At 41.0% G+C, this 144,179-nt stretch overlaps 6 protein-coding genes across 9 annotated transcripts; 3 read left to right on the forward strand and 3 right to left on the reverse strand.

Moving 5' to 3' along the window:
* The first annotated feature begins 726 nt into the window (after nt 1-726).
* Nucleotides 727-12,639, forward strand: LOC145773965 (uncharacterized). Of its 2 annotated transcripts, none has more exons than XM_082585090.1 (15): nt 727-925; nt 1,092-1,261; nt 1,620-1,738; nt 1,813-1,893; nt 2,674-2,711; nt 2,808-2,859; nt 3,541-3,669; nt 4,036-4,223; nt 5,006-5,101; nt 5,348-5,409; nt 5,752-5,836; nt 5,906-5,993; nt 6,141-6,237; nt 11,166-11,220; nt 12,043-12,639. In XM_082585090.1, the coding sequence occupies exons 1-15, from the start codon at nt 831-833 to the stop codon at nt 12,089-12,091; spliced, it is 1,404 nt and encodes a 467-aa protein (XP_082441216.1). In that variant the 5' UTR covers nt 727-830; the 3' UTR covers nt 12,092-12,639. The 2 variants fall into 2 exon arrangements, with proteins under 2 accessions (XP_082441216.1, XP_082441217.1); XM_082585091.1 differs by having other exon boundaries at nt 6,144-6,237; nt 12,043-12,638.
* Nucleotides 12,640-12,939: 300 nt separating this feature from the next.
* On the reverse strand, nt 12,940-29,445 carry LOC145773963 (uncharacterized). Its single transcript, XM_082585088.1, has 20 exons — nt 29,303-29,445; nt 28,766-28,924; nt 28,361-28,507; nt 28,066-28,209; nt 27,789-27,929; nt 27,311-27,478; nt 27,023-27,208; nt 26,841-26,955; nt 26,460-26,589; nt 18,250-18,551; nt 17,769-17,947; nt 17,521-17,685; nt 17,272-17,442; nt 16,962-17,070; nt 16,549-16,660; nt 16,129-16,406; nt 15,570-16,048; nt 15,170-15,308; nt 13,742-13,881; nt 12,940-13,277 (listed from the first exon to the last, which is right to left on the reverse strand). Exons 1-20 carry the CDS (start codon nt 29,349-29,351, stop codon nt 13,171-13,173), a joined length of 3,420 nt encoding a protein of 1,139 aa, XP_082441214.1. The 5' UTR covers nt 29,352-29,445; the 3' UTR covers nt 12,940-13,170.
* Nucleotides 29,446-53,007: 23,562 nt separating this feature from the next.
* Nucleotides 53,008-81,624, forward strand: LOC145774634 (uncharacterized). 3 transcript variants are annotated; one of them, XM_082585920.1, is made up of 8 exons: nt 53,008-53,025; nt 53,933-54,026; nt 54,713-54,934; nt 57,626-57,746; nt 59,207-59,359; nt 71,906-72,097; nt 79,668-79,832; nt 81,364-81,624. In XM_082585920.1, exons 4-8 carry the CDS (start codon nt 57,674-57,676, stop codon nt 81,597-81,599), a joined length of 819 nt encoding a protein of 272 aa, XP_082442046.1. In that variant the 5' UTR covers nt 53,008-53,025; nt 53,933-54,026; nt 54,713-54,934; nt 57,626-57,673; the 3' UTR covers nt 81,600-81,624. The 3 variants fall into 3 exon arrangements, with proteins under 3 accessions (XP_082442046.1, XP_082442048.1, XP_082442047.1); XM_082585922.1 differs by having other exon boundaries at nt 79,668-79,820; XM_082585921.1 differs by having other exon boundaries at nt 79,671-79,832.
* Nucleotides 81,625-90,101: 8,477 nt separating this feature from the next.
* Nucleotides 90,102-91,439, reverse strand: LOC145773957 (uncharacterized). Its single transcript, XM_082585082.1, has one exon. It carries the CDS (start codon nt 91,437-91,439, stop codon nt 90,102-90,104), a length of 1,338 nt encoding a protein of 445 aa, XP_082441208.1.
* A 23-nt stretch (nt 91,440-91,462) lies between these two features.
* Nucleotides 91,463-92,884, reverse strand: LOC145773958 (uncharacterized). The gene has a single exon (XM_082585083.1). It carries the CDS (start codon nt 92,882-92,884, stop codon nt 91,463-91,465), a length of 1,422 nt encoding a protein of 473 aa, XP_082441209.1.
* Nucleotides 92,885-99,929: 7,045 nt separating this feature from the next.
* LOC145774292 (uncharacterized) lies at nt 99,930-104,897 on the forward strand. Its single transcript, XM_082585495.1, has 6 exons — nt 99,930-100,125; nt 100,642-100,717; nt 101,359-101,447; nt 101,895-102,002; nt 102,839-102,895; nt 103,895-104,897. The coding sequence occupies exons 1-6, from the start codon at nt 100,009-100,011 to the stop codon at nt 104,315-104,317; spliced, it is 870 nt and encodes a 289-aa protein (XP_082441621.1). The 5' UTR covers nt 99,930-100,008; the 3' UTR covers nt 104,318-104,897.
* The last annotated feature ends 39,282 nt before the right edge of the window (nt 104,898-144,179 follow it).

Raw genomic sequence — 144,179 nt, forward strand, 5'->3', positions numbered from 1 at the left:
ATCACCCAACACTACTCGCACTTTCTGGGGGTCGGTGCATATTTGACATCGAGGATAAAAGTGTCCAGTGGCGTCTGATGGTAGTTGACACATCTTCTCTGGTGCGGTGGAACGAGTAGAAACGGAATATTAGTGAAATGTTCAAATAAATTTATATAAATAAAATTCGAATAAATTTAGAGCCCAAGTAAACCTAGTTGCCCTACAGCAAACATCCGACCAAGCAGATTGCATGCCGCAGCGGCCCATTCAATACCCGTCATCACGACATCGCGTTAATGTCACAATACGTTAAGATGCCGCTGTGTTGACGTCATTGTAACAAGTCACTCGAGTTGTCTTGTTCCAGCGATTGTTCACCACTTGGGTATCTCTGTTTGTTGGGTAACGACTAGAACATCACACAACTAAGGCGAAAGAGAAAATTGAAAAAAGAAAACTAATGGGGGAAAAAATGATGGTTTGCGAAAGAGAGTTTTTTTGGCGTTAAAAGTAACTACTACCCTAACCCAATTTTCTCTTTCGCCTGAGTTGTGTGATGTTCTAGTTATTTCCTGCTTGTTGCATGATCGTGTATGTGGCGTACTACAGTATTCATCCGCGATTGGCTTTCACAATGACTAGAATTTATAACCTGGCTCCCGCTACACATTTTCTTTTCTCATAAATTTTTCTTGAACTTCAAATTGATTTCCTCAACTACAATCATTTCTGTTACAGCATAGAAGCAAATTTCAACATATTTTAAATAAATTGAACAGAAGATTGTAGTGAAGGCTAACAATCAATGTCAACTTGCGTCGCTTCATTGTAACGTATCACCGGAGGACATGGAAGACGACGAATCCTCCATCTCATCCTCAGTCACTTGTTTGTTTGTTGGCGGAAATGGCAAGCAAGAAAGACGTGGGAGCACCTACAATAGGTGAGAATTAAATCGCTTGGATCTAGTTGGTCATCTAGTGGTGGTGGTGGCCGAGATATTTGCAGACGCTAGGTTCGTGGTCATTCGACGTCATGTAGTGAGTGATGTCACAGATCATTGTGATTTCATTGTTTCGCTGATTGTGTCTTTGGTTGTTTCATTTCAGAACACCAAGGAATCCTCACAACCAGAACGTGTGTCACTCCGCGTCGAAGGCGCTGGATCGCTACATACGCGATTACGAGAGATCTCAAGCGCTGACTCTGGCTCGCTCCATGACGGAGATGTGCACCCGAACCCCTCTTAGTCGGGATCACATCGAGGAGATGAGGAAATGTTGGTTTGATCACATGATCGTGTTAGACACCTAACCTACTATATTTTGCCAGAATAAAACACTAAGAGGATTTAATATCCGAAATCACGATCTATATGCTGAATTGGTATTATTTGAACTTTGTCATGCAGTTGCCTTGAACACAAATTTTTAGGCATTGTATCCTTTGGATCCTTGACTGGGCTTCTCTCTCGCACCGGCTTGACTGGGCGCGTAGTTGCTCTCTAATACGTTAAAACACTGCTCCCATTATTTTTGTATATATATTACATAAAGTTGTGAGTGTTTGAAAAATTAAAACGTTTCGATGGAATGGTTCCAAAGTCTTGGATTAGGGACAATTTGTATTTTTGTCAGCACCTTCTCTCGTGGAGTGCGAGATCAAGATGGCTCAAACGCTGCTTCCGACATCCTCCTGTTCCTCTGCAGGAGAGTTGTCGATGGAAGATCTGTTGATGGAGACTCCGTGTTTTAAAGTGAGTAGGTTGCTCTGTGACTGGCCGCCTTGTTAAACGATTGTGTTATCACTAAACTTCATGGATCCTTGCAGGATCACCATGAAGGCTCCTTCTCACCTAAAAGATCCGGTTGTTCAAGGATCAATATCCATCTTCCGAGACGCCATTGGCAGGTAGGTTGCTGCAAACTTGTGGCATGCGACTGTTCACCGGTGTGGCGAACCATGTTTGGTTGACTTCGATCACATGATGCCGCCAGCCGTGGCCGAGTGGTTAGCGCGTTGGACTGGCAGTCGAGAGCCTGCATGTTCGACTCCAGCCACTGGCACTTGCTGTTGTTTCTCTGGGCAAGAAACTTTACGATAATTGCCTCTACCCAGTGATCGATTTCGAGTAATGGGTAGTACCAAATTTAAGTCATAAGTAAAGTAGACAACCCGAAACAGACATTGCAGTCGGCTGCAGCGTGGGTCAGGTGTATGTCGGAAGGCGTACACCGATGCATAGCGCTCAAGTCCGCTTTCCCGCAATGCAGGATAAAGATAAACAAACAAACAAACAGATATACGCTTGTTTCTGAGAGACCAGTGTTGCCATGCACCCGCTTGAATGTTTGCTTTATAGTTGAGGCATAAGGAGCTTTGCTGTGTGTCATTGTGGTTTGATGGAACAAACAGCCAACCACATTATCTTAAAGTGTTCCATCTATCTGCCTCCCAACGGAATATCTAACTTTCTAAAACTTGATGACGTCACAAGAAACAAGCTCCCAACCGGTTTTTATCCTGGTGCCTTCGTGCACAATGTACCAGCCGCCCACCCACGCTGCTTCCGCTCGTGTATATGCGCTTTTGATAATGGCATGTTGGTGAATTATTGTTTCGCGTTTCAAGTGTTATTTGCTGCTTGTTGTTTCTGCACACCCATCGGTCTCACATGCATCTATGACGCAGGTCAGGAAGCCACCATTCCATGGATCCTTCCACGGCAGGTAGGAGAACGCAACAATTGGTGAGTGCCCTCGCTTATTGCGTCATAGCTGCTGGCGCCCAGTGTCGCGTTGGAAATTAAGTTCAATGTTCTTTAGGTACCGGGGTTTGGAGACGCGCAAAGCTTTAATCTTCAGCACTGACGATGAAGTAAGTTTACCAATTATAATATCATCAGTTTTGACAATGCTTTAGTTCATGATCAGCTGTGGTAACGATGCACGTCACAGGTATCATCATCACTGTCGTTGTGCGACCACATATAGTTTTGTTCATCTATTCTGGTCCTTCATGGAAGCCGCGACCTACGCATGTAGATCGCCCACTACCGCCATCCACCGACAGTGTTCTCACGTAAACGTGAAATTCCCTAAATCGGCAAAACAAACGAAAAGAATTCGGTGCAGCGTTGCAGCAATATCGATTTGAAGATCAGAAATCACGTCACACATAAAACTCGCTAAGAAAAACTAGGTTTGCTCCAGTTCTAGTCTCCACTGATAGTTCAGAGCTCACTGCATGACAGTCTCTGTTGATGGGAAAACATTGATGTGGGAGGTTGAGGTGGACGGGTCTCATTAAAGAGATTTACAGAATTAAAAGCATTTCAGCACAAACTACGTTGTATTCAACCACTGCAGCAAATGAATCCAAGCAAAATTTTTCTTAAATATCTTATTTTCCTAACTTTGCACTTAAGTGGGCATAAAATTCCAAATCTAGGGACAAATTCCCTAAAAATGGGAACACTGTTCCCAATGCGATGCACCGATGGAGAGCGCGATCCGCTATCGCTCGGTCGCGGCATGTGATTGGTTGGTGTTTCTTCAGGGATCGAGCGAATCCTCGTCACGCTCCATTGATTCCTGTCCCAGTGATGCGCCCTCCAGCGACGACGAGGACTTGGGAAGACAGGTAGAGGATTTGCAGAAGACCTGGAGACTGGTGGACGATCTTAAGGTTCCTGGTTCCTATCTACTAAGGATTTGTTGGTTTCTTTCAATCTGCTGCGGTCAGCTTTCAGGGTTTCCATTCCCGGATTATAAATTTAAACTTCGTCCCGAAACCGAACAAATTGTTGATGACTATTCCTGTGCAGCGAAGAGCGAGGATTTTCTTCAAAGTCGTTGCTTGTTGAACGGCTGCAACCATTATTCCGTCATAGGCTGTATCGGCATTCCTTCCTCGTGATAGTTGGATGCGATGCGTGATTGTTTATGATCATGATGGTCTCATACACTATTTCATGCGGCACTTTCATATTGTGTGACGCGTATTGTTTAAACGAAGTTACCTTGATTTCCAATTGTTGCAATATTTGTTCAGTCCGACGCCACGTTCCCCCGCGCCCTCATAAACGGCCGAAGGAAACCCCCCGACTCTTCTCTCTTTCGCCTCATTGAGAGACTTTCCTTTACCGCCAGGCGGAAGGAAGAAAATCTTCAACGAAAGCTCGATAACGATGACAAGGAGTCGCGTCTGCATCGATCTGCTCCGGAGCCGACCGCAGAGAGGTTTGTGACGTAGGTTGTGACGCGATCCGCTATCGAGAGATGCTGGTTCGGTACCCACCGGTAGCGCACGATCGTGGGGTGATCATAAAGCCACCACTTCCCTACCCCTTGATTCGCATCTTCATCCCCTCGGTACACATAATGAGGGCAACAACGTTTCTTTAACTTCCTCTGCAGCCGATTGTAGCAAAAATTGACCGCGATAGACACTGTTTTGTCCATGAGGCTGGACTCGTCAGTATCACACCACTAATTCATACTATACAACGCTCGACCACTGCTTTGCCGAGAAAGATTTGTTTCTGTCTAGCGTATATATCGGTAGAGTCGCAATGCTCGCTGTTTTATGATGAGTAGTCAGCCTTGTGCTGTCGTCAGGAACATCGCTCCTTTAAACAACGTTTGTTTATGTTGAATCAACCTGTTGATTAGATACTTTAGGTTGTATATCAAATCGATTTCGGTCGTTTCAATATCGTTACGCATTGTTGCCCATGAACCCACATCCGCTGCCGATGACTTCACGCTCTGACGTGGCTCGAAGACTGCTCAGTGCTCATGGTCGCCCACTAGCGTGTGGCGGGTGTTTAAAAGTTTGTTATGAAAAGTTTATCAAACGAATTCCTGAATACTGAAAAGTTTGGGTGTTCATCAGGACAATTATCGTTTCTAGCACTAGTTGCTACGTTCATCTGATGTACTTTCAATTTCATCAGATGAACGTAGCAACTAGTGCTAGAAACGAAACGAATTCCTGATGATGCTGTTGTTATTTCCATAAGGAGGATGCCAGCTTGGTCGGGACGAGATCCCCATCACTGTTTGGATGAGATCAATCGCACTCGGCACAGTTGGAAGGAAGACTACATCGGCGGAAGGTTGGTTCATCGCATGGTGGCGCTAGGCTTGTTGCGTACGATGTGTTATGACGTTGGTAGGAAGGGGACGGAATGCAATGCCTTGCTTGTGCTTTGTTTTTTTGTAAACCGAAATGAAGTTCTGAAAACATTTCCTTGCGAGCGAATTCAGAAACCACGCCAGCAGAGTTGATGGTAACTCGGGTTGATGACGCGGGGTGAGGTTTCTTTGAACAACATTCGGTATTTATCAAAATCACTTTGCAGCTTGTTACGTGGGAGCACAACGATGACGCAACACAGGCTGCATGCCGCCGTGCAACGTCACGGTATGTTCTATGATGTCATTGTCTTTTAAATCATGTCAGTAGCTGGCTGTCTGATAGGATGGAAGACCATACTGGGCACGTTGCTTTTCTTCTACTGGAGATCCCCTGCAATTCCGGGGGTGTTTTGGTTTAATCTTTTCATCTTGTTCCAGTTACCATTCGAACATAAGAGTAAGGGTTATATAATATAACAATTTAAGATTGTTCTGGTTTCGCTGTTGTTGAATATATGGAGCCCAGGTTGTAATGTTGATAATTCGCGATTTCATCGGCTGGTGGTGTCGTCATCCATGCTCTGTGACGTCATATATATTAATTAAACTGCAAGGTTTTCATTTAAAGGCATGACGTCACCATCCTCGCCTGACCCCTTACCGATAGATGTTAGTCTGGAGAGGGACCGATCCCGGAACCTCCGCTGGCAGGGGTGAGTTGCCATCTGTCGCCGGTCATGTGACCAGCAATTGTTTAGCCTCCTAATGTCATCTTTTTTCAGGAACCAATCGAACAGTGACACGTCATCATGTGCTTCGTCCTTTCAAACAGAGCAACTATCGCATGGTTCTACCGGTAGCTTAGCAACGGTGAGTTTTTACCAAATTTGATTTGTTCCCGATCGTGTCTACAGTGTTGGTTTCGCTCATAACGACCAATCTACGTCATGTTGTCATTATAACGTTACCTTTTCGTGACGTCATTATGCAGCTTCAACTGTAGTCTGTCTTTCGCAGCAGAGCATCGCGAGCAAGGCGGACCACAGAGGAGGAGTGGAGGCGCTAAAGAACATGATCTTCAATCTCCAAGACCTCACCGTGAGCCGGAACAAAGGTAACTTGTTGCGTCACAAATGTCGTGTGGCAATCTCGTGCCTCGCTTTTGAGATCTCCTCAGTGTTGGCTAGGTACCCCGAGGCATCGAACACTTTTTTGTGTCGTTGCTAAGCGCCGATTGTGACGTCACTAGAAGATAGCAACTTCGATTAGTGACGGACAAATTGTTCATTCAATTTATCCTGCAATAATCTTGTATCAGAGGTGTGCGACTGCAGTGCCCTTGCATTAGAGGTGTGCGACTGCAGTGCCCTTGCATTAGAGGTGTGCGACTGCAGTGCCCTTGCATTAGAGGTGTGCGACTGCAGTGCCCTTGCATTGGAGGTGTGCGACTGCAGTGCCCTTGCATTAGAGGTGTGCGACTGCAGTGCCCTTGCATTGGAGGTGTGCGACTGCAGTGCCCTTGCATTAGAGGTGTGCGACTGCAGTGCCCTTGCATTGGAGGTATGCGACTGCAGTGCCCTTGCATTAGAGGTGTGCGACTGCAGTGCCCTTGCATTGGAGGTGTGCGACTGCAGTGCCCTTGCATTAGAGGTGTGCGACTGCAGTGCCCTTGCATTGGAGGTGTGCGACTGCAGTGCCCTTGCATTGGAGGTGTGCGACTGCAGTGCCCTTGCATTAGAGGTGTGCGACTGCCGGAGCCTTCTTTCTTTTGTCAGCGATACGTTTAGCGTACAAAAACGCGGTTATGGATTGTGGTTTATGGATTTGTGTTTGAAGTCGAAATGGAGTCACAGACATCGGAGTGGAGCAGAAGTCCAGAAAACCTGACTGCGTACACCTCTATCGCGCATGTCGCTTCGCCACATCGATCTTGCTCCATAGCGCTGCGTGCTTGTCATGCTTCATGCTCTTCTGCCGCGAGGTGGTGATGTCGAGGTTCTCGATCCATTTCCCGCTGCGTTGGTTGGTTTTGAATCCTCGGACTGACAAAGCCTTGATTGGTTGTTCGGTCGTCGGACAACTCGGTATGCGACAACTGCGCAAGTGCTTCAATTCAGGAAGTACATTTCAGGTACTGCCAAGTCAGCAAATGAAATTTACGTGCTCACGTCAGGCTTGCTTGGTCATTGCTTGTTAAACTCATTTTGCTGACTAGTGACATTCCAAGTTTCAGCTTGCTCAGATGTCACTTGCTCAGTTTCATCATTTACCAACTTCAGCCACTTGCTCAAATGTTACTTGCCCAATTGTCACTTGCTCGGTTGTCAACTGCTCAGTTCACAACTGCTGACTTGTAGGAGACTCAGGTTATTCCTGGTAGTTTCGCATACTTGTAGAGGTTTTAAACCACAGACGCAAGGCCGGGAACCGAGATTGACAGAGTGAAGTTTCAGATACTTATTGAAGTGTTGCCGGGGAATTATTCCATCTACTAGGTGCCGCTGAATGCAGAGCAGTCCTGAAATGCGTTGCTCAAGCGCTTACCCCAAGAGCCGAACCAGCGCCGGTTGATCTTAAGGTTTTTTTGTGTACAAAATCAGGCGCTTAACCACTGAGCTAACGGGGCGGACAGCTTTTGAATTTTCAGTGCTGCCATGGCGGGCCAGGTTCCAACGCTTGTTTTCGCCTCCCTGAAAGAAATTCTGATCCATCCCGATCCAAACATTTCGGGAGCATATAATTTTGAGGAAAATATTTTGTAATTAAATATTGATTTGTACGACTACTATTGACTGTTGCTATTATCTGTCTTGCACAACATGAATGAAACTCATCAAAGAGTGAGGAGAATTTCAAGCTTTGTGTTGAGCGCACGGCAGATCAAGTGAAGGTCTAATTTAAGAGATAACATGAAGGATTTTTCTGTTTCTTCCTTTATCAGTTTTAAATGGAAGATGACTTGTTGAAGAATTTCAGAAGATTCTCATCAATCACAAATGTTTTGATTGGTGGATGCTGATTTATGGTTCCCTCGCGCGTAGTTAGCGATGGAACAACATCTGTGGCTTCGTCACAAGCGAGATGTTCGCCACATAACGCCCTGGAATGGTATCTCCTAAGCCAGTGGTTCCCAACCTTTTGGTTGTCACGGACCCCTTTAGACAAATTATTAATTCTGCGGACCCCTACCTAAATTTTGCCTGAAGCTCAATTAACATACTATTAGATTGGCTTCCTTGCCTTCCCGTTCACTTAATCTAAATCTTCAACCACCAGGTGTAAGCCTGGATACGACAAAAAAAACAACATACTATTGACTATTGTAATAATTAGGCTACTCAACTACTGTACTGTGTCATATTACATTGCCGCTATGACTCCTGAGGCAAATATCAGGTTAAACAGTTGCTCAAATAAGAAAATGAGTGAATTGTTCAAGAAATGTCAGCAGAATTTGAATATTAAGGTGACCCAAAGTGCCATGCTGAAACTTTTTCAACGTAAGCAAATTTAATGAGAGGGCTGTTGTTGCTTTTCCTGAACTAAATGACTGAACTGTGGTTAAGTTTATGACAATGCAACACGCATGTCATCTTCAACGTCCAAGCGATTTCGATGTTTAGTTTTTATTGTAACAAGAGCTGAGAATCCTGCCTCGCAAAGGTAAGTGGTTATGAATGGTAACAAAAATAATCGCTTGCTTTGCCAAGAAGGGGTAGGTTTGCAGTTGTGAGCACCATAATTCTTCCACAGTTTTTGAATGAAATTCAATGCGTAATAACTCTTTTGATGCGAAATTCAATGCGTAATAACTCAAATAGAGTAAGATGGTATTGGTATGGACATGTGATAAGGAGGGAGGAAGGAAGTTTTCTTAGAAAGGCACTAGATCTAAAGGTGGATGGGAAGAGGAAACGCGCTCGTCCAAGAAGAACGTGGAAACAACAAGTGAAGGATGAATTTTAAAAAATTGGACTGAAGGAGGAAGATGCAAGAAACAGGGTGAAATGGAGAAAAGGGATAAAAACAATTGCTGCGCGGAAACAATCGGCCACCCCCACTAGTGGCGAACAAACCGACGATGGATTATGATGATGATGATGATCTCAAATCATAAGAATATAAGAGCTACCGTCCAATCTCACTGCTCTCAATCCCCTTCAAGATCCTCGAGAGACCCATCTACGCCCCAAAAGATCGGCAGCTCCCCCGTGAACAAGCTGGTTTCCGACACGAACGATCAACCGTAGATCAGGTCACACTTATGACCCAAGACATTGAGGACAGTTTTTCGGCTAAGAAGAAGGTTGGCGCTGTGTTTGTTGATCTCACGGCTGCCTATGATACCGTATGGCATAGCGGCCTTACCTGCAAGTTACTCCGTCTGCTCCCTGACAGACACATGGTCCATATGATGATGGAACTTGTGCAAAGCCGCAGTTTTACCATCATAACCGGTAGCGGTCGTCGAAGCAGACTACGCTCCAACTGATAAACGGCGTCCCACAGGGCTCAGTCTTGGCTCCTCTCCTGTTCAACATATTACACCTATGACTTGCCCCCCACCATCTCCAGGAAATATGCTTACGCAGACGACCTGGCACTCCTGCACTCAGCAGGAAACTGGCAGTCAGTGGAGAGGAACCTTAGCCAAGACATGCAAACACTATCAGCATACCTCCAGTCATGGAAGCTACAGCTCAGCAAGTCAAAGACAGTGTCGGCGGCCTTCCACCTGAACAACCGGGAGGCACAGCGTGAGATAAACATCAACATTGATGGGGAACGCCTGCCCTAATATGTCGAACCTACATACCTCGGCATAACTCTGGACAGGTCACTCACGTACCGCCGGCACTAGGAGTCACTGCGCAAAAAACTATCTGCACGCGTCGCACTTTTAAGGCGCTTGGCGGGTTCCGGCTGGGGAGCTGGTGCTAAAACTCTTCGTACAGCTACCCTATAGCCCTTGTTCATTCCACCGCTGAGTACTGCGCGCCGGTCTGGTGTCGTAGTTCTCACACCCACCAGATTGATACCGCCATCAACGACGTACTGTGACTAAATGCCTGCGTCCCACTCCGACGGACTGCCTACCCATCCTAGCAGTCATCCAACCCGCTGAGCTACGCCGTAAAGGAGCCACGATTTTTCTCCCTCGCCGCGCTCTGGACTCCGACCATCTCCTCCATGCAACATTCAGGCGACCACCACCTATAAGGCAGCGGCTGAAATCAAACGCCCCTTTGTGCCTGCCGCACAACAACTACTTAAGAACGCAGAAGAACTTGGTTTAAGTGCGGCACACTGGACGAACCACATGTGGAACATGAAGTGTCAAAACCACACCTCCACGCTCCGTAACTTCATACCCGACGCCGATCCCCGTCCACCGGGGATGTCCCTCGCAAGGCTTGCGTAGGTCAGGCTTAACCGCCTGCGAACTGGCGTCGGAGGCTTTCGTTCGGACATGCACAAGTGGGGCCTGGCTCCTTCATCAGAATGCGAGTGTGGCGCCACAGAACAGACTGCGGACCATGTCATCCACCACTGCCTAACCCACCTGCCTCCACACGGTGCGCATGGTCTGAGGGTCCTGGACGACGAGACTGTTGAGTGGCTGATGATTTCCTGCCCTCCAATCTAGCCTGGAAAGATCGCTCATACACCATCATCATGAGAAATTGAGAATGTAATCGACGTGCGTTGTGGGAGATGTAGTTTAAGGTCAATGTACACACTGTAGGCTGCAGCATAAATTCATTTTAATACATACCGGTACTGTGGCGGTACAGTTTATTCTCGCGGGTTTGAGCTTGACACATTTGCATTTAAAGAGAGAAATAAAAGTAAAAAGATCGCTTTTCGTTTTTTTTTTCCAAAATTCATCAAGGTAATCACGGACCCCCAGGGAGTCCGCGAACCCCAGGTTGGGAACCACTGTCCTAAGCTGAACCTGCCTTGGGAGGAGGGACCGGACGTTCTTTACCGGTTTGCATCACGCGTTCCACCGTCGTTTAATGAAACTTTGTATTCTTCCAGGTGCGCTCGATAACGCTTCAAACGACCTAGATGGGGGCCACGATTCTTTACGAAGGTGAGGTTTCTTATAGCGCCACATAGCCTACTGTTAAAGTAACTTGCATTCACCTGGCCTCGAGGTGGTTGTCACCATCATCCGCCGCTATCGTCGAGTATCAAACCATCAATTATCACGTCACTGCTGCGTTCCGCCAGCAACGCTTTCAATCTGTACAATTATGTTTACTGGCCCCTCCTGACAATGAGCACTGCCCGAGTTGTCATTCTCGAACCTATCATTAAACTATAAATGATGACAACCATGATGTACATCAGTACATCATGGTTGCAGTTCAACCTGCACCAGGAGCAGGTCTTCCATCGCTACGCGCGACACGGCGGTCTGAAGGACGGTGGTTCATTGATACAGTTCAGTAACGTTAGTTTTGCATTATGGGTATTGCCTTGGTGCATTGCACCGAGTCACGTGCGCTTGATTACGTCATGCCGCCCTGTGGCTGTGAATATAGTTCGTAATTATTGCAGCAGGACTTGGTAAATGGTAACCACTACACAGTGATTTCTCACTTGTACGTACAGTCGTGTTAAGATCTTTTTTCAATTCTTTTACAGTTGTGGATTTCTGTAGCTATTCTGCAGTATCTACATTTATTCTACAAGCGTAACATTCACGTCCCATGGTCGCCGCTTAAAATATAGACGGATGGAAAACCGAACGAGTGAAAATATTGTCTTCGACAAGTTCACTGTATTTGTTGTCGGGTCAGTGTTGATAGACTTGCTCAACCAATCAGAGCGCTTGGCCGAAGTTTAATTAATGTTTGAATGCTTCTGATTGGCGGATGATGTCACAACTGACGAGTTGCTTCTCTCTTAGGGCGATGCGTCATCTCGAAAATCTGAAGAACATTGTTGCTGATCAATGAAGCGTGACCTTCACGTAAACCCTCGGTCACCATAGCAACCGGTTGTTGTCGAAATGTGTCCCGCGCTTGAAAACGTGTTGGTCCCTTCCATTGTGACATATTGCGTTGGGGGTCAGTTATTTTCATCCCGCCCCCACATTGCTGCGGACTCAAACGTGTCGTTGCCATGGAAACGTCATCGCCCTTCAATTTGTCGTTGCTGCTGAATAGCGACCATGACGGTGCAAGATGAGCCTGGTCTATAGAAATTGTTACTTCACGATATCCTTCATTGCTTGTCTGCAATCGCTTTGATTGTTCGTTATTGATCCCATTGTGAGGCAACAATGAGGCGCCGTAGCTTCAAAATGCGAACAATTGTTGATTTTGCACCAATTTTCGATCGTTTTTTAAATAAAAATTCTTAAATTGTATAAATTCCGCCTTAATTTATCGACCTTTGACCTTGCAACCTCAGTGAACGATGACGTCACATTGATAAGCTGCCAGCAAAGAAGCTTTCTCAGTTCAAGAATAACGATTTCCACAACTAAGTCCTCTCGACCTCGTAAAGTAACATTGCGAATTTCTTCTCCATAGGTGGACAAAGCAACAAAACGCTTTGAACAATAAGCGGCGCATTGTAGACATGACCGCGCCCGCGTCGGAATACAATGGCATGGAAACTTCATAAAAGAATGCCCGATTAGTTAAAATATCAACCTTTTGAAAATATCTCAACTAAAAAGCCGTGTCAATACTTCTTTAAATTTATCTTCAAAAAGTTTCGCTTTGTTTCATTTCAATGACTCCTGTTTGTCTTGTCACGCATGACCGACCTCACCCCTGCTCTATTTTTCAACACAAAGTCAAGATTCAATTTTGTTGCTGATTTGACCAGACCAAGGATTTCATATTCACACAAAACTATTTAATTAAAAACTTCCACAAACTTCGCCGCAGCTAACATCGTTACTGGATCCACGTTCGCGATCGAACGATCATTGTTACGTCATATCGCAGGAGATGCGCGAGCTTTTGAAAACTAGGAAGTGACATTAGTTGCACAAAGTTTAAAGGAAGTGACATCATCATGAGGTTCACATTCCACACTGTTCGGTGGCGAGACTGACGTCAGAGTATTGCGTCATCGCCTTCTTCCATTGCGCGTAGTCCTCTCTCCACATCATCATCACTTTGTTCATATCTGGGAGGAAGATAGATGCCGTTAGTGAAACATGGCGTTGGTGGGCCACCACCTTGCATGGTTGGTGGTGGCCACCACTTAGCATGGTTGGTGTGGGCCAACACCTTGCATGGTTGGTGGTGGCCACCACTTTGCATGATTGGTGGGCCACCACTTTGCATGATTGGTGTGGGCCACCACTTTGCATGATTGGTGTGGGCCAACACCTTGCATGATTGGTGGGCCACCACTTTGCATGATTGGTGTGGGCCGCCACCTTGCATGGTTGGTGTGGGCCAACACCTTGCATGGTTGGTGGGCCGCCACCTTGCATGGTTGGTCTGGGCCAACACCTCAAATCACGACTGGATTGTCGGAAATCGCCAGGTTGTTCACAGAATATGTTCTTTCTCCTCTGTTGTTCTTTATAATAATAAGTGTCCAGGCTTCTGCATGCTGAGATGTACGAGGAAGGAATCACTTACCTTTGTAACGATGATCTTCACAGAAGCACATCCTGCACCCAGACGTGGTTGCACATCGCATCATCTCCTGGTTCACGCACATGTCCGAGAAGACGGTCGGACACTGTGGCATGGGGAAGGGTTCCATCATGTTGGAAGACCTGGATTTATTCTTGTTGAGCATGACGGATTGATAGAGAGTTTGCCACCACATTCATATGAAGTCAAGTAGCATTACCGAGTGCAACGTATTTTGACACAACATAATGTCCTCATCAAGACAACAATCATTTACACAGTAGGGTACACCTAGTAGCGAAAGGATTTATTTAACGTCAAAAGACTCATCATCATTATGTTCTTTGCTCGTACTGAGTATTTCGATGTGATGGTCAGAAACAAATTAAAATCACATCACTGAACTGATTGTTCATAGGCTTTTCGTGCCACACTTTCATTATTCAATTTCGTCCATCAGTGATGTTTGTTGTCCAAATCATTGTTGATGTACTGTACCTTTGTTTCTGTTACCATTTACTATTCCTTCTATTAATGATCTTTGCAGACAGTTTTTTCCGTATTGTAGCCTATGCTCGAAACATAAGTACATGAAGGAACAAGTACATGAAGGAACAAGTGCATGAAGGAACAAGTACATGAAGGAACAAGTACATGAAGGAACAAGTACATGAAGGGACAAGTACATGAAGGAACAAGTACGTGAAGGAACAAGTACATGAAGGAACAAGTACATGAAGGAACAAGTACATGAAGGAACAAGTGCATGAAGGAACAAGTACATGAAGGAACAAGTACATGAAGGAACAAGTACATGAAGGAACAAGTGCATGAAGGAACAAGTACATGAAGGGACAAGTACATGAAGGAACAAGTACATGAAGGAACAAGTACATGAAGGAACAAGTACATGAAGGGACAAGTGCATGAAGGAACAAGTACATGAAGGGACAAGTACATAAAGGAACAAGTACATGAAGGAACAAGTACATGAAGGAACAAGTACATGAAGGAACAAGTACATGAAGGGACAAGTGCATGAAAGGACATGGTAGCCACTTTAACGTAACAACTTTGGTTTAAGTGGCTACCGTTCAATTGTGACCCTTCTAGCATTCAGCCGTGTAGTGCTTTGAACATTGTTTAGTAATTACAAAAAAAACACAGTTATTAACAAGGGTGGGAATCAAACCCACGTCATAGAAATGTATTTCCTAGCCCTCTAAGACTCTTTCTATCAGGACTGTTAATTATGTTTTATCTTTGTTCTACCTCAAGCTTCCATTGACGTAATGACGTCACAGACAAGGCAGCTTCTGATTGGTTCATGCTTTACAAGCGTTTACAAAAGTTGTTCTGTGAAAGTGACTGCCAAGGGACAATGCTGACAGTGCGATACCGATCTGTTGAAAGCTCGTGTTTCTACGTCACCTGTATTCATTGAAGCGTATCAACCATACGTTGAGGAAATGGAATTTCCAGCTGACGTAATCGCACAACCAAGCTTGACGCATGCCACATTGTGACGTCATCGCATAGAAGCGAGAGCAGTCCGGCATTGTCATGTTGCCTGTAAAGATGAAAGACTCGTGATTAATATTTGCGAGCAGAAAAGGTCTCAGATGGTAGGCCTAAGTGTAGTGTACCGGTGCATACCAAGGGTCAAGCCTGATGCTGCAACGAAAAGTTAATTTCGCCGTCCGTTGATGCAACGCCGCTAGGATGGCAAAGTGTTCTTCTTTGTTACGTCATAAGGGCCGTGCTGTAGGCCTAGGTCATATTTTTTTCAATGTGTGAAAACAAAAATTATTGTTGCAAGTAGATGTTGTACCTCCTCCCATACAGTTTGGAATCTCCAACTCTTCCAAGAATGAGCTTCCAATCTCGATCGCTTTTGACAGCATTGGGACTAGTTCCACCATCGCTCCACCAAAAAAGTTCTGGAAAGCCTCTTCCGTCATCGCTCCACCCAACAAGTTCTGGAAAGCCTCTGCCATCGTCGCTCCACCCAACAAGTTCTGGAAAGCCTCTTCCGTCATCGCTCCACCCAACAAGTTCTGGAAAGCCTCTTCCGTCATCGCTCCACCCAACAAGTTTTGGATCGTCGCTCCACCCAACAAGTTCTGGAAAGCCTCTTCCGTCATCGCTCCACCCAACAAGTTTTGGATCGTCGCTCCACCCAACAAGTTCTGGAAAGCCTCTGCCATCGTCGCTCCACTAAACAAGTTCTGGAAAGCTTCATGGAGTTTGCTCAGGTCGCATTGTTGCTTCCAGGTGGTGGACAATTGCATCTTCATTATCGAAAACGCCCTGTGATGTAATACAAGTCCAATGAATGACGTAATGTGAGCGAGTCGTCAGACGATACAAATAACGTGACGTCAACCTACGTGCAAACTTGCTCGTGGGTGCGCGCTTCGAAAATCGCTGTTGCCGCGTTGTAGCCGATGCGGATGAGCCGATCCAGGATGTCGTTGGTGCAAAGAGGTTCTCCAAACTGGATTGGTTCCAACGCTTCGAAGAATTCCTTGATGAGATCAGGGACTGGCGTTCCAGGTTCGTGGCAAATCAAGGAATAAACAACATCCACAATCTCGCTGCTCATTCCAGGGATAAGTCGAAGGGCGTCACCTAGTGTATGCGCTTTCAAAGCGGCTTGCGCGATGCCCTGAAGAGAACAAAGTTACTGTAGTGAGACGGTAACAAGATATTTTCATGATTTAGTTTTGACCGAGTTTATTTCCATTTAGTTGTTTCTCAACATCAAACATAAAAGATTGTGTCTTTACAATAGAAATAGCGCTTTGTACCTTGTATGCCGTCCTGAGTCCGGGTATGAAGTCCAAAATGGTAGGACAGTCCCCGCTTAGGCAAGTTGTCACTGTGAATGCCAAACATTTTGTCATTCCGTCCAATCGAGTTCTGGAAAACAGGTCATTCTTAAAATGAGGAACCCACATCACCCAGCATGGAGTAGCCTATAAACTATTACGACACAAACGAATCGTTTACGACGTTTCATTTTTTTAAGAAAGTTTATACGTCATCACTTCGGCTAGTAGCTACGTCATCACTTCGGCAAGTTCCACGAATCAAAAAGTAAATAATCGCTTCATAAACTTTGGAATTCCAACTTTAGCAGCGCAAGATGGTGCGCTTACAATCGAAAGGCATGACTTTGACAATGGCCGATTGTCACACCGAAGCAGTCGCGATCACCTACCTGCACATCTCTTTGTCCTGGAAAGGATATCCCGCCACAAACGGCCCCATGCAATCGAAGGTGTGGTTCAATGTCTTCTTCATCGAGCATTTAGGAAGCACCGCAATATCTGTGACGTCATTGTAGCATTAATAAATTTTCTTTCAATGATCGCGACAGTTGAAGACCAGAACATTCTTATTTGCCTTCCGCAAGTTGGCTGGAAATCACTGAAATAGTCTATTTTAAAAATAATTTATTCTCAAAATGCAAGAATAATGCGAGGGAAAGATTTGAAATCTTTATGGAATTGCTACATCCAAAAACTTACCATCTTCCGCAGCCTCCTTGCACTGGCTTGTCGTAAACTTCAAGCATCTGTTATCATCCGAGCATCTCTCGACAGAACAGTTGCGATATTCCCTTATTTGAGTTTCATTCTTCAAGACGTCACACGTCACGTTGTAGTTTGGGGGGTCGCAAAATCCAGACTCGACGTAAGCTGGAGAAAAACATCGATTGTTACGTTTTTCCGATCTTTTCTCATATAAGAAACAGATCACTTGATCGTGGTCGTAACCTGTGTCGTTGTTGTTATCTGTGGAGACGAACCGAATCATTCCACAGTTCATGTTGAGACCGCATACTGCCGCAGTTACGTTTGTCTCTTCATAAACAGTTTGCATGTCCAGACTATAAGCCACAATTCCCTGGTGACAGACTCTGTGCGACGGGAATGGGACGCCTAGAAAGCATCATCACGTCATTGGTGGATTGTGACAACACAACAAGAACAATGTCACACCACGCAATCTTCGCTGGACTCACTTGAGCATCCGGGAACATCTAATTTAAACAGAAATTCTTTCACGATGTTGATTCCATTCTGCACCAGGTTGGAATAGTATTGGCCGATCTGGCCCGCCAATAGCGCTCCCACGTTGTCGAGATTGTAGCACCGGTTGACGACAGCATCAACCATGCGTACCTTCAGTTTGTCGTAAGATCTGAAACATTTTATTTTCCGTCATGTCTCGTCCAGAAATGAAGATTGGATCAGTTGATCCTTCAGTTGGTTAAGAAATACATCTACAAGTTAGCTGTATCTCGAATTGAGATCGAAGCAGCTCAGACAAACCACTTTATCTGGTCAAATCCGTACCCGATCTGGTCAAATCTGTACCCGATCTGGTCAGATCAATACCCGATTTGGTCAAATCCGTGCCCGATCTGGTCAGATCCGTACCTGATCTGGTAAAGATCTGGACCAGATAAAGCGGTTATGTGGGAAGCAATAAACACCACTTACACGCAAACGCCTTTGTGATCAGTTACTTTCAACAATTCCATCGCCATCTCCAATGACCACTTTATGAGGTCATCAACAATCATCGCGTCAGAACAAACGGGAGGACCTATGTTAAGGGTAACCCCCATTAGTGATGACGTCGCGTTCATGAGGCCTTGCAGAATAGCAGAGTGATTGGCCGCGTTGGAGCAGATCGTATCAAGAGCGTTCAAATCTTCTTCACTCATTGTGACATTGAAAAGGGTGATTAAGGTTTTGATGTCTTGCAGAGACTTCACCTCAGCTCCTGCTTCTTTGATGATCTGTCAACACAATTGTTATGGTTGGTTGATTTTCAATCTTTATTCTCGGAGTCGGACTGACAAACCCTTGATAGGTTAATTAGGTTATTCTTGGTATTGATATTGCCACAGATGGAGTTTCGCATACTTGTAGAGGCTCTTGACTCAGGGCCGGTTACCGAGATTGACAGAGTGAAGGTTTCCGATTGTTGAATTGTTGTTGTCGGGGAATTATTTCATTCACTGGGTACCGCTGCATAGAGAGCAGTCCTGGAAGTGCGTTGCTCAAGTGCACACCCGAGAGTCGAATTAGCGCCGCACGATCTTGAGTCGAGCGCGTAACCACTGAACTAACGGAGCGGACAAATCAACTGACACAGATGTGGAAAAGTAAAAGACAACTGTTGCAAGCTTTGTGCATCGCAAAGTTCTTAAGTTTTTTTAAAAATTGCCGAGCACTAGCTGTAACGTCCGCTTTGTCTATTTGATTGCTACGTTACAGTGACGTATTTTGTTTGTCGTTGACCTTTGCTCTATTGAACTGCCTGGTCAGTTTCTTCTGTCTAGATTGCTTCCAACAACACGACACATGAATTTGAATTGGTTTTCACGTGTTCTTTTAATGTGCGTTTTTAGACAATCTTTTAAACACAGGTAACTTTGAGATTTCTTAATTTGCGACCGTCCAGAGAAAGGCAATTTTGTAGAATGAAACAAATCGATTTACAGTACAATTTACGAATTCCCTTTCTCAAGGATTGACAATTATTGAAAAACGAATAGGTCATAATGGTTGTATAATTCAATGAAAACTGACGTTGTATCGTCGACTAATAAGTTACTGATTTAACGAAAACAGACCACAGGTGCCAAACGCATATGCGAAAGAGGCCAAACAATATAAAAGAGAAACAAAAACAGGTGGCTTTTTTAGTACAGTGGTCGGCAAAAGAGAAAAAATCCAAATATTAACAAACGAGTCACAAATGAACGCAGAGGGCTTAACTTAAGAAAATTGGCAGTAACATTCCCTCCCCTTTAAGGCCTCGTACATTTGTTCAAATACACAGGTATAAACAACATGAGAAAACAAAATCAGCACAAATTTACATTGGTTTTGCAGGAACGATCAAGCATAACTTTTGAATTGGTCTGACAATCAAGGACTGTTTAGTTTGAACGCTAACGCTACGGACAATGCCATTTTTGTCGGGAAACGTTTGAATTACGCGACCCATGAGCCAATTGTTTCGGGGTGTGTTATCTGCGATTAAAACTATGTCCCCCACAGTCAGATTAGGAGATTTTTTGGTCCACCTTTGTTTTTGCTGGAGCAAAGGTAAGTACTCTTTTACCCACCGTGTCCAAAAGACGTCGGCCATGTATTGGACTTGTCTCCAGCGTTTTCGAGAGTAAAGCTCTTTTTTGTTTGTGAATGAGCCTGGAGGAAGGTTTATTTGCTGTTTTAGAAGAAGCAAATGGTTCGGTGTGAGAGCCTCCATGTCATTAGGATCGTCTGACGATTTTGTAAGTGGACGACTGTTAATAATGTTTTCTACTTCACACATGAAGGTAGTCAGCGTTTCATCTGTTAAAGTTTGGCCTTTACAGATAGCTGATAAGATTTTCCTAATGGATCTGATTTGTCTTTCCCACACACCTCCATGATGGGATGCACTTGGAGAGTTAAAGATCCACTTGATGCTTTTCTGTGTTAAAGCATCTTCGATTTGACTGTTGTTCCATGATTTGATGGCTTCTCTCATTTCTCGTTCACCACCAACAAAGTTTGAACCATTGTCAGATCTAATTTCTTCTACTTGCCCTCTTCTTGCGATGAATCGTCGTAGAGCGAGTATAAAAGATGAAGTGTCAAGAGAGTTTGCGATTTCAATGTGTACGGCTCTTATTACAAGGCAAGTAAAAATGACACCGTATCTTTTATGTTCTGTTCTACCCTTTTTAATAATAAATGGGCCAAAATAGTCTACACCAACATAGGTGAATGGAGGTTTGTCTGGTGTCAATCTGTTTTTAGGAAGATCAGCCATTTTTTGTGTGCTGAGTTTTCCGCTTCTTTTGCGGCAATCAACACATTTGGATAAAACCTTGCGGACTGCTGAATTGGCTTTTATAATCCATAGATTTTCGCGCAGGGCAGACAGGACGTGTTCCCTGCCACTGTGACCAAATGTGTCGTGCGTTTCTTGAATGATGAGAGGAACTATTTGGGAGCGATTTGGAAGGATAATTTGATGTTTTGCATCGTGTTTGAGAGGTGCAGCTTTGATGCGGCCACCAATTCTTAGTAAATTGTTTTCTAAGAAAGGGTCGAATTTTATTAAGCTACTGCAGTTGTTTAATGGCTTTTGTGCTTTCAGTTGGCTGATTTCGTTGGCAAAGTGTTTTGACTGAACAAAGGTAAAAATAAAGTCTTGTGCCTTTGTGAGCTCATCTGGAGACAAGCAAAGATTGTGTGCTGGGGCATTTTGTTTATTTGCAAGGTTAGTCAGTCTTAAAGTCAGAAATTTATGCTTACAACGGAAAAGCCAAGCAACGATTCTTTTCAGCTTGTACCAAGAAGAATACTTACCCAAAAGATCTTCCAGAAAGTGGGATTCGCTTTGGGTTGCAAAACACGTTTGCTTTGGTTGTTTAATTTCTGGGTCATTGTCCACGACTTCGAGAAATTTTGGTTGCTTAGGCCATTGAGATTGTGGTTTCCATAGAAATTCAGGGCCGTTTTTCCATTGATTGCATTGAAGAAAGTTTGGAATTGAGAGACCCCTTGAAGCATGATCAGCAGGATTACATTTAGTGGGAACGTATCTCCATTGGGAAATTGTTGAAGCATCTTTAATCTGTTGAACTCGATTTGAGACGAAGGTATGAAACGCTTTGTTTGAGTTGTTGAGATAGCGCAAGACAGTTGTGCTGTCGGTCCAAAAAATTGACTCTTTATTAAGATAAGATGCCTTTAACTCTCTTTGTAGTATTTTTTCAGAGCTAATTGAGATTGTAGCAGCTGATAACTCCAATCGAGGAATCGTCATTGCCTTCATTGGTGCAAGTCGAGTTTTTCCCAATAATAAGCAACAGTGAATACTGTTTGTTGTGTCGACTAGCCTGAGGTAAGAAGCAGCCCCATAGGCTTCTTCCGATGCATCTGAGAAATGGTGAACTTGGGCGTCTTCGACAGCACCAAAATTTAAAGGCTTATAACACCTTGGAACGTTAAATGATTCGAGCATTGGCTGAAGTTCTAGCCATTTTGTCCATGTGGTTAACTCTGGTTGTGGAATAGGCTCATCCCAATCTAATTTCAGTTTACAGAGCTTTTGAGAAAGCACCTTCAGTGGTTGTACAACAGCAGCACCAAGACCAAGGGGGTCGTATATAGAATTGATTACTGAAAGAATGCCTCGACGTGAAGCTGGTTTAACCTTTTTCTTTATTTTGAACCGTATGGTATCGTTTTCCACGTTCCAATAAAGTCCAAGAGCTCTTTCAGCAGGTAGGTCATCTCGAGAGAGATCCATATCCATAATTGACTTGCAGCGCTCTGACTTTGGAATTGATTGGATCACTTCTCGGTCATTGCTTATCCATTTTAAAATGCGAAAGCCTCCCTTGGCCAGTAGCTCACGAAGTTCCCTTACCAATTTAACTGCTTCTGAAACATTTGCTGTTGAAGCCAAGCAATCGTCTACGTAGAAAGACTCTTTTACTGTATCTACAGTAATTGCACTGAAAAGAGATGAGTTGTCCTCAGCTGTGCGTTTTAAAGCAAAGTTTGCACAACTTGGGGAGCAGACAGTGCCAAATATATACACGTTCATTCGGTATTCTTGTAGGGGCGCTTCTAGATTCCCATCTTTCCACCATAAGAATCGGAATTGATCACGGTCTTGTTGAGGAACCTTTACTTGGTGAAACATAGACTGTATGTCTCCTTGAATAGCAATTGTTTCACGGCGGAAACGAAGAAGAACGCCGACCAGGTTATTTGTGATGTCTGGGCCTTGTAATAGAGTATCATTGAGACAGATACCTTTGTATTTGGCAGAGCAATCAAATACTACTCTGAGTTTCTCAGGTTTTTCTGGATGATATACACCATGATGTGGAATATACCAAGTTTTTCCATGTATTCCAGGGACATCGCTAACGTTTTCGGCGTATTGATTCATGATCATGTCATCAACAGACCTTTTATAGTCCATGTAGAAATTAGCGTCCCTTTCAAACTTTCGTTTCAAGCAATTAATTCTTTGGAGAGCTTGAGATTTGTTAAAGGGTAATTTTAGGTCCGGATTTCGAACGGGCAAGTCGATTTGGTAGTGCGAGTCTTCCAAAAGTTTGATACTAGAGTTAACAGATTTCATGAATTGAGCTTGTTGAACAGATAATTCGGGTTTACAGTTAACAATTGAGTCAACAGCGTCAAAGCACATGTCGCACATTGGATGGGTAGAAGTTTTGGTAAAGAAATTTTTAGTTTTGCTTTGATCCTGTTTGTTGTTAGGACAATTCACTAGCCAACCAACGGCCGTTTTGATGGCATAATAGCCACCTTTTGCTTGTATTACTTCTTGCGGTTGGAGAACGTACGGATTGTCATTGCCGATAAGAAGTCCTACCTCTGCGTCAACATCGGGAATCGAGATGTTTGCAAATTCTGGAAAGTGTTTAGTGTCTTCTAGGGTAGGAATATCTGTATTTGAAACAGGAATTTGAAAAGTGGAGTAAAGAGAGCTTAGAGAAATGTATTTGTTTTCGTCAAAATCTGACATTTCGACATTTGTGACCACCTTTACCTTGTTACGTTTGCCAGTGTTGTTTAGCGTGATGGTACAAATATTAGTTTCTTGACAGTCGGCAATTTGCAACTTTTCTATCAAATCATTTGTTATGAAAGATGTTGTACTTCCACTGTCCAAAAACGCTTGTGTAGTGATAGTTTGATTACTTCCTTGCAGGCGAACCTTTACTGGGATTATGGGAAGCAGACTGCGAGAATTTGTTCGTGTGTTGACAAACCCATTGCGTATTGCTTGTGTAGGTTGATTGATATTAATTTTTTGAGTTGTGTCTTTAGGTGTGATATTTGTGGTGATTTGTGTTGCATCTGGGGGATGCAAGAGAGTAGTGTGGCGTTCAGTGCATCCTAGTTTTATGCAAGGGTCCTTCCTTTTACATTGATATGCCCAGTGACCAGCATTTAAACAGCACTTGCAGAGTTTGTTGTCGATTACAAATTTAAGCCTTTGGTCAATATTCATCATTCGAAATTGTTTGCATTGATTGAGAAAATGTTTATCTCTGCACAGATGGCATGTCCTTTCATGGTTCGACGATTTTATTTGCGTTGCAAAGGTTACGCTGCTCCTACGTTTGGAGTTGGAATCATCGAATTGTTTTTTAGTAGATTTTAGAATATCGCATGCCAAATTGGTCGTTTCTCTCGTTTTGCGCGAGACGTACCGTGAGAGATCTGAAAGGCTTATTTCTTGATTTCTTTCATGCAAAATTACGTCAACTTCGCGTAACCAGCTAGAATACCAGCCACTTGGCAAGCGTCTTATTATTTTTGTTATGGTATCCATGTTGTCCATTTTCTGTAAGTAATTCATGCCAGACAAAGTACATATGCAGGAAGTTAGTTCCGAAGAGAACTTGATTAGAGAATCCTTGTTAGAATTTTGAAGAGATGGGCCGTTTATGACGGAATCAACACATGCGCGAGCTATTTGAAATTTTTGACCGAAGGTTTGTTGTAGCAAAGCTCTTGCTTTTGTGTAACCTTCGTGGGGAAGCATGTATTGACACCCTTTTACCAAAGTGTGCGCAGAGCCTTTGGTGTATTGCAACAGATAAAAAAGTTTACGTTTAGGCTCTGTGAAATTACAATCAATTAACGTATCAAATGCGTCTATAAAACCACAGTATTCAGCAGAATTTCCATCAAAGATTGGGGGTTCTACAGACAACAGTGGGGACGGGTTGATAGTAATATTTGGAATTTGTTTCGAGTTTACTGATTGATTATTGTTTATTTGATTTAGTACAGGGGTCTGGGCATACGACGTACTCGGCTCATGTCTCACAAACGATTTATTTGTTACTGTTTGTGAAGGATTAATTTTGTTTGAAACGACAATAGATTCGTGAATGTTAGACCTGGCTTCTACGCCACTCAACGTTAATTGGGATAACATAGGATACACAGAATTATTGTTTACATTAGTTGCTAAATTCGATTGAAATTGTCCGTTTATATCAACATTGTCTTTAGACATTTTATAGCGCTCACCAGCATCTTCTTCCGATTCTTCCGAAAGTTGGGCAATTGTCTCTTGGAGCTCTGCCTTTAGTTTAGCTTCCTGGACTTGTTGCAGGAATTTTCTTTCTTGTTCTTCACGTAGCTGACTTTGTTTTAGGACCATTGTTTCAAATTCTGCCCTTGCTTTCGCTTGCTCTTGTTCCAAATCGCAGATCCTTTTTTGTGATTCCAATCGAGCTAATATTACCGCCTTCTTAATTTTAGCGCTCATTGTAGAGGAGCGGCTTTTGCTGGAAACTTTGCTGGTGCTGTCGCTTGGGTGCAGACTGCCATTTTCTGCTTGGTAGAGCATTTTTGATTGTGATCTTGTTGTCACCTTTGATGTTTGGGGTTCTGGATTTGTTGATTCTTCGGCATTTGATTTATCTGCCACGTCTGTCTCCTTTACAGAATTTGTTGCCATTTTCTTGACATTCAACTTCGCTCACTGTCAACAACGACGACTTTCTTGATTGAAATGTCTAAAAACTGAAATGTAACGTCCGCTTTGTCTATTTGATTGCTACGTTACAGTGACGTATTTTGTTTGTCGTTGACCTTTGCTCTATTGAACTGCCTGGTCAGTTTCTTCTGTCTAGATTGCTTCCAACAACACGACACATGAATTTGAATTGGTTTTCACGTGTTCTTTTAATGTGCGTTTTTAGACAATCTTTTAAACACAGGTAACTTTGAGATTTCTTAATTTGCGACCGTCCAGAGAAAGGCAATTTTGTAGAATGAAACAAATCGATTTACAGTACAATTTACGAATTCCCTTTCTCAAGGATTGACAATTATTGAAAAACGAATAGGTCATAATGGTTGTATAATTCAATGAAAACTGACGTTGTATCGTCGACTAATAAGTTACTGATTTAACGAAAACAGACCACAGGTGCCAAACGCATATGCGAAAGAGGCCAAACAATATAAAAGAGAAACAAAAACAGGTGGCTTTTTTAGTACAGTGGTCGGCAAAAGAGAAAAAATCCAAATATTAACAAACGAGTCACAAATGAACGCAGAGGGCTTAACTTAAGAAAATTGGCAGTAACACTAGCCTACAGCGCCTGTAACGAATTCCAAAGTCTACTTTCCTGCGATTTGAGACTGAGTATTAAGCCATACGGCCCTGAGCAAGTAATATGGCTCTGTGTAAGCCATGCAGCTCGAAAAAAGCGCCCAAGAATTAGAATAAGTTGCTTTAGTTTAAGATTTGGAATAATTTTGCTATTCAACCAATCAACATTGATGTGCGGGCTATAACAGATTTATTTTTTGTTTGCACAAAAAAGTAAAAACTTTGAAATGTTTCCAATACATAGTTACGGCCTCACCGGGAACAACCAAATAATGTCGTTAAAATGTTTTTATTTGTTTATTTATGTTATTTTCATATATTTTCGCGAGAACAAAAAATAAAAAATATGTTAAACCCACTACTTAGTTTTATATGTCTGTGGCGTGACAAAGTAAACGCTCTACCAAAGCTCTATCAAGTAATAAAAAGTAAGTAATATTGTTCAAAATATTACAATTATTTTGTTGCTCTCCACTATTCCAAGCAGCCTCAATTATTTTTATATCAAGAAACCAAAAACAACCTTGAAAATGGGGCCGATGCCTTCAATGAAGTTTAGTTCAGAGGGGCAAGGAGTCTCCCCATCATTCTCGAAAGCGAGGCATTCTTGGAGTGTGTTGCTGAGACAAGAGATGGTGTTGTCGACGATGTTGCTGCAAGTGAACAACGTGATTTGTCACATTTTCCTTGGTATACGTTGAACAAACAATTAAAAATTAAAAGATTTTCAAACTTATTGTGCATCTCCATCAAGTTTTAGATCCATTAATGAATTCCTAAATGTTGAAAAGAGACTTCATCATCATGAAAAGTAGCCTACTTTACTTTTTGAGCTGAACGCATGTTCCCTTGTTTAAAGTTAAAAATGTGATTTCACTTCCACATGGCATTTGTTCTTTCTTACCTGCACATTTCCGTTTCGTTGCTGGCGAAAGGAATGCTGCCAACAAACTTCCCAACGCAATCGAATGTCTTCTCCAACGCTTCCTTGGCTGTGCAACCTGGGAGGATCTGGATATCTGCAACATTTTAACTTGATTATGACCTCATCAATGGTGTCATCATTCGTACATCCAGAACACTTACCGTCCCAATGCGCTCTTTTTGGGCATTCTTCGGGAGCTTGAAGATGGGAAAACTCTTGGCAAAAATCACCACTGCAAAACTCAACAGAGCAGTTTTCTGCGTTCTCCACTCCAAACGACTTCAATGTCTCACATGACGTATACAGGATGTTCTCCACAGGCGAACAGAAACCAGTCTCGACGTAACCTAGTAAAGAAGCAAACTGACGTCACAATAGTGATGTGGAAAGTATAAGTGACGTACTTAGTTGCCGCATGAGGTGACATTGCGCATTTGCACTCGACTTACTTCGATTTCCATCATTATCGACGTTGACGAAACGAAACATCCCGCACGCGTCTCCTCTAGCGCAGGGAGCGCTGGTGACGTTCTCGGCAAAGTACCACTTTGATCTGCTCATGTCAAAAGCGAATGTACCCTGGTCGCACCTGAAGCCGCGATTTTGCGGTTGAGGAACTGTTGGAAAACATGGAAAGGTTTAGTATGAAATGCTGATTCACATTGGAGGTGGCAGTAATATGGAATGCTACTCCACAATAGAGCTGACGGGAGTATGCAATGATGCTCCACATTGGAGCTGGCAGAAGTCAATAACAGTTCGTTGAGATCATCAACCTGGGAAGGTCACAGAATCTATTTCATTTGCAACTCAGTCTTTAAATTAGCATCTTATCTAAGATTACACTTCATCAAAGAAATCCAGACAAACTGGACCTAGCAGTGCGACTATAAACATTTAGCTTTAAAATCCTATAAAAGTTCTCACTTTCAAAATCATCGCAGAGGTCTCCTTGACATGACAAAAACGAACAATTGGACACGACTCCAGTCACTTCTGGGCTCTCAACCAAATCCTGGCAGGTTGGAAGGTTTTCAGGATCAACGCACACTCCGGTTTCCACGAACGCTGTGGGATACAGCAGCACGGTTGTCAGGAATGACATTCGAATCTGTTGCATCACTAACCATGCTCTAGCGTCGAGATATTTAAATATGCACGAATGAGATTGCACGACAAAACAGCGGTATCGGCTGATGCTTACATGTGAAGTTGCTTTCCGTGTTCAGCCAGCGGAACATTCCACAAGTCATCCCGGCCTTGCAAGCGCCAGTGCCAGCCTTCGGGTTGAAGATGACTATTTTCTTGTCTTCCGTGTAGCTCACAGTTTCCAAATTACAAATTGTGCCTGCAAAGATATACAGCGGCCATTATTGACTATTATCAAGTTGTAAACCTATGCCACGGTTTCGTGGACATAATTATGACGTCACAGTTTGTGTGTTGTTGCAACTGTCCAGCAAAACTAGAATTGACAGTTGATGGCAGTCATTACTCACTTCGAAATGTAGCTTCGCACGTCGTCGCGTTCGACGCGCATCGAATCGGCATGCAATCATCAACGATCCCGACCTCTGCTTGCTCCTTCCACCACTCACAGCCGTGCGGGACACTTGGTGGCGCACAGAATCCGGTCTCGACGTAAGCTGTGAAATCGTTCAATTAACATGGATGTGGTTATGACATCACTATTGCTTTGTTATCGATTCAGCAGCGTTAAAACTTACTTAACTTTTGCCAGCAGCTCGCGCTATATAAGCAAGCGATTGACAACTGTTGTGAAAATGAGCTGCTGCAGTTACAGGAAGGAAATATACTTTTAAAGGGCAACTCTTGTTTAGCCTCCACTTGGTGTTTAGCCTCCTCCACTACTCACGTACGTCACAATGACACAAGCAATTCACCTTTCCCACTAGTGTTCCTGTCAGTGTTGTTCCACCCATAGAACCGGCACTCCTGGCCGGTGGGGCACATCGATACAGTAACGTTGATGCCGTAAACTTCATCCGTCCCGAGAGGATAGACCACTGATCCTTGCGGGCAGTTGTAAGATTGTGATGTCACTATTGAAAACAATGATGTTTCATTGCAAGGTTGAGGAGGTAGTCACAAAATGTGCTGACGTCAGCAGGGTTACTGCGTCTTTGTGACATCTTGTTGTCAACTCAACACACAATCGACGCACAAACATCGAAAGCGCGTTAGGCTGCAATCGGGAGCGGCTCAGGTCATGTTCTTAGGAAATTCACTATTTAGCCATCACAGTTTTCACAAAAATATTTTGAAACAAGATTTTATTTTGCGTTGATGCAAAGTTTTCTTATTTTGATTTTACTTGAAAGTATTTTTCTTTTTATCAAAAAGATTGTTTCAAATAATGTTAATAAACGCACTTCAAGAAACCTATGCACATTTGCTATTATTGCGTCATCACGCCTTACCAATGGTGAGACAGAGCGCCAATGTTACGTATGAAATTATTTCCTTCATGATTTTCTTAGCTTAGCTCCTGTGAAAACAAAGGAGGTAAAAATCACGAGGTAGGGGAGAGTGGGGCACAATTGGACAAAAAGTAGTAAAATAGAAGTCCCGTCTATATTAAAAGTCTAACAAAATCCAACTTTTGCACAATAACAAAGTATCACACTGTTAACAAAATGAGACAGTGAAACAACACTTAGGTAATGCATATTAAATACTACAGTCAATTGAAAAAAATATTGTTTTTGTCCAATTGTGCCCCGGTAATGGGGCACAATTGGACATTTGCAAATATTATCAATGGTTTAGAAACAACAGTTTAAACCAACACAAAAGTAATCAAGAAACTGACAAGGACTCTAATAAATAGATTTTACTTGTTTATTGCAGTAAAATCAGGGACGTTGCCACGGGGGAGGGGGTCTTGGAAAAGCAATTTTACCCCCCCCCCCCCCTAAAATTTTATATTGTCTCCCAAAATGTTTATTTTTAATGTTATTATAACGTTTAAATGACATTGCGTTGCATGAGACCATGCAATATTAAAAGAACTACTTTTACAGTATGATCTACCATGTGTGTTGCTGTCCAATTGTACCCCAAAATTTGTGTCCAATTGTACCCCACACACCAACATCGATTTAAAGTTGGGCAGGGACAACCTGTTCTAAAAGTCAGGTCAAAGCAAAGGTAATGAAAAGATACTTTACTGTATATGGCTTGAACAGAAAAATAAAAAATCTAAAAATCTTTACTTTACATAGGAGAGTACTTTACTTTACATAGGAGAGTACTTTACATAGGAGAGTGGGGCACAATTGGACATGGGGTACATGCGATGTCCAATTGTACCCCATGTCCAATTGTGCCCCACTCTCCCCTAAATGAACAACGCAGACTAACAATCGCAAGTTTGATTTTGCATGAAAATTTGTTCTTCTTGTTTTGAACATTTAATTGTTTACTAGATGGCGCCAGCGTCATTAACCGCGAACAAAGCCCCAAGTCCCCAAGATAGTTCGTAACTTTTGCTTCTAATTTTATTTTTCAGAAACTGTTCCATATAAGAAACTTTCAACAGGATTTGGTTTAAAAAAGCAAAATTTATAAAGTTTTCTAGAAGCTGCCACTGAAGTTGACCTGGTTTACAATTTAGTGTTTAGACTTTAGATGCGTCCGTCTAACCTTGTTGTACCTTCCCTTAATCAACTGGCAATGGAATGGTCCTTTCACAGTCTCATCCCACGCTAACTGTGAGCAGTTAGACGCACAGCCTCTTATATGTGCGGATGGGTCTTTGTTGAAGATTTGCTTGGTTGCGTCACAAGCCCTTTCAACCAGCACCCTTGTGACGTCACAATCTCACGTGAACTAACCGTGGATGGGTTTTACTTTCTTCTATGAAAAAATTAAACGTCGCGTAAAAGAAGGCTAACATGCTAGAACCTTTCACTGTAATGAAAATGTTGATATAAAAGAATATGCGAGTAGCTTTTTTAGTTTACTGAAATGAAGACTGTAGAAAAATTAAAACAATAACTTTTTCCTAAATATCAAAATAAAACAGCCATTGAGAGATAATTATTTTTGTAAGATTTTGTCTTCTTTTGAAAAAATTTCGAAAAGTTTGAAGTTTTCAAATTACAGTAAATTATTTTGCAAGCTAACGTCTTTCAACAATCTGCCAATGTACGATTCGTGTTTTATTAAAATAAGTCAATGTGTCTGATTCAATCTAGGCCTAGCTACTGACTAGTTTATGTTTTTTTGTTTTATTGCATGTCGTATTCATTGTTAAATCTTATGTCGCATATGAATTTGTAGCACGAACTATTTTATTGTTCGTTTTTGATGTCACAATGCTCATAATTTCACATAAGTCCAAATAACGAGCAAGACCAAGAGTCGCTCTGAATATACTGAATACCTAACCCTTGCCAAATGTTTGAAAAACTAAATTACGTTGCACTAAAATAAGACACCCAAGATGGTATATGATTTCAAATTAACAAAAGTGTTTTCCTTCATTTTGTAGGATTCATTTGATATTTTGTTGCTATGGAAATCAGTGTCGGATTCAATAAATGAAATCAGCATTGTCCAGCATCTTCTATTTATGGTCCAGCATTCTCTATGGTTCAACAAAGCAAATTCTCTACCAAAGCTTTATCATCTTATATTTTATGTATATAAAGGATTCGCAAACGTCGAGACGATTTGCTTGTTTGTCTGAGAAAACAATCAAGAACTGCGAAGAAAGCTCAAATCTTTCAGAAAGCAAAGTAGGCTAAAAATTTTAGGGTAGGAAACTTATATATTGCCTCATAAAATCGTTTAGAAATCAGACCTGGATTTCAATGGTGGGAAATTGGGGTGTATTCAAAGCCTGGACTATTGCTAGATGTCTCATGGCAGTCGCTGCAACTTGTTTTTTCGATCTTGGCAGTCACATGATGTTCTTTGCCATCGTTTGGTTATTTTTTTAAATGTTTAAAAAAGTTGAACTTATCTCGAGAAGTTGCCTTTTCTTTTGTATCCACAGCCACTCGCTCTTCGATGTTTTCTTTAGATTCTCAACCAAAGTCATTCTCTGCTTCGTTTGTTCCCAGTGAACAATGAAGCTTTTTCATGACGTCACAATGCAAAAGTAGGAAGGGCTGCTATAGCTTGCTCAGTTTACTTTGTTTAAAAAGTTCAGTCATGTGATTCAATGTAGCGATGAAAGGGTCAGTTTGCACTTCGGGATCAGTGGTCAGGTGGTTGAAGTTATGTCTCTTTTGTTGCAGCATTTCTCCTTTATGCCGTTCAATAAGCCAACAAACGTTGCAGCTCATTGAACGATGGTCGTTACAACAATGGGGTTTGTTGCATAATTGCATAATCACGTGCCGCCTCGTAAATCAAAATTATATTTTTAGACATAAATTTTCCAGTTCTTGTACCCAAGGTAAGTGAGTAGTCAGAAGGGTCAAAGGCTACGCTCCTGTGCCCAAGGTAGAGTATCTCTTGTCAATGTGGTTCTGTAGCCAGTTATTTCTCTTTTGTAACACTCTTGTCCTTAGCTTGTAAATTCTCACATCATTTAATTTGTCTCCTTTTCTTCCCAACTCATGATGCATTATTTGATAAAACTACCATTCAACGATTTATAGGCAGTGAAAACTTTTTCTCGAACCGTTGAAAATTTCATGATCAGATCACCGCTTCAATGCGTGATCATGCAATTTTCAACGGTTCGAGAAAAAGTTTTCTCTGCCTATAAAACGTTGAATGGTATTTTATCAAATATTTCTGGAAACTTCCTTGGTTTCGTATTATCATGATGCATCATTAAGTCAATAATTTGATATTTTTTAATGTTTGGTCCTTTTTTCGTCGGATGCAATTTCTTCTACCAATTACATGGTGTTTGCACCGCGATTGAACGTGAGGTAAAATTGCAATCTGACAACAAAAATTAATTACGGCCTGAGTAGCGTCCGTCCGCAGTTGTCCAGGAACCATTTCTACTGGACCCCGAATGCAACAGCTTTTCCTTAACATACGGTCAACACGGCATAATAGCATATAGACAAGATCTTCCAGAAACTGTGATATATCGGAACGTCTGCTGACTATCAATCTTCTCTGGCAGGAGACGGCAACAAATTCCTGCAGGAATCTTGGGACCAGCGTCTTAGAATATGCGATGTAGATCAATAGTTCCACCTAGCGGGATGATTATGTTCTCGTTTTACATAGAATTACTGGCATCTGCTGTGAAACCGAAAAGTAATGTTTTTATTTCATATAACTGGACAGATCCAAAATTTAAACAATTTAACTCATACGAACCAGAATATTTTTTTATTTAAAGCAAGATGTTCATGTGATACTTTCTGTTAGATATGAAGGCAAGCCATCAATTTGTTATGGGTCTACGTCGTCAGACTGGTTTCATTTTGAGCAATCTACATCGTCTATTGTTGTCGGTCAATTTAAATTGCTTTTTAGCAAAGAAGCCACTTTGTCTCTCAATCGACGAGCGTTGGGTCGGTTTTAGCCATCTTTGTATGAGGGTGAAAGATTTCCGCTCAACCGTGGGGTATGGCACCGATAGAGAAAGACACCAATGAGTATAGTGGTACCCATGGGGTGTGGTACCCATGGGGTGTGGCACCAATCGGGTGTGGCCCAGGAAATGAACAAACTAGATCTCCTGCACCTTAGTTTTCCTGATTGGGAATGCGCGTATTTTGGTTCATGCCCTTGCACCGACGGCCACCTGGTAGCACTTACATTGTTCCACTTCGTTCAACTCAGAATATAGTTGCTTGGTTGACAAACCTCTCGAGATCGTCGTCCGTCGCTGTTCGCGAATAACTTCCATGTTCCTATTCAACCTTCAAGAGCATTATCGCGTCATCACGGTCACGTGTCCGTGTAACAGTTGTTTGTTTGTTAATATGAATAAACCAATTGTTTATTTAAGAAGCGAGGGTCGCGAAGGCCCAATATGAAGCAACAAGCGCGGTAAAAGTGGATTGCTGCGAGTAAAATGAAGGCAACTGGTGAAATTCTGACACCGTGAGCCTAAGTTGCTGCAAAGAAAACTTGCAACAAAATGTTTCCAGATTATTTTTCGTTATTTCTGATGCTCTGAGCTGGAGTCGGAGATTCTACGACGAACAAGACAAATTTTTATTGTTACAAATTTAGTGAAATTAAGATCGCGATGAAATTAATTGTCCATTTTATCGGCTGGTTTGTCAAACGATCAATCACAAAGCAGGTTGCTGCTTTTGACTAAACAACAATTCAGTTTGTTGTCATTTCTGGTCTCCAAAGTGAAAACATTATTTACCAACTCAATAAGTCAATGGCGCAGTGTCCAGAACTCAACATTTCTCAAACCATATTATTTGCACAGGGGCGTAGTCAGCACAAAATTTTGGGAGGAAGGGAAAAGAAGTATTTTGCTCATGTCAGTGTGTCCAGCAACGAGGCAGGCGAAGCAACCAGAGGGGTGTGGATGCCTCCTCCTCAAAATGTTCAAAAAATATCTTAAAATTGCGCATTCTAAAAATACTTTTAGCCTCAATTAATAGTAAAACTTTGTCAAATGATGTTGTAACACAGTGTAAATTTTTTATTTAAAATATTTCGAGAGGCAATTGTCTCCTTTACCCCCTCCCCTCTCCTGAACTCCGCCTCTGGATTTGCATGTGGATCGGGCTCATGAATATGCAACTATGATCAAAACAGATATTGACAAGTCGGACCAGGTTGCAAAATGAAAAGCGCTGAGATAGCATCGGCAGCCCAATCACAAAGCACCAACACGACACAGCAGAGCAATATCTTTTCCGAACGCGAACAGTGGCGCATCTAGAAAAGTTCAAGAATCCCTCGAGTGCGACAATACAAAACATTTTGATTTCTCTCCTTTGATTTTATTCGCGTTTTTCGTCTCTTACAACAAGGCGTTGTTTGTTTTTAGACGCGGTGATTGTAAGTCATCATGGCCATCGAATCGAGGCAGGATTTCTGCTGCAGTTAAATTAAAAAGTTTGGTTTTATTGAGAGCCAGTTAAAACTAAACTTTTCACGACCGGTTCTGGTAATTGGGAGTCAGGTCCCACATCACGTCGTAGCCATTTCTAAGGTGCGCAAATACGCAACTGCGCAGTAACATCTAACAATTTGCGAAGTGTGAATTGATTTCTGCCCACTTGCAACGCTTTGACTTTCACAGAACGTATCAGTGACTTGTTGAATTATACTTAAATACAATTAAAGCATCATCTTCAACATAATACGTAATCTGAAGCAAAAACGACCAAAATAAGGCAAAATTTTACAAAAATAAGTTTGTGAAATTTTCTTAATCCCATCCTATCCTCATACCTCTACCTCCATATTAATATTATCTTTCTTGCAAGATGTATTTTGGACGGAGCTGGGTGCTCCCAATTTTTATAGTTCAATCCGCTAAGTGATGGTCAAGTCTGTTTTGACAAAAGCATCAGAAATAATAATTATTAGCTAACGACAGTGAAAAGCGTTTAAACAGCGGAAAAGCGCGAAAGTAGCGAAGAGCTGTGTTTGTGGCCTATTTTTTTTGGTGCTCTTTCATACTTTGAGATTACTTCTTGCAATTTACAAAGTTCATATCGAACCCCATGTGTTCGACGAAGCTGTTTCAGGGGTTCGGCGCGAACATCCTCTGAAACATTAACACAACACACGGTCTACTGAATGGTATAAACAAGAAGGTGGTCCGCTGTTTGGGGCTCGGTGCCACAGCTACATGCAACTGGGCCCGTGTCGTAGCCCCACTCCACCATTGCAGACTTAGTGCGTCCAACTAACGCCATGCGAAAATGACACGAGAATTGCTGTTTCCGAGATAAGCCTCGAATCTCACTATTGGTCTCAGAAAAACAACGACAGAAGTCTCATTGATACAGCACAATGTATTCCTATTAAATGTGGTAGATTTTTGTTTTTGTGATTCAGCGAAAATTTGGGGTTCAACGAAAGCTTGCAGATTAGCGCAAGGGTTCGGCAGGTAAGTAAAGGTTAAGAACCACTGCCCTAAATGCATAGGTTTTGAAAATGCAAAAAAGGGAATTTCTCAAAAACGTCACTTACGACTTTCTTGTTTTCAACCGTCGATATGTTCTTGAACAAAATTATTGAGCGATGAAAATTTTTATGAGAGAACACTAATTGTGGCCTAGAGGGCTGCCAAACACTTTGAACACTAATTGTGGCCTAGAGGGCTGCCAAACACTTTGAACGTAGACCAATTAGGGTGCCGATTTTATTCTTTCTTGTTATCTCTTCTTGCGTCGGCATTTTGCAGCAGAAATACATTTTGCCGCTGTTTTCAAAGCGAGTTTTTCGAAAAGCCGGGCTACTTTATCCAGAATTCAACAATGGAACAAAGACTCTAGAAAAGCTGCAGTTATTATTATTAATATCAACATTGTTACTATTCAATAGACTGAGTTTTGGTAGGCATACCAGGACTTCTGCAATACTATAGGCCTAATAACTGCGGTAAAGGCCACAATATCACGTGGCCGTCAAACTTGCTCTTACAAACTGCCTCGGCAGGGTTTTGTTTCAATGTCCATGGCCAAGTGGAGAAAGCAAGTAATTGCTTGTCACCATAGGAACCTGACGTGTGGACCCAACCTCGTGGCGGCACATAATGATCATGATGATGAATGCACATTTTGAATGGCCAGCGACAACATGTCTCCCTCTCGATGCCTCGTCGTTGTTTTGGTGTGGTGTCATCAGCACGTGGCAGTCTTGGGTTCTTGCAACCGCGTGAACTCATTAATAATGAAACAGTATAAAGAGAAATTGCGTATGGCTCAGTTTGCAGCGGCAACGGCTTTCCCTGCTTGACGCCTGTCGCTTCACTAGTTTTCTTCATATCTTTGTGTTATGTCATAGCTTCTGACATCTTTCTGACGCTCGATAACGTCGATACATTGTTGCATTCAGTAAGACGAAGCCATTTCGAGCCAATCGCGACAGGAAACAATTTGAACAAGAGTACGAGATCATCCTTCGCGCTTCAGCCTACGGCGAACATTGTCAGCTAAAATGTGACGTCACAAAAAGAATGCGCGAGCATTTTATTGTAGGTTTTACTTGCAGCTAGGAAAGCTTCTACGCGTTGCTCGGTTGTTCAGGATAGACAGTTAGTCCGCTGACTTTTTAATTGAAATAGAAAGTCGATAAATATCTTTTCAGCTTGTGACACACAACGACGATTGTGATGCAACATTGCTGATTGTTTCGGGTTTGTGACGATGCTAGCTGCAGACATGTACCAACTACATGATTCAGTTCAGTTCAGTTCTTAAACCTTTTAAGGTTCTGCCACCTTTTCCCGTTCATTGACTCGTTGGTATTTCGACTGTTGTAGCTAAATAGTATATTTAGTTACCTCTCTACCCAAATTGTACTAAATAGTATATATTTTTGTTTCCGACGCGTTAATGGCGTAAAATAAAATGATTGATTGGAGGCAATAGACATGTTTGATTAGTTCAGCAACTGGGCGCTTGGCCGTTACTTAAACATTTCAACGACTCAGTCAGCGCTGTCGAAGTTGCACAATTGTTCCATCAAAACAACGACAAAGCAGAAGTAAGAAACAGTTTAGTTTTGTGCTTTCAACAACTTCACAATTACAAAACTTCACTGTTGAACTGCAGTAAATCAACGACTTTGCGAGGTTTATGTTGAATGGCAAATTGTGGACAAGATTCAGAAGCAGATTATGACGTAGACAGACAGTTTCTTACTTTAATAGTTTTTTAAAGGTTTATAATTTTTTCATGACGTCAGTGCGCACTCCTTTTGTTTCTGCAGTAATTTCTAGAATCTAGATTGTTTGTTTGTTTTGTTTGTTTTATATTTATCCTGCATTGCGGGAAAGCGGACATGAGCGCTATGCATCGGTGTACGCCTTCCGACGTACACCTGACCCACGCTGCAGCCTACGGCAATGTCTGTTTCCGGTAGTCTACTCTATTTATGACTTAAATTTGGTACTACCCATTACTCGAAAATCGATCACTGGGTAGAGGCAATTATCATAAAGTTTCTTGCCCAGAGAAACAACAACAAGTGCGCGTGGCTGGAGTCGAACATGCACAGGCTCTCGACTGCGAGCCCAACGCGCTAACCACTCGACCATTGCTGCCGACATTATTTCATTGCTGCCGATCAGTGGTTCCCAACTCGTTTTTAAGGCGACCCATTTAAAAAAAAAATCAGTTCGGTGAAATCTTGCGACCCAAGCAAATTGTCGTAATATTTTAGAAGCCACACAAGATTGTGTTGCAAACAAAGATCAAATCACTAATGAGATAGCTGTGCTCGCTTGCTGTCAGTGAGCTTTTGAAATCGACGCGTTATTTTGCTTAGGCATAGCCGCATGTCGGCTTTAACTTCCAGCCGGTTTCGCTGCTCAGTTTTCAATACACACATGGCGCTAAATCCCATTTTACAAAGCCAAGTTGTTGCAAATGGAATCTGTTTTTTAATCCCAAATTGTGAAACTGTGGGATACACTTTGTACATGGAAGCCCAACAGTGGATGATTGCAAAATCTTTGTGGTATTTGACTTTGAAGGACGCAAAAAAATACGGTTTGCTACTTCTGTCGTTATGTCCATAAACTGTTCTGCAACATGGATGGAAAGTTGAGGCAGATCTTTTTCAACAAATGGATCAATTATTCAATCATTTTGGTTATTAAGTGTTAGAGATTCTCCATAGTAGTGCACAAACTTTTTGGCAAACTGTTCCAGGTGTCTAATTATTATCGTTTGCTTAATATCAACTTTATTGCCACAGATATATTGCGTTAGCTGAGGAAATATATCGTAATCATCTCTGGTGACATAACTTTTCCAGAATATGAGTTTTTTGTGTTAAAGTGCCTCTGACAAGAAAATAAATTTGCTAAATTTATCTAAGATACCAAAGAGATGACACTAACAAACTTCCCTGATCAGCAAATAGTAAAAAATATCAACAGGCTAATAAGTTACACGCTTGCAAACTTTCGTTCACTTTCGGCGAATCTGGCACTCATTCAATTGCGAAAATAAAAACGGCAACCTCGCTGTGACGTCACCGTGGGTGGGAAGGATACATTCTTTCTCTGTGGTGAGTTGGTAAGGTATGGTACGACTGCTCCAAAACGTCAATGTGTGGGGCTCTATTGGTCTAAAGCATGTGCAAAATGAGAATTACCGAAATGAAAAAGTCAACTTATTATTACTATCAGGTTTAGATCAAATAGATTGAGTTTATTTTTATCAAACAGCATCTCAATTCAATTGAAATTGCAGTTTTTCTAAACTCTTGTAGGGCTACAATTTGGATAATTTTTTATTTGTCCTAATCTGGCTATAGCCATTTGCAGCGTAACAGCAGTATCTCACAGACAGTACACTTAATTTATGGTTGAGGTAGGCCTAATGCCTGGAAATTGCTGTTTATGTGACAGAGTCAGTGACAAAGGCGTGTGCTATATTTTCATGCTTTCAAACAAAACAAGGTGCTGAGAAGAAAATAGTCAAAGTTTTCTTCAAGTGTTCGAAAGTGGGATGAACCATACAAAACTAGTCGTATATGTTCTCTTCACTTCACTGGAGATGATTTTGTTAACACCACCAACCCGATTTGGATCTTCTCAGCAATGAGTGGCGTGCTGGGAACTGTAGGTGGTGCGTTTGCCACAAGTGCGAGTCTATGTCCCAGCCCAGTAGTAGTAGTAGTAGTCCAGTTTTTATCCGGTGATGTCCCCGTTACCGAGGGTGGCCGGATTCACCTCCAAGTGCCGCAATCGTCTTCACACCCTGCCTCCACATCGATCTGTCTAGCGCGTCCTCTCTTGTCAAGCCCACCTTGCTGCTTTCTTCCTCAACTTGCTTTTTCCATGTTTTCTTTGGTCTTCCTTGTTTTCTCCGACCCTCCACTCGCAACTCCAGCGCTCTTCTCAAAACATCATCTTCATCCCTTCTCAAAACATGCCCATACCACCTCACTCCATTCGCTTTTGCCAACTTATCAACACTCTCATTCAACCCAAGCAAGCTCATAAGTTCTTCGGTATTCCTTTTGTCCATCAGCTTTACACCACACATTGCTCTCACCATCGCTCTCTCAGTTCTTCTTAAAATCGCCAATTCGTTTTCCCGTAAGCACCATGTCTCACTTCCGTACAGCATTGCAGATCTCACACAACTAGTATAAATTCTTCCTCTCATTTTCAACGGAAATCTTCTACCACATAACAACTCTCGACACTCTCTGAATTTCACCCAACCAAACCTTCCTCTTGCAGTCACTGCCGCTTCACAATGAATGTGTATGTTGCCATGAAGTGCCATAGACGAAAGAACTTTTGAAGAAAGACGCATCTAGCTGTGTTACCAATTTGACCGATTTTGAGGCACACTTACATCCCGCAGTTCTGAAGACTTTTTTTTATGAGGAGCCGGAAGAACTCGAGAAAAAAACAATAAACCGAAAGGAGAAAACGGAGACCTATCAAAAGAGTAAGGATACTACATTAGGCTAAAAATACCCTAAACGCTAAAGAATGCACACTAAACGAAGTGATTTTATTTCCTTGCAAGCAGTATCGGTAATTAGTCGCTTACAGACATGTATTGGAGTGGATACTACAAGGTGGTGCTCTCGGAAGCAACAATCGGATTGTGCTGCCGTCATGCACTGTTTGGCTAATCCGAAACAATTTTCAAGTCCAGATGGCCGTTACACCGGATTTCAATGGCCAACTGAAGGCACATTATGAGGGAGAGAGAGAGAGAGCTTTTATTTATTTATGAATAGTGATGAATGATGATGAATTAAATATGAATGATGATTCGTACGATTTCTTCATTTTTCACTTCAAGTATATTTTAGGTTTTGTAGGAACGTATCCAGTACAGTTTTATTAAACTACAAAAAACAATAAATCTTTGAAAAAAGCAACCGCTTGTACCAACTCCGACCAAACTGTGATCCACCAATTACATCTAGAAAGCATTTGTTTCATCCGTCGCTAACAACGCCCACCCACGATGACGTAATACCACTAAAGTCGTCCCAGAGCAGTGAAATATGGAGTTTCGCCTGTGGTGGCGCTGCGGAACTGTCGTTTTGTATAAATTTCGCCCTAACCAGTCGAGCTTCGAGGTTAAGATTAAAAAGTTTGCTAAGCATAATTTTGCGCCAGAAAATGCTTAGAAAATTTACTATACTTGGGTCCAACCTGTCAGGGGCACTTTAAGCAGAAACTTTTGCGGCGCGATCAATCACCGTAAAACCGTTGCCTTGCATATATAAATTTAGAGAATTCAGAGAGTAAAATATATCGGCAAGGTAAGCAACTTTTGCGTTGAAATCTTCTAGCAAAAACTTCTCGGCTAATCTCACACAGTTCTGTTGCCTCAGGAAGATAGCAATCTCCTCTCGCAAATTACAAACTCGCTTCAGGACACGACCTCGTGACAACTATCGCACTTCTGTGTGCAACAGCAATGCTTGATAATAATCAGAATCCACAAAGACGAAAACAAATGCCGATATATTGGACTTGTTTTGATGAAGTTTACACACTTCACATCATTCAACACTTCGTGCAGCTCTTGAGACAGCGTTTTTGCAGCAAAGGCCTCTCTGTGGAGAAAGCAATAAGTTCATACAGCACTTGGGGCTTTGTCTTTGATGCGTTTTACCGTTTTACCACACCAGACTATGCGTGGTCCAACGTGTGGAAAACTTTGTCATAGTTTGTCTGACATAGCGTTCGTAACATATAGTGCACGTTACAATATATCCCGTAACTTTGTCAAGTTAATTTATGTTTGAGACTGAAATTTTTGTTGGGTTTACATTTTATAATAATAATAACAATAATAAAAGCGAAAATTGTTAAAACTTTTTGCACTACGATCACGCTACAAAGCTTTCCGATGTCTCGACATGAAACGCTTAATGACTTGTGTTTATATTTTCCAGTTTTGTGATCGATCTCTTCACGTTTTAAATTTTTTTATTGTTATATTTTTCGCCTAAGATACAATATGCTTGAAAAACAAACGACCCAAAAAAATAATCAGGCGACTCAACTTTGGGTCGCGACCCATGAGTTGGGAACCATTGATCTAGATGGTAGAGAAATGGCTTTGGGCTATTTAGGAGGTTGGTGGGATCTGTTTTGACTGCGTGTGGTAACCCTGGTGTAGTCAGCAGATACTCCCCGGTGTGGTCAGTATTGTTCCCCCAGTGTAGTCAGCATGGTACCCCCAGTGTGGTCAGCATGGTACCTCCAATGTGGTCAGCATGGTTTCTCTGGTACCCTCGATGTGATTAACAATAACATGGTAGCCTACCCAAGGTGTCGTCAGTGTAGCTCCTACGAGCTTTGCGTACATCGTTTCTACTCTGACGTCACGCATTATTGGTTCTGGAATCTGTGCACTCTGCAGACTAAAACTTCATTCTTGCGTTTCTCACGGCGTCTTTTCTTTTCTCACAACCCTTAGGAATTCCACGGAGTGCTTGGTCGCATTCCTGTAATACTACTGTAGAGTGTAAACGGACGCAAAAATATATACGTATACATAGTTTTAACTTTTGCGTCCGTCTAAGTTGTTTGTTTGTTACGTGCCTCTTATAATCAATGTTCAGTGGCCACTCGCCTTTAATCAAAACAATTTTTTTAAGCTGGAGCGACCAGCATGTATCGATACCAAAGAGTATACTTCAGCGTATACTACAGTAGATGGCAGTATATCAGTATACTTGCATGCTGTGGTGTGGACAGGGCTGCGATTTTTTCTTTCTTGTCGAACGACCAAAAATTCTGCGTTTGTTTGTCGAATAGTTATATGACGTCACAAGAGTCAGATTATAAGCGTTTGGCCGCGAGTTATCGCACAATTTGTGTGGTATCAGAGTCACTTAAGCTTTTAATCGAACGCTGGTTGAGTGATTGCAAAGGAGTATCAAGCGCTAAGTTATATACCTACCGGACATGTATACAGCCCTCGAAATTAGCTTGTATCTACGACAGCAAAAACATTGCCGTCGCTAAATCAACAAACCTTGGATTACGGCGGCAATTGCGGTATGCTTTAATGTTTAATCAAACGAAATTTTATGCGTTTCTTCATCGCGTGTCACACGGCGGTAGCCCAGAGCATCACGCAAGCTATTTTATGCGCTGACAATGCTCTTGTGAACTGTAAAAAGTTTGCAACCTTATAAATACCGGCTTATTGTTACGCAAAAGTTATTTTTTCATCGAATGCTTATTGTTTACCGATGTCGTTGCGAATATAAATTATGGTGAAAGAAGATACAGTTAAAAAGTAGAATTTACCTGCTATACATTATCAAACAGAAGGAAAAGTTAGCGGGTATTTTGCAATATTTGTAAAGAACTTTATGACGGAAACAAATTGGAATTAGAAAAGCTACGGGGTCAAGTTCTTCTTCGTCGTATGAGCTGTTCTTTCGGACTATATGTTTGGACATGATGTCATCAGCCACTCGACAGTCTCGTCATCCAGGGCCTTCAGTCCAAGCGTTCCATGTGGTGGTTGATGGATTGGGCAGTCATGAACGACATGATCTACTGTCTGGTCTGTGGCGCCACACTCGCATCCCGGTGAGGGAGCCAGGCCCCATCTGCACATGTCTGAACGAAAGCGACCGACGCCGGTTCGTAGGCGGTTAAGCCGGACCCACGCAAGTCTTGCGAGGGACATTCCCGGAGGGTGGGGATCGACGTCGAGTAGGAAATCACGGAGTCCGGAGGTGTTGTTTTGCCACTCCATGTTCCATGTGTAGTTCGTCCAGTGTGCCGCACTTATTCCAAGATCTTCAATGTTGTTCAGAAGCTGTCGTGCGGCGGGCACAAATGGGCGTCTTGATTTCAGTCGCTGCTGTCCTCCAGGTAGGAGCTGGAGTGTACTGTGGAGGAGGTGGTCGGGGTCCAGTGCGCGACGAGCAAGGGAAATCATGGCTCCTTTACGGCGAAGCTCAGCAGGTTGGATGCCTGCAAGGATGGGAAGGCAGTCCGTTGGAGTGGGACGCAGGCATCCAGTCACAGTGCGTAGTGCGTCATTGATGGCGGTGTCAATGTGGCGGGTGTGAGAGCTGCGGCACCACACTGGTGCGCAGTACTCAGCGGTAGAATGGACGAGGGCCAAGGTAGCTGTGCGAAGGGTTTTCGCATCAGCTCCCCAGCCGGAACCCGCTAGCCGCCTCAAAAGTGCAACGCGCGCAGATAGTTTTTTGCCCAGTGACTCCAGGTGTCGTCGGTACGTGAGTGACCTGTCCAGGGTTACGCCGAGGTAGGTGGGTTCGGCGCAGTAGGGGAGGTGTTCGTCATCGGTGGTAATGTTGATCTCACGTTTTGCTTCCTTGTTGTTTAGGTGCGAAACAAATTGGAATTAGAAAAGCTACGGGGTCAAGTTAAAAAAGTAGTACGAAATTCGATAAATGGTTCTTGGGCAGTAAAGTAATGCTTCCGATCATATGGCATCGCGCGTTCATGAACGGGCAGTTTTGCGTCTTCAAGTATTCTAGTGACGACGCGACAACCTCATCCTCTGATACAGCATCTGATGATTCCGATTCTGACAGCTAGTTCTTTATCAAACAGACTCGTGTTTGCTCGCAGTATCCCAATTGTGCCGAAATTATGTTAGTGTAAACGTAAATCGAGGCAATCATCTCGCAGTGACCTACTAATTTGTTACCGGTACCTGGTTGAACAATTAACGTTATTTTATGATAATTCAATTCGTCGCTAGATATCGAATTAATGTAAAACAAACGTAAATTTCTTCTTGGGCATTGATACGCAGGTATCAAAATTCGTTATTCTTGCATTGACTTCACGTCTGTAGACGTTGAATCAATGTAAAATGATGATTTTTGCTGTCTGGGTAGCCTACGTAATATAACCCTCCAGGAAATTTAAATCGATTTGTGCTGTTAACTTACTTTAAAGGTAACCCAAAATTAACTTACTTTTCCTCCCTGAGTTATTTAAGGTGAATTAACGTAACAGCGTGCGTATCGCTACGTTTGGTATTATTACATCACAACAAATCAAACAGTGCGGTCGTGATAGACTACTCTAGTATATTTTTCGCTTCTCGTTTTTTCGATTCAACGTCTGCAGACGTTGAATCAATGTAAAAACGACGGGTTTTGCTAGCTAGGTTGTGTGCTTTTGTGAATGCAAGTGCAAAATCGCCCATCACGTACAGAAACCCTTTTAGTGGAAGGAAGTCGAGTTGCAACCGTGTTTATCTGTCTACTATTCTTTATTCACATTGCAAAAGAATTCTCCATTCTTGGAACAACAAGTGCATAAGTCAGACATAAATACAAACTTGCATAGACGTTGACAAGCAAAAGTAGCTGTCACAATCAATGTGCAAAGCCTCGCGTCGGGCTGCTTTGCGTCTTGACAGAATGTGCTGTTTTCATTATGGAATTCTGGTGCGATGTGTTATTATCGGTTATGACCTGAAGTAACCTCTGGTTGAGAAATTTGTAACGTATTTCTAGAATCATCTGTAAGCATGCAAATCTAGAAGGTTCTGTTGTTTTTCATGATTTCTGAGCGTCGTTTGTCATGACGTCATAAGGTTGTTTATCAGTAAATGCCCGATTGCGAAATCGTTATTATGTAAGAATCTTCTTGCGAACGTGACATTCTTTAGACTTCTATAAGCTTCTGCTTGTTGACATTTATTGCAACTTGACAGAACAATGTGACATTACGTAACCTTCTCGATGTTACCAGACCGAAGCCACCTACTATAAATAGTGGTGTAGTTTGTAATTCTGATTATTCTGAGATTATTATTATGATGATTATTATTGAGTTGGTTATGAGAGTTGTGCTATGAGTTGTGGATTGGTAGTTGATGCAGAAATTAGAGTTATTTGAGAAGCCGTTCGTTAAAGTTCTTCAAGAAGTCAGATTATCATTTCGCTAGTAGAATTATTCGACATTTAATTGACTGCTTTTCGGTTCACCCATTAAACTACGTCATTGAATCTTTCCAAGTCTTTTTCCTGGTAAGAGATAGAAAGAAATCGTGACATTCTGGGGGCTCGTCCGGGAAAAACCGAAAAAGATTAACCGAAAAACCGAAGAATACCGAAAGATTTATTGAAAGAATAATAAATTAACAACAAGCTGTCAAAATGGCGGATGCCGTCAAACATGAGATGATTGAAGACTTAGGGAGCATGGCTGAACGAATGGGGCTGAGTGACAATGAAAAGTCTCAGTTTGTGATGGAAGAGTATCACAAGATAATGGCCCAAAAAGCTCAGCGAGAAGCTGACGAAAGAGAAGATAAAAGAGCTGCTCGTGAAATAAGGAAAGCAGAACTTGAAGCTGAGGAAAAGCGAGCACAACTTGAAGCTGAAGCAGAGGAGAAGCGGGCGCAGCGCGAAGCTGAAGCTGAAGAAAAACAAGCTCAACGAGAAGCTGAAGAGAAACAAGCGCAGCGCGAAGCTGAAGCTGAAGAAAAACAAGCTCAACGAGAAGCTGAAGAGAAACAAGCGCAGCGCGAAGCTGAAGCTGAAGAAAAACAAGCACAACGAGAAGCTGAAGAAAAACGTGCTCAATGGCAGTACGAAGCAGAAGCTGAAGAAAGAAGAGCGCAATATGAATTGGAAAAGTTAAAACTTGAATTAGAAAGACAAAAGCTGGACATTGGTGAGCGATCTAATTCTACTAATGATAATGCTCGAGATGTTATTGTGGCGCAAGTTAGACGTCCAGATTTGCCATCATTTGTTGAAGAAAAAGATGAGTTGGATAGTTATTTGTTAAGATATGAAAGATATGCTACAATAGCCAAATTGGAGAAGTCGACGTGGGCTACCCAGCTAAGCATGTTATTATCGGGACAAGCTCTTGATGTATATTCAAGACTTTCGCAAGAAGAAGCCATGAACTACGACAGATTGAAGTTAGCTCTGTTAAAGCGATACAATTTTACCGAGCATGGATACCGTCAAAGATTCCGTGAGGCAAAGCCTGAACGACACGAAAGTCCAGGTCAATTTATTGAACGTTTAAGAAACCTTTTGTTAAAATGGTTTGAACTTTCGGGGGCTGACCAATCATTGGACGGATTGGCAAACCTTATAGTTAAGGAACAATTCACAGATTCATGTTCAAAAAATCTGTCTGTTTATCTAATGGAGAGAAGTCCAAAGAATCTAGAAGAAATAGCCAGTGTGGCAGAACAGTACTTAGTTGCTCATGATGAGAAGTTGTCGACTGAAGAGACGTTGTCATGCGATAATGACGAGGAACAAACAAATAATTTTAAAGGAGGTGCTGTTCCAAGAGAAGTACGTTGTTTTAATTGTAATGGCTTAGGTCATAAGTCTGTTAACTGCCGGAGAAAGACTAATAGAAATCATCAGGAATCGAGGAAGTGGTGCAATCGTTGCAATAGGCAAGGACACGAAGCGAAGGAATGCAAGGACAAGTCGTTTTCTCTTTCCAATCAGTCTGGAAAGAATGAGAAAGACACGGACGTTTATTGATGCGGTTGTGCGTTAATGATTCCTAAACCCACGCTTGACGAGGAGAAACCGGATGAAGATGTTTGCAGAAAAATAATACCTGAAGATCACCTGCCAGTAGTGGATGGAAAAGTTGGAAACGAAAAGGTAAAAGTTTTACGTGATTCTGGTTCTACGGGTATAATAGTGAGGAGAGATTTGGTTAAAGACAGTCAATTAACGGGAAAAACTGGAATTGTGATGTCAATAAATAACACTTCAATCCAAGGACCGTTAGCGAAGATATATATCGAAACTCCGTATTGTAGTGGGACTGTGAAAGCGTTATGTTTACAAAACTCTTTAGTTGATCTGATAATCGGAAATGTTTTTGAGAGAGATTCTGAAGTTACTTGTTATTCTTGTGGCAAGAATGGTCACTTTGCTCGAGATTGTTCTGCAGATAATCAGCAACGATCTCACGATGACGGATATTACGAGTGCGAAGAACCGAGGAGAAGAGGCAGGCGACGACCATTTGGAGTTTGCTATAGATGCGGTAGACGCGGACACTTCGCCAGGGAATGCGTTGCTAACGGCGGATATTCAGAAAACAGACGTTGCCGTGACAACCATTGCTACCGATGTGGGGAGATTGGACATATAGCTAGGAGCTGCCCTTTTGATGAAAAGGCTTGCTACAACTGTCATAAAGAAGGTCATCTCGCCAAGGACTGTCCGGAGAGGAGGTGTTTCCGATGTAGGAAAATGGGTCATCTTGCTCGCCGATGCACTGAAGACATTGAGGACGTTGGAAACTTTCACAGTAAACGTGACTATTGTTTTGAGAAAAGTTATCGTTGGTAGATCATGCAACGATGGACTATTGAGTCGTTGAACATAATTATGAGAATTGATTTATCGAGTAATTAATTGTTTTGTAATGTGTTTTGTATTGATTGTGTTGTTATATTGTTTGCAACAATATTCTAAGGGGGGGGGCGTATGTCACAATCAATGTGCAAAGCCTCGCGTCGGGCTGCTTTGCGTCTTGACAGAATGTGCTGTTTTCATTATGGAATTCTGGTGCGGTGTGTTATTATCGGTTATGACCTGAAGTAACCTCTGGTTGAGAAATTTGTAACGTATTTCTAGAATCATCTGTAAGCATGCAAATCTAGAAGGTTCTGTTGTTTTTCATGATTTCTGAGCGTCGTTTGTCATGACGTCATAAGGTTGTTTATCAGTAAATGCCCGATTGCGAAATCGTTATTATGTAAGAATCTTCTTGCGAACGTGACATTCTTTAGACTTCTATAAGCTTCTGCTCGTTGACATTTATTGCAACTTGACAGAACAATGTGACATTACGTAACCTTCTCGATGTTACCAGACCGAAGCCACCTACTATAAATAGTGGTGTAGTTTGTAATTCTGATTATTCTGAGATTATTATTATGATGATTATTATTGAGTTGGTTATGAGAGTTGTGCTATGAGTTGTGGATTGGTAGTTGATGCAGAAATTAGAGTTATTTGAGAAGCCGTTCGTTAAAGTTCTTCAAGAAGTCAGATTATCATTTCGCTAGTAGAATTATTCGACATTTAATTGACTGCTTTTCGGTTGACCCATTAAACTACGTCATTGAATCTTTCCAAGTCTTTTTCCTGGTAAGAGATAGAAAGAAATCGTGACAGTAGCCTACTTCGAAGAAAGTTAGAAACCCGTTGTATCGAATAGCAGGAAACGTGTGTGGCGAAATATTTGATGCCAGGCGTTAAAACTTCGATCAAAGCATTTTCTCGCAGTGTTCAATATGTTTCTTTCCATAAAAATAGCGGCTTTTTTCATATGTATTTCTGAACGTCTGGTCGGGAACTAGGCTGTTTTCTACATGTGAAAAACTTTCATAGCAAGTATCCAACAGTCATTTTACCAGAGCAATATTGTTAATTAGCTCAAACGGCGAAATACAAACTTGCATAGACGTTGACAACTCAACGTAGCCTAGGTTATTTCATTTATAAAACGTGTGTTGCGAAATGTTTGATGCCAGGCGTTGGAACTTCGATCAAAGCATTCTACCGCAGTGTTCAAAATGGCGGCGCTGACGCCTTGGGAGTTTCTCGTGTGAAGCGTCGCTTTTAGATCTTGCTTTGAAGTACCTGGCGAAGGAAAGTTTACGTAAGTCAGCACTCTTATGATTGCATCACGTGATGGTCCCCCCCCCCCGATTGTTCCTCGACCTGACGATGTTTAGTCCTCTCTCAGTTTTTTTCCTTTTTATTTTCCTTTTTTTTTTCGTTTTTTTTTTCGTAAGGCACGGCGTTTGTCGAATAGTGATGGCGCGTGTCGAGTGACCTCGTCACCGAAAAAGGCAAAAATCGCAGCCCTGGGTGTGGATATCAGTTTTTGAGTTGGATTTCCATCAGTATTCTGCAGTTCTGTTCTACGTTCTAGTATTAATTGTGTCAGAGCGGTCATCCCTGATTGTTGTGATGGATTCAATATGTTTTCTTCCTGCAATAAACTACTACGCGAGAGTATAGATGTTGTTCTCATAGGTCATCTCCACCACTATCGTGCTCGGGGTATTGCTCTACTAACTACAGCTATGTATGGGCGGATTACGACTAATCGTGCCGCTGCATCGGCATGGAAGAATAGCATGACTATTTCTTTACTTGACTTTGTTAAAACTAACATTAAATTATTCCATCTTACATTGTTATATTATTTCATAATAATAACCTGTCTTTATTTTATGTTGTTATGATTATAGCGGTCTGGCAGATGAAACAAGTGCCCGATTTGAGGTTGGAATTGGGGTAAGCAACGGCGATCAAATTACAGTAGGTCGTCAGTAGATCAAATTACAGTAGGTGTGCGAAAGACAAAACTTTTTTTGTCTTTCGCACAACGCTCAGAGTTCAAAATGGATACCACTATACCTTGCATGTTTACAATTTTCCGTATAAAATGGAATTTTTACCTCACTCATCATCAATGCAATGCATCCGCTCCGGGGGCCGTCCACACACCCAAACACTCAGCAGACACACCATACTTACATGAAAGATACTTAGCAGGGAGGTGTGGCTTAATCTGACCGAAGGGACCCACCGCGGTAGATGGTAATCTGTGGGTGTATAAAATAAAGGTTATTGGCTGTCTCAAGCTTATCTACTTGTCTCAACTTTCCTCTTGCTGATGTTGGAGCAGACTAGGAAGAAGACTGGAGCAAGCTCGAGAACTAGCACGTTTTGGTAGAGAATTTATTTTAATTTAATTTGAGTTTTTTTATTTGTGTGCTTCTTGATGGCCGCTTGAAGAAGGGCACAGGCTTATGGAAAAGGGCCACTGCAGTCTGACATTTCATTCGGTGGAGATGCCAGAGAGAGGCGGCCAGAGAAAGGGTAGCTTTCACTGACGCCAGAGTCTTCTTTGGACGGGCAGCTGCAATCCTATCATCTCAGGTCGAGTGGAACGACGGAGAGGTACGGTTAAAGACTTCCCTCTGCAATCACTCTTCCGGCATCGAGCCGTTTCAGACTAGTGAGAGGGACGGGTTAAATAGGGGTTGTTACGCCCTTGGCTGTCTAAACTTCTTCAAAGATGTTTTACGACCGTACTGTGCTAGTGAGACCCACCGCTGCAATCAGTCGTCCCTACCACCGAGGATGGCTGAGAGGGGCGGTCCCTACCACCGAGGATGGCTGAGAGGGGCGGTCCCTACCACCGAGGATGGCTGAGAGGGGCGGTTGAATAGAGAGTCTCGACTGGTTCTTTTTTCTTCTGACCTTAGATCTTTAAAAGGAAGGGAAATGTCAGATGACAAAGGAATGTCATGTTTTGTGATGTCTTTTGTTTTCGTCATGATCACCCACAGGGCTTGGATAGTGGACCATTTTGTGCTCCATGTGTATCTGTTGCCAATATCCAGAGATATCTTCTCGAAGATTTGAAGATGTCCTCATATACTTTATTTGGATGCACGAGGAACGCTGTTGGAGAACAAAAGAGGGTTGATGTGCCTCATTTTGTGGCACAAATTAAACGTGGCCCATTCGTTCCAGATTTCGGTGGCGTCTTCTATACGATGGAGATGGCAAATTCTGCGGCTTGTTTGAAATTTAGATTGCATGTCCACTATGTTGATGCCTCCGCTCCATCTTTGGCAGGAGGAAGTGTTTTGTTTCTCTGGAATTGTTCAAATGGTGAAGGATACCAGAGGAAGTTGAAGGGAATTTTGTAGATGTCTTTGAGGTGATGTTGTGTTGGCAGCACTCTACGCAGATGCAAAGTGACGGGTACCATGAGAGTATTGATGATGGAGATCTTTCCGTGGAGAGAGCGTCTTCATGGCTTGTAGATGTTGGCGATCGTCTGAGTTTTCTGATGGCGGTCTGCTAGTTCATTTTATCCAGTTATGTTTTGTTTGTTCCGAGCCAACTGCCCAGGATCTTGATGTTGTTCAAGATCGCAACTTCAGGAAAGAGCTGCTGAGCGCTTGATAGGCCAGATCAGGTTTGAACGCCAGGATCTGGGTCTTTTCCTGGTTCACTTTCTGGCCGGACATCGTCTGGTACAAGGTTAGTTTTTCTGTTGATTTCTTTGACAGATGGAATGTCTCTTGTTGTGAATGTGGTGTCGTCCGCATATTGTTGTATTTTGATTGTAAACTTGGAAAAGCGAAAACCGTTGTTGGTTTTTCTCTATACGACGGCTGAGCACATCAGCACGGATTATGAAATAGAGCATGCTGAGAGGGCATCCCTGTCGAATGCCCCTTTTGACGTTGATTCGTTTGGTTAAGGCTCCATTTACTTCTATCTTGCTTTTTGGTTTGTTGTACTGTAGACCATAAGGAGTGACTTACTCCATCAAAGGCTTTTTTGAAGTCAGTTATCATGATATACATTTATACAAGTCCCTGTGTTGTGTTTGAGATGCTTCCAGGGCGGCTTGTATGTTCATTGTGACATGCTCTATTCTGCGGTTTGGCAAATCCACATTTCTGATTTGGACAAATCAGGTTTGTGATCATGGATCTGAGTCTGTTGGGGAGGATTTTACTCAAAACCTTGTAGTCTGTGTTATTTTGTCGTATCCAGGCTTACACCTGGAGGTTGAAGATTTAGATCAGGTAGACGGGAAGGCAAGGAAGCCAATCTTCGTGTCCACCTTCAGGCATGCGATTAAGTGTCTTGCCAAAGACACAGCTGCATGCTCTTGTGTCGAACCGGCGACCTTTCGATTGCCGTTCCAGCGTTCCAGGGCTCTCACCACTCGGCTATGCAGCTGACTAGTAGTCTGTGTTGAAGAGAGAGATCTGTCTCCAGTTTTGAAGCTTTTCTTTTTCACCTTGTTTAAAGATTAGCTTCACTCATGGAGGGAGTCATTTTTTTTCTCAAAAGCAGTTTTTAAGCATTTCCAAAATGTGATGTTTCAGGAACTGCTAGCACTTTTGGTAAAGCAATGCCCCGAGAACATCGGACCCGGGTGCAGAATTTTTGTTCAGACGTTCAATAGCTGTTTTGACTTTTTAGAACTACCAGCTGGGTCTTCTTCAATTTTGGCTTCTCCCAGAATGTTCAGGTAACTGTTCTGTTCTTGAGGGTTGATGTCGTCTTTTATAGGGAGTCATACAAGCTGTGTACTTCTTTGAGTATGTCTTCTTTCTTTGTGAGAGTTGTGTTGTTTGCGTCGTGTATCTCAGTGATAGAGCTGCTTTTACAATTTTGTTCCTCTGTTTTGAAGAAGCTTTTGGAGGGCTCTTCATCGCTTATTGGAGTTGTTCTGGATCTGATTTGAGAATTGAGATCCGATTGCTTTATAGTCGTATAAATTTCCCTTTCTTTGCTCGAGCGCGACCGCAAAATGTCTAGTTTTTTCAAACAGTTTCAAGCTCTGTTATGACGTGTGGATATTCTAATAGGCTCTTATTGATTTTGTATGAATATTCACACCATTTAATGTGTTGTTGATTTTGGAGATGAATTATCGGTAATTTACAATGGTCTGATAATGTGCAGTAGGCTATTCGGTTTTTGAATCTTTATCCTCGGACTGACAAAGCCTTGATAGGTTAATTACTCCTGGTAGTTTCTCATACTTGTAGAGGCTTTTGACGCAGGGTCGGTTACCGAGATTGGCAGAGTGAAGTTTTCCGATTGTTAAATTGTTGTTGCCGGGGAATTATTTCATCCATTGGATGTCGCTGAATGGAGAGCAGTCCTGAAATGCGTTGCTCAAGCGCACACCCCAAGAGTCGAACCAGCGCCGTGTGATCTTGAGCCCGACGCGTAACCACTGAGCTAAGCTGAAATGCTGCTGAAATAATTAAGAAATTAATAATAAATAATAATAAATAATAAATAATTAATAAGCTGAAATAATTGCTGAAATGCTGCTAGCTCAGTTGTCACTTGCTCAGTTCACAACTGCTGACTAGTAGGAGACTCATCAAATTAGTTTTTACATGAAAACTTGTTGAAATGTTTAGAAATGAATCCAAAATGACATTTTGAAGTGGCGTTTGTGCTTTTAATTAAGAATTCCAAGCAGAAAGATTGATGGAAAGGGAGTGAAGGCATCAGGTAAGTTGTTGATTTATAACTTTGATCTCTTTCTGTTTGATGCGACACTTCTACGTTGATCCAATGATGTTAATATTACAACAATCTGGATGGATATTTTCTTGATGATATATTGACTGCTTCTCACAGACGAAGTCATTAAAGGCAGACATCGTGTAGTCTGCAACTCGCTGGAAGCAACTGAACGTCTTGGTCCAAAACAATGTCGCGGTGCATCGTCCACTGGCGGCGACGTCATAATGTCGGAGTCATTATCACTAGAGGGCAGCCAAGGGTCACTTGACGTTCAAAACTTTCGCCAAGAATAATCCCTGACGTGATAAGATCGACAAGAAAAATTGGCAGAAACATGTAATGAGATATACTGATGACTAATTGGTTGTCGTTATTGACAATGGGACTTTAATCAATTCGCTATTTATGGCTTATCTGGTTAACTATTGCCGGACAATAACCATTGTACTTCATTCTTTATAAAAAGCCACTGTCCTTGAGTGATTGAGAAGCGAGGAGGTGGACTACCAGTATAAACGCTGCGTACAAGTACTACATTGCTAGTGTAAACGATACTTTTGCAGGAAATGCTGTCTTGCTTTGTTAAACATTAATAACGGTATCAAATGTAATAACTCTTTGTTTGCTAACGAAATTAATCAATTAACTAAATCATCGGATCTTCTTTGCAGTGTACGTCACAATCGACGAACGATCTTGTTTTGAAATCGACGAGGAGGAACATCTGGAGAAGTGGAGAGTGATTGTTTTGCTTCGTTCTTGCTGCCGTCACAAAACAACCCCTTTTTCGCCACTCAATCCTCGAAGTCGCGTCTAGCGCTGAAGCAAGACAAACACTTTTGTTTCGCTCAAGCGAGCGGCAGCTCGACTCTTCCGCTGAAGCGCGAGAACAGGTTTCTTGAATGAGGCTTAAGCAACTAGAACGAGAGAGTTTTTGCTTCTCTACGCTTATGAATTATGACGTGTGGCTTCATTGCCTTCCCGTCAGCTTAATCTAAATCTTCAACCACCAGGCGTAAGCTTGGATACGACGAACATATATGACGTAGAAAATATTTTGCTTGTGAAAAAGAAAGAAAAAACAAACTAAGTTTTCTAATTGAAAGTGCACGGGAACTTTTGCGATAAGTTCTACATTTTACTCGGTAGAAGAAAAACCAGGGCATAGAGAAAAAATTGCCAGTAGGCCTATAGAGTAGTTAGACAATAGTTTAGATGAGCAAGTGTGTACTATTGGGCTTGTTATACTTTCACTTGTGTGACGTCTAACTCTACAGCATTGCCAGATGTAAAAAAAACACTTGAGAAATAGCATGTAGAGTTTCAACTCTAACAATTTTGAACACTGTGTTGCAAGTTTTCAAAATTGTCAGTCAATCACAAGATTTGAGATGTTATTGATGTGATGGAAGAAACTTAGAATTGCCCTGAATTTAAGTCCAAAACATAACCCCACACAAGCATGTGGTATATTTGTTGTTTGGGATATTTATCTTGATACTGACTGACAATTTGAAAACTTGCAACACAGTGTTCAAAATTGTTAGAGCTGAAACTCTACATGCTATTTCTCAAGTGTTTTTTTTTTTACTTTCGGTTTTCCTCACTATCTTCCAGTTGGTTGCTTTGAAGATTTGATTTTATTTCATCAAAATCTTCAAATTTGTTTTCGAACTCAGAGGGCCTTCGGTCGCAAGCCAAAATTTCAGAAATCTTTTCTAATACCGAGAAACGATGTGTGCAGGAATGTTGTTGCACAGAACATAAAATAACCAAGGATAGGCTAATATCTGTCGATGCATCGTGGATCACGATGCTTGGTAGTTGGATCACGATGCTCGGTGGTTGGACCACGATGATGCCCAGTGGTTGGACCACGATGCTCGGTGGTTGGAGTTGGACCACGATGCTCGGTGGTTGAACCACGATGCTCGGTGGTTGGAGTTGGACCACGATGCTCGGTGGTTGGACCACGAAGGTCGGCGGTTGGACCACGATGCTCGGTGGTTGGAGTTGGACCACGATGCTCGGTGGTTGAACCACGATGCTCGGTGGTTGGAGTTGGACCACGATGCTCGGTGGTTGAACCACGATGCTCGGTGGTTGGACCACGATGCTCGGTGGTTGGACCACGATGCTCGGTGGTTGGACCACGATGCTCGGTGGTTGGACCACGATGCTCGGCGGTTGGACCACGATGCTTGGTGGTTGGACCACAATGCTCGGTGGTTGGACCACGATGCTCGATAGTTGGACCACGATGCTCGGTGGTTGGACCACGATGCTCGGTAGTAGGACCACGATGCTCGGCGGTTGGACCACGATGCTCGGTGGTTGGACCACGATGCTTGGTGGTTGGACCACAATGCTTAGTTGGACCACGATGCTCTGTAGTTGGATCACGATGCTCGGTGGTTGGACCACGATGCTCGGTAGTTGGACCACGATGCTCGGCGGTTGGACCACGATGCTCGGTAGTTGGACCACGATGCTCGGTGGTTGGACCACGATGCTCGGTAGTAGGACCACGATGCTCGGCGGTTGGACCACGATGCTTGGTGGTTGGACCACAATGCTCGGTAGTTGGACCACGATGCTCGGTAGTTGGACCACGATGCTCTGTAGTTGGATCACGATGCTCGGTGGTTGGACCACGATGCTCGGTAGTTAGACCACGATGCTCGGCGGTTGGACCACGATGCTCGGTGGTTGGACCACGATGCTTGGTGGTTGGACCACAATGCTCGGTAGTTGGACCACGATGCTCTGTAGTTGGACCACGATGCTCTGTAGTTGGATCACGATGCTCGGTGGTTGGACCACGATGCTCGGTAGTTGGACCACGATGCTCGGCGGTTGGACCACGATGCTCGGTGGTTGGACCACGATGCTCGGTGGTTGGACCACGTTGCTCGGTAGTTGGATCACGATGCTCGGTGGTTGGACCACGATGCTCGGTGGTTGGACCACGTTGCTCGGTAGTTGGATCACGATGCTCGGTGGTTGGACCACGATGCTCGGTGGTTGGACCACGATGCTCGGTAGTTGGACCACGATGCTCGGTGGTTGGACCACGATGCTCGGTAGTTGGACCACGATGCTCGGCGGTTGGACCACGATGCTCGGCGGTTGGACCACGATGCTCGGTGGTTGGACCACGATGCTCGGTGGTTGGACCACGATGCTCTGTAGTTGGACCACGATGCTCGGCGGTTGGACCACGATGCTCGGTGGTTGGACCACGATGCTCGGCAGTTGGACCACGATGCTCTGTAGTTGGACCACGATGCTCGGTAGTTGGACCACGATGCTCGGCGGTTAGACCACGATGCTCGGTGGTTGGACCACGATGCTCGGTGGTTGGACCACGTTGCTCGGTAGTTGGATCACGATGCTCGGCGGTTGGACCACGATGCCCTAAATAGCTTAAAATTGTGTGAAAATGAATTATTCGGCGCAAGTGGTGCTGCAATGTGGCGCAGGTGGTGCTGCAATGCTTATATTCAATTTGTTCGTTTCTGAAGATTTCAGCTCCACCGTAATTCGTCGCCATTTTGTATTTCACATGTCGTTTGTTGTTTCAGGTGAAGATTACACAACATATTGTGTATTACATTATCATCCAATGTACAATGCAGAAGACAATGTGGACTATGTCGTTACAAGCAGTGCCACTGTTTTTTATTCTTAGTGGATTACGTCACGGTAAGACTAGTTGGCATCTCAAGTAACGGACAATTCTTTGAATATTTGATCGAACATCGGATAACATGAACATATCTTAATCGAATATATGTGTAGATACTAGTATACTAATAAATTCGCAACAAAACCTACTAAAGGTTCCACATGGAGAGAAATCGTCTTCCTAAGTAAACAGACGTCAATCCCCACCCTCCGGGAATGTCCCTCGCAAGACTTGCGTGGGTCCGGCTTAACCGCCTACGAACCGGCGTCGGTCGCTTTCGTTCAGACATGTGCAGATGGGGTCTGGCTCCCTCACCGGGATGCGAGTGTGGCGCCACAAACCAAACAGTAGATCATGTCGTCCATGACTGCCCAATCCATCAACCACCACATGGAACGCTTGGACTGAAGGCCCTGGATGACGAGACTGTCGAGTGGCTGATGACATCATGCCCAAACATATAGTTCGGAAGAACAGCTCATACGACGAAGAACAGTAAACTGAGCACAAAAGTATCATAAATATTCAAGTAATGTCGGTACATGCCAAAGCAGACAAAGTATAAAGCCAGGGGCAATAGACCATTAAGAGATTTTTGTTGGAAAACATTTCCTGCTTGCGCCACCACGTGGTAGTCCTGTGGGTTGCAATATTCTTTGAAGACGAAGAACAATTGAGATTGTCATCGTGTGAGCCTCTGGGGCGGATGGTTGAAGAACAATTGAGATTGTCATCGTGTGAGCCTCTGGGGCGGATGGTTGAAGAACAATTGAGATTGTCATCGTGTGAGCCTCTGGGGAGGATGGTTGAAGAACAATTGAGATTGTCATCGTGTGAGCCTCTGGGGAGGATGGTTGAAGAACAATTGAGATTGTCATCGTGTGAGCCTCTGGGGAGGATGGTTGAAGAACAATTGAAATTGTCATCGTGTGAGCCTCTGAGGAGGATGGTCTATCTTTGTACCACTTCTGATTCACGACGTTGTATTTGATGATAACTAACCGCGTTAAGAGACTTCACTTGTTGTGGGTTAAAGAATTGCTCCAGGAGGGTGGACATGTAACATCACAAACTCGGAGACAATCGATGATGTTACATTATTTTCGAAGCTTCATAGTTTGCGCGTTCACTGAACCACTTCACGCATCAGTCGAAAACGGACATCTGTAGCTGGGGTTGTTTCATTAATTATTAAATTTCTTTCGCGTCACAATGCTGTAAATACCTCATGGAACATAAGCTGCGTCATACTCTTCAATAAATATAATTCATGAACATCCCACTGGTGGCATGCCATGACGTCATTGGCGCTCTTGGTACAACTTCGAATGTTTACGTCGATTGCTTCCTGAGATGTATGTTCTACAAACACGTCGGTGATAGATTCATCGATGTTGCGTATGATCTCACAATACGACACTTGTTTTCTTCACCCGTGTTTATATAGTGATGTCATCATTGGTATTGTGACGTTTAGCTACCGGCCAGCTTCGTTGCAACGTTGGAGTCGACATCACGGACAATGATGGGAAATTGTCCAACACATACGCGGAACAAGTGTGCCCGGAGAGCCTCCACCAATCGTGCCTGACCGCGAGTGTCAATGTGACAATCAATGAAGACACCGACGGTAAGTAACCGTCTGCCTTTGTTGCGTCAGCCATTCACATTGAACTCAAAAACCTTCAAGATTACGTTTCTTTATTTTCAACACATCTAACAAACATGAAGCGCAATCATCAAGTGCCGTCTTCGAGACTAAGGTTGGCCGTGATTCTTTTGTTTCTCCGATGCTTCACAAGTCTGCCCACTGTGTTACATCATCTTCCCAAGTTTACCTCTTTCTTCCCCTGCACTTCTTTCCTTCCACCATACCTTCAATAACCAATTCATGTAGCTGTCCTGCCGATGCTCTCAAAATATGTCTCGCGAATTTCATCTTTTGTTGTTGCTAAATCGTTTCCCATCTATCTTGCACTTCAGTTCTTTTTCTAATTGCTTCGTTTTTAATGCGTTTGTTATATAAATATTTTTAGTGTTCTTCTGTAGCACCAGAGTTTAAAAGTATTAGTTTTTTATGAATTTCTTCGCTGTATGTCCAACTTTCACTTCCATATGACATATGACTGGTTTGATATAGCAAGATAATCATCTCAGTTTTAATTGTAAATCTAACCCTCTTCTTGAAAATTCCTTGCATTTCCAAAATGACGCTTTTGCTTGACCGATTCTTCTTTTTACATCATTGTTGCTTCTTCCATCTTGTGTAATAAGGGACCCTAGGTATGTATACGTGGTGACCTGATCCAATTGTTCTCCTTCCAGCTTAATGTTTATTTTATTATTTCCATTGCTTTTTTCGATCAGCATTGTCTTTGTTTTCTTCAAATTGAGTTTCATTCCGTATTTTTTGTTGATTTCATTGAATTTGTCCTGTACATACTTTTCGACAATCTTTCTTGGTTTCAGCCAGAATGACAGTGTCATCTGCATAACTTGATGCTCTCCACTTGTCCATTACATTTGACTCCGTTTCTGTCCAGTGTTCTTCTCGTTTCCTTGATTATTGCTTCGCTACATAAATTAAATTATATTTTTGAGAGCATGCATCCCTGTCGAACTCCTTTGGATATTGGGAAGAATTCAGTGAGCAAGCTGCATTGCCATACCAGTATCGGGAGGTTTTCTCTTTTTAAAAAAATAATCCATTTACACAAAAGCATCAATAATTATGTCACGTTCTAGCTTGTTTCACCTTTCAAAGTGGCATTTTCCCGAATGATATCACCTGCCCTAGCACACCTCGGTACCTGGTAACCATCATCCACTGCGGTATCTTTCGGTTATAGACTTTTGCTTGTTTGCGAGAGGATTGCCTTTATAATTATCTCAAATGGCTAGCGACATTAGTGTGCAACTGTGCATAGCCGTACGAGCCAGGGAGGCGGCTCCCTGTTCTCGCATGCAAGCAAACGTGAACAAATATTTGGGCAAACTATGCTACATAAAAATCTTCATATTCAGTTGGTGCCTAAATCAACCTGTCGAATTGGACGATTTCTTGGAGGACCAACATGATGCAGCTTTTAAACAAATTTTGTTTATTTATACAATTGTAACATGTTGATTTTGGCAGCCACAAAAATTGAATTAATTGAATCTGATCAATCCTTTCATAAAACTGCGCTAATCAAAATGATGCAGTTACCTCAAAATCATCATGGTAACTTTACAAGAATTTGAGTTCCCTTTTAGCAGCATGATTGTTGTTTAATTCACAAAGTAGATACAAACGACATGTTTCAGCCTGATGCTACGGGTTCGCTGTGGTAGTAGAAGTTTGCACTAGCTTATGGAACACAGTTCCCTGCTACTGCTACTGCTACAGTATCATAGACGATGTGGCCTTTGATGAACTAGATGCTAAGTTTGTAATTTTATTCAGCGTTTCCTATGTGATGCAGTATCCAAAAGTGTTCTTGGTTGGCTGATTGGTTGGCTGATTGAAAAATGAAGCAATAGATTGAGTTTTGCTTTTAGCAGCATGATCATTGTTTACTTCACAATGTAGATACAAACGACATGTTTCAGCCTGATGCTACGGGTTCGTTGTGGTACATAGTGAAATGAACTAGCTTTCGGAACACAGTTCCCTAGTCATGCGCTATATGGCGAATGTTAACCTTGTTTAGCCAATTGTTACCAATGTTTGATTTTGAATCTATATTTTCGGACTGGCAAAGCCCCTGATTGGTTGTTCCTGGTTGTTTCGCCTGCTTGTAGAAGCTTTGAAGCGCTGATACAGGGCCAGTTACCGTGATTCCGATTGTAAAGTTTCCGATTGTTGATCGTTGAGCTGGTAATTTTTGGAAGGATCTGTTGCTAAGCAACTAGAACGAGAGAGTTTTTGCTTTTGTACGCTTATGAATTATGACGTGTGGCTTCCTTGCCTTCCAGTCCACTTAATCTAAATCTTCAACCACCGGGCGTAAGCCTGGATACGACAAAAAAAAAAGTAAAGTTGGTCCTATAATTGATGCCAAGCATCGTGGGGCCGCATGATGTTCTCGTTGCCTCTATGGTGCAGCTTCCATATGAATAAAAGCAATACGTTATATTTACTCCTGTTATAGGCTGCATCGAAATGATTGTGGAGCTATGCCGAAATAAATTTAATTGATTGATTGGATTAAATTTTAGCACTTGTGCTGTAAGCTCGAAGAGCATCTGGCAACGCTGGTAACAGGAAAATATTTGCTTTATGGTGATGGAACTAGGGGTCTTACAGAGATTTGAGAGTAAGTGATAACACTTTGGTAATTTGCATTCTCAAAACTATCAACTCAAAGGAATAAAATGTAGGCTACAAATAGACCAGAGTAGTACCGGCCTCATGATTATAGATTAGCACGTTAGTTGTATAATGCCCTGGCTCATGCCAATTGATCACAAAAACTGGATAACCACTAATTGAAGTATTATATCATACAATAAAAAGCCTTTTCTGAAGTGTATATTTACTTACTTGACGGTTGAAATAGAGCCCATGTTAGGAGTTATGTGTTTTATCTCAAACTCAATGCAGATAACTATTTCGATTTGTGTATTTGGGTCATTGCAATAAAATCACGCAGATTTGGGCTAATTTTTGTTCTGCCACCCGAAAATATTTGAAATACTTCGTATCTAACTTCTCGATCGCTGGCTTGAAGGGAAGTGTTCAGGATTGTTTGTGTTGTTAACGTGCTTGCGATGACGTAGCTATGAAGCATTGCTAATGGGGTCTCCATGATGCAATCGTGACGTAAAGCGATTATTGAAAAACTCTCGTTCCAAAGCGTTCTCTATTGATACTTCGGTTATTGTTCGCCGCGGCGCTGGCACTTTAAAATATTAACTTTTCGATTGGGAGTGTGACGTCACGATGTGAGGTGACATGTTTTTGTTTCAAAAACTTGTTTCTTCTTGCTCCCGGCGATCATGGCGATGCAATCAGCTGGCGGTACATTGTTGCGTCATCTCCGCTGAAGGCATCATCGTGTTAAAGCAACATAACACGAAAAATCAATCTGCCACATCCTCCACTGATCAACCCAGCAGTCACTGATCGACACAGCATGCGCTGATCGACACAGCAGCCATTGATGGACACAGCAGCCACTGATCGACACAGCAGTCACTGATCGACACAGCATGCGCTGATCGACACAGCAGCCACTGATCGACACAGCAGCCACTGATCGACACAGAAGCCGTTGATCGACACAGCAGCCACTGATCGACACAGCAGCCACTGATCGACACAGCAGCCCCTGATCGACACAGCAGCCACTGATTGACACAGCAGCCACTGATCGACACAGCAGCCACTGATCGACACAGCAGCCAATGATCGACACAGCAGCTACTGATCGACACAGCAGCCACTGATCGACACAGCAGCCACTGATCGACACAGCAGCCAATGATTGACACAGCAGCCAATGATCGACACAGCAGCCACTGATCGACACAGCAGCCAATGATTGACACATAAGCCACTGATCGAAACAGAAGCCACTGATCGACACAGCAGCCAATGATCGACACAGCAGCCAATGATCGACACAGCAGCCAATGATCGACACAGCAGCCACTGATCGACACAGCAGCCAATGATTGACACAGAAGCCACTGATCGACACAGCAGCCAATGATCGACACAGCAGCCAATGATCGACACAGCAGCCACTGATCGACACAGCAGCCACTGATCGACACAGCAGCCAATAATCGACACAGCAGCCACTGATCGACACAGCAGCCACTGATTGACACAGCAGCCAATGATCGACACAGCAGCCACTGATCGACACAGAAGCCAATGATCGACACAGCAGCCAATGATCGACACAGCAGCCACTGATCGACACAGCAGCCAATGATTGACACATAAGCCACTGATCGACACAGCAGCCACTGATCGACACAGCAGCCACTGATCGACACAGCAGCCAATGATCGACACAGCAGCCAATGATCGACACAGAAGCCACTGATTGACACAGAAGCCACTGATCGACACAGAAGCCATTGATTGACACAGCAGCCACTGATCAACACAGCAGCCACTGATGGAATGTCTTTGGAGACTGACGCAAACATTGCCTTCCGCCAACCTAAATATTCTGTCCTTCCTCCTAAAGCAGTTGTGATGTGGGTCCAATATAATTGTCGGTGAACAAATTCCGACAAGTTTTGATGGCGAGACCATTCCTTGCTTTGTTTATCGTGTGTTATCCTTTTTAAGAGTTTCTTTGTTTTATCTTTATATCAAAGTTTCTGAAGAGAGTTTGCTTTCTTGTACCAAGGACAAGCAAGACATAACAATACAACAGGGTTGAGCATTGTAACAATATATTTTACATATTTGAAAATAGTTTTAACAGCCAAACGTTTTCCGCTTAACTTTAGCCCTCATCAGGAATCTGAAAATAAAATATTTATTAAAATGCAATAAATCAACTTCTTGAAGGTATAACTAGCTAACTGACTATAAGCATCATGAAATACACAGAGATTAAAAGCAATTGTGTGGAAAACAGACAGACAGACAGACAGACAGACAGACAGACAGACAGACAGACAGACAGACAGACAGACAGACAGACAGACAGACAGACAGACAGACAGACAGACAGACAGACAGACAGACAGACAGACAGACAGACAGACAGACAGACAGACAGACAGACAGACAGACAGACAGACAGACAGACAGACAGACAGACAGACAGACAGACAGACAGACAGACAGACAGACAGACAGACAGACAGACAGACAGACAGACAGACAGACAGACAGACAGACAGACAGACAGACAGACAGACAGACAGACAGACAGACACGTTGCATTAGGAAAAGGAAACTGCATAACTGCAAAAGATTAAAAGATTTGCACAACAGGGTACGTGATACATCTAGTTTTTTTTTTTTTTTTTATAATTTTAGAAACCTGGATATTCCCTGTGTGATGCATTCATCACATCATCTGTACGTTGGATTGCGGTAATCACGTTTCGGCTTGATACCAGAGATTTGCTCTCTCATCGGACTATTACTGCAACGTAGTGAGAGAGTTTCTGTGCCTTGATCAGTGACCTCTAGATCTGTACTGGTGGGGGCTAACTGCTCCCAGAAGCGTCATCCATGCCAGGTTTGTTGAAAGGAAGAGGCCGGACAAAACGAAGTCTTAAGTACCTAAGCGCCAACGACGAAACAGGCGGATAAAGGCTGCAGCGTGCCACCAGGTTTAATTGCCTTGTCTGTTGTATTTCCAGTTAAATATCTGTTGTATTTCCAGACGTTTAATATAAAATAAACAATAATAATTGTAGCGATAGCCAACCAAGTGAGAAAACCATTTACCCAGGGGCGTATCCTCAATGGAAGCAAGGGAAGCATTGCTTCCCCTGTCAAAATTGAAAAAAGAGAAGCTGATATTTTTCAGTAAAACGATTTCGTAATTTCTTTATCTAAATGCGATTTAGAACGGTTTTTAACTCATGCTCCCCGTATGATTTTGAACTCGGTTTTAATTTTAAAAAGTTGGAAGCCAACGGAAGCGAAGATTCGTATTGCATCCGTTGCTCTCGTTTTTGCAATAAGAAGAAACAAGTTTGAAAGAAAGGAAAAAAGCAGCGCAAAGTTTTCGCAATTTACGTTTCTTTTAACTAATCGCTGGAAGCGATTTAAAAATTGCTTCCAGTCGCGGGATTGCCAGATTAGCCAAATTCCGCGAATTAGTTTTTTTTTAAATAACTTTTCAAAATGCATAATAATCAATATTTCTTTAATATTGTAACCTTACCAGATGAAACCATATTCACCATTGTTCAATACATGTTCTATACTTGTTTAATACTCGTAATGTGGCGAATCAAAACTCATCCGCTACTTTTATAGGCTAACTTGCTATTTTTTGGGCTACTTTCAGAATTATTTTTGCTACAATTTATTAAAATCCACTACAAGTTATAAAATATATATGTAAATTTTATTATTTTTGATAGAAACAGGTAAATATATCCATTTGGCTTTTTTTGTCTAATATTTTCCTTGTTTTGGCCTTTTCTTTGTATTATTTTGGCTTTAAGACTTTTTCAAAGTCTGGCAACTCTGCTCTGTTGGATGTTGTGCCAGTGAGCTATGTAATGAGAAAATCTAGGGCACTGTTATGGTTATGATATCGGCCTTGTAAGCAAAAGTTTGAGCCAAATGTTGGCTTTACACTGTTATCCTGGCTGGATAGACTTTGGAATAAGACAGGATATGTGAGGTCTAAGCTAGACTTGACTTTGTAGCTGAGTTTTTGGTGTTCTCTAATTATAGTCGCATTTTTGCCCTTTGCCCGTTCGTGTGTAAGAGCTACCTTTAATAAGTTAATAGCTGTTTATCTGCTAATAAATTTCATACAAAAATTACCCTAAAAGTGTTTCCAGAAAGCAGTATAATTCATTATTTGAGTGTAATTTTGCAAAATTTTTCCAGGGGAGCATGCCCCCGGACCCCCCTAGAAAACACGTGACGTGCCTTCGGCACGCTCTATTCCCCCACGAGTTTTATTGCTTCCCTTGCTCAACCAACCAGGATACGCCACTGCATTTACCTCTTGTTACTTACTGACTTACGTGGTACAGAACGCTTAATTGATTACACGCGTTGTGCGGTAGTAATCAGTTCCAGCGTCTGTACCAGAAAACGCTGAATGTAATTATGTAGTGAAGCAGGTCACAGGTTACATAAAATCAACGTAAATAAAACGACGACTATAACACCTCCCCGATAATTTTTATACACAAACATAAAAAATGAACAAGACACCGAATTAAACAATCAAACTCAAAGTCCGAAACGGGCCGGAGGTCTGCGGCGACGGCTCGACCTTCGTGGGTTGTGTGGCCCGAATTCCGGTACAGTCGGTGTGTCGTCCGAATCCGTTCGAGCTGAGGTGGAGACAGGGGGGGAGTCGACTGTTGGTGCAGGAGTTTCTCCCGTCTCCTGGTCCTCCGATGATGCATAGCGAGGTTGCAGTTGGTCCATATGGCGCCTCCACGTCGGACCATGTGGCAGCAGACGTACCAGGAAGATTCGGCTACCCTGTCGCTTAATCACCTCAGCTGGAACCCAACGAGGATCCTGGCTCCATCGTGGAGTGAATGATAGCGCGTAACAGGGATCTCCCGGTTTGAAATGCCGTTTTGTACCTTCGGAAGCTTCCGTGTTGTGAGGGCTTTTGTCGGGGTACCACTTGAGACGATGTGGGGAGAAGCGTGTCGATCTTGGTTCGAATCTGACAATTGTTGAGTAATTGGCTTGGAGAGTAGCCACTGGGAGTGGGCGTGCAAAATCTTCCTCTAGCAGGTTGATAGTAGCTGTTGAAGATAAGGAAGTAGTAGCATGAATACATAGGTATTTAGAAAAAGCATCAATGCCGAGTAACCAATGGTAACCCATGAATTCTACCGCATGATCTATGTGCAAGCAACTCCACGGTGCTTCTGGAACCGTCAATGATCGGACCTGGGTTTTAGATTGCGGTTGATATTCGCCACAGGTTCTGCACTTGTGACAAAGTTCCGTTATGTCTCGGTCAATGTTTGGCCAGTAAACGGATGTTCTTGCCAACTGCTTCATTCTCTCAATGCCGAAATATCCTTCATGAAGCAACTGAAGGACGGAAGGACGAAGTTTGGACGGGATGACCACTCTGGAACCGTAAAGTAGACATCCGTAACAAGTAGAAAGAGAGTCTGCGTACCTACGAAACGGTTCGACCGGGTCTTGTGGGGAAGACTTGGCCGGCCATCCTTCATGAAACGCATTACCGTGGAAATGGTAGGATCTTTAGAAGATTCTTTACGCAGTGAGGTAGCATTTGGGGTCTGGACCTGTAAATCCAAAGCATCGATAGCGCAGACGATATCAATGTCATCCGCACTTTCCTCTTCGTCGAAGACTTTATCCCCTCCTGCTGGTAAGCGACTCAAAGCATCAGCGTTTTGATGATCCTTCGTCTTCCTGTACGCAATAGTGTTTGTAAATTGCGACAAAAAGAGTGCCCAACGAGCCAAACGATTTTCTGCCAAAGAAGGTGTCGATTTGGTCGGGCCAAAAAGACTAAGCAATGGTTTATGATCTGTGACCAAAATGAATGATCTACCAAAAAGATATTGATAGAATTTCTTTAGCGCAAAAATTATCGACAAAGCCTCTTTTTGAATTTGACTATAGTTTCTCTGCGAAGCTGTTAATATCTTTGAAACGTTTGCTATAGGCCGTTCTGTGCCATCTGGGTAACGGTGAAACAAAGTAGCACCGATGCCCACACTAGAAGCATCACATGCGATACCTACCGGAAGTGACGCATTGAAATGTGTAAAAACCTCATCAGTAGAAAGATAATGCTTCAGCTGAACAAAAAGTTTTCTTCTTGTTTTCCCCATCTCCAAGGAATGTCCTTTTTCGTGAGATGGTATAGTGGTTCTGCTACAGTAGAAGCGTTCAACGGTAGAAACTTCCAGTAAAATTGTAAGGAACCTAAAAATGAACGGAGAAGATACGTCAGTGGGGGCAGACATCTCCAGTATGGCGTTCACCTTAGGACCTTTGGAGATGCCCTGCCTGGACAAAATGTGTCCGAGATACTCTGAGGTTGTGCAAACTTACACTTGTCTTTCCTACACCTCAGGCCTTTTGAGTGAAGTCGATCGAGGAGCCGTCTAAGATTCTGGAGATGCTCCTCAGCAGTAGTGCCACTGACAAGAATGTCGTCTAGGTAGACTGCGATCCCTAGAAGGTCGGCTGTTAGGTCGTCCATGATCTTCTGAAAATAACCTGGGGCAGAAGATATGCCAAAAAGTAAAACATTTTGTAAAAGTACGCCACGGTGAGGCTTAATGCGAGTCGTTTTCGACTGTCAGGACCAAGTCGAATCTGATTGTAGGCATCAGCCAAGTCTATCTTGCTGAAACCATACCCACCACCCAACTTTTGCATTAAGTCTTCTGGTAAGGGTAACGGGTGACGATGGGTCTCCAGGGAAGGGTTCACCGTGACTGAATAATCGCCACAAATGCGTAACTTGGCCTTCGCTTCTGAAGAGTTTGAAGGCTTACGGACTGGAACAACCGGTGTGCCCCAATCGCAAAACTGAACTGGTGTCCATACACCACTTGCAATACCCGCATCATAGGCTTGTGCTAAGTCCTCCTTTAGCGCGAAAGGTACAGGCCTAGGTTTGAGAAAAACAGGTTTAGCATCAGACTTAAAATCTATGTCTAGTTCATAATCTCGTAAGCACCCGAGTTCAGGCTTAAAAACATCTTTGAACTCGTCACATAAGAGGGAACATGCTTTCTCCAGACTCTTATCAGGCTTGTCGTATGACTGGATACTCTGTAAAGTAGAATAGTTAGACAGAAGGAATTTATCGATAGAAATTCCTAGACGAAATTGCATCAAGGCCTAGCAAGTTTAGTCCTTTGACTGTCGTGACTACAAAAGGAATATTATCTGACCTTCTCGTGGAAGGACAAGTTACCTGGGCCGTGAAAGAACCCGTGATTGGTACTAGATGCTTGGTAGCAGATTGGAACTGCGACACTGGTGCTTGCAATTGAGGTGCGCCTACCCGAGTCCAGACGTCGTTGGAAAGGAAATTTCCATTCGTAGCAGTGTCCAGTTCTAAGTGTATGGTTACCGAATTAATGGAGATCGGTACTTCCAACTTTGAATTTCGAGGTTTTCTGCAAGAACTAGAAAGCATGTTAATTTCCTCGATACAATTTACCTTAGAAGGTTTGAACTGTCTAGCTTTCTTTCAACAAACACTCGGTAAGTGTCCCGTAATATTGCAGAAATGGCAAGTGGCTTTTTTAAACCTACAGTCATTGGCGTTGTGGTTGGAATTACCACAGCGATAGCATTCTTTATTTTTAGAAGAAAAGAAAGTACCTGTAAGTTGCCTAGTTTTTGGAGGTTTGCTGATGGTCCTTACTTTCGCAACTGGTGCTGGTGGAGTGCCGTAAACAGTTTCTTTGGCCACCTTGGCTGCCTCTTCGGTTTCTGATGCAACCTCCACCGCACGTTTGAAAGTAAGTTCATCAGCTCTGATTTTGAATAACGCCTTAAGCACCGCCTCGTTACCTATTGAACAAATAAAACGAGTACGTAAAGCTTCGTCCAATGACGAGGAAGTCACAGGTGGCAGCTGCTTGGCGTATGCGGACGGCTAGTTCTTGAGCTGTTTCACCGGGCTTGCGCTTCATTTCGCTCCAGAAACGGAATCGCTCGCTCACGATGAAGCGTTTTGGGTCGAATTGTTGAGCCATGTAATTTGTAATTTCCGTCATGGTGAGATCGTTGACTTCCTTTGGGTTCGTTTCATGCGCAGCCAAATTTGTTAACATTTTGTAGATTGTAGGTGATTGATTGGTGAGAAAAACCTGCGGCATTTTGTCTTGTGCGACTGAATGTGCTGCTACAAAGGTGTTAAACCTCTTCCAATAGTCTGCCCACAGTTCAGTGGTGGCATCGAACGCTACGAACTTAGGTAAAGATACCTGTTGCTGTATTGTTGTTGGCTGTGATCTCGCAGTTTGGGCTCGTATTTCTCGTAGTTGTTCTTGGTGGCGCCTTTCTTGTTCTTGACGTTCCTGGTGACGTTGTTCTTGTCTGGCAATTTGCTCCTTCGTCTGGCGTTCTTGGTTGGCAATTTGTTGTTGCAGGACTTCGATCAGTTTCTCCATGTTTCTAAAATCCTGTAGAAATTCTGTAAAGATCCTGCCGACGACGCCAGTTAAATGTCTGTTGTATTTCCAGACGTTTAATATAAAATAAACAATAATAATTGTAGCGTTAGCCAACCAAGTGAGAAAACCATTTACCTCTTGTTACTTACTAATAATAATGTTATGGTTTTATTTATTGTCGCTCTACAACAGCTAAGGTCTTTTAGCGACAGGGCTCATTTTTTATTTGTATCAGGTTTACGATGTTATCACATTATTACCCGACTCATTCTCACTGCGCTATGCAGGATAGAACACAATCGGTACCGTTTTTAAAGTCTTCGGTTTGACCCGACCTGGAATCGATCTCAGATCTACCAGCACCAGAGCCGAAGGCGAAACCTCTCGGCCACTGAGCTGGTCTCTTGTTACTTACTGATTTAATGTATCAAAGCAACGCAATATATAGTCAGAAAGAAACGCAAAACAATCAACTAAGGAACGTGGTACAGAACGCTTAATTGATTACACGCGTTGTGCGGTAGTAATCAATTCCAGCGTCTGTACCAGAAAACGCTGAATGTAATTATGTAGTGAAGCAGGTCACAGGTTACATAAAATCAACGTAAATAAAATGACGACTATAACACTTGCCATTGGACAAATCTGGTGGCCCTGTCAAGGTTGAGTGTGCGCCATCAAGTCCACGTTAATCAACCTACGTGTTCGCAAAACACTCAAACCTAACGGCGAACGTACTTGTAAACTGTAGGTCGCTGTAGCAGATGGGACGTTTTGACTGGTAGACGCTTTCAACATAAAACAATTTTTTCAATAAACCAGCTGACTGGAGTCCTTGTGACTCTGGTAGCACTCAGCCAGAAAGTTGGTTCTTGCTTTGGACGTTATTTAGTAATTACAGAAGCAAAAGAATAATGACAGGGCTAGGAATCGAACCTACGCCATCGAAATGACTATTCCCTAGCGCTAACCCCCAAAGCCACGCTGCTTACGGCAAAACGTGCAACCAATTTACTTTCTAACGTGCATGAGTCACATGACTGCAATCAGCTGATTTAAATTTTGCCTTCTGATTGATTTATAAACCTCATTACAAATAGCCTCACAGCGATCGATGGTGCATAAAATAGGACTCATTAGCTATTTAAGAACCAATCGGTGGGATTTTATTGCGAAGACCATGATCCTCGAAGCCAAGGGATAGTCATCAATCAATCACTAGAGATCTGACATCAGCGCACGTGATTGTTTTGCGCTTTTTACTGTTTTTTCGCTTCAAGGGATTTACTGTACAGGATATTTAAAAAAATCAATCTATTCTTCACTGTAATTTTTGACATCGTCTTTTTTTTATCTAACTTCTTGTATTGTTGTGTTCGTGCAGCTTTGATGCTTGTCAGCTACTGCGCCACCGAGTGCGAAAAGGAAAAGGAACGGGAATGCGTAGAGGTTCTACGCAACATCGCGTCCATTGACTACGAAGGGGAAAGCGTGCAGTACAATATAAGCTCTTGTGAAGTGGAATGCTGCACCACCAACCTCTGCAACCGCAAGCCGGTCCCTATCAAACAGAACCGTGAGTCATGTAGACCAGGGGTGTGCAAACTTGCAACACTGCTGGCACAACCAGCTTGGTCCGCGGGCCACAGTTGTGTTTCACATAAACTATGCAAAATACATAGGTAGCGTGAACATAGGCAAACTGATATAACACTCCATCAGCACTGTCACAAGTAGGCTAATGCTATATCCTTGAAAGGAACAATAGTCTACTACTGTACTGTCAAGTGCCTGTACTTACCTTCACTGGAAGTACCTGTTGTTCACTATACTATAACGAATGTACACGTAAAAAATAACCACGCAGTTTTCACACACCCAGCCAGTCTAATTTCACACTGGATGAAGTTGTCGGGTTGCCAAACAAAAAATAAGGGTTGGCTAAACATTGCAAACTTGGGACATACCGTGAATGAAAATCGTCTAGTGGGCCACACATTATTTAAAATTTGGACGTTTCGCGGATCAAAAAGTTTAAGCTTGCAAGTCACATTTGAACCGCAGACCACAGTTTGCACACTCCTGATGTAGACAATCTGTGCCGCAAGCTGGCAGTGCAACTGCCAGTGTAAGCCACGAAGCAGTAAAATGACATTTTCCTGATTTTTGAGCAGCGTAAAAATAATACAAATAATAAACAACGCAAAAATAATTAATTAAAAAAAACATTACCTTTACATCCACCACCCTAGCTGCCAATGTGATCATGGATCATGAGGACAGATCATGAGAATACGTCATGAACATAGATCATGAGCATAAGTCACAAGGACAGATCATGAGCATAGATAATGACAGATCATCGGCATAGATCATGAGGACAAATCCTGAGAACATATCTTGAAGAGAGATCCTGAGGACAGATCCTGAGGACCGATCATGAGGACAGATCCAGAGACAGATCTTTAGGACAGATCTTGAGGACCGATCATGAGGACAGATCCTGAGACAGATCATGAGGACAGATCCTGAGGACAGATCATTACTGTCACAATCAAGGTGCAAATGCCTCGCGATGGCTTGCTTTGTATCTTCAACAAGCGTGTTGTTTTCATTATGGAATTCTTGAGCGGTATGTTATTATCAGTCAATGACCAGTAGTAACCTCTATTTGTGAAGTCGTTGTTCTGCAACGTAATTCTAGATTATTCTGTATCTGGAACGTTCTGTTGTTTTCACAATTGCCAATATCGTTTGTCATGATGTCACAAGGTTGTTTACGAATGGACCTCTGATTACGAAATCGTTATTATGTAAGAATCTTCTTGCGAACGTGACCTTCTAGACACTTCTGTTGTTTACCTTTTAAATGCTACGTGACCGAACGATGGTTCTTTATGATGTAACCTTCTCGAAGTTACTGGACTGAACAGCCAACTATAAATAGTGGTGTAGTTTGTGTAATGTTTATTCTGAGATTCTGAGATTATGATGATGATTATTATGGTGTTTATTATGAGTTGATTATGAGAGTTGTGCTATGAGTTGTGGATGGGTAGTTGATGCAGAAATTAAAGTTATTTGAGAAGCCGTTCGTTAAAGTTCTTCAAGAAGTCAGATTATCATTTCGCTAGTAGAATTATTCGACATTTAATTGACTGCTTTTCGGTTTGACCCATTAAACTACGTCATTGAACCTTTCCAAGTCTTTTTCCTGGTAAGAGATAGAAAGAAAACGTGACATTCTGGGGGCTCGTCCGGGATAACCGAAAAAGAATATAACCGAAAAACCGAAGAATACCGAAGATTTATTGAAAGAATAATTTAATGTCAAGATGGCGGATACTGTCAAACATGAGATGATTGAAGACTTAGGGAGCATGGCTGAACGAATGGGGCTGACTGGTAATGAGAAGTCTCAGTTTGTGATGGAAGAGTATCACAAGATAATGGACCAAAAAGCTCAGCGAGAAGCTGACGAAAGAGAAGATAGAAGAGCTGCTCGTGAAATAAGGAAAGCAGAACTCGAAGCTGAAGAAAAACGAGCACAATTTGAAGCTGAAGCAGAGGAGAAGCGGGCGCAGCGCGAAGCCGAAGAGAAGCGGGCACAGCGCGAAGCAGAAGCCGAAGAGAAGCGGGCACAGCGCGAAGCAGAAGCCGAAGAGAATCGGGCGCAACGCGAAGCAGAAGCTGAAGAAAGAAGAGCGCAATATGAATTGGAAAAGTTAAAACTTGAATTAGAAAGACAAAAGCTGGACATTGGTGAGCGATCTAATTCTACTAATGATAATGCTCGAGATGTTATTGTGGCGCAAGTTAGACGTCCAGATTTGCCATCATTTGTTGAAGAAAAAGATGAGTTGGATAGCTTTTTGTTAAGATTTGAAAGATATGCTACAATAGCCAAATTAGAGAAGTCGACGTGGGCTACCCAGCTAAGCATGTTATTATCGGGACAAGCTCTTGATGTATATTCAAGACTTTCGCAAGAAGAAGCCATGAACTACGACAGATTGAAGTTAGCTCTGTTAAAGCGATACAATTTTACCGAGCATGGATACCGTCAAAGATTCCGTGAGGCAAAGCCTGAACGACACGAAAGTCCAGGTCAATTTATTGAACGTTTAAGAAACCTTTTGTTAAAATGGTTTGAACTTTCGGGGGCCGAACAATCATTGGACGGATTGGCAAACCTTATAGTTAAGGAACAATTCACAGATTCATGTTCAAAAGATCTGTCTGTTTATCTAATGGAGAGAAGTCCAAAGAATCTAGAAGAAATAGCCAGTGTGGCAGAACAGTACTTAGTTGCTCATGATGAGAAGTTGTCGACTGAAGAAACGTTGTCATGCGGTAATGACGAGGAGCAAACAAATAATTCTAAAGGAGGTGCTGTTCCAAGAGAAGTACGTTGTTTTAATTGTAATGGCTTAGGTCACAAGTCTGTTAACTGCCGGAAGAAGACTAACAGAAATCATCAGGAATCGAGGAAGTGGTGCAATCGTTGCAATAGGCAAGGACACGAAGCGAAGGAATGCAAGGACAAGTCGTTGTCCCGATCCAATCAGTCTAGAAAAGATGAAGACACGGACGTTTATCGATGCGGTTGTGCGTTAATGATTCCTAAACCAACGCTTGACGAGGAGAATCCGGATGAAGATGTTTGCGGAAAAATAATACCTGAAGATCACCTGCCAGTAGTGGATGGAAAAGTTGGAGACAAAAAGGTAAAAGTTTTACGTGATTCTGGTTCTACTGGTATAATAGTGAGGAGAGATTTGGTTAAAGACAGTCAATTAACGGGAAAAACTGGCCATGTGACAAAAATAGATACCACTTCAATCCAAGGACCGTTAGCGATGATATCTATCGAAACTCCGTATTGTAGTGGGACTGTGAAAGCGTTATGTTTACAAAACTCTTTAGTTGATCTGATAATCGGAAATGTTTTTGAGAGAGATTCTGAAGTTACTTGTTATTCTTGTGGCAAGAATGGTCACTTTGCTCGAGATTGTTCTGCAGATAATCAGCAACGATCTCACGATGACGGATATTACGAGCGCGAAGAACCGAGGAGAAGAGGCAGGCGACGACCATTTGGAGTTTGCTATAGATGCGGTAGACGCGGACACTTCGCCAGGGAGTGCGTTGCTGACGGCGGACATTCGAAAAATAGACGTTGCCGTGACAACCACTGCTACCGATGTGGGGAGATTGGACACATAGCCAGGAGCTGCCCTTTTGATGAAAAGGCTTGCTATAATTGTCATAAAGAAGGTCATCTCGCCAAGGACTGTCCGGAGAGGAGATGTTTCCGATGTAGGAAGATGGGTCATCTCGCTCGCCGATGCACTGAAGATGTTGAGGACGTTGGAGACTTTCGCAGAAAACGTGACTATTGTTTTGAGAAAAGCTATCGTTGGTAGATCATGCAACGATAGACTTATGAGAACTGATTATTGAGTAATTAATTGTTTTATGGTGTGTTTTGTATTGATTGTGTTGTTATATTGTTTGCAACAATATTCTATGTCACAATCAAGGTGCAAATGCCTCGCGATGGCTTGCTTTGTATCTTCAACAAGCGTGTTGTTTTCATTATGGAATTCTTGAGCGGTATGTTGTTATCGGTCAATGACCAGTAGTAACCTCTATTTGTGAAGTCGTTGTTCTGCAACGTAATTCTAGATTATTCTGTATCTGGAACGTTCTGTTGTTTTCACAATTGCCAATATCGTTTGTCATGATGTCACAAGGTTGTTTACGAATGGACCTCTGATTACGAAATCGTTATTATGTAAGAATCTTCTTGCGAACGTGACCTTCTAGACACTTCTGTTGTTTACCTTTTAAATGCTACGTGACCGAACGATGGTTCTTTATGATGTAACCTTCTCGAAGTTACTGGACTGAACAGCCAACTATAAATAGTGGTGTAGTTTGTGTAATGTTTATTCTGAGATTCTGAGATTATGATGATGATTATTATGGTGTTTATTATGAGTTGGTTATGAGAGTTGTGCTATGAGTTGTGGATGGGTAGTTGATGCAGAAATTAAAGTTATTTGAGAAGCCGTTCGTTAAAGTTCTTCAAGAAGTCAGATTATCATTTCGCTAGTAGAATTATTCGACATTTAATTGACTGCTTTTCGGTTTGACCCATTAAACTACGTCATTGAACCTTTCCAAGTCTTTTTCCTGGTAAGAGATAGAAAGAAAACGTGACAATTACCATATAATAGATCATGAGGACCTATCATGGGGACAGATCTTGAGACATATCCTGAGGGCAGATCCTGAGAACAGATCATTGCCATAGAATAGATCATGAAAACAGATCATGAGAACAGATCATAAGGAGAGATCATGAAGAGAGATCATGAGGACAGATCATGAGAACAGATCATGAGAACAGATCATGAGAACAGATCATGAGAACAGATCATGAGAACAGATCATGAGAACAGATCATGAGAACAGATCATGAGGAGAGATCATGAGGAGAGATCATGAAGACAGATCATGAGGACAAATCATGAGAACAGATCATGAGAATTGATCATGAGAACAAATCATGAGAACAGATCATGAGAGATCATGAAGAGAGATCATGTGGACAGATCATGAAGACAGATCATGAGAACAGATTATGAGAATAGATCATGAAAACAAATCATGAAAACAGATCATGAGGAGAGATCATGAGGAGAGATCATGTGGACAGATTATGAAGACAGATCATGAAAACAGATCATGAGAACAGATCATGAGAACAGATCATGAGAATAGATCATGAGAACAGATCATGAGAACATATCATGAGAACAGATCATGAGAAGAGATCATGAGGAGAGATCATGAGGACAGATCATGAGGACAGATCATGTGGACAGATCATGAGAACAGATCATGAGAAAAGATCATGAGAACAGATCCTGAGGACAGATCCTGAGAACAGATCCTGAGGACAGATCCTGAGAACAGATCATTACCATAGAATAGATCATGAGGACAAATCATGAGGAGAGATCATGAAGAGAGATCATGAGAACAGATCATGAGAACAGATCATGCGAACAGATCATAAGAACAGATCATGAGAATAGATCATGAGAACAGATCTTGAGGAGAAATCATGAGCATAGATCATGAGAACAGATCATGAGGACAGATCTTGAGGAGAAATCATGAGGAAAGATCATGAGCATAGATCAAAAGTATTAATCGTCGTCTTGTGAGCCTCTGGGGCCGAGGGTCTTTCCTTATATCATTCCAGATTCATGATGTTTCCGGACTACACTGGAAGGTTATTAGAGAACAGCCAGTCTTTGGTTTCATCATCCATGACGCGCAGATCTTCCATTCCATTACGTGGCTTGAAGATGGTGTAATCGTTGATGATGTGGTCTGTTTCTCAGCACCACATTCACAGAAAGAGAAAGATGCAATTCCCCATCGGTGCATGGTTGAGTGGAAAAGTCCGACTCTCGTACGAAGACGATTGAGGCGCACTCACGCCTGTCTTTGTGGTGTCAGGCTGGTGGGACAGGTGTCGGCGTCGGAAATAAACGAATAGAGTCTGGTGATACTTGACTTCATTCAGAATTTCATTTAATGCCCGCCCGATTAGTCGCAGAGATGTCTTGTTTATCAACTTCGTTGATAAGTTGAGCAGCTGGCACCAATGGGTGTCTTGATTTCAGTCGACGGGAGTAACGTTTTCTTAGATCAGAGATCTTAGAGAAAAGATAATTGGGCTCCAATGACCGTCGACCGAGAGGCAGAGTGGCTTCTTCGCGACGAAGGTCAGCGGGTTGGATGCCAGCAAGAATGAGAAGAGTTTCCTATAGTGTGAAACGCAGGCACCCGGTTATTGTAGGCAGGGCGGTGTTTATTGCAATGTCGATGTTGTGGCAGTGAGCATTGCGGCACCATACAGGTGCACAGTACTCTGCTGAGGAGTAGACAACGGCGAGGGTTGCTATACGCAAAGTGTCAGCCCTCGTCTCAGCTGGAGCCTGCCAAGCGCTTGAGCAGCGCAGCACGCGATATCACTTTTTTACACAGAGACACCAAGTGGTGGCGGTATGTAAGCGATCTTTCTAATGTCATCCCAAGAAATTTTGGTTCGGGGCAGAACCAGAAGTGTTGAACGATATTAGTGGAATTAATAAGGGTAATCCCCCCTTCTTGATCTTCTACGCTACTTATTTGCTGCAAGCTATTTTTGTAGTAGCATGGCCACCTAAAAGTGGTCGTGGTAGTAGTCACGATGAAATTGAACATCTGTTTATTGAACAAGTTTCCAGCCAAAGTTGCGTCAAAAGTGTTTATTTTAGTTATTGTACTCTGGCAACACTACTTTAATGCAATATTAAGGGATTTTTTTCTTTTAAACGTAACGTTAGAAAAACTGAAATATATGTCTTTTCTTGAAGAGAACCCCAAAATGTAGTAATCCGAAGTACCAAAGTTTCTGCATTCAAAAGCGTAATAGAACCTATTGTATCTGTGTGTATCTAACCTTAACCCTAACCTATCTGTGCTCTCTAACCATTGCGCTGTTTTATCGAACGTAATTGCGGCTTATAGGACACGTGCAAAAGCATCGAAATTATTTTATCAAGGCCATGAGCTCAGACTAAATTCCATAAAAAAATTTGTTTTACTTTTCCTTAGTAGTAGTTTCAATTAAACTTCGTTCCGAACTCCCCGGAGTGTCATATAATGAATCCAACTCAGCGAAAGTCCAAATTTCGTTTCTGTTTCGACAAAACATTTCAAAGTTGCAAACCAGTCTGGTTCAACATTATTTTCTTTCTGGTTTGTTGACAGCGCGTCAGCGAGGAAGATGACTCGAAGGATTATTTTTCAAACCATTAGCTCAGCGGCTAAGCTCAAAAACTTCACTCTGCCATTCTCGGTGACCGGCTCTGCGTCAGTACTGCCAGGAATAACCAATCAGAGGCTTTGTCTGTCCGAGGATAGAATTCAAAACTAAACCAAACAAAGTAATACATTTTTGTAGGGAGGTAACTTTTTTGAATCATAACCACATAAAACATAAACTCCCTCAGCAAGCAACCTCTTGCGTATGTCGCGTCACAATCGGAGAATTTCTCTTGTGACATGTTTTAAGTTTTCAGCAGCACGCCTTCAATGTTATAGCGGAGAGAGACAAAGCACTAGAAGATACGGATTGGTCAAGGATAATATAGTCCCAGTCACCTGTCCAGAGTTCGAATCTTTGCCTGACAGAGGAGTGTCATGCTTCCGTGTCACCTTTGAGAAAACTGAAGGTCAGCTTGAAGGTGGGAATACAACTTGCAACATACCAATTGTCGCAGAACCGTATTTGTAACCTACCAATTGTTGCAGGACCTTATTTCTAGTTTTGTCGTACAAAGTAAATAGCTCAATCTACGTCCACTGGGTGGAGTAATCTACATCAATATTCTTACGTCACTCATGACATCCAATCCTCTGGGCCATCTTCTCTCTAGCGACGACGCGCATCCAGTTCATTCCTCTGTGCCATCTTCTCTCTATCGACGATGCCCATCCAGTTCATTCCTCTGGGCCATCTTCTCTCTAGAGACGACGCCCATCCAGTTCAATCTTCTGGGCATCTTCTCTCTAGCAACGACGCCCATCCAGTTCATTCCTCTAGGCCATTTTCTCTCTAGCGACGTCGCCCATCCAGTCCCTTCCTCTGGTTATCTGTCTAGCGACGACGCCCATCTAGTTCATTCCTCTGGGCCATCTTCTCTCTATCGACGATGCCCATCCAGTCCATTTCTCTCGGCCATCTTCTCTCTTGCGACGACGCCCATCTAGTTCATTCATCTGGCCATCTTCTCTCTAGCAACGACGCCCATCCAGTTCATTCCTCTGGCCATATTTTTTCTAGCGACGACGCCCATCCAGTCCCTTCTTCTGGGCACCTTCTCTTTAGCGTCGACGCCCATCCATTCCTCTAGGCCATTTTCTCTCTTTCGACGACGCCCATCCAGTTCATTCCTCTGGGCCATCTTCTCTCTAGCGACGACTCCCATCCAGTTCATTCCTCTGTGCCATCTTCTCTGTAGCGACGACGCCCATCCAATTCATTCCTCTGGGCCATTTTCTCTCTAGCGACGACGTCCATCCAGTTCATTCCTCTGGCCATCTTCTCTTTAGCGACGCCCATCCAGTTCATTCCTCTGGCCTATCTTCTCTCTAGCGACGACGCCCATCCAGTTCATTTCTCTGGCCCATCTTCTCTCTAGCGACGACGCCCATCCAGTTCATTCTTCTGGGCAACTTCTCTCTAGCGACGACGCCCATCTAGCGACGACGCTCATCCAGTTCATTACTCTGGGCATCTTCTCTCTAGCGACGACGCCCATCCAGTTCATTCCTCTGGCCATCTTCTTTCTAGCGACGTCTCCCATCCAGTTCATTCCTCTGGGCATCTTCTCTCTATCGACGACGCCCATCTAGCGACGACGCTCATCCAGTCCATTCCTCTGGGCATATTTTGTCATAGTGATACTCGGCTTAATGTGCCCTCTTGTGTCTTGACGTCACTATTAGGAACAATCACAAGTCGGTGCCATTTTCATAAGGATTGGGTTTGCACTGTACTGTATATTAATTATTTTTTTTAACTTTACTGATGGACGAGTAGTCGTAATGATAATAAACTATCGGCAACACAACAATTTACAAGCTGAAACATGTAATGCTCTGAGATGGATTCATAAACCTACCTATCGTACCAGGATTCATCGTTAAAACCTCCTTTCCAGTCTCCGTTTAGGTGTTTCCCTTCCTAATTAATCACTGTTGTTGTTACAATAGACGTTGGAAACCTTGTACTGGCTGGATGCCAACCAAGGACTTTCTGTGAGACGTTTACCTGCGACGACATTGTCCAAATGATTCCTGAAGCGGAACGCGATGACGTGACAACCTGCGATTTTTCTTGCTGCCGAAGTGACTTATGCAATGGGACGTCATCGATTGCCTCACGATTACTTTTAACGTCCCTGTATGGAATGTATCTCTTGCTTTATGTTTTGATAGTGGCGTTTTAAATAAATATATTGTCATTCTGTTACTTCGTACACGATTGCTAAACGGTTTTGAATTTACCAAACTGAAATCTCCGTCCAGGTTTCAGTGGTTTCTCGGCAAGTGATGAACTGGACAAGGTATACTGTTAGCAAGGGCCGAAATATCAGCCAGATGAACATCAGCAGGTATATTTGTGAACAACTAGTCTGCTCCAACATCAGCAAGAGGAAAGTTGAGACAGGCAGATCAGCTTGAGGCAGCCAATAACCGTCATTTTTACATCCACAGATTACCATCTACTCTACGGCGATGGGACCCTTCGGTCAGAGTGAATTCCTCGCCTCCCTGGTAGGTATCTTTCATGTGAATATGGTGTGTCTGCTGAGTGTTTGAGTATGTGGACGGCTTCCGGATCAGACGCATAAATGATGAGTCGGGTAAAAATTCCATTTTATGTAGAAAAATGTAAATCTGCAAAGTGTAGTGGTATCCACCACTCTGAGCGTTGTGCGAATAAAAAAAAATTGTAAACGTGCGCACACAATCCACTGCTTAGTGTTCAATCTGGTTTGGTAGTTCCTCTTAGAACTTATAGACAACATTGGTCTCAGTACCAACACCACAGGGTTTCAAATGTAAATAGCAGTGCTTTTCAACCTGTGGGCACGGTGCACCTTAGTGTGCTCGGGGTGCATCACTGCAAAAAGATAGGCTATGCAGGGTTTCATTCTTCATGTTTTGATTAGTCTTTTGCTTAATGAGTGTTCAGTTCAGTTCAGTTGTTTTTTTATTTCTGACCATCATATCAAAACAATACACGTCAACATAGCAAAGGTCGAGAAAAAGGTAGAAGCGACAAAACGCGAACGTTAAAACGTGCTTGTGACCGAAGTAAGTTATTGAGTTGAAAAAAATTTGGCACGGTCGCAACACCTTCAGAAAAATTTAAGATATAAAGGGAAAAGAAAAAAAAGAAAATGGTAAAAAACAAAAACAAATAAATTTAGGCTATAGCTTTATTAGCCCGCATAGCTTTAGCTGATAAATTTAAGATTTGTATGGACAGTTGCTATGAAGATCGGCCATGGTGCGTTATCAAGAGTGCTGATGGTCTTAAGGGGAACACGTCTTGATGCGTTTAGCTCATAGCAAGAAGAGCAAGGCAGGCAAAGAAAACCCCACAAAGAAATCCTACCACGGGCAAAGCCATTTCAAGCGCAACGCACCATAGGCCTTGCACGACTCACAAAATAGATAGGCTATAACTTGACGAAAACAAATAAAACAAACTAGCAAAAACAACATCATCATCTTTCGGAAATTCAATTTTACCCAGGGAAAGTTATGTCTTGAAGATATCAAGCGTGCTTTGATAAAAGTTGCGTTGATAAAGCGATAATTTTAAACCCCAGTCAGCTAAACTCGTCTTGCTTTTGGTTATTGAGAGACTCTGAGTCTCTGGCTACAAAAAGGATAATTTAGGCTTCTGGCTAGGGGTATGATTGTCTACAAATTGAAACAAGTTAAATGCAATGTTAAATGTATTTATTGTTAAGTCAAAATTATAAACTCATAGTCGGGAAATTGAAGAGTATTTATCCTGTCTAACTCTAAGGGACCGTTCAAATATTACGTAGCGCTATCGAGGGGGGGGGGGGGGTTATGAAAAGCGTTGCGTTAGCGTCACATCGGGGGGGGAGGGGGTTCAAGCAAAACGTTACGTAACGCTTACGAGTACGGTAGTTTATTTGTGTTGGCTGGTATCGTCGTTTGAATACTAAATTAAGCTGAAATCATAGGCCTATCTAACAGCACCTATTCAGCACCAACAAAATCTCTATCAAGTATCAACTATACTACGGTACTGTAATTCTATACAGGTTCTAACTGCTCAAAAGTTTTTGTCAAAACCTCGCATTGCGAAATTGTAAGGCAGCATTCTTACATCACAAAACTTGCTTTGATGTGAGTGAACAACATTAGGGTTGCCAGATGGCCTTTTTTAGGCCAAATTTCAAAAATCTGGCCTTTTTAAATTGCAGTTAGCTTAAAAAAATGGCCTTATTTGGCCCTTTTTATGGCTGCAAATTTTGACCGGTTTAGAAAGTATTATTTTAAGTAAATTGCAAATGAAAGTATCACTTATCATCACTTAAAGCAGTAGTTTTCAACCTTTTTGGTGGAACGGAACCCAATGAAACATTCCAAAAGCTCAAAGAACCCCTGTTCAATAATTTAATTATCTTATGCAAAAAAACTTATTTGATTAATAAAATCAAATTAAAATACTCATGTTCAGATTTATTTATGAACAATAAAAATAAAAACTGTAAAAAACCTAATAGCCTACTGGCAAAACAAAATGATCTCTAACACGTTCACAGCAATTTGACCCACCGGTGTACAAAGGTAACGCCTAGCACATCACACGGCCAGGGCGAAAGAGAAAATTGAATTGAGTCTTGTCTTTGTCATAAGTTACCATGGGGGGGTGGGGGGACAGCCTATACCTGGGACTGGTATATAAGTCCTCCACCCCCCTTGGGAACTCATGACAAAAACAGGACTCAATTCAATTTTCTCTTTCGCCCTGGGCGTGTTTGTTTATCTTTATCCTGCATTGCGGGAAAGCGGACTTGAGCGCTATGTATCGGTGTACGCCTTCCGACATACACCTGACCTACGCTGCAGCCGACAGCAATGTCTGTTTCCGGTTGTCTACTTTACTTATGACTTCAATTTGGTACTACCCATTACTCGAAATCGATCACTACGTAGAGGCAATTATCGTAAAGTTTCTTGCCCAGAGAAACAACAGCAAGTGCGAGTGGCTGGAGTCGAACATGCAGGCTCTCGACTGCGAGCCCAACGCGCTAACCACTCGGCCACGGCTGATGTTCTAGTCTTTTCCATGTACAAACGAAAGAACTCCTTGAAGGGAAGAAAACATGTCGACAAAATTTGGCGGAAAGCAGAAAGTTAAAGGTTATCGCACCACAAGAAAACAACGAAAATTCGGGAGCGTAGCGAACGTGTTAAAGTGTAGCAAATTTATTAATAGTGGCAGACCAAATCAATGTTTGATTATATTTAAACAATATGCATATAATAATATAATAGACTCTCGGGTTTGAATGTAAACTTGCGGAACCCCTAGACTTACTGGCGGAACCTTACGGTTCCGCGGAACCCTGGTTGAAAACCACTGACTTAAAGCCTGAACTATATCCGTTTTAATTACTAAGTAGAGACATAGAGAGTAGAGAATGTGTTAGCTGTGGACAGGGTGGTTCTATTTTGAATCGGGTGGGCTAGCCTACTAAACGTTTGCAGTAGGTAGGCTACATAACGTTTTAATTCCAAAAAAAAGAATATAGCTAAAATTTCATGTCTCAAACGTAAGCTTTAGGTGCATACAAACTAAGATATTTTATCAGCACGTGTTTCCACGTCATAATTTTGATATAAACTCGCAAAACGGGCTTTGTAATGGAAAAGCGTCACGTGGGGGGGGGTTGACAAAAACGTTACGTTGGCGTCACATGGGGGAGGGGGGGTCAAAAATTCGGAAGAACAGCGTTACGTAATATTTATACGCTCCCTAACCAATTAGTTTATCAACCGGTGTCAGAAAAGCGACATTCTCCCGTTGTAAATTTTACCTTCTCGTGCTAGAGTCGTTCAGCTGTTCTCTTCTTTGTCTGTCTCTGTGTGTATTTTTCAATTCCCCGCTTATATCATAATAATAGTGCCGTTTTTCAGTAATATAGTGGAAGGTATGAAACAGGAACGGTTACACAATTATGTGGTTTCAGTGGTCACAGCGGTAAACCATAATCTCTTCGTGGGAAAATTGTAACATAAGATTCCCAAATCCGTTCGTCTGCATGTAGTGACCGAAGAAACACACACTTGAACTTCTTTTCAAACAGTGTATTTCTGTAAAATTAGCCCGCGGCTATCAAAAATGGGACGCAACACCGTACGCCTCTAAAACTGTCACTACAGAACAGATTAATTGGATAAAAGACGGAACTTTTGTCCAGCTAGCAAGCACTAAGCCAACAGTTAAATGTGCGGCCAACTTTCAAACAATCATTTTACGAATGACCAGAAAAATTTGTGATAACTCAAAGGCACGTCAGAAGTCAGTGTGACGCAATAATGAAAGACAATTATGAAGTCATCCAAACACCTGCTCCAGAGGCTGATGCAATATTTCCTGTTTAAACAGGTTTCAAACTGAAACAAGCCCAAACAGGTCCAAACAGGTTTGACACAAGTCCATGAACGATGGTGCAACTTTGGCACACTTTCTAGCAACTTCCATGACGTAATATTCAGTAGACTTGAACGGTTTTTATATGACGTTTGATTATGTGAACAATTGTCTGGAACATTCAGAAATACGGATGTGGTGACCTAAATTCCGCGAGAGTGGCATTTGTTATCAGAAAACGTAAACTAAATTCCGTGAGAGCATAATTTAGGTTTTGAATTTTCACAGTTGAAGTGCATTTGCAAATTGCAGTTCTCATAAGTTTCGGCCAAATGTTTTCGTAATTTAAATTTGTTAGTTAGAAACATGTTGCAGATACACAAGGGTGCATCACAAACTCGTCAGACCATTGTAAACAGATGCCTTTCACAAAAACTTTTTTGTTAGCAAAAACAATCTACAGTAGGCTATTAATCAACCAATGACAAGTATTTAATTTGTAACAAATTGAAATTATTTTTATATTTAGCCACTTTGAAATTGAAAGCAGCAGTAGATTTGATACATGGCGCAAAAGAAATAACTGATAAAGTTTCAAAAATGTGTCTGACGGATTACGGATACCACAGTTTATCGCTGATGTCTAAGTATAGCAACAAACTTGGAGAATCAATTGATAAAAAAATAAAAGGAAGCTCCTTCATTCGCCACCCAGTTAGGCTGTAAATGAAACATCTGATGTAGCTTATACTCAAAAGCCTAATTCATTTTGTTTTGTAGATTTGCTGATTCTGCACGTACAAAAGCGTTGGCGTACTTATTTGGCAAACCGTTTGGAGTGGATGCCACCACCACTTCTATTTTTAAGATGTTCGATCGTTATACAGTCGTGGCCAAAAGTTTAAGACCAGACTTCAGCTGCAATGCAGAATCTATCAACAGTGTCGTTACAAAAGTACAGAACTTTCTCGTAAATGTGTTTCTTTTCATTGCATTCTACTTCATGAAGCTCTTGTTGCAAAGAAAATGAAGAGGAAGTAATGATGAAAATGTTACGACTTACACAAAACTACTCCTAAAAGTTGTTGGTATTGTTCAATATACCTGAAAGTACAAAGCTATGTTCAGATTAAAAAACTTTTATTTCATTAAAATTTCCAGCAGCTGTAATGAAGCCTACACCAACTAAAGTTATTACTGTACAATAAATATCCCTCCGTAGTAGGTTAGGCTACGCATTAAACAATAAGAGATTTGCTGATCAAATTGTTGGAAAACTTTATGTAAACTCAGTCTTGAAAATTTATCAAAAGGGCTTTGTGACTAAAAAAGTGTAGAAACCACTGCAATACGTTATGTATATGCAATACCTGTATATGACATGACTTCAAAACGAAGACTGTAGTGTAACGTTCGCTTTGTCTTTTTGTTTGCTACGTTACAGTGACGTATTTTGTTTGTCGTTGTTGACCTTTGCTCTATTTGAACTGTCTAGATCAGTGGTCTCCAACCTTTTTAAGAAGCGACCCCAATTTAAGCGAAAACGAAATCAGCATTTACATGAGACCCCATTTTGTTTTCCAATACAGAGAAAAATATTTTAAATAATGCTGAAACTAAATAGGCCTAATACGAGTAAGTATGCACAATTACAGAGAAATGTGGCTACACAAAAGTATTCCAAATGATTGTTTGTTTGTTTGTTTATCTTTATCCTGCATTGTTTTTAAGAAGTTTCACATGAACGTGATTTCCCGAACACAAAATTATCAATTTGTTTCAACATTTAATTTGCACTGTGCGATGGTTTCAATTTGGTCAAAAAAGTCATTGGGTGTATCTTCAATCCTACGTTATACTGATAGTGAAATTGAATTCAAGAGATTGCAATTAACGTTCAAAAAACTCAGATGGTTTATCCATGCAAGCAACCTGGATAATTTTTTTTTCAAAATGACATTTAAGTTTATTTTTCTTCGTCGATTCTTCTGCGAGAACTTTATGACACTTTGGTTTGCGATTTGAATCAGTAAAACCAAGTTTTAAAAAAGCCTCGTCATATGATCTTTTTCTGGTATTTTATGCTGCCATTTTTATGTAATATTTAGCTTTTCTTACTAGCTACAAATTAACATTACCGTACTAACTGCAAAGCAAACCGAAAACAGCCGATAAAATGTCTGCACACTACACCTGCATAAATAACTATTCGCTCGTTCTAGAGCAGTGATTCCCAACCTGGGGGTAATTACCCCCAGGGGGTAATTTGCCTATTTTCCGGGGGTAACGAGACCCGATTTAGAAACAGTGAAGCAAGTGAAGGTTGTAAACTTTATAAAAGCGAATGAATTGAATAGCCGTCTTTACAAGGAACTGTGCAAGAAGATGGGTTATAGATCCGAAGTATTACTGTACCACACAGAAGTACGATGGCTGTCTCGTGGCATAGTGATAACCCGCCTGGTCGAACTTCGTAAGGCTGTCCATGTTTTTCTGATAGAAAAGAATTCCGACTTGGCTGAATACTTCTCTAACCAACAGTGGATTTCCCAACTGTGCTACCTGGCTGATATCTTTGGTGAATTGAACTAAGGCAATCTTTTAATTCAAGGCAAGAATGTAACTGTGATCGACACCAAAGTACCCAGAGCAGCATTTATCGCAAATGTTAAATTGTGGAACAAGCGAGTTGGAAGAGGTGCAGTTTCAGACGCATGACATGTATCTCGAAGGTAATGGACTTGAATTGACAGGGGCGTTGAAGGAGGACATAGCTGAGCTTACCACTTAGGCCAGCTGGCCAAGAAGATGGACAACTACTTTCCGAATTTGAACACGGCTAGTCTCCAATGGTGCACTGAGCCCTTCACATGTGATGACAGCCAGGTGGATGATGACGACTTTCCGGCCAAAGAAAAACTTATCACTCTCCGAATCAATGAACAAAGCGTTGAAAATTGATTTCAAGGGGAAAGGCTTGGATTGGAACCCTTCTGGTTTAGCAGACTCCAGGATACACCAACATTAGCGACACGGGCATTAAATATCCTGACATCTTTTTCAACAACGTATCGCTGTGAACAAGGATTTTTAACTGTCTTGGGAATGAAGACAAAAAAGCGCAATCGCCAGGATGCCGAAAGCGACACAAGAATCGCCCTCAGTAGCCTACCACAAAGCCCAGGATCACAAAGCTGGCGGCTGAAGTCCAAGCCCAACCTTCGCATTGAATGTTTACAACGCATTGTTATCTTGTATTCAGTATTGCATTGCATTTTGATTGTCACAGTTAGCCCTTTGAAATACGTAGCAATGAACACTTTTGTTTTTGAAAATTGGTCGTGGGGGTAATTGGCTCACTTCTAGGTGGAGATTAGGGTAACAGCCAAAAAAAGGTTGGGAACCACTGTTGTAGAGTCACCATGAATACAAAAAGTTAATCTAAACTAGCATCGTAGTCTTTTTTTTTCGGTAATAAATTGAATATGGTGAGTTTTGGCGACCCCAGGAAAAGTTAAGGTGACCCCACATGGGGTCGCGACCCACAGGTTGGAGACCACTGGTCTAGATTGCTAACAACAACACAACACATGAGTTTTAATTGAGTTTCACGTGTTCTTATTGTGCTTTTTTAGACAATCTTTTAAACACAGGTAACTTTGAGATTTCTTAATTTGCGACTGTCCAGAGAAAAGCACTTTTGTAGAATGAAACAAATCGATTTACAGTACAATTTACGAATTCCCTTTCTCAAGGATTGACAATTATTGAAAAACGAATAGGTCATAATGGTTGTATAATTCAATGAAAAGTGACGTTATATCGTCGAGAAATAAATGGTTGGTTTAACGAAAATGAATGCAGGTGCAAACACAAATGCGACAGAGGCAAAACAATTCCAATCAAAGAAAAACAGGTGGCTTTTTTAGTACAGTAGACTTGCAAAGGAGAAAAAAGAAACCAAATATTAACAAACGAGTCACAAATGAATGCAGAGGGCTTAAATAACAAATTTGGCAGTAACATTCCCTCCCCTTTAAGGCCTCGTACATTTGTTCAAATACACAGGTATAAACAACATGAGAAAACAAAATCAGCACAAATTTACATTGGTTTTGCAGGAACGATCAAGCATAACTTTTGAATTGGTCTGACAATCAAGGACTGTTTAGTTTGAACGGTAACGCTACGGACAATGCCATTTTTGTCGGAAAACGTTTGAATTACGCGACCCATGAGCCAATTGTTTAATTTACACCAATGTAGGTGAATGGAGGTTTGTTTTTTTTGTGTGCTGATTTTTTTATTTTTTATTTGCAAGGTTTGTGAGTCTTAAAGTCAGAAATTTATGCTTACAACGGAAAAGCCAAGCAACGATTCTTTTCAGCTTGCACCAAGAGGAATATTGACCCAAAAGATATTCCAGAAAATGGGATTCGCTTTGGGTTGCAAAACACGTTTGCTTTGGTTGTTTAATTTCTGGGTCATTGTCCACGACTTCGAGAAATTCTGGTTGCTTAGGCCATTGAGATTGTGGTTTCCATAGAAATTCAGGGCCGTTCTTCCATTGATTGCAATGAAGAAAGTTTGGAATTGAGAGACCCCTTGAAGCATGATCAGCAGGATTACATTTAGTGGGAACGTATCTCCATTGGGAAATTGTTGAAGCATCTTTAATCTGTTGAACTCGATTTGAGACGAAGGTATGAAACGCTTTGTTTGAGTTGTTGAGATAGCGCAAGACAGTTGTGCTGTCGGTCCAAAAAATTGACTCTTTATTAAGATAAGATGCCTTTAACTCTCTTTGTAGTATTTTTTCAGAGCTAATTGAGATTGTAGCAGCTGATAACTCCAATCGAGGAATCGTTATTGGTGCAAGTCGAGTTTTTCCCAATAATAAGCAACAGTGAATACTGTTTGTTGTGGCGACTAGTCTAAGGTAAGAAGCAGCACCATAGGCTTCTTCCGATGCATCTGAGAAATGGTGAACTTGGGCGTCTTCGACAGCACCAAAATATAAAGGCTTATAACACCTTGGAACGTTAAATGATTCCAGCATTGGCTGAAGTTCTAACCATTTTGTCCACGTGGTGAACTCTGGTTGTGGAATAGGCTCATCCCAATCTAATTTCAGTTTACAGAGCTTTTGAGAAAGCACTTTCAGTGGCTGTAGAACAGCAGCACCAAGACCAAGAGGGTCGTATATAGAATTGATTACTGAAAGAATGCCTCGACGTGAAGCTGGTTTAACCTTTTTCTTTATTTTGAAGCGTATGGTATCGTTTTCCACGTTCCAATAAAGTCCAAGAGCTCTTTCAGCAGGTAGGTCATGTCGAGAGAGATCCATAATTGACTTGCAGCGCTCTGACTTTGGAATTGATTGGATCACTTCTCGGTCATTGCTTATCCATTTTAAAATGCGAAAGCCACCCTTGGCCAGTAGCTCACGAAGTTCCCTTACCAATTTAACTGCTTCTGAAACATTTGCTGTTGAAGCCAAGCAATCGTCTACGTAGAAAGACTCTTTTACTGTATCCACAGTAGTTGCACTGAAAAGAGATGAGTTGTCCTCAGCTGTGCGTTTTAAAGCAAAGTTTGCACAACTTGGGGAGCAGACAGTGCCAAATATATACACGTTCATTCGGTATTCTTGTAGGGGCGCTTCTAGATTCCCATCTTTCCACCATAAGAATCGGAAGTGATCACGGTCTTGTTGAGGAACCTATACTTGGTGAAACATAGACTGTATGTCTCCTTGAATGGTATTGTTTCACGGCGGAAACGAAGAAGAACGCCGACCAGGTTATTTGTGATGTCTGGGCCTTGTAATTGAGTATCATTGAGGCAGATACCTTTGTATTTGGCAGAGCAATCAAATACTACTCTGAGTTTCTCGGGTTTTTCTGGATGATATACACCATGATGTGGAATATACCAAGTTTTTCCATGTATTCCAGGGACATCGGTAACGTTTTCGGCGTATTGATTCATGATCATGTCATCAACAGACCTTTTATAGTCCATGTAAAAATTAGCGTCCCTTTCAAACTTTCGTTTCAAGCAATTAATTCTTTGGAGAGCTTGAGATTTGTTAAAGGGTAAGTTTAGGTCCGGATTTCGAACGGGCAAGTCGATTTGGTAGTGCGAGTCTTCCAAAAGTTTGATACTAGAGTTAACAGATTTCATGAATTGAGCTTGTTGAACAGATAATTCGGGTTTACAGTTAACAATTGAGTCAACAGCGTCAAAGCACATGTCGCACATTGGATGGGTAGAAGTTTTGGTAAAGAAAGCTTTAGTTTTACTTTGATCCTGTTTGCTGTTAGGACAATTCACTAGCCAACCAACGGCCGTTTTGATGGCATAATAGCCACCTTTTGCTTGTATTACTTCTTGTGGTTGGAGAACGTACGGATTGTCATTGCCGATAAGGAGTCCTACCTCTGCGTCAACATCGGGAATCGAGATGTTTGCAAATTCTGGAAAGTGTTTAGTGTCTTCTAGAGTAGGAATATCTGTATTTGAAACAGGAATTTGAAAGGTGGAGTAGAGAGAGCTTAGAGAAATGTATTTGTTTTCGTCAAAATCTGACATTTCGACATTTGTGACCACTTTTACCTTGCTACGTTTGCCAGTGTTGTTTAGCGTGATGGTACAAATATTAGTTTCTTGACAGTCGGCAATTTGTAACTTTTCTATCAAATCATTTGTTATGAAAGATGTTGTACTTCCACTGTCCAAAAACGCTTGTGTAGTGATAGTTTGATTACTTCCTTGCAGGCGAACCTTTACTGGGATTATGGGAAGCAGACTGCGAGAATTTGTTCGTGTGTTGACAAGCCCATTGCGTATTGCTTGTGTAGGTTGATTGATATTAATTTTTTGAGTTGTTGTGTCTTTAGGTGTGATATTTGTGGTGATTTGTGTTGCATCTGGGGGATGCAAGAGAGTCGTGTGGCGTTCAGTGCATCCTGGTTTCATGCAAGGGTCTTTCCTTTTACGTTGATATGCCCAGTGACCAGCATTTAAACAGCACTTGCAGAGTTTGTTGTCGATTACAAATTTAAGCCTTTGGTCAATATTCATCATTCGAAATTGTTTGCATTGATTGAGAAAATGTTTATCTCTGCACAGATGGCATGTCCTTTCATGGTTCGACGATTTTATTTGCGTTGCAAAGGTTACGCTGCTCCTACGTTTGGAGTTGGAATCAACGAATTGTTTTTTAGTAGATTTTAGAATATCGCATGCCAAGTTGGTCGTTTTTCTCGTTTTGCGCGAGACGTATCGTGATAGATCTGAAAGGCTTATTTCTTGATTTCTTTCATGCAAAATTACGTCAACTTCGCGTAATCAGCCAGAATACCAGCCACTTGGCAAGCGTCTTATTATTTTTGTTATGGTATCCATGTTGTCCATTTTCTGCAAGTAATTGATGCCAGACAAAGTACATACTGCTAATTTGCATTCATCAAATGCTGGCATTTGCACAACAATCTAACCTCTTAGTGTAATTTATTAAGTTAAGAATCGATTTCGCTATAGTAATAGCATCTTCAGCTAGCACATGTAAAAAAAGAAGAAAATTTGAAAAATACGTAAAACGAACAAATAAAGCAAACTCCGATGTTATCAACACGCATAAAAATTATATTTTAAATAGATGGTTACATAATATTAAAATCAAAACCTGCAAGCCTAAATCTTAACTGGTGTTCTCCCACGATTTCCAACAATATTCTGGTACAAAATTCAAGAAATACATTAACCTGATCATCCGTCTAGTAAATTATAACAGTTTAAGAAGGCGAATACAAAGAAAAAACGCAATTTAGTTTCAGTCCATTGCCGTAAGTTTATATCGATAAAGCGTCAATAAAGAATAAGTGTAAATGGGCATCCATCTAGTAAATTATAACAGTTCAACAAGACGATTACAAAGAAAAACGCAATTTAATTTCAGTCCATTGCCATAAGCTTACATAGACAAAGCGTCATATGCAGGAAGTAAGTTCCGAAGAGAACTTGATTACAGAATCCTTGTTAGAATTTTGAAGAGATGGGCCGTTTATGACGGAATCAACACATGCGCGAGCTATTTGAAATTTTTGACCGAAGGTTTGTTGTAGCAAAGCTCTTGCTTTTGTGTAACCTTCGTGGGGAAGCATGTATTGACACCCTTTTACCAAACTGTGCGCAGAGCCTTTGGTGTATTGCAACAGATAAAAAAGTTTACGTTTAGGCTCTGTGAAATTACAATCAATTAACGTATCAAATGCGTCTATAAAACCACAGTATTCAGCAGAATTTCCATCAAAGATTGGGGGTTCTACAGACAACAGTGGAGACGGGTTGATAATAATATTTGGAATTTGTTTCGAGTTTACTGATTGATTATTGTTTATTTGATTTAGTACAGGGGCCTGGGCGTGCGACGTTCTCGGCTCATGTCTCACAAACTGTCTATTTGCTACTGCTTGTGCAGGATTAATTTTGTTTGACACAACAATAGGTTTGTAGATGTTAGACCTGCTGGTTTCTACGTCACTCAACGTTAAATCGGATAACATAGGAGACACAGCATTATTGTTTACATTAGTAGCTAAATTCGATTGAAATTGTCCGTTTATATTAACATTGTCTTTAAATATTTTATTGCGCTCACCACCATCTTCTTTCGAAAGTTGGGCAATCGTCTCTTGGAGCTCTGCCTTTAGTTTAGCTTCCTGGATTTGTTGCAGGAATTTTCTTTCTTGTTCTTCACGTAGCTGACTTTGTTTTAGGACCATTGTTTCAAATTCTGCCCTTGCTTTCGCTTGCTCTTGTTCCAACTCGCATAGTTTTTTTTTTTTGATTCCAGTCGAGCTAATATTACCGCCTTCTTAACTTTAGCGCTCATTGTTGAGGAGCGGCTTTTGCTAGAATGTTTGTTTGTTTGTTTATCTTTATCCTGCATTGCGGGAAAGCGGACTTGAGCGCTATGCATCGGTGTACGCCTTCCGACGAACACCTGACCCACGCTGCAGCCGACGGCAATGTCTGTTTCCGGTTGTCTACTCTACTTATGACTTAAATTTGGTACTACCCATTACTCGAAATCGATCACTGGGTAGTGGCAATTATCGTAAAGTTTCTTGCCCAGAGAAACAACAGCAAGTGCGGGTGGCTAGAGTCGAACATGCAGACTCTCGATTGCGAGCCCAACGCGCTAACCACTCGGCCACGGCCACGGCAATTTTTGCTAGCGCTGTCGCTTGGGTGCAGACTGCCATTTGTTGCTTGTTGAAGCCTTTTGGATTGTGATCTTGTTGTCACCTTTGATGTTGGGGGCTCTGGATTTGTTGATTCTTCGGCATTTGATTTATCTGCCGCGTCTTTCTCCTTTACAGAATTTGTTGCCATTTTCTTGACATTCAACTTCGCTCACTTTCAACAACGACGACTTTCTTGATTTGATTGTCTAAAAACTGATGTAACGTCCGCTTTGTCTTTTTGTTTGCTACGTTACAGTGACGTATTTTGTTTGTCGTTGTTGAACTTTGCTCTATTTGAACTGTCTAGATTGCTAACAACAACACAACACATGAGTTTTAATTGAGTTTCACGTGTTCTTATTGTGCTTTTTTAGACAATCTTTTAAACACAGGTAACTTTGAGATTTCTTAATTTGCGACTGTCCAGAGAAAAGCAATTTTGTAGAATGAAACAAATCGATTTACAGTACAATTTACGAATTCCCTTTCTCAAGGATTGACAATTATTGAAAAACGAATAGATCATAATGGTTGTATAATTCAATGAAAAGTGACGTTATATCGTCGAGAAATAAATGGTTGGTTTAACGAAAATGAATGCAGGTGCAAACACAAATGCGACAGAGGCAAAAACAATTCCAATCAAAGAAAAACAGGTGGCTTTTTTAGTACAGTAGACTTGCAAAGGAGAAAAAAGAAACCAAATATTAACAAACGAGTCACAAATGAATGCAGAGGGCTTAAATAAGAAAAATTGGCAGTAACATGTAGTTCAAAATCACGTCATTTGCATGTTCTCTTACGGCTAAAAAATCTGATGCGCGGCTGATCGGTGCGGCCGCAACAGTAACATATAAACCTGCCAACGATGATAATGGAAAATTACGACGGTTTTGTCTATTGCGACGCTTTTCCTCTTGGTTGTGGTTCCTCATACTTGGAGACGGTGTTATGCACAGTGAGCCTCCACTCATCTCTATCTTCTGCAAGGTTAATGCAATGTCGAGCGTCTAAGTTGCATAATTTCAGTGATTTGTTAGAGTGTCTTTGAAGCGCTTCCTGGGGGCACCAACATTGCGGTGGCCTGTAGAAAGCTCCTCAAATAATGTGATTTTGGGGAGTTTGGGATTTTGGGGATTTTGTGATTTCCATCCTGGCAAATCTACTAAGTAGCCTACTTGTATAGGCTCTCTTGTAGAGGGTTTGAACTACTAACACGGAGTTGGTTATCGAGATTGGCAGAGTGAAGTTTCCGATTGTTGTTGCCAGGAATTATTCCATCCATTAGATGCCGCTGAAGAAGAGCATTCCTGAAATGCGTTGCTCAAGCGCACACCCCGAGAGTCGAACCAGCGCCGCGTGAACTTGAGCCTGGTGCTTAACCACCGAGCTATAAGGAAGCAAACATGGACGCTTATTTAAGTTACAATTAATATTAAAAAATTTTTAGCAAATAAAATTGATCTGAGCTTTGCTATTGAAATTTTTAGAATATGACGGAGAAAATTTGACTAAAATTAGGCTTAGATAGGTGTTGTGGTACATGTGGGAAGAACTTTTTTAAAAGAAATGCAACGTACTTTGTTGTTCTGTTCGTTGGGAGATGCTGTTCGGATGCCCGTTACGCTGTATTTTTTCTTATTGTCATTGAATGGAGGATTCATTACAAGCTCCCTAAAGCTAGTCGTTCAGTAGCAGACTAGGTGCAGTACTTTTTGTTTCTCACAATCCCACAAAAAGTTACCGGAGGTTTGCCATAAATACGTTACGCTTCATTGAGCACTGCTTCACGCCTGAATAAAGTTGTTTGCCTCAACGACAAACAAGAAATCTCGAGTCTCGAGATGCATCTACGATTATTCTACGCAAGAGCAGGTGGTTTTTCAGCCTGAAGCCGGCAAACAGAGGAATTGCGTCATTGATAAATGAAAGCTTTAAACCTTCAGTTTTGTAATATTGCAATGTATAGACCTGAGTTGTTATTGAAACTGTTGGTGCCAAAGGTAAGTCAAGGCAGCCACAGCCATCTCGTTACAGACGACAGATTCAAAGCAAACGTTCAAAAGGCAAAATTTTAAACATTTTTACCGAATTATGTTTTCCAAAAAAATATAACTTTGTGACTGAAAATGAGGATTTTATCGCTAGTTGATAATTTGGTTCCTGTTTCAAAGATGACAAAGTATTATGATTAGTTGTTGGTTACTGTGAGCGCAAAGTGTCAAGCAAGTTTAGTATTGTATATCTGCAGAGTGCTGCGTTCTCTCATTACTATTAGCTACTGCAGTCTTGCCAAAGCTCCTGCTGTGACATACTGTACACAAAGAAAAATCCGTATTTTTTAGCTGATTTACAGTGTTGTACGTTGACCTGAAGCTAGCACGGTCAGTTTATGTTTTAGTTGATGGAAGTGATAGCGCCGTCAACTATTTTGCCGATTTTAAGCGTCACGCGTTATGCGTCATTTTTCGTTTGCATGGAAACTCTTGTTTCACGATGGTAGTTAAATTTTGTTTGACGTTTTGACTTTCAGACTGATAGCAATGAACAATCTTTTTCTGTGGCAGCTGATCGTCTATCCAGTTATGCAGTTTCAAGTTTGTTTATTATATCCTGGGTTAATCTGAGTTGAGAAAAGACGAAATCGTCTTTTGCAGCTCGAAACAGTCTCAAAAACCAAACTCGTTAGAAGTCGAATACTCAAGAATGGCGCACTAACGATAAAGAACCTTTGTCCATGCCGACAGTTGATGGCCTTCAGGGATCGGCAAATAGTGGGTCGCGATCCAAATGGGCTTAATACACGGAGACGACCGTAATAAAATTGATATTAAATTGCAACGTATTTTGAGCAAAATTATATGCTTCCGAAACGTTTCGGTGGCGAACAATTAAAAGTATTATTTTTTGGGTCACGTCAACAATTATTTGCGGACCCCTATCTAGGCCCTAGGCAATCAGGCCCGGATTTAGGGGGGGGGCAGAGGGGGCAGGTGCCCCGGGCCCCCCGACTTTTGAAGGGCCCCCTATGTGGAAAAAATGTGATTTTGTGTTATTTTTTCTTCCTTTCAGCCTTTGAAGTTTCTTTAAAATGGTGTGCAGTGCTGGATTGATGCTATTGTAGACGCAGAGGTGGTTTTTCGCGCCGTAGGCGCGAAACATTTTTTTGCAGGGGGCCCCCCGATCTAAAAGTGCCCCGAGCCCCCCATCAGCTAAATCCGGCCCTGTAGGCAATCCCAGATGTCGGAAACCTATGGATCGCGAGGTATGGCTCTTTTGATGATGGCATCTGGCTCTCCGATATATTCTAAGATGGCACTTCTTAATTAGCATCTTAATTATCAATATTGCTGCAACTCTTTTTGTAACTTTCCATAACGTAACAATCCTTTTGCGACAATTAGGCAAAACAGTTACAATACAGTCTCAAAACATAGGCCTAATACCTGCTCTTTATTTGTAGCTATTGTTGGCCTAAACTTGGTGAGGCGAAATACTTCTGTTTTGTGAGACCCTGGCTAAAATAGCTCTAGAAATTAGTGCTGACGCTGACGCCGTCAATTTCTTTAAGAGCTGACGCAGTACTTTACGCCGTAAAGTTTTTAAGCAATTTGCGCTGACGCCGTCAACTTATTTCATTGACGCGTACAACACTGCTGATTTATCACAAAAAGTTTATATTAAATTTCTAAAAAAAATAGATTTTTTCACGTCTAATGCCGTAGTAACGTCTAATGGAAGATAAGATTGGTTGGATGATTTAGTTTTTGAATCTTTACCTTAGTTTACGTACTTTAACGTCAACGAGATGTCGTCGCGCGGTACCGGATGAACGAAACGCGATCGGGAATTTTAATTTCAGTGGAAGTGTTTGTTTGCCATGTATACTTTGTTACGTCACAGGTGCTGCTAAGCTACATGGCGACTTGATGTATATTTGATTATGAGGCAACCGATGCGATGAAATCTTTACAAGACAAGATAAAAGTCTTCAGTGTTTAGTTAAAGGACTTTGCAAACATTTGCCTATGGTTTCAGGGTTAGGGTTTTGGACACACATTTGATGGAATTTTTTTTAAATCTTTGTGGTTTCCACGAAGTACTGGCAATCCATCAGTCGCAACTTTGCTACAAACAAAGTCCCAAATTCGGGCAAAAATGTCCAGTTAATTCAGAAAATCGTAAATTTTTGCGTTTTTAAAATTATATTGGATAAAACAAAATTTGGGCAAATTTGTTCGCAACAGAAAGTGTTAAACAAATTTCCATTCGGGAAACAAATTTCCATTCGGGAAAAGCAATTTTTTGTGATTATCCAAGGAGCTAGAAGCTTCGCCCCCAGACCCCCCAACGCTATGTCGTCTTCTCTGATGTGCGATCCACACAGCTACACTACAAAGAAACACAATACATTTTTTCCTTTTTTATTTCTTTGTTTGTGTCAGACAAAAATCCAAGTCGTGTTACATGCTACCTGAAAAGTGTTTCGGTGCTCGTAGGCTACTGGTTGTTTAATTTTCGTGGTTGCATATGAAATATTCACCGGACCGCCAAAATATTCAACTTGTCAAAATGAACCTTTGCTAACATTAGTTGAGTAGCCCTGAGCTAGGAGATAAATTAGGTGGACACCCATCAGTCTTCTTTAGCACCTACCAATGCCATTGAGTTGCGAACTTCGTGCTAACTAGGTGCTCACAAAAAGTTTAAAAACAAGTTTTTATTAATTCAAAAAAGGATTTTTGCTAAAAGTGACAGATTTCTTGACACCCAATTATTAAAACGATTTCAAGATCAATAAATTTTCACCCAAATGTAATATCTATATTTCTTTTCCGGGACAGACGCCAGTGCAGTAAATATGATCCTGTGAAAAATAATAATATTCCGAGTAGATGCTGCAGTGAAACTATTTACCTCAAGATTCAGTCGCTTGTGGATTCGAAGCGTGAAAAAATGCGAACAATCAGTTGGGGTATCGTCCACGTTCCTCTGGTGAGCTGCTACAGAGTCTGCTTTTGTTGGAAACGGCCCCTGCTCCAGTGCGTCTCAGGTTGTGGATGGAAGATGTTCGTAAGTTCCATTGTGTATTCATTAACGTTTTTGTGACTTCAAAATTCCAACAGAATTCATCAATTTAAACTTTGAGCCACAAGTTTTCATGAATGCGAAGAAAACTCAAATAAAAACCCCGAATCTTATCTGCTGCCAATGATGGATGAAGCGAGAATTGTGGTTCAGGACTACTAAAAACACCCAAAGACTGATCAAAAAGATTTTAAATTTTTTGAACAGGAAATCGACTGGAGACCATAGAGGCTGAAATAATTTAAAATGAAATATTCTCTTTAAGGCACTGAGGTGGAAAAATTAAAACCCAAATCGAGTCTGTCTAGAATAATTCTGTCTAGCCCAACTGAGAGTCAGCTTAACCAGAACTAACTTTTGGAATTAAGCTTGGGGCCCAGCTGGTAAACCTAAACGTTTATACGATGTAAACTGGACTACTTTTGCTGTCTCTGGGTAGGCCTATTGTCTTCTCTTCAACATGTAGCTCTGATGTCACTTTTGCTTATTATATTTCCCCAGCTTCAAAGCACTCTGCGCCTGATTTTACTCGTCTGCTGGGGAATGGAAAAGATCGATTACAACCTTCCACAAACAGGTAACGCATGACACAACAAACCTTAACTATGACGTCACAAATGTGGACTGGTTGTGCGGTGCTGATCTTCCAAATCCGTCGTCGATTTTGACGAATTCTGCAGTTAACTTGTTGAACTACCAAGCAAGTAATCGAATTTAACATATTTGTATTATTTAACATATTATTTACGTTTATTTCAACGTTTACAGAAAACAAAAACTAGATTGAAACAAATTTTGAACGTTTTCGACATCACATGACATCACATGACATCACATGACATCACATGATGTCCTCTTCAGGAATATCATGCTGCATTTTTTTCTACATCTGCACAAAATACAAAGGTTAAATTTATCAACAGGAAAACTTATCAACATACTGTTAACTTATCAACATGCTGTTAACTTATCAACATGCTGTTAACTTATCAACATGCTGTTAACTTATCATAAGCCTGTACACAAATCAGAAAAAATATTTTTAAAACTCTTGCCACTTTGTAAAAGCAGTGAAGTAAAGTACCACTGGATGCGTTTGTGACGTAACAAATGTTTGCCACTCTGTGACGTCAGCTGCGTCGCTTCTTTATTATTTATTATGCTTCCGAACGGTTTTCAACATCTTTTCTCATTCTTCCATCCAACGTTGATCTTCAGCGACCAAGATCATCGGGATCTACGTTGAAATCGGAATTCTTGGACTTCAAGTTGTCGATGGGATGCTCACTATCGCCAGCTCGTGGTTTGTAAGCTCTACAACTTTTTACATTGAAAGCCAAATATTTTGCTGGAGATGTGTTTTTCTTTAACCATAAACAAATAAAACATAACAACCACACAGCATTTAACTGTTGAATACCGTTAAACGCCGTGTGTTTGTTAGGTTTTATTTGTTTATGGTTAAGGATATACACGTATTTTGTACTTTTGTTGCACAATAATGCACGCACGTTTGATGCCACGATGTTGCCGGACATCTTGCAGCTTCAAACTTAAAGGATTTTCAAACATGGGTCATATCCGACTAATGAGTTGAGCCGCGCGATTAGCGCTCAACTTCAGATTCTCAACCTTGGCGATAGGGCACGCGTCAGTGGTTCAATTCCTGTACATAGATGCTAACTGCCACGATGATCAAGTTTTAACATAAACTATTTTTCTTTAAGATAATTTTAAAATATATTCTGATGCAGGAAAACATGAAGATGCTGTATCCGGTGCTGGTCGTCATTCCAGTTTGTTTCATTGTTGACTTCACAGTAAAAGCTACTTGCTACGGGCCTCTCTTTCTTTGGCCAAGTGTAAGCATAATCTCGTAATCTGTCTGTTGTGATTTATCCTACACAGTGTAAATGGTTGCTAAATATGAAAACTCATTTTGAAAAATTGAAACTTTGTTAAGTCTTGGGCTATGTTGAACTTCCCGTGCGGTTTCGGTTTAAGCTTTAAATATATTTTGAGTGAGACACAAAGTTCGTAGAAACCACAATAACCATAAAAACTTCAATGGAAACAGCACTAGCTCGATAGATTAACTTACTTTCCTCTGGACACACTTTGGTAGTGATGCTTCACGGTGCCCTTGGTTGCGCCCAACCACCCAACGACCGCCCAACCACATGATGGCCTGCCTAACCACATGATGGCCTGCCCAACTACACGATGGCCTGCCCAACTACATAATGGGCTGCCCAACCACATGATGGCCTGCCTAACCACATGATGGCCTGCCTAACCACATGATGGCCTGCCCAACTACACGATGGCCTGCCCAACTACATAATATGCTGCCCAACCACATGATGAATTGCCCAATCATAAGATAGGCTGCCCAGCAATACGATAGACTGCGTTTTAACCGTTTAAGCTTGACAAAGGATTTTTTGCACCACCACAAGGTCTCCCAGATAATTGCGTGTTGTGATCCTTCAGACAAATGAAACATGAACTTCTTCCTACATATTTTTGTTCGACATTGTAAAACAACAAGACATATAGTTTATTCGTGTTAACCATCTCGTGTTAATAACTTGTATGAAGTTGTTTGAAAGTGCCATTGACAACATGACACTTAACAACATCATAGGTTGCATTAAATTCGTGTTTTTGATATTTATACGTATTTATGCCTTGACAGGTCACCCCATTTGGAGTGTTTTCCTTGGTTGAAGTTTGGTTTCGAAATTTTTCACAGGTGCGTCTTGAAACTATGGTCAAGTTTAGACATCACAACCTAAAGTGGAGTAATGATATTAATGTGCTTCACATAACGCTGTATCCATAAGAGATAACTTATGGGCTCTCTCAGCACTTTATAAAGCAAACAGTGTCAGTACAGCGGTATAGAGTATATAAGTGCAATTTTGGTAAAGAGGTGACTTTCTTCAGTATCTGTCAGTACATAGGTGTAGTCGAATACATATTACTCTGTCTCCATTTCTTTTTCTGACTACCGACCAGGAACAAAATTCGGTTCTACTTTCAAAAAATCTTTGACGACAGTTAATCTGAACCAGGATTTGGGGCTTGAGGTACCGGGCCAAAATTATTTTTCTGACTACCGACCAGGTACAAAATTCGGTCTACTTTCAAAAAATCTTTGACGCCAGTTAATCTGAACCAGGGTTTGGGGCTTGAGGTACCGGGCCAAAATTATTATCTCAACGCCCTGGCTGTCTTACAAATTGTGCAACAGCTGATGAGGATAGTACATTGTAGGTTACAACTGATTTAACACATTTCACCATGAAATTGAGTTACAGGCTATAGAGTGATAGTGTGATTGTGAGCAATTATCCGCCGGGTGACTTCGTGAACGAAAAGCTTCACGATAAAGCGGCGCTGGTTCGACTCTCGGGGTGTACGCTTGAGCAACGCACGTTAAGGATTGCTCTTCATTCAGCGGCACTTAATAGATGGAATAAATCCCCGGCAACAACATTTTAACAATCGGAAAACTTCACTCTGCCAATCTCGGTGACCGGCCTAGCGTCAAAAGCCTCTACAAGTATGCGAAACTACCAGGAATAACCTATCAAGGCTTGTCATTCCGAAGATAAAGATTCAAACCCACCAAAAAATTACTAAATTAATTTGTTTAAAAATGCTTATACCAATAATTGGAAGTAAATAGTTGAATGTTTGCCTGGTGTCACCAGTTTTGTTGATCATTAAAGAGTTGTCTTTGTTATAGATGTACTGTTGGATTGCTGTGGTCTCGTTCATTCACGAGTCGAAAGGGAAGAAATCCCCTTTTCAAAAGGATGTGTCACGCAATACGTCATTGTCGTCACGGGTGAGGTCACCATTCAGACGTACGTCATCTTTATCGATGCGAGGACGAAGATCGTTTCTTCTCAAATCAAAAGTTTCTGTTGATAAAGAAAGTCAAGAATGTAGAGTTGGCGTGGAAGAAAGGTTGATAATAAATAGAGGAAGCGAAACGAAGAATTTGTTGAACCAACTCGACTATGACGCAAAGATTTCGATGCTTCCATCGTCATCAGACAACCGTCACTCTTTGCAAGTTACCCACAATGCAACTATTCCAGGCAAGTCTAACCACAAACGTGTGGGGGGATTCGTCCCTCAAATTCTCCGGTCGTCTATTAATTAAAGCTTTCTGACGTGACAAAAGGCTTCGGGAAACACAAAGAGAAGAGAACAACAGAGTTCTAGCAGGAGCGCAGGATGAAAATAATTTGAATGCAATTGCACAAAACATCAAAACTTGCCGGGGTTATAACGTTCATTAGGACCCGAATGAATTTACCGGGAAGTTTAAATTTTAAAACAAACAGTTTTGTGCCTCTTGGAGCTGCGGCGGGGGTAAAATGTTCCCTCGCCCCTCCTCAGTTAGCTTACGTTGCCACCATTACGTTTATTGCTTCTTAAATTCTTCAAGCTTTTCATGCTGCCATTCTGTCATGGGCCAATGTTTTGTAATGTGATGAATCCCATTAGAGCGATACAAGAAAACTAGTTGCTATCATTTTACGATTCAGCCACAAATTGGACTTGTCTGCATAACTTCTTTTTGTAAAGTTTATGGCTTTTTGTTGTTACCCAAACAGTTATTAGCACTTTTTTACAACCGTAGCCTATTTGCTTTAAGGTTTTCAAATAGTAATCTTTTTTTGTTTCTTACATTTTCGCATTTAGTTTTTCGTGCGTTCAGATATTGTAGTTTCAGTTAAAACCTGTGGCCAGTAGCGCACCCAGCATGGGGCTAAGGGGGCTCAAGCCCCCCCCAAACCCGAAACAAAAAATGAAGTTTTTGTATATTTCCCATTTATACCTTTTGCTTACAGGTTAGATATGAATAAAACATAACAATACAACAGGGCTGAGAATTACATCAAATATATTTTACATATTTACAAATAGTTTTAACAGTCAAACGTTTTCAGCTTAACTTTAAGCCCTCATCAGGAATATGAAAATACTTAATAAATGCAATTAATTTCAACTTCTTGAAGGTAAATTTACATTAGAAAAAGGCAACTACATACAGTAGCGTATTTAGGGGGGAGGATAAAAGGCGATGACCCTCCCTAATCAGTTAAAAAATACAAATTTTGCAAAAATATAAGTTGTAGCGCAAGACATAATTGCTTGGAGGATTCATCCTATAGCACGCGGGGGGGGAGGGGTGTACTTTTTGCTATGCACCTAGACCAGTGCTACTCAAACGCCAGTACGCGTACCGGTGCCGGTACGCGAGCACTTGGCTGTTGGTCGCGGTCAGTTAGGAGAAATTGTAAATTGAATAATTTGTTTTATGTTGATCAGAACGTCTATATAACAATTTTTAGGCAACGATAATGTTCAATCTGCTTTCCCAGTTATACTATAGACCAGGGATGGCGAACCACTGACCCGCGGGTCACGAAGTGACCCATCACAGATTTTCAGTGACCCACTTGTCTTTTTCTTTACAACTTGGAAATGGAAATGATAGACTTTCAAGAAAGTGCAGTTTGGAAAACAAAATTTGTAGACTTAGATCATCTCCTACAAAAAGTTGAAATGAAAACGGATATGGATGATTGTGACTTTCCTGCTGTTGAAAACCATGCTGAAAATATAATTCTTACAGAGTGGAACTCCCTGCCAAATTCGTTTGAAACTATGAAAAGATTTGCGGTAGCTCTGTTAACGTTGTTTGGTTCTTCATATTCGTGCGAATCTTTATTTTCGCACAAAAATTTTATACAATCAAGCACACGGAATCGTCTCAGCTCAGATATGAGTGCTGCATGTGTGAAGCTAAAAACTACGGATTACCAACCAAGGATAATAAGACTTGCAGAGAAGATGCAGCAGCAAGTTTCGCATTAACATGTAATTAAATGTATGACCCACTTTTGCTTTTTCAAGGATTAAGGTCTCTTTTGTGACCCATGCACTAAAAAAGGTTTGCCATCTCTGCTATAGACTGTTTGGTGGCCGCTACTACGACAACTTCTAGTTACGTTACAGAGAAATGTTATTTCGTAATTGTTATCCATTATTTCAACAAAGTATCGCAATGTTCGATGCGAGATGATCATCTTTTTTGTGTGTTTGTGCTGTGTCCACGTGCTTGACTATACCTGCAGCGTCCAGTAACGAGTAGAGAAGTGGGAGGCTCAATCGATCGGCCACACTCTGACTTCAAAACATCAGATGATTGTAGTGAGTTGAGCATGTTTTTACATAGATTTGTTGAAGCTATAAACCTTGTTCTTTTTTAGAAAGTGAGTTAGCTGTTAGTCAATATTAGCCTATAAAAAGTATAGTTTCAGCTAAGTTTTACAAATGGCAAAGCGTGGTCCTGTGGACAAATATATGAAGCAGAGACAATCAGTTTCAGACCTACATGATGATTCTGATTCAAACGAAAGTAATGCTGGAAGCACTGAATTGACTGAGGTGTTGACTGTAAAAATAAGTCGTTCAAAATTTGTTCGAAAATATGATCCATCGTATGTAAAATTTGGCTTCATTGAATTAAATGAAGCAGAATATCCGAGTATCCAGAATTATTGAATTATTGGAAGTAGCTTCGAGTAGCATTGTCTTCCATTGAACCGCAATTGGATAAGCTGGTTGCAAATAAGCAAGCGCACACTTCGCATCAAAATTCGAAAGACCATTAATAAAAGCGTTTTTTTGCTTGTTTTTTTGTGTATTTGTTACAAAAGTAATAATGACTTTGCTCTTGTCTTTTTTTCGCAAATTGACCGGGACGCCAAGTGATGGAAGGTGCTCAGCCGGTACACGGCATAAAAAAGTTTGAGTAGCACTGACCTTTAGACAACAACATCGACCTAACATTCAAGCTGAAATTCTGAAATTGCGGAGATCGATCTATTTCAAACGAACAGTTTTTCTTCCTTTTCTTGACAATTGCATGGCACAAATTCACGATAGATTCAATGAGCACTGCTCAGCTTTTAAAGTCAGCACATTTCTGCCTTCATTGATTCATGAAGATGAAGACTGCACGATCGACGAGATTTTCGACTTCTACCATAAAATGCTGGATGTTGAAGCAAGCAATTGCTTTGCAGCTACTATTGAATTGCGAAGATGGAGAGCAAATTGGCTTGCAGTTTCTGTGGATAAACGACCTGCGACTCTTGTGGATGCGTGTCAAGCTGCTGAACAACTCGGCACTTATCCGATGCGATTATAAATTACTTCAAATCTTTGCTACCCTTCCGGTTACAACTGTCTCATTGATTGGAACAGTAACTTACTTCTGCAGATTCGCTCTTGATTTCGGACCCCCCTATCTGACGGTATTAGCTAACCTTCTCACCCCGTACTGACGCATCATATGACATTTTGGTAACGCTCCCATGGCCACCTAAAGATACGGCCTGATTTGTCACATTTTGCAGAAATTTCCAAGTTTTCCGAACTTTGGGCGAACGTTTAAATAAATTTTTCTAAAAATTACATTTTTACGCTTTCTTTACTCTTTTCCCCAGATAACACAATAGTTTTCAACATCCTCAGATGTTGAAAACAAAGAAAATTTGATTTCGAAGATTTTAGTCAGATTGTTAATTTTTCAATAACAGTCTGATTTTGCGTTTTTCAACTTACTTTTTCTCATTTGCTACTGCTTCCCCAAGGCAACAAAAAAGTTTTTTGTCATTAGGAAACCGCAAAAAGTAAAAACATCTCAAAAAATGTCAGTCAAGCACTAGCAGTAACTGTAATCAAAATCTGCAAAATGTGATAAATCAGGCCGCATCTCCAGGTGGCCATGCCCCTCCCTATTTAAAAGGTCAAACAAGGCTAATTTTAACCCAATTAGAAAAATTTGAACCAATTAACAGCCATTTTCACCAAATTTGAGCTTTCTGTGTAGGCTACTACCGTTGGGACTACTCTGTGTGTAGCCTACTACCCCCAAACCCCCATTGGCCTCCGGCCGCCGAATCAGCTGCTGCGCAGCTAACCGGCACAATGTCTATTGGCCTCCCCCCCCCTCTAACAAACTTTCTAAATACGCCACTGACTACATAAATAACTACAAAACAATTTGCACTACAGGGAACGTGATACATCAAGTAAATGTTGAGAATAGACGCCTCTCCAGCAAATAATTGTTGGTATTTGCGTTGGAGCGTTAACACAGCTTCCTGAATTTTGGTGTCAAATTGGGATTTGCCTTTGCATAGAATTTTAAATGAGTCAGTAGAGAATTTTTGATCTGTGCAAAAAGAACACTTTATGATATGGTTTTTGATGGCACCTTTCTTTAACTCCCTAAAGTTCAGATGCTCCCGTAGCCTACTCTTGGGTCAAATGTCTGGTGGATATACCGATGTACTATACGTCAATGCCGAATCACACGGATATGTAAAACTGTATACGACATTTGAGCAGAGAGACGAAGGCGTCTGGGACTTTAATAGAAAATAGGCTACGAACAAATTTTGAATGTTTTGTAAGTAGGAAAAATGTCCACATCAAATTTTCTGATTACAAAATTAGTGTTTTGTTTCAAACTGTTTTCGTGCTAGTTGTTGTTTTTGCACTTATTTGTATTAGCAAACGAAAAGCTAATTCTATTTTGTCATACATGACGAAAAAGTGGAGATCTACAGAAGATTGCGAGAGTGGACGTAGGGATAGGAGTGCTGATGGTTCTAATAGCATGGGGTTCACTAGGCCAACTTCTAATCTGATTGAGAGAACGAATCCTGATGTATCGGCACCTGTGGGTTGTGGGCCGTGAGTGCCTTTAAATATTAATCCAAGGGATGGGCATTGGCCTACTGTCACTATTGTCGCAAATCACTCGGCTGACATTTCTGAATTAGCCCCCCCCCTAAATTTTTTTCTGGGTGCGCTACTGCCTGTGGCGATACTTGTAACGGTTTTATTGGACGCTTTCTTGTGTTCATCTCGTAGGCTAATTATAAGCACTGTTTGAAAAGTATTTTTACCTTGGTGGATTGTATTGTAACCACCAGGTAGTGCAGTCCATCGACAGTCTGAAATCAAAATAATCAAATGATCAACACTTTGCCTAAAGATTGCTTTATTTTGGTGGTATTCCCAAAAAGGGAAAAGCCCACCAAGCGAACTGCTTTAATAATTTCTACAAAATGTTATTATCGGTTACTGTCCTATAGTGACCGTTGATTGCGAAATCCTTTTCATGTAATGTACTTCTAGAAGTTTTTGCATGCGTGCAAGACTAGAAGGTTCTCCGATCAGATCGAACAATTTGTCAGGTATAGTAGGTTGCTGGCCAGAACAATGCGTTTGCAGGGGTTCTAGGTTTTTTTTTTATTGAAATTGAATATTTATAATCCCCTAATGACAGCAGAGCCGCTGCTGGCATGACCACGCTCTGATGACAAGAGGCAACGAAATGAGTCTCATGGAATTTCTTTTATCGTGAGTTCGAATTGCAGAATTTAGAACACCAATTCTTGAATGAATAGATTTTAAATTTGAAAATAAAATAATGTGTTATGTTATGGCAAAACTTGTTTGTGTGGAGGTATATAAAGCACTTTCAGATTAAAAAAAAGCAAGGAATTACGTAACTTAAAATTGGCAAATTCCAACAATATGTTTACGATTGGTGAACTTAACAAGGGTGAACTCATGGTAAGATTTCGTCAGAGATGTGAATTGCGGAGATATTGAATAGTTGTTACTTCACAGTAACTTGAAACTGACTCCATTTCTTAAAAGTTATTGTTGATGAAATCTCCGATTTGACGTCATATTGTAACGTTTTGCTAAAACGAAGAGAATTGAAAGCCATCAGTTATAGAACAGTATCACTTGGGTTATTGAATGGAAAACGATTTATCAATATTTTTGTTCACAACAAGTGAGTTTTTTAAGGAACGCAAATATTATAGGAGAAAACCCTTTTGCACACGGTTGAAAACAATGAATATTTAACATGGGTCCCTACAAGTTCTTATGACGTAACGACGTAACATTATAGAACTTTGTCGAAGTTACTGGTCAAAACAAACCGGCTATAAATAATGGCGTAATTTGCGTAATTGATATTGAGATTATTAGTGAGATTGGAAATTGAATTGAAGTTGAAATTATTGAATCTTTATCCTCGAACTGGCAAAGCCTTGATAGATTATTCCTGGTAGTTTCTCATACTTGTAGAGGCTTTTAACCCAAATCCAGTTACCGAGATTGACAGAGTGAAGTTTTCCGACTGTTGAAGTGTTGTTGCCGGGAAATTATTCCATTCACTAAGTGCGGCTAAATGGAAAGAACTTTGGCTCTACCACCATAATTTTATAAATGTAAACCCAATTGCCACATATAGATGTGAAATTTGGACATACAAAAAACGTGACATTAAAAAGTTTTAAAACGTGGTGTCACAGAAGACAATTATACTCATCAGCTGGATAGAAAGAACAACAAATGAATTTATTTCCCAACAAATAGACAATAAATGGGGTCTGATTAACGACACAACCTCAGAACACCAAGATATTTCGGACACATACCAAGAAGCAACTCGTTGGAAAATTCAATGTTGACTGGGATGGTGCAAGGACGACAAAGAATGACACAAACGAACCAAAGGACGACAAAAAATGAAATACTTTGACAATATCAAGCAAATTACGGGTTTAAAAATCATGCCGGAAGCACTAATAAAAACTAAAGGCAGAACAAAATGGAGGCAGTTCAGAAGGAGATCACAGTTGATCAAATATGATCAATCTGTTGAAGAAGAAGAGTATCAAAATAATGAACTTTTGGCTTGCAGCAGTGAGATGGTAAATTTGGCAGATAGGCTACTGTAAGTCCTGCTCCGCATTTTTTTGAGAAAGAGCAGGCACCCTTGCTAAATCAGTTGCAGCTTGTCAGCATTGATACAATGTGTTCGAGTGAGACTGGTGGCACTCAATAAGTAAATAACTTGTTTTATTGAAAAATTTTGGCCTACTTTTTCATTGCGTATTTGTAACTTAGTTAGCCTACATCAAGATTAAGCAAATCAATATAACCACAACTGTAAAAAAAAGTTGTCTGACTTAGAGATCTAAGTAGTCTTTCTGATAGTCATGTGGGGGTCATCCTTGCGGTCTACAGTAGCTAGGGGAAGGGAAGGTAATTTGATACGGAAGGTAATTTGATACACCCCCCCTACAGAAATGTACAAAAAATATTAGTCGAAAATATTGTCATTAGGTGGAAGATCTGTGAAAATAATGCCTACAAAAATTGCACCATGCAGCTAACTCGTGCTTTTATGGCATAAAATTGTAAAAGTGTGTTTTTTGAGTATTTTCGTAAAAATTTTAACTCATGATTGTTTTCGTCTGGAAAATTAAAGAAAAGTTCCTGAAAGATGAAACCAAACTCATTTGACAGTTCATTGATAAGGCTTCAAGGGCATGTCCCGTTTTTTCTGCAATGTGCATCCAAGCACACGAAAATCGGAATTTTATAACTTTCTTTGAAAAAGGTAAATTGATACATGTGGGGAAGGTAAATTGATACAGTATATTAAGTTTTTTTTGTGACTGTAATAAATGTTGTCATTGATCTACTTGATTTAAATAAGTTATTCTTTATTAACAAGACCTGCTACTTTGGGAAACAACCATTATATAGGCTTTCGTCGGCCTACACGCTATCTGCTGTCAAAAAATGAGAAAAGCGCAAAGCATCCCGTTGAATAAGAACTCCAGCCAATCATCCTTCCCATGCCCATCCCGCAGCAGAAGCTTCGCCGCACACATAGGTCTCAACAGTCATCCTTGCACCCAAGCACGCCAACCACATATTAAATTTTCATTTATTGCTTTGCTGTCAAAGGGGATTTCTGTATTAGTTCTACTGTATCAAATTACCTTCCGGCTGTATCAATTTACCTTCCGTGGAAGGTAAATTGATATATTTGAGTGACGTTTTTAAAAATTCAATTAAAAAAAAGTAACAAAAATAGAAAAGTGAAAATGTTTTTAAAAAGTGTGTAAGGGATCAGACTTTCATTTCAGCTTAAAATCAATAGTTTGTGTCACGTAATTTTCATTTAATAGGCAAAAATGTTAAAAGCGTATCAAATTACCTTCCCTTCCCCCACCTTAATGATGCGTTCTGTAAGCTATGTCACCATAGCCTGTGACTTAAATGATGCTTGGGCATAACCAACGCAATACGCCTTTAATTAGCCGAACTACGTCATTGTACTTGTTAAAAAAATCTTTTGACTCTCTGTTACTTTGTTGTATAAATTTGTTTGTAAAGAGCACGGTACTACAACAATGAAGCTGCATCACTCTCCAGCAGTTTGGTTGGAAATTTATTTGAAAAACGCCAAGAAACTTCATCCTTCTCCGATACCGAAGTCACCCGCATGCCATCAAGACCATTTTCATTGATCATCACTATGGGTGGTCCGTTTGTTCATAATTTCTACAAATCTGAAGATTTTTCAAAATGCTTTCAGCCGGAGATGGGTCATAACTATAAGTTTTTGCCCTCAAAAGCACTTTTGAAAAAACGAACCGGTTTCTGAGTTATTTCAATATTTGATAATATGTTCGATCCACGCTCCTCGCTGCTGAATCATCGCTGTCACTCTCACATTGAAATTGTCCATTACTCTCCCTAACATGTCCCTTGGAATCCGGCTTGGAATTCTTCTAATTTCTCTTATAATGTTTTCCTTCAGTCTGTCAATGGTATCAGGATTGTCCTGGTAGACTCTATCTTTCAGATATCCCCAGAGGAAGTAGTCAGGAGGGTTAAGATCAGGTGAATATGGCGGCAAGGGGGTGTTGGTCCTCCTTGAAATCAATTGATCTCCAGGAAAGTACTGATGCAGATACTCAAGGGTACGATTGGAACAATGCGGTGGGGCACCGTCTTGATGGAATACAGCTGTATTCAAGTCGGTCCCCTTCTCCTCCTTACTGCTGGAATGAATTGTCGTCTGAGCAATTTGATGTAACGTTCAGTGTTAACAGTCACCTAGCATCCCTCGTCGTCCTATTGCACACCAAACTATAACTTTTGTTACACTCAAGGGTGCTTGCACATGCGCATGAGGCTGTGCTTCTGCCCAAAATCTCATATTTTGTTTGTTCACATGGCCGCTCAAATGGAAGTGGGCCTCGCCGCCAAAGAGAAGCACATCCAAAAGACTGGGATTGTTCTCAATCCGTTCACTGATTTGCTGACCAAATTTATATCGTTCATCCTTGTTGGCTTGATTTTGAGTCTGAAGAAGCTGAATTTTGTATGAGAAAAGTTGCAAGTCAGCATGAATAATTCTATTGACAGAAGATCTTGAAATCCCCACTTCCTGAGAAAGTCTTCTGGTGAATTTCCGTGGAGACTTCTCCACACGAGTTCGAACATCGTAAACTTTTTCGGGGGTTCTTGTGGTAGAAGGTGGACCACTATGGTTCTTATTGTTGTTAGTCACACTGCCAGTGTCTCTGAATTTCTCCAACAAGCGTTTGATAGTATTCCGAGACGGTGTTTTCCTTTCAGGAAAGTCATGACGAAAATGTCTCTGGGTCAAGATTACAGATTTTGTCGAAAAGTAATGTTCAATGATTTTTGTCCGCTCAGCCACTGAAAATTGATATCCCGGCTCCACACTGCTACACATAAAACTTATAGCTGTACTCTATAACTAACCTGAAAATCAAGAGGTAGAATTAATGTTTATGGAAATGACAGATAAACAAAATATGTCACATTTTTGCGGACCACACTGTTCAAATAATAATTAGTGTATATTCCTGAACCCATCAGTTATCGATTCCTATGAAACAGTTCAAGTTTGGTGAACAGATGCTAATATGTTACCAACGCAATACGCCTTTAGCCTTTTAATTAGCCGAACTACGTATATTGTAGGGTGTAGGCCTACTTGTTCAAAGAACCTTTTGACTCTCGTTACTCTGTTGTATAGTTTTGTTTGTGAAGAATACGGTACTGCAACAATGAAGCTGCATCATTCTCTAGCAGTTTTGTTGGAAATTCATTTAAAAAAACGCCAAGAAACTCCATCCCTCTCCGATACCGAAGTCACCCGCATGCCATCAAGATCAGGCCGGATTTAGGGGGGTGCAGAGGGTGCAGGTGCCCCGCTCCCTCCTTTTGAAGGGCTCCCGACGTGGAAAAATGTAATTTTGTGTTATTATTTTTTTCTTTCAGCCTTTGAAGTTTCTGCTAAATGCTGTGCAGTGCTGGATTGATGCTACTGTAGACGTTGAGGTGTTTTTTTTGCACGGGGCCCCCCACCAGCTAAAATGGCCATACGGCCCTGATCAAGATCATTCTCATGTCATCTTCACTACGTTTCTCATCATTCATGATCATCACTTTAATATCATGCTCAAATAATAATTAACCCATCAGTTATCGATTCCTATTTTAAAACTGCACCACTGTCGTTGCTGCGAACGCTTCACTTTATTTACAAACGAAGCACTGTAGGCAGTGCCGGCCTTAGGGTATTTCGGGCCCTGTGCGGAATATGCTTTGTGGGCCCCAATGACAATGATCCAATTCAGTAGCGTAGGTAGGTATTTTGAAAGGGGAGGGTTTTCTGATGGCCGGCGGGCCACACTCAGCGGCGGGGGTCTGGGGGGCGTCCCCAAGAAAATTTTGACAAATTACTTTGAATTTGGTGCATTCTGAGAGCATGTTCAACAAAAATTTGGGTATGAATAGGCTATTAGGCCTACTGTAAAATGGTGCTGTCCGGTGTCATAGCAAAAGGATGTGATCATGTTTTCTTTAGCATTTTTCGGAAATAAAGCTGAATCTTTATGTTTTATGAATCGAATTGAATTTTTTCCATTGGAAATGACAAAAATTACTGCATTTTCTGAGTAAATTGCCGGCCCTCTAATTTGGAGGCCCTGTGCGATCGCACGGTTTGCACATCCCAAAGACCGGCACTGACTGTAAGCTACATTGTTTTTTGCATAATAAGCTCACCGTAGGCTACGTTTATTCTTAAATGCTCGTGTTTTTGATTTTTTTTGTATTGGTTGCAAGGTTCAGTCGTCCCCGCTTGGCTTCATCAACTGTCAGACCTCCAGTTGCTTTAGGTAGGCTACGGTAGCCTATGTAGATGCAACTAATTCTTTCAACTAATTCATCTATTTTAAATTGTTAGGTTTGGTGGCCGTGCTTAAATTTACTTTCATCGACGTATCCTTTAAATTTACATCGCATGCACGTTTTAAACTTCTTTGGTTTTTCCGCCGTTTCCTTTTGTTGGTTTTGTTCCGGTAAACTGTTGGTAACTTTATCATTGCTGGTGTTTTCCGACAAACAAAATCAATTGAATTGAATGTGGTTTCTCACCTGAGTGGCAGTGGCTCCGAGAGGGGGGGGGAAGTCGGGCCAGTTTCCCCCCTAGCAAAACATTGTAAAGGAAAAACGAGTAGTTTTTTGTTTTTAAACTTTTGAGGGGGGCCCATTTTTAGTACGAAGGTTAAAATTTCCCAACTAAATAATAATCAACAAATTCTTAAATGAAGTGCGTAGTTCCAAGTATTTCTCAATCATTGTAAATGTTACTCTCGATGCTTCTCATCAAGAACAAATCATTTTCGTGTTAAGGTAGGCGATGTTGAACAGCATCAAGACATAAAATCTGAAGCTGAATTGATTTCTGTATCACTGAACGGTTTTCGATTGTGTTGATTGGTTTCGATTGGTTTCAACTTGAAAACTGGTGCTGTTTTAGCTAAGCGGGAACTATTTTTGCTTGACAACTGAACCTTAACTTCAAAACCTGCGTTGGCCAGGCATAGGATGTTGTATCCAACATAAATTATCTGGGAAAGTTAAAAGTATCAGTCCAAGCACGATTAAAGAAAGTAAATCCTGTATATTTTTTGTTTATGGATCATCATCAGTGATGAATTCATCAGTCATCATCTACGCCTGCAGCAGATTGCGCATCAACATGAGTTATTTGCTTCTAAGAGTGGCGATTTTGAGCCAGCTCGCCCAGTGTCACCAAGTTGAGTCCGATCCATGATTGGATGTTGTCTTACCATCGTTTTGGTTGTCTGCCACGTTTTCTTTCTCCTTCTACTTTTCCTTCTGTGCAAACTTTGCTGATTCCGAATTGTGATCTTTTAGTGTGGCCGAACAGTTTTAAAACCTTTGATTTTATTAACTTATTGCTGCAATTGGATGTAGTTTTGTCATAGTTAAAAGATCTTCTGTTTTCGTGTGGTCAAGTAGCCTTTTGTTGGTCATGCTTCTTATGATGTGATTTTGGAAGGTAGTTAGTTTTTTCTTTATTTGAGTTTTTTGTTTATGGATGTTGTTGCTTAGGCTAAATCTAGTTGGAATTCATAATGTTGCCTACAGACAGCGTTGTTCAAATGTCTTATTATTTTTGGAGTAATTGATTATCTGTAAGCTTGTTGCATCTAGCTATAGCCCAGTCAGAGGAAAAATTCTGAAACATGTAAAGAAAGCTGTCCTACCATCTTGCAAAGAAAATTGACTTCGAGAGGGTAATCAAGGCGTGGTGTAGTCAAACCCAATGCTTTACATTACCCTTTTGAAATTAAAGCTCTAAAGACGTTTCTTAAATGCACCAAGTTGGAACCAACAAGAGCTTGATCGGAAGCTGAGTCAATGCTGAAGTAGCCTACAACTAGCAGTTTTAAATTTGTGACTGCTTTGCATTTGGCTATGTGGATTACGGTCTTAAACAACATTCACTGATGAATTTAATGAAATTAAAAAAAGATGTAATCTAAGTAAGAGAAATCTGAAAAGAGTGGGCTACTACTCGCAAGCTAAAGTTGCAGTGGCAATTATAGATTTAAAAGAAAATGATTTGTTTTTCTTGAGGACAGAACGCTTTTATAACTCCACTTAACTAGCTGAATCATTCGAAGGAAATGTATTCTACCGTACATTGCAAAGGATTCGATAGTTATTGGAATTGACAAATGTATCAACAAACTCAAACTTAGCCTATCGTCGATGAGTTTGAAGTTCCATGAAAATTTCATCGTATGTCTGCTGTGCAGTTGCAGGCATGTGGACAAATTTAAACCATTTGTAGGCTACAACAATGACATTTTTTAGGACATTTTGGATGAGTTGGTAGGCTACTTTTGACAGAAAGCCACACAGCAAACTTCAGTTGCAAACCAGAACGAACCACCCCATAATCTCTACACAAGGAATCGTTGATTGCAACTTTCGAAAGGTTTTTCCAAATAGTTTTGCTATGATTTTTTATGTGTTCCGGTAGCTACCTCCAACGGTTGCGCTTTGAGAACATGGTTTTAGCAATTACTGAAATTTGTAAAGAATTGTTTGCGCTCCAGTAGGCCTATGACTCAGCAAAACCGATTGAAAAGCCTAACTATAGGCTACATGTTGTGCATCAATTCAGACGTCGCAAAATTTTATCATTTGATGCTATGATCCGTAATTTTGCATTGCAAAAGTCCAGAAAGGGTTGAATTAAATCAAGGATGTCCAAAGTCCGGCCTGCGGGCCAACTCCGGCCCACGAAACGTTTTGTATGACCCGCGCCTGTTGTTGTACAATGTGTTATTTTTGGCCTGCAGACACACAAAAATCATATAAATTCAACTTGCAGTTTTCCGAAAACTTATTGTGGCTGTTGGCCTGCGAACACTTATTATCAAACCTGGCTCTCGTGGGAAAAAGTTTGAACACTCCTGAATTAAATGCTTGGTTGAACTATTTTCGTTGACTGTAGGCCTATTGTGTGTTTAGGCTACAAAGCTTTTTAGACAAAATAGTTTGCCTCAATGGCATTTTTGCTGCATGTGTAATCCAGTGATTGTTGATGATTTTTACATTGAACGAAGTTATTTTCATGCTGAGGAAAGTAGGCTAATTTCAGCTTAACACGAACATGCAACGCAAGATACAAATTAGTTGTATAGCCTATTTGCTAAAAAAAATATTATGGGACCCATTTTTCGTATTGTTTCCCGACCAGTGCTGACTTCTCTCGGAGGCCCTGCTGAGTGGTGTAGGTGTAGCCAGGCCCGGATTTAGGGGGGGGCAGAGGGGGCAGTTGCCCCGGGCCCCCCGACTTTTGAAGGGCCCCCCTATGTGAAAAAAAATGTGATTTTGTGTTATTTTTTCCTTTTAATGTTTAAAGCATTTGCAAAATGCTGTGCAGTACTGGACTGATGCTACTGTAGACGTAGAGATGGTTTTTCGCGCCGTAGGCGCGAAAAATTTTTTTGCATGGGGGCCCCCCGATCTAAAAGTGCCCCGGGCCCCCCATCACCTAAATCCGGCCCTGGGTGTAGCCTAATATATTTAGCCTAAATACCCCGCATCTTAGTAGGCTATGTCTTCTTAATAGGCTACTATAGTTAAATAACAAGTGTTTGGCTAGCTAGCTTGAACACTGTTTGTCCACTATAGGCTATAGGATAGCATACTCACATGGCCTGCATATCAAACTTTGAGATATAGGCTATTGGCTCCCAAGTTAAAAAGTTTTCTTGCCCAAGCTTGGCATATACACAGTAGCCTAGGTTACTAATTGTTAAACTGATTTTTAATTTTTGTTTTCTAAGTTAAATGGTGTTGTTTTATGAAAATATTCAAATAAACCAATTAAAAGGGTCTATAGCGTCCTGCGGTTTTTCTTATGTGTTTTTTACGTCTTATTACTGTTGTGAAATCTAGAAGCCTTTCATCTCCTGCAGTTCTTCTGTAGGACATTGTATCGCTTTTTTTCTCACTCGTTCAGTAGGCTACCATTCTTTTTCAATCCGCCCCATTAGTTCAGTGGTTACGCGCCCGACTCAAGATCACGCAGCGCTGCATGGTTCGACTGTCGGGGTGTGCGCTTGAGCAACGCATTTAGGACTGCTCCCCATTCAGCCGCACTTAGTGAATGGAATAATTCCCCGGCAACAACACTTCTTCAACAATCGGAAAACTTCACTCTGCCAATCTCGGTAACTGGCCCTGCGTCAGGAGCCTCTACTAGAGTCTACATTCTACAAGTATGCGAAACTACCAGGAATAACATATCAAGACTTTGTCAGTCCGAAGATAAAGATTAAAAACCAAACCAGTCTTTAAGTGGCGACATCGTTCAATCAGTCCACCCTGTTCTATTCGTAGTCAAGCCATGATTCCAGTTCAGTTACGGTGATGGTTTAATTTATGAGACATGAACTGCATTAAGTTCTTTTTGTGATCGAGACATTTTGAGGTTGCAACCCTTTAAGTTGGTTTGATGGTTTGAAGATTTGTTTATAGTATAAACATTATACAATAAGTACATTCATATAATCAAGAAGGCTAGATATTGTTCTCAGGTCATTTCCACCGCACTACCGCGCTCAGAATGTTGCTGTGGGTTAAATACTCACAGCTAGGTATGAATGGAATAGTGCAGTCGTGGGAGGTTTTTTGTGGGAAAATTTTTTTATCAAGCTGATACTTTTCTCAGATCTTCTCCATACTATGCAAATGGCTCAGAAAAAAACCCCCATCAATCGGATGATGGGTAACCCCCTATTGAGCCCTTTTTCCAAATGACGTCACAATCCCTTTATGAAAATTTCAAGTTTTTCAAAATAGGACATATTATACATCATTTTTTAGCTTTTTTCAAGGGGAATAACTTTTTCTATTAACAAGAACCCTGAAAATGTACAGAAAAAGAGTTATTACCGATTAAGCAAAAGAATAAATCTATGAATTCCAGGCAAATTTAAAATTATTCGTCACTGTTGGACTTATTCTTCTACATTCGTTAACAAGAATTAAACAAAGTAAGCGAAACAAAAATTGAAGCTATCATTATCATCATCAAAAACGTCAAAGATGTTGCTTTCCTCCTCGTCTTGTCCCGTTTCATCGTCATTGTAAGAGCACTCCTCTTCGGTACCAACATCGACGTTATGTAAAAGTGAAAAAAACCTTCATTCTTAAGTTTTTCGTCTAGTCTCTGGAGTATGTCGTTCATACTACAGTAATTATTACTCAGATACGAAAAAGATGTGAAACTATCTTTGTATTTGAAGCATACTTAGGCTACTATACTATTATATTCAACACCATGACTCCAGATAGCCTATTGCTGATAATTGCAGAATTCTCTTTTCATCTATGGTTGTAGGCCTACGATCAACTCCTAACCGAGCAGCACATAGTAAAGAGGACAGTAAAGAGGACAGACTTCACCGGAATTTGGAAAGATCTTGCGATCGAGCAAGCTTTTATGCGCTCAATTAAGTCGCGTGGAGGATTGACGGAAGGAAAAGTATGCAGAAAGTGTTTGACATCTTTGGTTTTTTAGTGTGAGTCACTCGGCAAGTATTCATGAAGCAATGACGCAACTAAACAAGGCTCGGTTTCTATGAAGTAGGCCAACCAGCATGAAGAGTTGGGTGCTTCAAGAAAAAAAGAGGGATTACGAAGATTGTAAAAGTTTCTCGCCTGGTTAACAAGGAAAAACCCATTCTTGGTACCAGATGTAAACCTATCTTCTCTTTCAAACGGTCTAGTGCCCATTGCTGGAAAAGATGACGTCAATTGTGAACAAGCGGAGCAAATTGGTCAAAATATCCAAAAAGGTTTAGATGGGGTAGCAATTACTACCGCATCAATCAATTGATCAAACCATTAGAATCTTTAATGGAAGTAAACAAAACAAAAAATGGTGCAAGTGGTATTGGTTCGAAAGTCATGTTCAATAGGATGTTTGCTATTGCTGAAAGCGAGGAAAGCCTTGAGCAATTTTTCGAATTCGAGTTGACTTCAGAGCCAATGTCGATGTTCAAGGAAGGCATGATGACAAAACCTGACAAACCCCCTCTTCGAAAAATTCTTTTGCCTGGTTCTTCGTGGCATGCCTTAGAGGAAATCAACAAGCAACTTCTATTATCGACGTTGGTGCATTAGGCCTACTACATAAACTTTGCTGGAAAAAAGGGATGAAGTTTCGGAAGTTTGAAATTCGTATGTGAAATATATCCAAAACCATTATACCCATGCTGTTGTTGTGTTTGATGTCTATCATGACGAAAGTATTAAAAGTCACGAGCACTTGCGCCGAAATTCCGTTCCACAGAGAACGTTTGTGAAAATTGATCCGAGCAATTCACTTCCTTTTACTCAAGATCACTACCTCAGCTGCATCGAAACCAAGGCTGAATTCATCAAGTTTATTTCTACCCTTCTGAGACAATCCGAAGTTGAAGTTCACAACTGCTCTGATGATTTTACAATAACATCTACATTGAAAATAACTGATCTGCACAATGAATATTGAAAAACGAAATGCACAAGAATGAAACTGCAAAGCAGAGGAGAAAGGCACATCGCATAGCGGTTAACTAAGCGAGGCAAAATGCTCTGATGATGCTGACGGTTCCATTGTAGCGAAATCCCTTGATTATGCTTCTTTTCGAAAAGGTCCAGTAAATGTCATTGCTGATGATACTGATGTAGTTACAAAGTTACTGCATCATTGGAAGACTGACACTCATGATGATATTTACTTCGACTAAGGACCGCTTCAACAAAGCCTGGAGAATCAAAGAAGCCAACCCAAGTATTCAAGATATTAAAGAAGATCTTCTTTTCCTCCATGCATGGTTAGGATGCGACACAACGTCATCGATATTTGGAAAAGGAAAAAGAAGTTTGCGAAAATCAGAAACGCTGAAAGAGAATTCTGCAATTATCAGCAATGTCTGGAGTTCCCAAAACGAGGTCGGAGAAGCCTCTATAACTGCATTCAAGATCTGGTATTGTGGCAATGAAGATTCAACGCTTACTAAACTCAGGTATGTATTTTTACGTAGGGATTATATAATAATGTTTACACTTTTAAGATATTGTTCAATTCTAGATACCCTGTATGTAATATTTATCTTTGTTTACTTTTAAACATGACAATTAGGCTACATGTAGGATTGCACCGGAAAAGCTACCACCGAGCCAAATAGCAGCCTACTTCCATGGGTTACGTCTTTAGAATTTAAATTCAATGTTTGTGAATGGGGATGCAGAAACAATAGCAACAACGAACTTGTCCCAATAATGACAGATATGCCGGTAGCACCAGAAGCATTGACCAAAGTAATTAGATGTAGATGTAAGAAATCAACGAAAATTCCATGTGGAACGAAAACTTGCACCTGTCGCAATCATGGAATAGCATGTGTTTCTTCGTGTGGTGAATGTCATGGTGTTGAATGTAATAGTATAGTAGCCTAAGTATGCTTCAAATACAAAGATAGTTTCACATCTTTTTCGTATCCAAGTAACCAAGTAATAATTATAATAAAAGTAATTTGCGTTCTTCTGGTGACTATTTACTAGGTTACCTCCTGATGTTAAAGATGATAACTAGCTTTTGTATTTCCGACGTTTCGTCAGTCAGCACGACTGACTTTATCAAGGTGGCTAAAACAGGTTAACACAACCTGTTCAGCAACGATGGCACAACACAAAAATCGTTGTTGCTGAACAGGTTGTGTTAACCTGTTTTAGCCACCTTGATAAAGTCAGTCGTGCTGACTGACGAAACGTCGGAAATACAAAAGCTAGTTATCATCTTTAACATCAGGAGGTAACCTAGTAAATAGTCACCAGAAGAACGCAAATTACTTTTATTATAAAATGCCTGGTGAACAGTCTCTCTCTGTTTTTACAAGTAATAATTTGTATGATCGACATATTCCAGAGACTAGACGAAAAACTTGAGAATCAAGACTTTTTTTCACTTCTGCATATCGTCGATGTTGGTACCGAAAAAAAGGAATTCTCGTACAATGAAGATATGAAACGGGACAAGACGAGGGGGAAAGCAACATCTTGTCGTTTTTGATGATAGCTTCAATTTACGTTTCGCTTACTTTGTTTAAATTTTGTTATAGAATATAAAAGAATAAGTCCAACAGTGACGAATAATTTCAAATTTGCCTGGAATTCACAGATTTATCCTTTTGCTTAATCGGTAATAACTCTTTTTCTGTACATTTTCAGGGTTCTTGTTAATAGAAAAAGTTGTTCCCCTTGAAATAAGCTAAAAAATGATGTATAATATGTCCTATTTTGAAAAACTTGAAATTTTCATAAAAGGATTGTGACGTCATTTGGAAAAAGGGTCCAAAAGGGGGTTTCCCATCATCCGATTAAGGGGGATTTTTTTCTGAGGCAGCTGCATAATATGGGGAAGGTCTGAGAAAAGTATCAGCTTGATAAAAAAAATTTCCCACAAGCACCATTTTTTAAGTTCCCACGACTGCACTAGAAAGTCTGGACTATACGACGTCCGCTACAGGTCAATAATTTTTGTACTGTTATACATTTTAAAATTTGGCTATGTTTTATGTGTTTAGCTTTTGTTGGTGAAAGTTTGGCTGCAGAATTATTTTGGATCTGGCAACCCTGGCAACTTGTGGAAGAGGCGAAAAGCACAGATTTGTAGTTTTGTACACCCTTGATCTATTTTGTGTGATATGCATTATGCAATGACTGGCTATATTTTTGAGTGGGTCGGATCGGAATAGAGTATGCGTATGGTTTCATGAAGTAGAGTGGTGTCAAAAATCACATGCTCCTCCCAAGACTGCCCGCTGTCATGGTTGATCTGAGGCATGAGAAAGTAGAAACATAGGAGCTGAATTATTGCTCCAATGAGGTTTCATCCATATACACAGACCAAATAATGCACAAAACTACAGCTAGAAACGATAATATTCCTGATGATCTTTTTAGTAATCACGGAAAGGTTTGTCATTTATACCGTACCATTTATTGTTGCCAATATTTATCAGTACCGTATATAGCCTACCGGTACCGTACCTACTATCAAAGGTGGGCAAAGTTACTTTCAAAAGTAACTGAGTTACAGCTACAGTTACTTGGCCAAAATAGTAACTGAGTTATCGTTACAGTTACTGATTTTAAAAAGTAACTAGTTACTGTTACTATAGTTACAGTTACTAATAGTTCTTTCACCACCGTCATTCTAGCAGAATAATTTTTCCGCTTTCCGCCTAAAAAAGTTATCCGTGAATAAGTGCGCGGAACAAAATGCGACATGACATGCCTTCGAAAGATCTTCGAATAAAACTATAATCCGCAATACGTGCCACTTAAATTTTACTTGCATCGGATTAAGTATTAAATTACCTTTCCAGGGATGTGCATCAATAGGTCGGCATTTGGAAGGAACTCCCAGAAGAACGCTTCAAAGATGGAGCATATATTTACGATAATCATTAAAATAATACGATTTTTGCATAAAAGACACTACTCCAAACATCTTCGAATAAAACTATAATCCGCAACACGTGCCACTTAAATTTTACATGCATCGAATTCAGTATTAAATTACTTTTCCCGGGATGTGCACCAATAGGTGGGCATTTGGAAGGAACTCCCAGTAGAACGCTTCAAAATGCAGAAGGATATATTTCCGATAAAAATTAAAATAACACGATTTTGCATAATAGACACCACTCCAAACATCTTCAAATAAAACTATAATCCGCAACACGTGCCACTTAAATTTTACATGCATCGGATTTAGTATTAAATTACCTTTCCAGGGATGTGCACCAATAGGTCGGCATTTGGAAGGAACTCCCAGCAGAACGCTTCAAAGATGGAGCATATATTTGCGATAAACATTAAAACAATACGATTTTGCATAATAGACACCACTCCAAACATCTTCAAATAAAACTATAATCCGCAACACGTGCCACTTAAATTTTATATGCACCGGATATTAAATTACCTTTCCAGGGATGTGCACCAATAGGTCGGCATTTGGAAGGAACTCCAAGCAGAACGCTTCAAAGATGCAGGAGGATATATTTGCGATAATATGATGATATGTCTATTCTGCGATAAACATTAAAATAATACGATTTTGCATAATAGACACCACTCCAAACATCTTCAAATAAAACTATAATCCGCAGCACGTGCCACTTAAATTTTACATGCATCGGATTCAGTATTAAATTACCTTTCCAGGGATGTGCACCAATAGGTCGGCATTTGGAAGGAACTCCCAGTAGAACGCTTCAAAGATGGAGCATATATTTACGATAAACATTAAAACAATACGATTTTGCATAATAGACACCACTCCAAACATCTTCAAATAAAACTATAATCCGCAACACGTGCCACTTAAATTTTACATGCATCGGATATTAAATTACCTTTCCAGGGATGTGCACCAATAGGTCGGCATTTGGAAGGAACTCCAAGCAGAACGCTTCAAAGATGCAGGAGGATATATTTGCGATAATATGATGATATGTCTATTCTGCGATAAACATTAAAATAATACGATTTTTGCATAATAGACACATCTCCAAACATCTTCGAATAAAACTTTATTCCGCAGCACGTGCCACTTAAATTTTGCATGCATCGGATTCAGTATTAAATTACCTTTCCAGAAATGTGCATCAATAGGTGGGCATTTGGGAGGAACGTCCAGCTGAACGGTTCAAAGATGGAGGATATATGTGTCTATTATGCAAAAATCGTATTATTTTAATGTTTATCGTAAATATATGCTCCATCTTTGAAGCGTTCTGCTGGGAGTTCCTTCCAAATGCCGACCTATTGGTGCACATCCCTGGAAAGGTAATGTAATACTGAATCCGATGCATGTAAAATTTAAGTGGCACGTGTTGCGGATTATAGTTTTATTCGAAGATGTTTGGAGTGGTGTCTATTATGCAAAATCGTATTGTTTTAATGTTTATCGTAAATATATGCTCCATCTTTGAAGCGTTCTACTGGGAGTTCCTTCCAGATTCCGACCTATTGGTGCACATCCCTGGAAAGGTAATTTAATATCCGATGCATGTAAAGTTTAAGTGGCACGTGTTGCGGATTATAGTTTTATTTGAAGATGTTTGGAGTGGTGTCTATTATGCAAAATCGTATTGTTTTAATGTTTATCGCAAATATATGCTCCATCTTTGAAGCGTTTTACTGGGAGTTCCTTCCAAATGCCGACCTATTGGTGCACATCCCTGGAAAGGTAATTTAATACTGAATCCGATGCAAGTAAAATTTAAGTGGTACGTGTTGCGGATTATAGTTTTATTCGAAGATGTTTGGAGTGGTGTCTATTATACAAAATCGTATTATTTTAATGTTTATCGTAAATTCATCCTCCTGCATCTTTGAAGCGTTCTGCTGGGAGTTCCTTCCAAATGCCGACCTATTGGTGCACATCCCGGGAAAGGTAATTTAATACTGAATCCGATGCATGTAAAATTTAAGTGGCACGTGTTGCGGATTATAGTTTTATTCGAAGATGTTTGGAGTGGTGTCTATTATGCAAAAATCGTATTATTTTAATGTTTATCGCAATCGCAAATATATCCTCCTCCATCTTTGAAGCGTTCTGCTGGGAGTTCCTTTCAAATGCTGACCTATTGGTGCACATCCCTGGAAAGGTAATTTAATACTGAATCCGATGCATGTAAAATTTAAGTGGCACGTGTTGCGGATTATAGTTTTATTCGAAGATGTTTGGAGTAGTGTCTATTATGCAAAAATCGTATTATTTTAGTGTTTATCGCAAATATATGCTCCATCTTTGAAGCGTTCTGCTGGGAATTCCTTTTAAATGCCGACCTATTGGTGCACATCCCTGGAAAGGTAATTTAATACTGAATCCGATGCATGTAAAATTTAAGTGGCACGTGTTGCGGATTATAGTTTTATTCGAAGATCTTTCGAAGGTATGTCATGTCACATTTTGTTCCGCGCACTTATTTACGGATTACTTTTTTAGGCGGAAAGCGGAAAAATTATTCTTCCTGAATGACGGTGGTTTTCTTTCAGTTACTCACAAATCTGAAAATAACATTCTGCATCTGGCCAGCTCTGCATGCAAGTCCAGTTTAACCGCAGTGTTTGATATAAGTTATAGCCTAGTGTTAGAGCCATCCATGCTAACATAACAGCAGTCAAGTACAAAACCAACAATGCAGGTATTATTTAAAAAATACATTATTTAGTGGCTTATATCTTTGTTTCCTTTGAGAAATACGAACATTTCAAAGTGCTCGTCACTTATCCTGCTTTTTTGGGCTTTAAAATGTCCTTGCCCAATCGTCGTTGTCGTGTGAGCCTCTGGGGCCGAGGGTCTATCCTTTTACCCCCCCAGATTGACGATGTTCACGGACTACACTGGACCTACTAGAGAGCAGCCAGTCTTTGGTTTCATCATCCATGACACGCAGACCTTCCACTCCGTTAGGTGGCTTGAAGATGGTACAGTCATTGATGATGTCCGCCCCGATAGTTCAATTGGTTACCGCGTCACTTGTCGAAGAAGCTTCAAGATCAAGCGGCGCTGCTTCGATTCTCAGGGCATGGTTGAACGAAAAAGCCCGACGCCCGTACGGAGACGGTTGAGGCGCACCTATGCCTGTCTTGGTAGTATCAGTCCCATGGGACATGTGTCAGCCGTCGAGGATGAACGAATAAAGTCTGGTGATGAGCAAGTGCTGGTGATGAACAAGGTTTGTTTTGCTTCCAACAAGAACGTCCACCAACGGCAAGCAAACAGCAATGCTGTTGCTGCTTTTGATGTCAGACAATCTTTTTAGAGGCATTGCAATTTGCAAGCGTTAGCCTACACTAAATGCAATAAATTTCAACTTCTTGAAGGTAACTAACTAACTGACTATAATTAATATATAAGCATCAAGAAATTGCTTTTAATCGCTGGGTGTTTCTTGATGCTTATAGTCAGTTAGTTAGTTATCTTCAAGAAGTTGAAATTTACTGCATTTTTATAAATATTTTCAGGTTCCTGATAAGGGCTTAAGATAAACCGAAAACGTTTGACTGTTAATCTATTTGCAAATATATAAACTATTGTTCCAGCCAATTGTTCACCAAATCAGACGTCATATAAAAACCGTTCAAGTCTACTGAATATTACGTCATGCAAGTTGCTAGAAAATGTGCCAAAATTGCACCATCGTTCATAAGACTTGTGTCAAACCTGTTTGGGCCTGTTTCAGTTTGAAACCTGTTTAAACAGGAAATATTACATCAGCTTTAAACACCTGTTTGAATGACTGCTTAATTGTCTTTCATTATTGCGTCACAGTACTGCATATGTGAGTTTGAGATATTGCTATCTATTCTGGTCATTCGTAAAATGATTGTTTGAAAGTTGGCCGCACATTTAACTGTTGGCTTAGTGCTTGCTAACTGGACAAAAATTCCGTCTTTATCTAAGTAGTTTGTATTGTAGTGACAGTTTTTAGAGGTGTACGGCGTTGCATCTCGATTTCGATAGCCGCGGGCTAATTTTACAGGAATACACTTTTTGAATAGACGTTTCAAGGAGTGTTTCTTTTTCGGTCATTACATACAGACGAACGGATTCGGGAGTCTTACGTTACAATTTTCCCACGAAGAGATTATAGTTTACCGCTGTGACCAACTATATTGTTGTAATGCTCAACCATGTTGTATCGTTGTGTCTTGCCTGTCTTTGGTACATATTAATTAATCACCAAAAACAATTAATTTAGCCAAATCAGTTATCAAAAATCGCCAAAAAAGAGCCAAATCATAAATATGAAGCCAAACATCTTAAAAAATCGCCAGATTTTTGGATTTTGTCGATAAATTCGCCAATGTGGCAACCCTGCTTCACAAGACCACAAAACAAAAGTAGAACCGCGCATGCGCAGTGCTGCGCCTATACAGCTGCGAGAAAAATGCAATAATGCGCAAAGCGCAGCATTTGTTTGTTTGTTTGTTTGTTTGTTTATCTTTATCCTGCATTGCGGGAAAGCGGACTTGAGCGCTATGCATCGGTGTACGCCTTCCGACGTACACCTGACCCACGCTGCAGCCGACAGCAATGTCTGTTTCCGGTTGTCTACTTTACTTATGACTTAAATTTGGTACCGTACTACCCATTACTCGAAATCGATCACTAGGTAGAGGCAATTATCGTAAAGTTTCTTGCCCAGAGAAACAACAGCAAGTGCGAGTGGCTGGAGTCGAACATGCAGGCTCTCGACTGCGAGCCCAACGCGCTAACCACTCGGCCACGGCAATTAGAATCTGAAATTTCAATGCAAAAGTAACTTGTAACTGTTGAAAAAGTGCTAAAATAGGAACTAGTTACCATGTTTTGTTACTTTTGGAAAATAGTAACGAAATTACCGTTACAGTTACTCAAAATGTAACTAGTTACTGCCCACCTTTGCCTACTATATACAGTATAATTGTTATTGTGTAGCCAGCCCACTGTTGTTGTTACTGTACTGTACTAACACTAGTGTTCAATTACATTGTTTTCCTTAGATGACTCGCCCTCTAACTAACCATCTTGTCCCAGACATTTAAAAAAAGGAATCTTAGGATTGTTCTTGGTGGAAGGTCTAGCATTATCTGTTCCATTACCTGCAGTTTCACATGTATCATCTATTTCAAAGTGCTTAGTTTCTTCTTCATTTAACTCAGCGTGGTCCCTTGGCGTGGTCCAACTACTTTTGACTTACGGCCACTTTACAAAAACGTGACAACTTGCGGGCCATTTCCAATAAAATGATGGTGAGTGTGTAATCGAAATTGTTAAACAATAGCAAATATAAATTTATTGCAAATCTCTATCAGTGAGATGCCCGTGGTCGAGGTGTCTCTGTTTCCCACATTGGAAAGTTTGGCCTGCGCGGGGGATAAATCCCCCGCGCCAGGGGCTCTATCCACTTTTAGAATTCGGGGGGGTGATTTTTAGACAGTGGGCTAAAATCGTCATAGTCATCTCAATTTCTGGGGGGCTACGCCCCCCAGACCCCCCATTGCAGCATCAGTTTCATTGATCATGATATATCCACCTCAATATTTTGGTAGCATTTCCTCTTAGTTATTCAGAAAAAAATATTTCCTATAAAGTTGTAGCCTACTTTAATTTAGTTGTTTGCAAGCATCTCAAATTGCTGTTGTTTTTCTTTTTTTGATGTTTGATCACAGTTCTAAATTGTCTTAGATTTGACGTTAGACAATGAAGGATCTTCATTGAAAGTACGGTATTAAGGAGGAGTTGGACCAGGCCACTGGCCACGGCACTGCTGTACCGTAATGAAGAAACTGCACAAACATATTTGGGACTTGTGCTGATTTTGAAGTATTTGGCATTTATAGAGCAATTTAGTGTCACTTTGCAAGGAGAAAAGCTTGACATTGACTCTTGTGAAGAGCTGTTTCAGACCTTGAAAATCACTCGAGAGAAATATCGTGATTTGGAGTTTGAGAACAATTACAAAAATGCAGTTTCACTTCCGGAAAAATTTGCTGCTAATTTTATCACGCCTTTGCAAGCACCACGGCAAAGAAGAGTCCCTGAAAGATTGAGTGGAGGCTCGATGGCAACTATACTGCAGACACTCAACTGCATTATGCTGTAAAATACTTTACAATCAGTTCATGGACAGAGTTATCTCTGAACTGACCGAATGGTTTGAAAGTAGCCTGAATTCCGATTCGGCAAAATAAAGAACTTGCACGAATTTCAAGACCGGCTTAGTTCCTGAAATGGTCAAAAATTATCCAGAGCTGATTAGACAATCGATGAGTTATCAAATTGATTCATTCAGCAAGGCAACAGGAGCAAAATCTCTGTACGATGCTAAAAGAGCTTACTAGGCATTGTGGGAGTTGGAAAAACCTCCCTTTATTCGCAATTACTCCAGCTGAGATCCTCTTAATTTGCCCGGTAAGCTCTGCTGCTTGTGAGAGGTCGTTTTCCAATCTTTGTAGATTGGAAACCTGGCTGAGAAATACTTTGGGACAGGAAAGGTTGAATGCTAGCATTGTTTGCAACTCACCAAAATATTCTTAATGACATTGGCATAAATGACAGTGCTAATAAGTTTCCAATGCGCGCTACCGTAAGACGCAATATGTTCGGTTGTAACAAGTTATTGTGATATGTCTGAAAGTTAGTATTTTTGTCATAAATAAGCAGATCCTTCTGTAGCTTCGATTGATTTCAGTCTCCTGACTATAGTGACTTTGTCCAATAGTGCACTAAGTGTAGTGATTCTAGTGAAGGAGAGGGCAAGAAGAAAAGTATAACTTCTGTTTTTTTTTTTTAGAAAAACTAAGTATTCATTGGAAGGTCTTGCAGCAATCATTCACAAGAGCACTGGTAGCACCATGATTTCTTATCTGTAGGCTGTTATTATGCTGTTAGCAGCTAATTTGCCCAGGTCCGGTGATTGTTTAATAAACTTAATTGGCTACCAGCATAGGCGTCGAAATAGGGTGGGCAAAATATGTTTCGCCCACCCTGTTTTCATGCCACTTATGAAGTGCTTGTTACAATTATTTCCGTTTTTCTTAAACGCTGGACTATCCAAACTATCCAACCAACTGCAGCGCAACTTCTTGTTTTACGCTATGTCTCTCGCTAGTTATCCGACAGAACAAAGCAATTCCGTAACAACGCTGCGTGGAAAAACGGCGGTACTCCCTGCATTGTTGTTGCTACGGCAACTGCCACAGCTGGCAATTCCTGGTGAGAGAAAGCCACGTTTGATCTTTTCTCCAAATTTGCGTCGGCAATTTGATCTTTTCTCCGAATGGTCTCACTTTCGTTACGTCACAATCAAACTTCAGTTCCCGGTCAGCGTAAGGGAATGTGAATATGGCATCATAATGAACATGACAATAAAATAACCGATACAAACTAAAGACGTACTAAAAACAAACGCTTTTACAAATGCGGCAAATCCGAAGGCGCCACTTTAAAGATAACAGGTCACGAGTCACGCGCTTTTTAGGTCGCAAAGGAAAACATAAAAGAAGTTTGTTTAGTTTAGCAGCGCTCATAAGATCGCAAGATGCAAGAAAGAAAACATCCAACCTATTAAAGCTTAATTGCTGCAGCGACGTAAACGCAGTCTTTGTGAGAAAGACTAACCACACTTTTCGAAATTAGCGTCGGCAATTGCCGAGGTGATTGTAAGGACAACAAGATTACAAGAAAAAAACTAATTTTCTTAGACTACACCACTACACCAGACTAGAATGTTGATTCAATCTTACTATTGCTGGATGGTTTATTTGGGTTACTTCCTACTTCGCCGGCGCTTAGACACGTGCCCAGCTGGGAGAATCTTTTATAAAAATATCACCCTATAATTCAGGCCTCGAAACTGAAGGCGGCCATCGCTGCGATTAACCTACAAAAACCGACATTTTGTCCGCCGGGTCTCGCCCTTCCGTCGGCCGCATTTGTCCGCCATGAAGTTCCGAGAAAATTTTACACAAGCGACCTTGTAAATAAAGTAGTAGTACTTTGCCACTTATAATCACAAAGGACTAGAAAAGAGTTAAAGCACTCGATAAATCACAATACACCCTGTATTATGCTTGAATTGTTAACATTATTGAGTGATCAAGCAGCTGATGTCTGACGATAAGCTGGATGCAAGTGACACCACAATACACTTTATTAATGCGATAAATTCAGTCTTCAAAATTAGCGTCGGCAATAAAAATGCCGAGGCCACACGAGCGCTTGTAACGTTAGGGTTAAACATTCTTCCCAGTCGTTATGGCACAGCATAGATTTGTTTCCTAGTCAACACCCTGATGGATCTTTATGAAAAAAAAAGAGGCCTGTGGAGTGGTATCAAAGCCCGAAAGCCGCAAAACGTGGACGCTTCATTGCAAACGGTGTAAATTTACAGCCAAGCGATGAGCCTCTTGATGTGTCTGATTCCAGTGATGACGCGACAACCTCGTGCTCTGATACAGCATCTGATGATTCCGATTCTGACAGCTAGTTCTATATCAAACAGACTTTGTGTTGTTCGCAGTATCCCAATTGTGCCGAAATTATGTTAGTGTATACGTAAATCGAGGCAATCTTCTCGCAGGGAGCTATTAATTTGTTACCTGTATCTGGTTGAGCAATTGACGTTATTTTATGATAATTCAACGTTGCTAAATGTCGAATTAATGTAAAACAAACGTAACTTTCTTATTGGGCATTGTTGTTACGCAATATAACCGAGCGGAAAAATTAAATCGATTTGTGCTGACTCGAACGTTGAATCAACCCAAAATTGACTTACTTTTCCCCGTGAGTTATTTAACGTGAATTCCTGCAACAGCGTGCCACGTGCGTATCTTGTAGCTCGCTTTATCGCTACTTTTGGCATTATTACATCACAACAAATCAAACAGTGCGGTCGTGATAGACTACTCTAGTATATTTTTCGCTTCTGCCGAAGTAAAAATGTGTGTCGAAGTTCCGATGGCCGCCATGTGCTTGTGATTGGCCGCCGAACAGCTTGCTTCAGTCGAACACGTTTAGCCGCCGGAAAAAAAAGTTGTTTCAAGGCCTGCTATTTGCATTGATTTAACTCCAGTAGACGTCAAATTATTGTAAGCATCTACTCCTTGTTGCGCCTCGCTTTCCGTTATCTCGTCCAGCTGATACAGCATCTGATGATACCGATTCTGACTAGTTCATCAAACAGACTTTGTGTTGCTCGCAGTGCCCAATTGTGCCGAAATTATGTTGGCTTATAAGCTTACGTAAATCGAGGCGATCTTCTCGCAGGGAGCTATTAATATGTTACCTGTACCTGGTTGAGTAATTCACGTTATTTTATGATAATTCAACATCGCTAGATGTCGAATTAATGTAAAACAAACGTAAATTTCTTATTGGGCATTGTTGTTACGCAAGATAACCCGCCGGAAAAATTAAATCGATTTGTGCTGACTCGAACGTTGAATCAACCCAAAATTAACTTACTTTCCCCTCCCGGTGAGTTTTTTAACGTGAATTACCGTAACAGCGTGCGTATCGCGTTGCTCGCTTTATCACTACTTTTGGTATTATTACACCACAATAAATCAAACAATGCGTTCGTAATAGACTTCTAGTATATTTTTCGCTTCTGGTTTTACATGTTTTAGTACAATCTTTTCCTAATAAATATTCACAGTAATTGCCGAGGCAATTTCAAATTTTGCCGTTTGGCCTCGGCAACGTTTTTGCCGAAGTAAAAATATGCTAATTTCGAAGACTGAACCATTGCGAATTTGCAAACACACATTCAATGAAATCTGTTTGAAAACTCTTGCCCACCCAGAATTCCTCTCTTCTAAGAAAAAATCGACGCCTATGGCTACCAGTACCACTAAAATTGTGTATAAAAGTATGCATCTCCCCCAATGTTCAAAATCGTCTAAAATTTGATAAAATTTTGATTTATCTCTCTCAATCCTTAACTAACTTCGGCACCACTGTCGGAAGGGCATTCTTGGGTAAGCAAACTAAGTTAAAACTCCACAGTATAAACGCCTGGCTCGTAGTTCAAGGTTGCCAAATCAAAAATTCAAAAATGTGATAACAGCCGAAATATTTTTTTCAAATTCGATCGATAAAATATCACACAACCCTTTCAAAGCCAAATGAGTGGGGGGGTGATTTTGCATTGCTCACCCCCCTCACCCCCCTTTGGCTCTATCCATGCAATGAATGTAGTCATCGAATGCATGAGCAGGGGTTAATACCTCAAACAGCAAAATCCGCCATTTTTACATTGATTTAATATCTGCAGACGTTAAATCAATGTAAAATTGACGCATTTTGTTGTCTGGGACCTGGCTCGTAGTTCAGGATAGCCAAATCCAAAATTCATATTGAAAAAATTCAAAAACTTGATAACCGTGGAAATATTTTTTTCAAAATTCGATCAATAAAATATCACAAAACCTTTTCAAAGCCAAATTAGTGGGGGGGTGATTTTGCATTGATCACCCCCCCACTTCAATGAGTGGGGGGGTGATCACCCCCCTCACCCCCCCTTGGATAGAGCCCATGCCCCGCGCACTTCAATTTCCAGCCGCGGTGTCAGCCGCGCAATTCACGAAAAATCACAAGCGCAGCCGCGCAATTCACTAAAAATCACAACCTCAGCCGCGCAAAATCGCTCCGGCCAGCCGCGAGAATGCAACTAAATAATCGCAACAATTCTATCGTTTTATGCAAAAACCACTCGTGAGTTTTTGTTGAATCGAGAAAATCAACAATTTATGTTCCATTGTTTCACCTTATGTGACGTAACAACGAAAATTGCCCACTCCTGCAGTGCTTCCACTTTGAAGGATTTTATCCCGAAATTGGGATTTTTCAACGCTTCGAAGGATAAAAAAAGGAAATGAAGATCGAAGGATTTTTTAAGGATTTTTAACAATTTTACAAGGAAATTTTGTCTTAAAAAGGGAATTGTTGTTTTTAGCACTTTTAAAGAAAATATTAACATTCCCTTTCAAAAGTTCTAAAAATGATTGGAATAACGATGATCAGCTGGTTTCCGTCGTCACTCGCCACCAAGAACCCCCTCTCACTCCCTTTCCCATTCTCGCCTTTCTGTCGATTGATTTCTATTTTCGCCATTTTGGGAATTGGACGTGAGTGCAGTAAATGAGTTAGTTCTCAATTCTTTTAGTTAAAATTAGGTAATCCGTTGATTTACAGTTGAACTTGAGTAGCAATGACAAAGTTCACTGAGCTTCGACGTAGGGTACAGTTAGGCATGATAAGCTTAGGCTAGTGGTATCCTTTCGGTTTAGAAAAGTTAGTTATAGCCTAGCCTATGCTATCCTATTATGCTGTCATAATAATAGAGCTAGCTAGGCTGTGTATGTGTAGGCCTATAGCCTAGGCCTACAGCATAGATACTGTAGGCTACACAGACTGAGTCAGTATCATGAATAGGCCTAGTATCTTGAAGTTTTTCACCAGTCTCAGATCATTGTGAAGACGTCACTAACAAAGAGAAAATTTTGGGGAATATTTGCATCCCCCCGCCAAACTTTTAGGGGGAATAATTCTCCTCTCTCCGGGATTTACGCCTATGATGGCTACCCATTGACAAACTGGTGTTATTTAATGATTTTCATATTTTTCAGACGTAGGCCTACTTATTCTTAAACGGCGATCAAAACAGGATATTTGTGGAGGAGTAAGTAAAAAAAGAACGAAAAGCGGACATGAAAAAACGTTGATGTCCTTTTGCTTAGTTTGCTTTGAGCAAAACAAAAGTAAATTTTGGTTGGGAAGATTCAATTCAACATCAAAAGCACACATTGGTTCTGTTCACAAGAATTGCAATGTCTCAACGGACAAAATTGTCTCAGAACACAGTCCACTAGCAAAAGAGGCGTTGAAGGCTTATCAACGTACCCTCACTTCCAAGTAGGCCTAGCCTAAGTTTGGTAAAATGCCGTACGTTTTTCTGCTGAAGTGTGGTCAAACTATGTTTCTGATTTCAACTTTGTTTTAGCTTAGCCTTGTTGCTAACAAATACTTTTTAGTCTGTGCCGAACCATCATTTTCTGCCCGCAGCGCAAACTGTTTTTTTTTTTGAACAGGACAAACTCAGAGAAACAAGACAATTTATGTAACATTCACGAATTTTGCAGTAACAGTAATATTATAATAACTCGACGACCAACGTATAACTGTAACTTATAGATTTATAGAATGTAGGCTATCTTGTATAATAGTAGGCTATAATGATAACAACTTTTTAGGAGATTGATTACATGTCGCGGCTGATTCGGTTAATGATTTCGTGTCTACTTCCACTTTTTAGGAAAGTAACAAACCCGAAAACAGCAACATCCAAATCCAATCCGGCATTCATTGATTTATCGAAATCACCAACGAAACCACTAAAGAAGTTACCACCGCCTGATTCAAACAACGTGGATGATGCCTACCAGGATTTATCGATGCAAAACATGAATAGCCTACCCTGCCTCCTTTATATCTGGCTCTTGAGTGTTTAAATAACATTAGACATAAATTTTTTGCTATTATTGTGGTCTCCATGTGTACAGACTGTAGGCTACTAATTTCATTACCGTACTATACTCTACCAGTTACAATTACAGTGTAACCAGACGCAGTAAGTTATAATATTATGAAGATGATATTTAACAGTGCATTTATGTAAACGTAAATTTGCAAGTTATAATGCCGGGTCTGGCAATGTAAATAAATTCTTTCGTGTATTATGTTTTGTAATTATGTGATTGAAGAGCACGTAATTAAACCTATTGTAGGGGAGAACCTCTTACAGTGCCCAGTTTTTTTTACATAGGCCTACGGTATTTATAAATTTTGAAAAAAGTTGCAGAGAAACATTGAAGTTTTGATTTTTATTCTATAGTTTGAGGTTTTCTCTATTTTTTGGCCTATTTGTCCAAGTTCTGGGATTACTAATTTTTGTTCGGTAGCCATTTAAAAACTTGCTTTCAAAAGTGGGCACTGTAGGGTATCGGTCCCATACAATGCCCATGGGGAGTACTTACAGTGCCCACTTTACAAAGCATCACATTATCGTAGGCTACTGTTTAAAAGGTCATATCCTACTTATCTTGTGTTGTAATACTCTGGCTGCAGCAATCACCACACAAAAATGTTGAATTCAAGCCATAGAGCCTAACATAAAATGAACAACACTATTCAACAATAAAAGAAGCAGATGAAGAAATAAAAAAAACCTTCTTTAACCATTTTTTTCCAGCCATGTTATTTGCTTTTCACGCTTCCGGTATTTTTTTGTCATATTTTGTACGTAGCAAGTTCGTATGCCAACTTTCTAACATTCTTATTGGAAAACCAAAATGGAGCTTAGCAGACTCTGTTAGATAGTCACAAAGTTTCTGCTCTTCTTGGTCATTGAAAATCCTGTTTTTTTTTTGCTTGAAATTGTTCGTGGTAATATTCTTTAGATCTCCTTCACACTTAGCTAAATAACGCCGAATTGTTCTACGAGAAATGCCGAACTCTTCCAATACAAATTTTTTTTATCTACCTTTTACAATCACCTCCATGCATGCTTTCTTTATGACATTTTCTGGATGTCTAACAAGCTTCTTTGTAGGCTACTGGGCATTTTGAAAATAAGATATAAAAGATTAAAACTTATTGTCTGGACAAAAACACTAAACGTACCCCTATCTAAAGATTGTTGCTCATGATCAATAAAAAAACATAGATCCAACAGCAGTGCCGGATTAAGGGGGGGGGGCGGACTGGGCTGAAGCCCAGGGCCCCCACTTTTGGGGGCCCCCACCTCAAAGAAAAAAAATCTTTTTTATAATTTTTTTAGTTGCACAGCTGGAGAGTACTGCTTTAATTCGTATCTCAAACAAGCAAGGGCGGCTCACCCATATGTGCTGCGGTGCTGCAGCACCCCTGCCCAGCCCAAGTTATTCAATTTTTCTTCGTTTTTTCAACAAAAAACATATTTATTTGATACTTTCATATCCGAAAATGGTACGGATTATGGGTCAAAGTTATGATAATGCTGCCAATATGAGTGGCAAGTATAACGGTCTTCAAGCTCTTCTGCGTGAGAAATGTAGTGTAGCTCATTATGTCCTTTGCACAGCACATTCACTTAATTTAATCGGTAGACTAAATGTCCTGTAGAAACATGCCGTTCTGCCGCTGAGCTTTTTGAATTGTTGCAAAGCCTTTATTCATGGCTCGTCTCGTCTACTCATAGTTGGCAAGTCCATCGAAAATTCCTAGATATAGTTTGCCTGTTTTGAAGACATTATCTGATACAAGATGATCAGTTAGATATGATCCAGTTTTTCTTCTTCTATCAAGTCTTCTAAAGTTCGTTGATACACCACAGATTGACACATTCTTCCGAAACGGAGTTATACACTGACAGGTCCCACCTACTACACCGGGTGGCAAGCCGAGGGCAAACAAGAAGGTGATCCGCTGCATAAGCGTAGCCAGGGGGGGCGAAAGGGGCCATGCCCCCCCCCCAATTTTCCAAGTTTGGATTCCGAAGTTGAGCCCTTTGTTAAAAATATAATAAAGTTTGTAGAAATTTATATCGTTTTCCAAGACATCTGGCTATAAACACCCCCGAGGACTTGTTTTAGACCAGTGGTTCTCAACCTTTTTGTCTTGGTGGACCCCTTTTGGTGCCTTGGAAGCAATCGCGGACCCCTAAAAATTTTACTTGAAATTTTGGTATATTGCGTCTCCTTATGGAATCATAATATTATGTTACTACATAAGCAGTGGCCGAGTGGTTAGCGCGTTGGGATCGCAGTCGAGAGCCTGCATGTTCGACTCCAGCCACCCGCACTTGCTGTTGTTTCTCTGGGCAAGAAACTTTACGATAATTGCCTCTATCCAGTGATCGATTTCGAGTAATGGGTATTGGGTAGTACCAAATTTACGTCATAAATAGAGTAGACAACCGGAAACAGACATTGCCGTCGGCTGCAGCGTGGGTCAGGTGTACGTCGGAAGGCGTACACCGATGCATAGCGCTCAAGTCCGCTTTCCCGCAATGCAGGATAAAGATATGACAAATAAACAAAAAACATAGCCTACTTAGAAGAATTTGCTAAATTCGCAACGCTTTTGACGATTGATGAGATGGACTTATGTTATGAGCTAGCCTATATGTTGACACACAGGATCAAACATCAGTAATCTGTATACTGATTTAAATGTTTTTTCTATAAATTTTATCAAAAGTTAATAGAATACTTGCGACCGTTACAAAGAATTTTTCCCTTTTTTCATTTGTAATCAATATTAATTCGTTATAATCGCAGTCATTGCAAAACTGTGAGTGGTTATTGACTGCTGACTAACTGTGAGTGGTGATAGAAATGCAAACGTTAGTCAGCAGTCTAAGTTAATCATATCAACAACCTGCTGTCTCAAAAGAATTAAGTTGCACATAGCCAACATAGCCTTATTAAAAAGGTTAAAGTCAGTTAGATGATATTTTTAGTTATAACCAAACCTTTGTGCCATGTCCTTTGCAATTTCAAACGACGCACCAATGCGTTGCGACTTACAATTTGAGAATCACTGTAGGCTAGTACATAAACAAACCACAAACAATTTTTAAATTTCATAATTTATCAATCATGCCGAAAACCCGGAAACTTTCGCGGACCCCCTGAAATCGCTTCACGGACCCCTTGGGGTCCGCGGACCCCCGGTTGAGAACCACTGTTTTAGACACACAGAAAGACACCAATAAATTTTGCAAATCGTAAATCGCGCAAAATTTACGCCATTTACGTTTCTTTGAACTAATTTGTGGAAGCAATTTCAGAATGGCTTACTCTGTTGGGTTTTTGTGTAGTTATTGAGTTTTTGTGTAGTTATTGAGTTTTTGTGTAGCTGAGTTTTTAGTGTTCTCTAATTTAGCCGCAGTTTTTGCCCGTTTGTGTGTAAGAGCTATCTTTAATAAGTTAATAGCTGTTTATCTGCTAATAAATTTCATACAAATATTACCCTAAAAGTGTTTTCAGAAAGCGCTATATATGCCATTATTTGAGTGTAATTTTTCAAAAATTTTCCGGGGGAGCATGCCCCCGGACCCCCCTAGAATACGCGTGCCTTCGGCACACTCTATCCCCTCTACCACTTTTATTGCTTCAACCCACCAGGATACGCCACTGCACATCAAGTGGCGATGGCTTAAATCAAACACTTTGTTGTTCTCTTCAATTCATCAAATATATGGCCCCCAAACAATTTTTTCTGGCTACGCCACTGGTCCGCTCTTTGGGACTCGGTACCACAGATACATGCAACTGGGCCCGTGTCGTAGCCCCACTCCACCATTAATTTTTAGTAAAAAATGTCACTTGATAAGGGCCCCCACTTTCAGCTCAGCCCAGGGCCCCATAAACCCTTAATCCGGCCCTGTCCAACAGTGCCCACCCCTTGGGCACTGTAGGCTCCGTCACTGATGGGCACTGTTGGGGCCGTCGCCATTTTGGACAAAATGTTCTGCAATATTTATAAACTACATTATTACAAGCATTAAGCAGTATCAAAGCTTAATTGCCTACATTAATTAACTATATCCACAGTGTAACAGACAATACTGTAACATTAGCAATGAAGTCACAAAAAAGTTTCTATTTTCCTAAAAAAAGGATTTCTGTTATCACTTGCCAAGTACTTTACATTGCATCTTCACGTTACATGCGAGAAATCATTGGGCATGTGGACATCTCAAAATGAATTCGGGCGCGCAATTGATGATGCATTGTGGGTAAAATTTGAATATGGGCACTGAAGGAACCTGGGCACTGTAGGAGGTTTTCCCCTACCTGTTTTATTATAGTAACCCTTTGCTGCAACACTGCCATTGGCGTAGCCAGGATTTTCGATTGGGGGGGGGGCAAAGTTTGAAGTACAGATGTCAAGCAAAATTTGTCTCCCCCGAACATTTTGACTATTTTTGACCAAAAATAGCCCTTTTGGTAGTCATTTTTGAACCAACAATGTCAAAATTTTTCCTCAAAATTGGCATAATGTTAAATAATATTGGTTTTACTTCGTAATCAGCTAAATTATTGTTAAAGTGAATTCAATTAGCCGCAATTTATTGAAAAATTTGTCCGAAATGTACAAAAGTTGCAATATATCGCTCATAAAGTTGTTGGATTGGGAAGCGGGCCCCCTAGCTATGCTCTTACACACTGCTCAATATTTAAAAAAAACTGTAAGTTACTGTGCACGCCATTCTTAATATTTTTATGTAGCCCCATGTCTTGCGCACTGGTCGAGTCATGCAAGAGCACTGCAGCACATTTAAATTACCGAACCGCAATGAAATTACGTGCGAAATAATGTTTTCTACTGCAACGCCTAACGGTCGTCGGCAGGGCCCACAAGAGGGGGGGACAACCGGTGCATTGCACCGGGGCCCGGTGAGTTCAAGGGGGCCCGACAAAATGTCTAAATTCACGCGTTAAAGTTGATTTGAACGATTTTGCATAAAATATTGTTTTTATATTAGTTCCGTATGTTGATTGGGCCCCTCATGGGTATGCCCTTTTTTAAAACTACAGAATTCTTAATGTTTTGAGTTCAGGGGGCCCGACAAAATGTTAAAATTTGCAGGCTCAGGTTGATTTTGCATAATATATTGTTTTTTATGTTAGTTTCGTATTTCGATTGGGCCCCCCTCATGGGTAGCATATGTCCTTTTTCAAAACTACAAAATTTTCAATTTTTTTAGTTCATGGGGCCCGACAAAATGTTTAAATTTGCATGCTCAGGTTGATTTTGCATAAAAGATTGTTTTTTATGTTAGTTTTGTATTTCGATTGGGCCCCCCTCATGGGTAGCATATGTCCTTTTTCAAAACTACAAAATTTTCAATTTTTTTAGTTCATGGGGCCCGATAAAATGTTTAAATTTGCATGCTCAGGTCGATTTTGCATAAAATAATGTTTTTTTTATATTAGTTTTGTGCTTCGTTTGGGCCCCTCATGGGTATGTCCTTTTTCAAAACTACAGAATTTTCAATTTTTTTGAATTCACAGGGCCCGACAAAATGTTTAAATTTGCGTGCTCAGGTCAATTTTGCATAAATTATTGTTTTTTATATTACCGGTTGTAGTTTCATATTTTAATTGGGCCCCCCTCATGGGTATGCCCATTTTCAAAACTACAGAATTTTCAATTTTCTTAGTTCAGAGGGCCCGACAAAATGTTTAAATTTGCGTGCTCAGGTCAATTTTGCATAAAATATTGTTTTTTATATTACCGGTAGTTTCATATTTCAATTGGGCCCCTCATGGGTATGCCCTTTTTCAAATCTACGAAATTTTCAATTTTTTTAGTTTAAAGGGCTCGACAAAATGTTTAAATTTGCATGCTTAGGTCGATTTTGCATAATCTTTGTTTTTTATATTACCGGTAGTTTCATATTTCGATTGGACTTTGGGCCCCCTCATGGGTATGCCCATTTTCAAAACTACAGAATGTTCAATTTTTTTAGTTCAAGGGGCCCGACAAAATGTTAAATTTTGCGTGCTCAGGTCGATAATATATTGTTTTTACTGTATATAGGCCTACATTATATTAGTTTCGTATTTTGATTGATCCCCCTCATGGGTAGCCTATGCTCTTTTTTATGACTACAGAATTTTCAATTTTTTACTTTCAGGGGGGCCTGACAAAATGTTTAAATTTGCGTGCTAAGGTCGATTTTGCATGAAATATTATTTTTTATGTTAGTTTCGTATTTCAATTGGGCCCACCATGGGCATTCTTTTTTAAAAAACTACAGAAAACACATATTGCAGTGTGAATGAATATTTCAGTTTATTTCAATGTTTTAATTTCAGTGTTAGCCTGGGTGTTTTAATGTGAATATTTGGGTGTGTACGGTATGTTTTAATAAACAATTGATTGATCAGGTTAGGTTACAGTCATTACACAGAAGGTATTTCATGCATTTTTCTGACATCTTGTCAATTTATGACACTTGTAAGCAAGCAGTGACAGTTATGTGTAATCATGTTGAACTGGTACAATTTTAGTTGTATAGGTATAATCTTGTTTAGTGTGATATTTTAAGAGTTCAGAAAATAGTAAAAAGTATTGAAATATTGTTAGAATTGCTTAGCAAGAAGTCGTTATTGTCACTTTTTCAGTACAAAAATGCTCAAGTGTTTTTTGTTTTGGATATGATACTAATTAGTAATTACTAATTACATGTACTGAAATCATGGAACTTCTCTAATATAGCCTGAGACAGTTACAGTATTTTTGAGTTTTTAGGACTTGTTGAATGATTTTGCTGTATTGGAATGCAAGCAAGTTTCGTGGAAGCAGTGCTGGAAAATAATTTTGTCCTTGTAGCAGGGCCAAATGTCATAACAGTCTGACAAAATTCGAAAAAAAGTTAAAAGATTAGTGAAAGTGTGATTTTCTGAGTAAAAATCATAGATCTTTACTTCTGTTGAAGTACAGTTTCTTTCAACTACAGACAGAATCAGAAGTGTCCTAATTGCAATGCAACTTCCTTTTTCAGCACTGCAGAAAGGTGTTGATTTTCAAAAATATGCTTAGTATATAAACAAATATTTGTTTTGTTGAAGTTTTC

This window comes from Aplidium turbinatum, chromosome 7 (genome assembly GCF_918807975.1).
Source record: "Aplidium turbinatum chromosome 7, kaAplTurb1.1, whole genome shotgun sequence".
Taxonomy (NCBI): domain Eukaryota; kingdom Metazoa; phylum Chordata; class Ascidiacea; order Aplousobranchia; family Polyclinidae; genus Aplidium; species Aplidium turbinatum.

Coding starts and splice junctions, on each gene's coding strand:
- LOC145773957 (XM_082585082.1), bottom strand. CDS start 91,439: ATGAACGTGTATATATTTGGCACTGTCTGCTCCCCAAGTTGTGCAAAC.
- LOC145773958 (XM_082585083.1), bottom strand. CDS start 92,884: ATGAATATTGACCAAAGGCTTAAATTTGTAATCGACAACAAACTCTGC.
- LOC145774634 (XM_082585920.1), top strand. CDS start 57,674: ATGCAGAAGACAATGTGGACTATGTCGTTACAAGCAGTGCCACTGTTT. Junction 72,098..79,667: donor GGTCCCTATCAAACAGAACC/GTGAGTCATGTA, acceptor TTAAGTTTTCAG/CAGCACGCCTTCAATGTTAT. Junction 79,833..81,363: donor AACTGAAGGTCAGCTTGAAG/GTGGGAATACAA, acceptor TTGTTACAATAG/ACGTTGGAAACCTTGTACTG.
- LOC145773963 (XM_082585088.1), bottom strand. CDS start 29,351: ATGAAGGAAATAATTTCATACGTAACATTGGCGCTCTGTCTCACCATT. Junction 28,508..28,765: donor CAGGAACACTAGTGGGAAAG/GTGAATTGCTTG, acceptor ACGATTTCACAG/CTTACGTCGAGACCGGATTC. Junction 16,661..16,961: donor CAGGACAAAGAGATGTGCAG/GTAGGTGATCGC, acceptor CCTGTTTTCCAG/AACTCGATTGGACGGAATGA.
- LOC145773965 (XM_082585090.1), top strand. CDS start 831: ATGGAAGACGACGAATCCTCCATCTCATCCTCAGTCACTTGTTTGTTT. Junction 5,102..5,347: donor GAAGACTACATCGGCGGAAG/GTTGGTTCATCG, acceptor ATCACTTTGCAG/CTTGTTACGTGGGAGCACAA. Junction 11,221..12,042: donor GGCCACGATTCTTTACGAAG/GTGAGGTTTCTT, acceptor CTTCTCTCTTAG/GGCGATGCGTCATCTCGAAA.
- LOC145774292 (XM_082585495.1), top strand. CDS start 100,009: ATGCGAACAATCAGTTGGGGTATCGTCCACGTTCCTCTGGTGAGCTGC. Junction 101,448..101,894: donor CTATCGCCAGCTCGTGGTTT/GTAAGCTCTACA, acceptor ATTCTGATGCAG/GAAAACATGAAGATGCTGTA. Junction 102,896..103,894: donor GGTTTCGAAATTTTTCACAG/GTGCGTCTTGAA, acceptor TCTTTGTTATAG/ATGTACTGTTGGATTGCTGT.